This window comes from Amia ocellicauda, chromosome 14 (genome assembly GCF_036373705.1).
Source record: "Amia ocellicauda isolate fAmiCal2 chromosome 14, fAmiCal2.hap1, whole genome shotgun sequence".
Lineage (NCBI taxonomy): Eukaryota > Metazoa > Chordata > Actinopteri > Amiiformes > Amiidae > Amia > Amia ocellicauda.
The window spans coordinates 22,054,604-22,156,492 of NC_089863.1; the positions used below are offsets into that span (position 1 = coordinate 22,054,604).

The 101,889-nt window shown below is 43.5% G+C and overlaps 3 protein-coding genes, 1 long non-coding RNA gene and 32 other non-coding genes across 36 annotated transcripts; 17 read left to right on the plus strand and 19 right to left on the minus strand.

Moving 5' to 3' along the window:
- Positions 1 to 480: 480 nt before the first annotated feature.
- On the minus strand, positions 481 to 551 carry trnag-ccc (transfer RNA glycine (anticodon CCC)). The gene has a single exon. It is a non-coding gene; the product is annotated as a tRNA-Gly (tRNA).
- Positions 552 to 4,616: 4,065 nt separating this feature from the next.
- trnag-ucc (transfer RNA glycine (anticodon UCC)) lies at positions 4,617 to 4,688 on the minus strand. The gene has a single exon. It is a non-coding gene; the product is annotated as a tRNA-Gly (tRNA).
- A 1,096-nt stretch (positions 4,689 to 5,784) lies between these two features.
- trnag-ccc (transfer RNA glycine (anticodon CCC)) lies at positions 5,785 to 5,855 on the minus strand. Its single transcript has one exon. It is a non-coding gene; the product is annotated as a tRNA-Gly (tRNA).
- A 1,187-nt stretch (positions 5,856 to 7,042) lies between these two features.
- On the plus strand, positions 7,043 to 7,114 carry trnaa-ugc (transfer RNA alanine (anticodon UGC)). Its single transcript has one exon. It is a non-coding gene; the product is annotated as a tRNA-Ala (tRNA).
- Positions 7,115 to 10,841: 3,727 nt separating this feature from the next.
- On the minus strand, positions 10,842 to 10,912 carry trnag-ccc (transfer RNA glycine (anticodon CCC)). Its single transcript has one exon. It is a non-coding gene; the product is annotated as a tRNA-Gly (tRNA).
- Positions 10,913 to 12,099: 1,187 nt separating this feature from the next.
- On the plus strand, positions 12,100 to 12,171 carry trnaa-ugc (transfer RNA alanine (anticodon UGC)). The gene has a single exon. It is a non-coding gene; the product is annotated as a tRNA-Ala (tRNA).
- A 2,808-nt stretch (positions 12,172 to 14,979) lies between these two features.
- Positions 14,980 to 15,051, minus strand: trnae-uuc (transfer RNA glutamic acid (anticodon UUC)). The gene has a single exon. It is a non-coding gene; the product is annotated as a tRNA-Glu (tRNA).
- A 1,802-nt stretch (positions 15,052 to 16,853) lies between these two features.
- Positions 16,854 to 19,531, plus strand: LOC136767270 (zona pellucida sperm-binding protein 3-like). The gene is made up of 9 exons (XM_066721053.1): positions 16,854 to 17,455; positions 17,600 to 17,715; positions 17,799 to 17,932; positions 18,013 to 18,187; positions 18,268 to 18,382; positions 18,539 to 18,636; positions 18,708 to 18,781; positions 19,009 to 19,394; positions 19,472 to 19,531. Exons 1-8 carry the CDS (start codon positions 16,994 to 16,996, stop codon positions 19,377 to 19,379), a joined length of 1,545 nt encoding a protein of 514 aa, XP_066577150.1. The 5' UTR covers positions 16,854 to 16,993; the 3' UTR covers positions 19,380 to 19,394; positions 19,472 to 19,531.
- Positions 19,532 to 21,495: 1,964 nt separating this feature from the next.
- trnag-ccc (transfer RNA glycine (anticodon CCC)) lies at positions 21,496 to 21,566 on the minus strand. Its single transcript has one exon. It is a non-coding gene; the product is annotated as a tRNA-Gly (tRNA).
- A 1,195-nt stretch (positions 21,567 to 22,761) lies between these two features.
- Positions 22,762 to 22,833, plus strand: trnaa-ugc (transfer RNA alanine (anticodon UGC)). Its single transcript has one exon. It is a non-coding gene; the product is annotated as a tRNA-Ala (tRNA).
- Positions 22,834 to 28,132: 5,299 nt separating this feature from the next.
- On the minus strand, positions 28,133 to 28,204 carry trnam-cau (transfer RNA methionine (anticodon CAU)). Its single transcript has one exon. It is a non-coding gene; the product is annotated as a tRNA-Met (tRNA).
- A 798-nt stretch (positions 28,205 to 29,002) lies between these two features.
- trnag-ccc (transfer RNA glycine (anticodon CCC)) lies at positions 29,003 to 29,073 on the minus strand. The gene has a single exon. It is a non-coding gene; the product is annotated as a tRNA-Gly (tRNA).
- A 921-nt stretch (positions 29,074 to 29,994) lies between these two features.
- On the plus strand, positions 29,995 to 32,672 carry LOC136767271 (zona pellucida sperm-binding protein 3-like). The gene is made up of 9 exons (XM_066721054.1): positions 29,995 to 30,596; positions 30,741 to 30,856; positions 30,940 to 31,073; positions 31,154 to 31,328; positions 31,409 to 31,523; positions 31,680 to 31,777; positions 31,849 to 31,922; positions 32,150 to 32,535; positions 32,613 to 32,672. Exons 1-8 carry the CDS (start codon positions 30,135 to 30,137, stop codon positions 32,518 to 32,520), a joined length of 1,545 nt encoding a protein of 514 aa, XP_066577151.1. The 5' UTR covers positions 29,995 to 30,134; the 3' UTR covers positions 32,521 to 32,535; positions 32,613 to 32,672.
- A 3,230-nt stretch (positions 32,673 to 35,902) lies between these two features.
- On the plus strand, positions 35,903 to 35,974 carry trnaa-ugc (transfer RNA alanine (anticodon UGC)). The gene has a single exon. It is a non-coding gene; the product is annotated as a tRNA-Ala (tRNA).
- Positions 35,975 to 42,230: 6,256 nt separating this feature from the next.
- trnag-ccc (transfer RNA glycine (anticodon CCC)) lies at positions 42,231 to 42,301 on the minus strand. The gene has a single exon. It is a non-coding gene; the product is annotated as a tRNA-Gly (tRNA).
- Positions 42,302 to 43,488: 1,187 nt separating this feature from the next.
- On the plus strand, positions 43,489 to 43,560 carry trnaa-ugc (transfer RNA alanine (anticodon UGC)). The gene has a single exon. It is a non-coding gene; the product is annotated as a tRNA-Ala (tRNA).
- A 5,071-nt stretch (positions 43,561 to 48,631) lies between these two features.
- Positions 48,632 to 48,703, minus strand: trnag-ucc (transfer RNA glycine (anticodon UCC)). Its single transcript has one exon. It is a non-coding gene; the product is annotated as a tRNA-Gly (tRNA).
- Positions 48,704 to 49,789: 1,086 nt separating this feature from the next.
- trnag-ccc (transfer RNA glycine (anticodon CCC)) lies at positions 49,790 to 49,860 on the minus strand. The gene has a single exon. It is a non-coding gene; the product is annotated as a tRNA-Gly (tRNA).
- Positions 49,861 to 50,796: 936 nt separating this feature from the next.
- LOC136767273 (zona pellucida sperm-binding protein 3-like) lies at positions 50,797 to 52,636 on the plus strand. The gene is made up of 6 exons (XM_066721055.1): positions 50,797 to 51,383; positions 51,528 to 51,643; positions 51,727 to 51,860; positions 51,941 to 52,115; positions 52,196 to 52,310; positions 52,467 to 52,636. Exons 1-6 carry the CDS (start codon positions 50,922 to 50,924, stop codon positions 52,629 to 52,631), a joined length of 1,167 nt encoding a protein of 388 aa, XP_066577152.1. The 5' UTR covers positions 50,797 to 50,921; the 3' UTR covers positions 52,632 to 52,636.
- LOC136767274 (uncharacterized) lies at positions 52,635 to 53,459 on the plus strand. The gene is made up of 3 exons (XR_010821823.1): positions 52,635 to 52,709; positions 52,937 to 53,322; positions 53,400 to 53,459. It is a non-coding gene; the product is annotated as an uncharacterized LOC136767274 (long non-coding RNA).
- Positions 53,460 to 55,423: 1,964 nt separating this feature from the next.
- trnae-cuc (transfer RNA glutamic acid (anticodon CUC)) lies at positions 55,424 to 55,494 on the minus strand. Its single transcript has one exon. It is a non-coding gene; the product is annotated as a tRNA-Glu (tRNA).
- A 1,195-nt stretch (positions 55,495 to 56,689) lies between these two features.
- On the plus strand, positions 56,690 to 56,761 carry trnaa-ugc (transfer RNA alanine (anticodon UGC)). Its single transcript has one exon. It is a non-coding gene; the product is annotated as a tRNA-Ala (tRNA).
- A 5,088-nt stretch (positions 56,762 to 61,849) lies between these two features.
- Positions 61,850 to 61,921, minus strand: trnag-ucc (transfer RNA glycine (anticodon UCC)). The gene has a single exon. It is a non-coding gene; the product is annotated as a tRNA-Gly (tRNA).
- A 1,104-nt stretch (positions 61,922 to 63,025) lies between these two features.
- On the minus strand, positions 63,026 to 63,096 carry trnag-ccc (transfer RNA glycine (anticodon CCC)). Its single transcript has one exon. It is a non-coding gene; the product is annotated as a tRNA-Gly (tRNA).
- Positions 63,097 to 64,779: 1,683 nt separating this feature from the next.
- Positions 64,780 to 64,852, plus strand: trnam-cau (transfer RNA methionine (anticodon CAU)). Its single transcript has one exon. It is a non-coding gene; the product is annotated as a tRNA-Met (tRNA).
- Positions 64,853 to 67,313: 2,461 nt separating this feature from the next.
- trnam-cau (transfer RNA methionine (anticodon CAU)) lies at positions 67,314 to 67,386 on the plus strand. Its single transcript has one exon. It is a non-coding gene; the product is annotated as a tRNA-Met (tRNA).
- A 3,027-nt stretch (positions 67,387 to 70,413) lies between these two features.
- On the minus strand, positions 70,414 to 70,485 carry trnag-ucc (transfer RNA glycine (anticodon UCC)). Its single transcript has one exon. It is a non-coding gene; the product is annotated as a tRNA-Gly (tRNA).
- Positions 70,486 to 73,140: 2,655 nt separating this feature from the next.
- On the plus strand, positions 73,141 to 73,213 carry trnam-cau (transfer RNA methionine (anticodon CAU)). The gene has a single exon. It is a non-coding gene; the product is annotated as a tRNA-Met (tRNA).
- A 2,443-nt stretch (positions 73,214 to 75,656) lies between these two features.
- Positions 75,657 to 75,729, plus strand: trnam-cau (transfer RNA methionine (anticodon CAU)). Its single transcript has one exon. It is a non-coding gene; the product is annotated as a tRNA-Met (tRNA).
- A 2,459-nt stretch (positions 75,730 to 78,188) lies between these two features.
- trnam-cau (transfer RNA methionine (anticodon CAU)) lies at positions 78,189 to 78,261 on the plus strand. Its single transcript has one exon. It is a non-coding gene; the product is annotated as a tRNA-Met (tRNA).
- A 3,027-nt stretch (positions 78,262 to 81,288) lies between these two features.
- trnag-ucc (transfer RNA glycine (anticodon UCC)) lies at positions 81,289 to 81,360 on the minus strand. Its single transcript has one exon. It is a non-coding gene; the product is annotated as a tRNA-Gly (tRNA).
- Positions 81,361 to 82,464: 1,104 nt separating this feature from the next.
- trnag-ccc (transfer RNA glycine (anticodon CCC)) lies at positions 82,465 to 82,535 on the minus strand. Its single transcript has one exon. It is a non-coding gene; the product is annotated as a tRNA-Gly (tRNA).
- A 1,160-nt stretch (positions 82,536 to 83,695) lies between these two features.
- On the plus strand, positions 83,696 to 83,767 carry trnaa-ugc (transfer RNA alanine (anticodon UGC)). The gene has a single exon. It is a non-coding gene; the product is annotated as a tRNA-Ala (tRNA).
- A 6,619-nt stretch (positions 83,768 to 90,386) lies between these two features.
- trnag-ucc (transfer RNA glycine (anticodon UCC)) lies at positions 90,387 to 90,458 on the minus strand. Its single transcript has one exon. It is a non-coding gene; the product is annotated as a tRNA-Gly (tRNA).
- Positions 90,459 to 91,554: 1,096 nt separating this feature from the next.
- On the minus strand, positions 91,555 to 91,625 carry trnag-ccc (transfer RNA glycine (anticodon CCC)). The gene has a single exon. It is a non-coding gene; the product is annotated as a tRNA-Gly (tRNA).
- A 1,676-nt stretch (positions 91,626 to 93,301) lies between these two features.
- Positions 93,302 to 93,374, plus strand: trnam-cau (transfer RNA methionine (anticodon CAU)). The gene has a single exon. It is a non-coding gene; the product is annotated as a tRNA-Met (tRNA).
- Positions 93,375 to 101,889: the final 8,515 nt, after the last annotated feature.

The following is a 101,889-nucleotide window of genomic DNA, read 5'->3' on the forward strand; positions in this document are numbered from 1 at the left end:
ATCCACTAGGACACGGGGGCTCAGCCAGACAGTATCGGAAAATGGAAATAAATAAATAAATTAATAAATAAAAAGATGCGGCGCGTTACACAATAGACACCAGGTAAAGAAGTGAATAGTTACAGGAACTGTCACGTAAGCTCCTCAACTTGAAACGGGCACATGCAAACTCCTGTGAAATAACACGAGATGGATAACTACCCCTTCTCTGCTGCAGCAGAATGTGACTACCTATTGCGCAGATTATTGCGTCAATCGATTCGAAAAGAGGGCTGGCATTTGTCACCAATGTGCCTCGTTTTATTTCTGAAATATAACTCCCAGAAAATATTGTCTGTGTTTTTGAAATTGAATAACCTCAAAAGAAAGAAATGATCCAGTCAATTGCTAAAGAAGAGTCTTGCCGCTGCATTCTGGAATGAAGAAAAGAATGAAATGACAAGTACAATCAAATCAAGAAAGAGAGCAGGCTGTGTCGGATGCGCCAGTCGGGAATCGAACCCGAGTCACAAGAATGGGAATCTTGTATGATACCACTACACCACTGGCGCTGCTGGGGAAGCTCTGGCTTGTGTCCTTGAAGCAAATTCATAGAAAGCAAGATGATGTCTTAATGATTATCCTTATTAGTCTGTTGTCGATCTGCTTAATACGTACCTAGCCAATCACTACATCACAGGTGCAGAGACAATCAGTATGAAGGCGAACACGATTTCGTTAACGTGTGCCCATTTACAAGTTCAATGAATGTATACATAAATAAAGCAGATCTGGGTTTTCCTCTGAAACATTAAGGACTGGTTTCATAAATGCGTCCATAAGTCCATAAACGCCACGAGTGCAACGTGCAACTCTATTGTAGCTGCTGTTACTGTACGATTCATCGTGATACGTGTGTGTTTTATTTCAGCTGTAACTCGCCCTGGTTAAGCACGTCTACGGTGTAATTTAAAAATATTACAGAAATTGTCGTTTGCAGTTACAAATCTGTAGTAAGAGTAATACGTTAAGGGAGTCATGTTCAGCAATTTATAATACAAATCTACTAGCACATATCTTGATAAAGGTTAGAATAATAACAATAATAATAATACATAGCAAATATTTATTTTAGTGTTGCACATGGAAAGTTTTCTTACAGTAACTTCTGAATATAATGTTGTCTATACCCTTTTAGCTATTTGTAATATCTCTTAACAGAAACTTGTATATTTTTAGCTTTCTCCAATCATCTAAAGCATACAGAATAAGACAGCCATAAAAGTCCTTTCCACACCAGGCTCTATCGCTCGTAGTGTTGCTTTCTGTCACTGTCTTTAAAACGAGACACAAACCAAACCCACAATCGCTCCGCTCCTCCCACATCAGGGCGTGGACTTCCGACACTGGCCTGGTTTTCCTGTGGCGCTTTATTAGAACAGCAAGAGATAACAGTATGTTTCTGTCTTTATTCGACCGCATGTGTGGGTGTAACTTTGTAATTGTTTATTGAGGTCCCGCAAAGTTTGGGGTGAAATGCAAAGTAATCTAATAGTAAAGTAACTAATTACTTTGCCCAGAGAGTAATAAGTAAAGTATCTTGTTACTGTTTATATGAGTAAAGAATACAATGTAATACATTGTATTCTTTACTCATATAAACAGTAACAAGATACTGGAAGTTTAGCCATCAGAGGATGGGTACATGGTGGTCATAAAGGGATGGACATGGTCAGAAACAATGCTCAGGTAGGACGTGGCATTTAAACGAGGCCCAATTGGCACTAAGGGGCCTAAAGTGTGCCAAGAAATCATCCCCCACGCCATTACACCACCACCACCAGCCTGCACAGTGGTAACAAGGCATGATGGATCCATGTTCTCATTCTGTTTACGCCAAATTCTGACTCTACCATCTGAATGTCTCAACAGAAATCGAGACTCATCAGACCAGGCAACATTTTTCCAGTCTTCAACTGTCCAATTTTGGTGAGCTTGTGCAAATTGTTGCCTCTTTTTCCTATTTGTAGTGGAGATGAGTGGTACCCGGTGGGGTCTTCTGCTGTTGTAGCCCATCCGTCTCAAGGTTGTACGTGTTGTGGCTTCACAAATGCTTTGCTGCATACCTCGGTTGTAACGAGTGGTTATTTCAGTCAAAGTTGCTCTTCTATCAGCTTGAATCAGTCGGCCCATTCTCCTCTGACCTCTAGCATCAAGAAGGCATTTTCGCCCACAGGACTGCCGCATACTGGATGTTTTTCCCTTTTCACACCATTCTTTGTAAACCCTAGAAATGGTTGTGCGTGAAAATCCCAGTAACTGAGCAGATTGTGAAATACTCAGACCGGCCCGTCTGGCACCAACAACCATGCCACGCTCAAAATTGCTTAAATCACCTTTCTTTCCCATTCAGACATTCAGTTTGGAGTTCAGGAGATTGTCTTGACCAGGACCACACCCCTAAATGCATTGAAGCAACTGCCATGTGATTGGTTGGTTAGATAATTGCATTAATGAGAAATTGAACAGGTGTTCCTAATAATCCTTTAGGTGAGTGTAAGTGCGCAGGCTGTAAGATTTGGGCGCTTTAAACGGCACGGTGTACTTGAACATCGTCATCATCACGTTGACACACATGCCATCTAAAACGCGCGTTGTCTTTACATGTTGGCTTGAAGTTAAACACAGACCGTCGTCAGGACTAGGGAATTAGCGGGGACAGGTGCCAGGTGTGATACATTGGAGGCACACGCACTAACACCGAGCTCATTGGCTCTACTAAGCTACTAAAAAAGAAGTGTTAACCAAGCACCGACCGATGCGTTTTCTCCCACTGAATTGTGCACCTCAAAAGTCTACCAAATGCAGACTCCTTAAGCAAAGCATTGTCCCCCACAGGACACCGACTTATATGTAGACCCTCCCTCTCTCCATAATCAATCCATCAGCAAGGAACGGACCTAAATTCATGAGTAAATTACACATGCATTCAAAGCAATATGTAGAGCATGCTGTATCGGATATGACCACACTACTACTACTACTACTACTACTACTACTACTACTACTACTACTACTACTACTACTACTACTACTACTACTACTACTACTACTACTACTACTACTACTACTACTACCAATAATAATTTAAAGAGGAGCGTTTCACCACCCGCCTTGAAAGCAGTGAGCTCTTGTGGCAAGGGTAGCACGTCTGACTCTAGATCACAAGGGTGCGTGTTCAAATGACGTCGGGGTCAGTGTTTTGTACACCAGCAGTAACCAGTAACACTAAGGTTGCATGAGTAATTGCACAGCTGACAGTATAAAGTGCTTACCACCTTGTCGTTGATCTTGCAAAAAGGTAAACAGAAGTATTTTCAAGTTGCCACAGAGAGAGACCGGAGAGTACAGGTGAGAGGTAGCCATCTTGTTGTTTGACTAGTTTCAGAATAGTCTTAGCATTGCTCATTTTGTTTTAAGTTTGCCTTAAATTGACGTTAGCATTGTCTGTAGTTTGCCTAAATTGAAGCCAATTCAGTTCAGCTGCTGAGGTGGTGAAAGTAAACAGGTTGTAGAATCTGTTGATCTGTAGAATCTTGATCTGTCTAGGACTAGCAGGAATTCTGTTGCAGGAGGAGCCAGGTGGGGCCAATTAGGTGTGAATTGGGGGTAAAACCTAGGAGAGTTGAGACCTTAGAGCAGGACAGCGTAGAGATCTGCTGGGTTACAGTAGGTCGTAACCGCAGAAAAGGGCGTGCACACCCCGTAGAGACACCCCAAGAGCTTGAATTGCCCAACAGGTTCCAACTGCTGGACACTGAGTTGGACAGTGACAGCTCAGAGGGTGATGGGGGGCAGTTGAGCACCAGAGCACCATGGTGCCCAATCCCCCCCCAGACGAAGGAGGTAGTTATAGTAGGAGACTCAATTCTTAGAGGTGTAGATCACACAGTGTGTTCTAGTGACATGGAGACCCGCATTGGTATCTTGCCTGCCTGGTGCTCAGGTTGCAGATCTCCCTAAACTAGTAGACGGGCTACTGGCCAAAGCCGGGGGGAATCCACTGGTCATGGTCAGGGAGACAGGCAGAGATTAGAAAGTTTAACACGTGGTTGAAAGCTTGGTGTAGGGAAGAGGGGTTTAGGTTTATGGAGCATTGGTCTTTCATCTGGGATAGATGGGACCTGTACAAACCGGACGGTCTACATCTAAACAGAAGGGGGGCTAATGCATTGGAAGAGCGTATGTGCAGTGAAATTGAGAATCATTAAACTAGGAACCAGGGGGGCAGGGAGCTTTGACAATGGGAGATGTTCCACTAAGGAAAGGAAACCAAGGGAAACTGCCAGTAGGAAAGTCCTGAAAACGGAAAACAGGAGACACTTCTTTACACAGAGAGTAGTCACAATCTGGAATAAACTACCCAGCGATGTGGTAGAATCTGAAAGTTTGGGAACATTTAAAAATGGTCTGGAAAGGATCCTTGGATCACTTCGATATTAATGAACACCAAACGAGCACGATGGGTCGAATGGTCCCCTCTCGTTTGTTAACTCTCTTATGTTCTTAAAAGTGTCTGAAGCAGCATGAAAGAGCACACTAGGCAGCTGAGAACAGACAGAGAGGGGAGTGTATATTGCGTTGGCCGGGAATCGAACCCGAGTCAACTGCTTGGAAGGCAGCTATGCTAACCACTATACCACCAACGCTTAGAAACTGCTTCACCGCAATATCTCACTGTGGTCGAACATGATTCCAGGATTGCAAAGTGGCAGGCAATTCGTTTTCCAAATTGCAATCGGTGAACATTTGGGAAGCCCTGCGTTATCTGCAGTTTCCTGTTCCTGAGTGCGGAAGGAAAATGTCCATTAGCATCTTTCCAGATTGCACTTTATTCAGACCTTTCCGAAATGAAACAAAACCAAAGTTGAAACATAGCAGAGGATGGTTTTGATCCATCGACCTCTGGGTTATGGGCCCAGCACGCTTCTGCTGCGCCACTCTGCTCCTTGGCCACTCAGCCACCTGTTAACTTCACAGCCACTCCTATATTGCATATTGCAAGCAATACAAGTTTGCAAAGACCTGCGTTATTTCCACTTTCCTGTTCAAGACTGCACACCGAGCTTCTCCATGCGCTGGAGCAGCGTTACTAGTTTCAGTGCCTTCACATTTCACCCTGTATGTGCTGTGGGAAGCATCATGTCAATTGTGTTGTACTAAGCGGATCGGGGCTCAGTCTGAGCTCAGATCCGAGCTTAAAAATGACCGTGCTTCTGAGCAGCTGGGACTCAAAGCCACACTCCCTGGCTTAGGAACCCAGTGTCTGATCCACTAGGACACGGGGGCTCAGCCAGACAGTATCGGAAAATGGAAATAAATAAATTAATAAATAAAAAGATGCGGTGCGTTACACAATAGACACCAGGTAAAGAAGTGAATAGTTTCAGGAACTGTCACGTAAGCTCCTCAACTTGAAACGGGCACATACGAACTCCTGTGAAATAACACGAGATGGATAACTACCCCTTCTCTGCTGCAGCAGAATGTGACTACCTATTGCGCAGATTATTGCGTCAATCGATTCGAAAAGAGGGCTGGCATTTGTCACCAATGTGCCTCGTTTTATTTCTGAAATATAACTCCCAGAAAATATTGTCTGTGTTTTTGAAATTGAATAACCTCAAAAGAAAGAAATGATCCAGTCAATTGCTAAAGAAGAGTCTTGCCGCTGCATTCTGGAATGAAGAAAAGAATGAAATGACAAGTACAATCAAATCAAGAAAGAGAGCAGGCTGTGTCGGATGCGCCAGCCGGGAATCGAACCCGAGTCACAAGAATGGGACTCTTGTATGATACCACTACACCACTGGCGCTGCTGGGGAAGCTGTGGCTTGTGTCCTTGAAGCAAATTCATAGAAAGCGTCCCATGGGGCAAGATGATGTCTTAATGATTATCCTTATTAGTCTGTTGTCGATCTGCTTAATACGTACCTAGCCAATCACTACATCACAGGTGCAGAGACAATCAGTATGAAGGCGAACACGATTTCGTTAACGTGTGCCCATTTACAAGTTCAATGAATGTATACATAAATAAAGCAGATCTGGGTTTTCCTCTGAAACATTAAGGACTGGTTTCATAAATGCGTCCATAAGTCCATAAACGCCACGAGTGCAACGTGCAACTCTATTGTAGCTGCTGTTACTGTACGATTCATCGTGATACGTGTGTGTTTTATTTCAGCTGTAACTCGCCCTGGTTAAGCACGTCTACGGTGTAATTTAAAAATATTACAGAAATTGTCGTTTGCAGTTACAAATCTGTAGCAAGAGTAATACGTTAAGGGAGTCAAGTTCAGCAATTTAAAATACAAATCTACTAGCACATATCTTGATAAAGATTACAATAATAACAATAATAATAATACATAGCAAATATTTATTTTAGTGTTGCACATGGAAAGTTTTCTTACAGTAACTTCTGAATATAATGTTGTCTATACCCTTTTAGCTATTCGTAATATCTCTTAACAGAAACTTGTATATTTTTAGCTGTCTCCAATCATCTAAAGCATACAGAATAAGACAGCCACAAAAGTCCTTTCCACACCAGGCTCTATCGCTCGTAGTGTTGCTTTCTGTCACTGTCTTTAAAACGAGACACAAACCAAACCCACAATCGCTCCGCTCCTCCCACATCAGGGCGTGGACTTCCGACACTGGCCTGGTTTTCCTGTGGCGCTTTATTAGAACAGCAAGAGATAACAGTATGTTTCTGTCTTTATTCGACCGCATGTGTGGGTGTAACTTTGTAATTGTTTAATGAGGTCCCGCAAAGTTTGGGGTGAAATGCAAAGTAATCTAATAGTAAATTAACTAATTACTTTGCCCAGAAAGTAATAAGTAAAGTATCTTGTTACTGTTTATATGAGTAAAGAATACAATGTAATACATTTCTTTTTGTGAGTAACGACACCATCACTGCTCTTTTCTATCTCGTTTTGCATGTATGTTTGTTGTTGACAGAGATACAAAGTTTGAGAGAAGACAGGCTGGCATTGGGGATGTAGCTCAGTGGTAGAGCGCATGCTTTGCATGTATGAGGTCCCGAGTTCAGTCCTCGGCATCTCCAGACTGTCTTTTAATGGAGCCCGTGCACTATGTCATTGGATGCACATAGCAAGTACCGAACAAATCGGGAGCCCGTGATTCATCGGTCACACTAGCATGGGCCTTTTCGGCACTCTCTCCCAGCATTCGTCCGAGAAACATCGTGTGTGTATGTATTCATTGTGAGAAGTGAAACAATGGGCCAGATTGCAAGCTGGTTCTGTATACACTCACCTAAAGGATTATTAGGAACACCATACTAATACTGTGTTTGACCCCCTTTCGCCTTCAGAACTGCCTTAATTCTACATAGCATTGATTCAACAAGGTGCTGAAAGCATTCTTTAGAAATGTTGGCCCATATTGATAGGATAGCATCTTGCAGTTGATGGAGATTTGTGTGATGCACATCCAGGGCACGAAGCTCCCGTTCCACCACATCCCAAAGATGCTCTATTGGGTTGAGATCTGGTGACTGTGGGGTCCAGTTTAGTACAGTGAACTCATTGTCATGTTCAAGAAACCAATTTGAAATGATTCGACCTTTGTGACATGGTGCATTATCCTGCTGGAAGTAGCCATCAGAGGATGGGTACATGGTGGTCATAAAGGGATGGACATGGTTAGAAACAATGCTCAGGTAGGACGTGGCATTTAAACGAGGCCCAATTGGCACTAAGGGGCCTAAAGAAGGAGGTAGTTATAGTAGGAGACTCAATTCTTAGAGGTGTAGATCACACAGTGTGTTCTAGTGACATGGAGACCCGCATTGGTATCTTGCCTGCCTGGTGCTCAGGTTGCAGATCTCCCTAAACTAGTAGACGGGCTACTGTCCAAAGCCGGGGGGAATCCACTGGTCATGGTCAGGGAGACAGGCAGAGATTAGAAAGTTTAACACGTGGTTGAAAGCTTGGTGTAGGGAAAAGGGGTTTAGGTTTATGGAGCATTGGTCTTTCTTCTGGGATAGATGGGACCTGTACAAACCGGACGGTCTACATCTAAACAGACGGGGGGCTAATGCATTGGAAGAGCGTATGTGCAGTGAAATTGAGAAGCATTTAAACTAGGAACCAGGGGGGCAGGGAGCTATGACAATGGGAGATGTTCCACTAAGGAAAGGAAACCAAGGGAAACTGCCAGTAGGAAAGTCCTGAAATGTTTGTACCTCAATGCCAGGAGTATAAGGAACAAGATGTTAGACTTGGAAGCCACAGTGCTGGTGTGTGACTATGATGTTGTAGGAGTGACAGAAACATGGCTTACAGAAAATGATGGGGATGAATACAAGTTGGAAGGATACACACAGTTTAGGTGAGACAGGCAAAATCGAAGAGGGGGTGGGGTAGCATTATATGTGAAAAATGACATTGAGGCAGAAGAACTTGTATTAGATCCCAGTAACGGAACAGAATCTTTGTGGGTGAAACTTTTGAACAAGAGATCTGGAGGATTAGCGGTAGGAGTGTGTTACAGGCCACCAAACTCAGATATTCAGAAAGATGCTGCATTGTACAGTGTAATCAGGACTGCATGTAGCAAGGATGTGGCTGTTATAATGGGGGATTTCAATTTCCCAAACTTAGACTGGGAAAGCCCAGTGGGGACTACAGAAGCAGAAATGGAAATGGTTGAGATGGTAAATGACTGCTTTCTAACTCAATTTGTCAGGGAACCAACCAGAGAGAGCGCATGTATTGACTTGATCTTTTCAAATGACCAAGATAGAGTCAGGGGGACAGTAGTTAGAGAACCAATGGCAAGTTGTGATCACAATATGGTTGTCTTTGAGGCATTCTTTCAAAAAACAAGGTCCAAGTCTAAAACAATGGTCTACAATTTTAGAAAAGCAAACCTTGAAGGTATGAGATGGCACTTAGAAGAGGTAGACTGGAGCACACTGGATACAGAGTTAGTTGAAAATGCATGGGTATATTTTAAGAATATACTACTCGAGGCTCAGGAGCAATTTGTACCAAAACTTAGCAAATTGAGGAACAAAAAACATTGGCCAAAATGGTATAATAGAGGTATGCAAAAAATTTAAAGAGGAAGACAATGTTGTATAGTGCATACAAAAGGGATGGTGACGAAACAAAATACATAGAATATGTTGAGCTGCAAAGAGATCTTAAGAAAGGGATCAGGAAAGCAGAGAGGGAATTAGAAAGAAACATAGCTCTTGGAGCTCAAACCAATGCAAAGAGCTTTTTTCAATATCACAACAGCAAGCGGTTAATAAAGGAGGAGGTGAAACAGATAAAGGGCAAAAACGGAGGTATCTTGGAAATTGAACAAGATGTGGCAAATATTCTAAATGAGTATTTCACAGAGGTTTTTTCAAAAGAAAAAACAGATGACATGCCACAGGTTGACAATCAGTCCAGTCAAACCCTAAGAGAGATCAGGATAAATGAGGAGGAGGTACTAAAGGGACTAGCAGAATTAAAAACAAACAAATCACCTGGGCCAGATGGGATAAATCCAACAGTACTTCAAGAAAAAAGGTGGCTCAGCAGATACAATCTTGGCAGCACAGGCTATTCAGAGGAACTTAGATAATATTCAGTTGTGGGCTGACACCTGGCAAATGAAATTCAATGTGGACAAGTGCAAGGTAATACATGCAGGTAACAAAAATGTCCACTATAATTACACTATGGGAGGTACAGATCTACATGAAGTAACGCATGAGAAAGACCTAGGAGTCTATGTGGACTCCTCACTTTCTCCATCCAAGCAATGTGGGGAAGCAATAAAGAAGGCAAACAGAATGCTAGGGTATATTGTCAAAAGTGTAGAATTTAAAACAAGGGCAGTAATGTTAAGACTGTACAATGCGCTAGTTAGACCTCATCTGGAATACTGTGTACAGTTCTGGGCACCACACTTCAAAAAGGATATTGCTGCCTTAGAGGCAGTTCAGAGGAGAGCAACCAGACTTATTCCAGGTCTTCAAGGGAAAGTCCTACTCGGAGAGACTGAGGGAACTGAACCTTTTCACCCTGGAACAGAGGAGACTACCCGGGGACACAAATGGAAATTGGGCTTCAAGGCATTCAAAACGGAAAACAGGAGACACTTCTTTACACAGAGAGTAGTCACAATCTGGAATAAACTACCCAGCGATGTGGTTGAAGCTGAAAGTTTGGGAACATTTAAAAATGGTCTGGAAAGGATCCTTGGATCACTTCGATATTAATGAAAACCAAACGAGCACGATGGGTCGAATTGTCCCCTCTCGTTTGTTAACTCTCTAATGTTCTTAAAAGTGTCTGAAGCAGCATGAAAGAGCACATTAGGCAGCTGAGAACAGACAGAGATTAAATAAATTAATAAATAAAAAGATGCGGCGCGTTACACAATAGACACCAGGTAAAGAAGTGAATAGTTACAGGAACTGTCACGTAAGCTCCTCAACTTGAAACGGGCACATACGAACTCCTGTGAAATAACACGAGATGGATAACTACCCCTTCTCTGCTGCAGCAGAATGTGACTACCTATTGCGCAGATTATTGCGTCAATCGATTCGAAAAGAGGGCTGGCATTTGTCACCAATGTGCCTCGTTTTATTTCTGAAATATAACTCCCAGAAAATATTGTCTGTGTTTTTGAAATTGAATAACCTCAAAAGAAAGAAATGATCCAGTCAATTGCTAAAGAAGAGTCTTGCCGCTGCATTCTGGAATGAAGAAAAGAATGAAATGACAAGTACAATCAAATCAAGAAAGAGAGCAGGCTGTGTCCGATGCGCCAGCCGGGAATCGAACCCGAGTCACAAGAATGGGAATCTTGTATGATACCACTACACCACTGGCGCTGCTGGGGAAGCTCTGGCTTGTGTCCTTGAAGCAAATTCATAGAAAGCGTCCCATGGGGCAAGATGATGTCTTAATGATTATCCTTATTAGTCTGTTGTCGATCTGCTTAATACGTACCTAGCCAATCACTACATCACAGGTGCAGAGACAATCAGTATGAAGGCGAACACGATTTCGTTAACATGTGCCCATTTACAAGTTCAATGAATGTATACATAAATAAAGCAGATCTGGGTTTTCCTCTGAAACATTAAGGACTGGTTTCATAAATGCGTCCATAAGTCCATAAACGCCACGAGTGCAACGTGCAACTCTATTGTAGCTGCTGTTACTGTACGATTCATCGTGATACGTGTGTGTTTTATTTCAGCTGTAACTCGCCCTGGTTAAGCACGTCTACGGTGTAATTTAAAAATATTACAGAAATTGTTGTTTGCAGTTACAAATCTGTAGTAAGAGCAATACGTTAAGGGAGTCAAGTTCAGCAATTTAAAATACAAATCTACTAGCACATATCTTGATAAAGATTACAATAATAACAATAATAATAATACATAGCAAATATTTATTTTAGTGTTGCACATGGAAAGTTTTCTTACAGTAACTTCTGAATATAATGTTGTCTATACCCTTTTAGCTATTCGTAATATCTCTTAACAGAAACTTGTATATTTTTAGCTGTCTCCAATCATCTAAAGCATACAGAATAAGACAGCCACAAAAGTCCTTTCCACACCAGGCTCTATCGCTCGTAGTGTTGCTTTCTGTCACTGTCTTTAAAATGAGACACAAACCAAACCCACAATCGCTCCGCTCCTCCCACATCAGGGCGTGGACTTCCGACACTGGCCTGGTTTTCCTGTGGCGCTTTATTAGAACAGCACGAGATAACAGTATGTTTCTGTCTTTATTCGACCGCATGTGTGGGTGTAACTTTGTAATTGTTTAATGAGGTCCCGCAAAGTTTGGGGTGAAATGCAAAGTAATCTAATAGTAAAGTAACTAATTACTTTGCCCAGAAAGTAATAAGTAAAGTATCTTGTTACTGTTTATATGAGTAAAGAATACAATGTAATACATTTCTTCTTGTGAGTAACGACACCATCACTGCTCTTTTCTATCTCGTTTTGCATGTATGTTTGTTGTTGACAGAGATACAAAGTTTGAGAGAAGACAGGCTGGCATTGGGGATGTAGCTCAGTGGTAGAGCGCATGCTTTGCATGTATGAGGTCCCGAGTTCAGTCCTCGGCATCTCCAGACTGTCTTTTAATGGAGCCCGTGCACTATGTCATTGGATGCACATAGCAAGTACCGAACAAATCGGGTACATGGTGGTCATAAAGGGATGGACATGGTCAGAAACAATGCTCAGGTAGGACGTGGCATTTAAACGATGCCCAATTGGCACTAAGGGGCCTAAAGAAGGAGGTAGTTATAGTAGGAGACTCAATTCTTAGAGGTGTAGATCACACAGTGTGTTCTAGTGACATGGAGACCCGCATTGGTATCTTGCCTGCCTGGTGCTCAGGTTGCAGATCTCCCTAAACTAGTAGACGGGCTACTGGCCAAAGCCGGGGGGAATCCACTGGTCATGGTCAGGGAGACAGGCAGAGATTAGAAAGTTTAACACGTGGTTGAAAGCTTGGTGTAGGGAAGAGGGGTTTAGGTTTATGGAGCATTGGTCTTTCTTCTGGGATAGATGGGACCTGTACAAACCGGACGGTCTACATCTAAACAGACGGGGGGCTAATGCATTGGAAGAGCGTATGTGCAGTGAAATTGAGAAGCATTTAAACTAGGAACCAGGGGGGCAGGGAGCTATGACAATGGGAGATGTTCCACTAAGGAAAGGAAACCAAGGGAAACTGCCAGTAGGAAAGTCCTGAAATGTTTGTACCTCAATGCCAGGAGTATAAGGAACAAGATGTTAGACTTGGAAGCCACAGTGCTGGTGTGTGACTATGATGTTGTAGGAGTGACAGAAACATGGCTTACAGAAAACGATGGGGATGAATACAAGTTGGAAGGATACACACAGTTTAGGTGAGACAGGCAAAATCAAAGAGGGGGTGGGGTAGCATTATATGTGAAAAATGACATTGAGGCAGAAGAACTTGTATTAGATCCCAGTAACGGAACAGAATCTTTGTGGGTGAAACTTTTGAACAAGAGATCTGGAGGATTAGCGGTAGGAGTGTGTTACAGGCCACCAAACTCAGATATTCAGAAAGATGCTGCATTGTAAAGTGTAATCAGGACTGCATGTAGCAAGGATGTGGCTGTTATAATGGGGGATTTCAATTTCCCAAACTTAGACTGGGAAAGCCCAGTGGGGACTACAGAAGCAGAAATGGAAATGGTTGAGATGGTAAATGACTGCTTTCTAACTCAATTTGTCAGGGAACCAACCAGAGAGAGCGCATGTATTGACTTGATCTTTTCAAATGACCAAGATAGAGTCAGGGGGACAGTAGTTAGAGAACCAATGGCAAATTGTGATCACAATATGGTTGTCTTTGAGGCATTCTTTCAAAAAACAAGGTCCAAGTCTAAAACAATGGTCTACAATTTTAGAAAAGCAAACCTTGAAGGTATGAGACGGCACTTAGAAGAGGTAGACTGGAGCACACTGGATACAGAGTTAGTTGAAAATGCATGGGTATATTTTAAGAATATACTACTCGAGGCTCAGGAGCAATTTGTACCAAAACTTAGCAAATTGAGGAACAAAAAACATTGGCCAAAATGGTATAATAGAGGTATGCAAAAAATATAAAGAGGAAGACAATGTTGTATAGTGCATACAAAAGGGATGGTGACGAAACAAAATACATAGAATATGTTGAGCTGCAAAGAGATCTTAAGAAAGGAATCAGGAAAGCAGAGAGGGAATTAGAAAGAAACATAGCTCTTGGAGCTCAAACCAATGCAAAGAGCTTTCTTCAATATCACAACAGCAAGCGGTTAATAAAGGAGGAGGTGAAACAGATAAAGGGCAAAAACGGAGGTATCTTGGAAATTGAACAAGATGTGGCAAATATTCTAAATGAGTATTTCACTGAGGTTTTTACAAAAGAAAAAACAGATGACATGTCACAGGTTGACAATCAGTCCAGTCAAACCCTAAGAGAGATCAGGATCAATGAGGAGGAGGTACTAAAGGGACTAGCAGAATTAAAAACAAACAAATCACCTGGGCCAGATGGGATAATTCCAACAGTACTTCAAGAAAAAAGGTGGCTCAGCAGATACAATCTTGGCAGCACAGGCTATTCAGAGGAACTTAGATAATATTCAGTTGTGGGCTGACACCTGGCTAATGAAATTCAATGTGGACAAGTGCAAGGTAATACATGCAGGTAACAAAAATGTCCACTATAATTACACTATGGGAGGTACAGATCTACATGAAGTAACGCATGAGAAAGACCTAGGAGTCTATGTGGACTCCTCACTTTCTCCATCCAAGCAATGTGGGGAAGCAATAAAGAAGGCAAACAGAATGCTAGGGTATATTGTCAAAAGTGTAGAATTTAAAGCAAGGGCAGTAATGTTAAGACTGTATAATGCGCTAGTTAGACCTCATCTGGAATACTGTGTACAGTTCTGGGCACCACACTTCAAAAAGGATATTGCAGCCATAGAGGCAGTTCAGAGGAGAGCAACCAGACTTATTCCAGGTCTTCAAGGGAAAGTCCTACTCGGAGAGACTGAGGGAACTGAACCTTTTCACCCTGGAACAGAGGAGACTACCCGGGGACACAAATGGAAATTGGGCTTCAAGGCATTCAAAACGGAAAACAGAAGACACTTCTTTACACAGAGAGTAGTCACAATCTGAAATAAACTACCCAGCGATGTGGTTGAAGCTGAAAGTTTGGGAACATTTAAAAATGGTCTGGAAAGGATCCTTGGATCACTTCGATATTAATGACCACCAAACGAGCACGATGGGTCGAATGGTCCCCTCTCGTTTGTTAACTCTCTAATGTTCTTAAAAGGGTCTGAAGCAGCATGAAAGGGCACACTAGGCAGCTGAGAACAGTCAGAGAGGGATGTGTATATTGCATTGGCCGGGAATCGAACCCGGGTCAACTGCTTGAAAGGCAGCTATGCTAACCACTATACCAACAACGCTTAGAAACTGCTTCCCAACAATATCTCACTGTGGTCGAACATGATTCCAGGATTGCAAAGTGGCAGGCAATTTGTTTTCCAAATTGCAATCGGTGAACATTTGGGAAGCCCTGCGTTATCTGCAGTTTCCTGTTCCTCAGTGCGGAAGGAAAATGTCCATTAGCATCTTTCCAGATTGCACTTTATTCAGACCTTTCCGAAATGAAACAAAACCAAAGTTGAAACATAGCAGAGGATGGTTTCAATCCATTGACCTCTGGGTTATGGGCCCAGCACGCTTCCGCTGCGCCACTCTGCTCCATGGGCACTAAACCACCTGTTAACGTCACAGCCACTCCTATATTGCATATTGCAAGCAATACAAGTTTGCAAAGCCCTGCGTTATTTCCACTTTCCTGTTCAAGACTGCACACCGAGCTTCTCCATGCGCTGGAGCAGCTTTCCAGGTTTCAGTGCCTTCACATTTCACCCTGTATGTGCTGTGGGAAGCATCATGTCAATTGTTTTGTACTAAGCGGATCGGGGCTCAGTCTGAGCTCGGATCCGAGCTTAAAAATGACCGTGCTTCTGAGCAGCTGGGACTCAAAGCCACACTCCCTGGCTTAGGAACCCAGTGTCTGATCCACTAGGACACGGGGGCTCAGCCAGACAGTATCGGAAAATGGAAATAAATAAATTAATTAATAAATAAAAAGATGCGGCGCGTTACACAATAGACACCAGGTAAAGAAGTGAATAGTTACAGGAACTGTCACGTAAGCTCCTCAACTTGAAACGGGCACATGCGAACTCCTGTGAAATAACACGAGATGGATAACTACCCCTTCTCTGATAAAGCAGAATGTGACTACCTATTGCGCAGATTATTGCGTCAATCGATTCGAAAAGAGGGCTGGCATTTGTCACCAATGTGCCTCATTTTATTTCTGAAATATAACTCCCAGAAAATATTGTCTGATTATCCTTATTAGTCTGTTGTCGATCTGCTTAATACGTACCTAGCCAATCACTACATCACAGGTGCAGAGACAATCAGTATGAAGGCGAACACGATTTCGTTAACGTGTGCCCATTTACAAGTTCAATGAATGTATACATAAATAAAGCAGATCTGGGTTTTCCTCTGAAACATTAAGGACTGGTTTCATAAATGCGTCCATAAGTCCATAAACGCCACAAGTGCAACGTGCACACTTTAGTTCAGTTATAACCTGCTCTATTGTAGCTGCTGTTACTGTACGATTCATCGTGATACGTGTGGTTTATGATTCTACCAATAATGATAATAATTAAGGAGGAGCTGACAATACAGATGAATTGCTCATGAAACAGACTTCCTTTACTTCTGTAGCACGTATTGCAGTAAACATATCGTCCTCTGACAAAACAAACGCCCTGACAAGCTCGTTGAGCAAGCGATGCTCACGAGGGGCATTTCATCCACGTTAAGTAAATCAACAGGCTTCCAGCAATTAACGCCTTTTCCAAATGAATTCCAGACAATGCAGCTGCCCTTAGCTTTAACAATGGCTTGATTAGGTGGAATATGTGAAACAATGAATTTAAACTGCAATTTGAAAGCTATAGGCACTTCAACTTATGTGAACAACATGATACAAAAATGACAGACCTAGCCCTCTAATTCACTGGATATAACAAACACATTAATAAATGTATCCAGGCATTACACACAACATACAAGCAGCAGATACCAATAGGGATGATTCAGCTGGATGTGTTAATTGAGAGATCGCCATAGCAGCTGTTTGTTATTTATGTCTAGCCCTATATAGAGCAGGAGCAGTGCCCTAGTGATTATCACTTTCCGGGCTAGTGTGTCTGTGAGTGAACTGGGGGTTTAGTGGTTATTGCAGAGGCATTGCAGTGCTGTTGTTTAATCCTCTCTTTCCAGTGGCGTTGTCACGTGCTTGTTCTGTGTGCAATGAAGCTGATCTGCATTGCTCTCTGCCTCTGTGTAGGAGTATTATTCCCTACACCGGTCTTTGCCGACAGTGACAATGAGACTTCAAAGGAATCCTCCGATATCAAGACGCTGTCCAAGCACTACCGCATTCTCCCCATGTTCATCCAGGCGTCGGCTCCTCTGGTAGACCCAAAGAAACTCCGGCCGGCCACTGGCAGCAAGCCCATGCCGGATGACCTGAGGCGCATCCTGTTCCCCGGTGACAACCTGCGGAAAGGTGTGCATCCCAAGAAGGTCCAGAACCGAGGCGTTGCAGTGTGGGGAGACTACAGTAAGATGTACGTGGCAGTGCATAAGAACATCAACGGCTTCAGGTGCAGGCCTTCGGAGCTCATGCTGGGGAGCTGCGCCGTCCGTAAGACCACTGAGCACTACTACTACTTCATCTACGGGCTGAACGAGTGTGGGAACAAGCGATCGGTAAGTAGCCGTGTGGTTTCACAGATTTGCACTGTTCCATGCTATGTGTTTTCTGGGAAGTAGTGATAGCTGGATAGCCGTGATGCTGGTTCCTGTATCTTATTGGCTCATCCCTCTTCCATGGTGTCAAACTTAATCCTGTAGATCATTAATGGCCGACTGGTGTACTCCAACACTCTGCGCTACTCCCCTCCAACTTCTTCACACCCAGTAATCCGGGGTGTGTCCTTCACTGTGCCCATCCAGCTTGTCTACAACCGGTATGGATTTGTTTCATCTGAGCAGTAATTGGAGGCAATTGGCTGCCTCCTTCCTGATCTGCTCTGCTGTACTGCCTTTGCAGGTTTCACTATTCCTACAAGATTGGCTACCAGCCCACATTCCCCCAGCATGGCAGCACCCTTCCAGGCATGGACAAATCTGCCTTCTTCAGAGAGCTGAAGAACAGACATGGCTACATCCTGGTCACCACCAATGGTACGGTATCTGTAACTTTGCTGGCTGCTTGTGTGGGGGGTGTGTGTGCATGGATGCATAACCCTGCCCTGCTTCCACAGAGCAGTGGATCAGACTCTCCCCAAAGAACATCTACTACCTGGGTCAGCCCATGTACTTCCAGGCCACAGGCTACTTTGCCACTGAAGGGCAGCGGCTGTTCATCCAGTCCTGCTATGCCACGGCCTCTCCAGATCGGCACTCCAAGCCCAGGTTCACCGTGATTGACAACTTTGGGTAAGGCCGTATTCTTGGTGGCTTAACCAGCTTTCACCCCGTCTTCTGGTCAAGATGCCAATGTCTCTGCTTGCCCACAGGTGCCTGGTAGACAGCAAGGCTGATGGGTGCCAGTCCAGGTTCGTGCCGTACACGAGGAAGGACGTTCTCCGCTTCACCATCGACGCCTTCCTGTTTCAGAAGACCCTGTCCGAGGTATCCAATGCATGCTGCTACGATGGAACCCACTGTGTGACTTTTCAACCATTGCTGAGCCAAGATCTATAGGAAGCCTTTTCCCGAGGATGTGGGAGAACCTTTTTATAGTGACTTGAAGCCAACCCTCCCTGTTTGTTGTCTGCTCCCCTTCAGCATGTGATGACTGAGCTGTACATGCACTGCACCATGACTGTGGCAGAACATGTGACTCCAGGCACCAAATCCTGCACCTACAACCGAAAAGCTAAAAGGTACCTCTATTGCAGCAGCCTGCTGCTAGGGGGAAAAAAACAGGCCTGTGACCCTCTCCTCTTGTGAACAGGTGGGAGGAGCTGTATGGGAACCATGCTGTGTGCACGTGCTGTGACTCCAGGTGTGCTGGGGACCGTGCGGAAGGTGGGTGTACTGGTGCTATGAATCTTGCCTCCGTTCTTTGACTGTCTTGCGAGTACTTCGACTTGCACTCCCTCTATACCCAGCATGCAAATGGCTCCGATTCTGGCACTGCAGGATTGTTTGCTCCATATTGTATTGCTTTGGCTTGGCTTCCACACACGTCCTATTGGCTGTTTGTGTTCTTAATCCGTTACTCCTCAAACCTTCTGCATCTGTATCTCCACCAGGTCAGAGGAGCGGCCTAGTGACCAGTCACCTGCTGCCCTTGGAGCATCCCGGTGCTAAAATGGACTCGGCGGAAGGAGCCCATTGGTCAGGGGAAGATGTGGTTCCAGGATTGGGGTCCCATGCTGAAGGAGAAGCTAGGCAAGTGGACTCTCGGCCAGAGGAGTCTGCAGCAGTTGACGGTCCACCAGCGGTAGAGGTGGATGCCTGGGATGACTCTGAAGAGAGAACCGTGGCATCGGAGGACTATGCAGCTGAACTGTTTAAAGGTGAGGAGTCGTCTTGGGTGAGCTTTCAGGATGAGGATGAAGATGAGCGAGGGGAGTTCCATAGAGAGGAGACTGACGAGGAGGATGAACGATTCCCAGTGTAACAGGATGGCTGGCAGGTAAGGGTCTTCCTCTCCTAGTGCTCCACTGCTTTGTTGCCCAGGCTACAGTGCTCATCTGCTCCTTCTCTCCCCAGGTCCCGGAGGAATTCCAGTGTCTGCTTGTTGCAGTGGAACCAATAAACCTTCAAAATGCATCTGGGTCTCCTCTTTATTCCAATGCACAGCTACCAGTACTTCTGACATGAGGTCCCTATTCTGAGGCCCTGTCAAAGGTGTGCAGTGGCCTATGATGACATGGGCTGAGTCCAGTTTATTGTAGACTGCATGTGGCACAGGGTTCTACCTGCATGTCTTGACACCTGTTCTGATATTTCAGACTTGCTGCCGTTGCTGGTATTCCAACTGATGGAGGTTATGGGGACCTTTTTCTACAAACAGTAGTGCTTGATTAATTGGAGTCCATCTATAGCCAACCTCTCTGACGCTCAAAGCAATCGCGCAGTCCACAACCCTAGCCGGTACTTTTGCATCGGTATCCTTAATATTCTATCCTCAAAGGCTGCTGTCTCAAAAGAGTGAGCGGTGAAGGAGCTGGACTCGAAGTCCAATGGGGTTGCCACCGTGAGCAACATTTGAACCTGTGTGGGTGCAAGCATCTCCTTCATTGTTGTTGCTTGTTTCTAGCTGCTTTCCTGGTGGTGGTTAGCGTTCTTTACCTCCCCTAGATTCTTTCACATGATTCACTCTGCAGAGCGTGGCTGTCAAAATGGTGTCCAAACATTTTTAATGCTCTCTCTCGTTTAACACTTAGTAGACGAGGGGTATGAATTGGATTAAATGAAATCTAAACCCTGCTGTGTCAAGTGAGAGAAATACATCAGGCAAGCACAAATCTATGGGCTGCCAACTGTAACCACCGAGCCCTTTTGCTTCAGAGTGTCCTTTTTCACAGACTGTATTTTTCCAGGTTTAATAAATCCTTAAGTAGTTTACCCACATTTCTATATAATGATAAATCTCTACATTTTGAGAAATAGTTTGACTAAATGCTTAGTTTGCAAAGCCCATATTTTGGATGTATCTACACCGTTAACTTTGAAATAAATATTTAACCTGATCTGGGAGACCCCAAATAAATCTATAGCTTTGCCCCATCGTGCCTGTTTTGGTGTCTATTTAATAATGAAGTGATCCAAGGATCCTATCGAGTCTGGTTTTGAATGTTCCCACATTTTCAGCTTCAACCACATCACTGGGGAGTTTTTTCCAGATATGTGCCAAAAATCTGGGGAAAGAAAATTAAAATTTCTTTCAACATTGATTGCTTTGTGTAGTGTCGTTTTCAGCACAGTCCTCAAATCCTGTTGTCCTTGTCGCCAGAACGGGTGAGTGTGTGTTCCTGGGTGGTAAAAAAAATCCCTTGTCAGAAGTGGGATTCAAAGCCAAGCCTCCAAAGGAGGCCATCCTGACTTGATTTGCTGTGTTCATATTAAGAAATTCCCTATGTCTTGAACAAAAAATAATAATTTTTCAATGACTGTGTTCTGCCAGGGCTTCTTTCACTTTGACTTCTGGGATCATGATACCATTTCACAATTGGCTGAAATAGCTCATTTGGGACAGTGTTAAACTGAAGAGCTAAAGGTCCCTGGGTTGATCCTGAGTGTTGGCATTTTACAAGGAATTTCTTCAGAAAGCACAAGTAACCCTTATATTGCACAGGTGTGCAGATCAGTGTGGTAGAATTCAAAAGGAAAGGAAATGTTGCTGCACCTTAAGTAGCTCCCACTCGTGAATAGTTACAGGAATTGTCACATCCGCTCTTGAACTTGAAATGGATGCATACGAACTCCTGTGAAATAACACGGGATGGAATACTACCTTTTCTCTACTGCAGCAGAATATGACTACCTATTGTGCAGATGACTGTGTCAATCGTTTCCACAAGAGGGCTTGTGTTTGTCACCAATGTGCCTCGTTTTATTACTGAAATATAACTCCCAGAAAGCATTGTCTTTGTGTTTTTGAAATTGAAAACCTCACAAAGAAATGATCCAGTCAATTGCTAAAGAAAAGTCTACCTGCTGCATTCTGGAATGAAGAAAAAAATGAGATGACAAGTGCAATCAAAGCAAGAAAGAGAGCGGGCTGTGTTAGATGCGCCAGCTGGGAATCAAACCCAAGTCACAAGAATGGGAATCTTGTATGATACCACTACACCACTGGTGCTGCTGGGGAGCTCTGGCTTGTGTCCTTGAAGCAAATTCACAAGACCTATAGAAAGCGTCCCATGGGGCAAGATGATGTCTTAATGATTATCCTTATTAGTCTGCAGTCGATCTGCTTAATACGTACCTAGCCAATCACTACATCACAGGTGCAGAGACAATCAGTATGAAGGCGAACACGATTTCGTTAACGTGTGCCCATTTACAAGTTCAATGAATGTATACATAAATAAAGCAGATCTGGGTTTTCCTCTGAAACATTAAGGACTGGTTTCATAAATGCGTCCATAAGTCCATAAACGCCACGAGTGCAACGTGCAACTCTATTGTAGCTGCTGTTACTGTACGATTCATCGTGATACGTGTGTGTTTTATTTCAGCTGTAACTCGCCCTGGTTAAGCACGTCTACGGTGTAATTTAAAAATATTACAGAAATTGTCGTTTGCAGTTACAAATCTGTAGTAAGAGTAATACGTTAAGGGAGTCATGTTCAGCAATTTAAAATACAAATCTACTAGCACATATCTTGATAAAGATTACAATAATAACAATAATAATAATACATAGCAAATATTTATTTTAGTGTTGCACATGGAAAGTTTTCTTACAGTAACTTCTGAATATAATGTTGTCTATACCCTTTTAGCTATTCGTAATATCTCTTAACAGAAACTTGTATATTTTTAGCTGTCTCCAATCATCTAAAGCATACAGAATAAGACAGCCACAAAAGTCCTTTCCACACCAGGCTCTATCGCTCGTAGTGTTGCTTTCTGTCACTGTCTTTAAAACGAGACACAAACCAAACCCACAATCGCTCCGCTCCTCCCACATCAGGGCGTGGACTTCCGACACTGGCCTGGTTTTCCTGTGGCGCTTTATTAGAACAGCAAGAGATAACAGTATGTTTCTGTCTTTATTCGACCGCATGTGTGGGTGTAACTTTGTAATTGTTTAATGAGGTCCTGCAACGTTTGGGGTGAAATGCAAAGTAATCTAATAGTAAAGTAACTAATTACTTTGCCCAGAGAGTAATAAGTAAAGTATCTTGTTACTGTTTATATGAGTAAAGAATACAATGTAATACATTTCTTTTTGTGAGTAACGACACCATCACTGCTCTTTTCTATCTCGTTTTGCATGTATGTTTGTTGTTGACAGAGATACAAAGTTTGAGAAAAGACAGGCTGGCATTGGGGATGTAGCTCAGTGGTAGAGCGCATGCTTTGCATGTATGAGGTCCCGAGTTCAGTCCTCGGCATCTCCAGACTGTCTTTTAATGGAGCCCGTGCACTATGTCATTGGATGCACATAGCAAGTACCGAACAAATCGGGAGGCCGTGATTCATCGGTCACACTAGCATGGGCCTTTTCGGCACTCTCTCCCAGCATTCGTCCGAGAAACAGCGTGTGTATGTATTCATTGTGAGAAGTGAAACAATGGGCCGGATTGCAAGCTGGTTCTGTATACACTCACCTAAAGGATTATTAGGAACACCATACTAATACTGTGTTTGACCCCCTTTCACCTTCAGAACTGCCTTAATTCCACATGGCATTGATTCAACAAGGTGCTGAAAGCATTCTTTAGAAATGTTGGCCCATATTGATAGGATAGCATCTTGCAGTTGATGGAGATTTGTGGGATGCACATCCAGGGCACGAAGCTCCCGTTCCACCACATCCCAAAGATGCTCTATTGGGTTGAGATCTGGTGACTGTGGGGGCCAGTTTAGTACAGTGAACTCATTGTCATGTTCAAGAAACCAATTTGAAATGATTCGACCTTTGTGACATGGTGCATTATCCTGCTGGAAGTAGCCATCAGAGGATGGGTACATGGTGGTCATAAAGGGATGGACATGGTCAGAAACAATGCTCAGGTAGGCCGTGGCATTTAAACGATGCCCAATTGGCACTAAGGGGCCTAAAGTGTGCCAAGAAAACATCCCCCACACCATTACACCACCACCACCAGCCTGCACAGTGGTAACAAGGCATGATGGATCCATGTTCTCATTCTGATTACACCAAATTCTGACCTCTAGCATCAACAAGGCATTTTCGCCCACAGGACTGCCGCATACTGGATGTTTTTCCCTTTTCACACCATTCTTTGTAAACCCTAGAAATGGTTGTGCGTGAAAATCCCAGTAACTGAGCAGATTGTGAAATACTCAGACCGGCCCGTCTGGCACCAACAACCATGCCACGCTCAAAATTGCTTAAATCACCTTTCTTTCCCATTCAGACATTCAGTTTGGAGTTCAGGAGATTGTCTTGACCAGGACCACACCCCAAAATGCATTGAAGCAATTGCCATGTGATTGGTTGGTTAGATAATTGCATTAATGAGAAATTGAACAGGTGTTCCTAATAATCCTTTAGGTGAGTGTAAGTGCGCAGGCTGTAAGATTTGGGCGCTTTAAACGGCACGGTGTACTTGAACATCGTCATCATCACGTTGACACACATGCCATCTAAAACGCGCGTTGTCTTTACTTGTTGGCTTGAAGTTAAACACAGACCGTCGTCAGAACAAGGGAATTAGCGGTGACAGGTGCCAGGTGTGATACATTGGAGGCACACGCACTAACACCGAGCTCATTGGCTCTACTAAGCTACTAAAAAAGAAGTGTTAACCAAGCACCGACCGATGCGTTTTCTCCCACTGAATTGTGCACCTCGAAAGTCTACCAAATGCAGACTCCTTAAGCAAAGCATTGTCCCCCACAGGACACCGACTTATATGTAGACCCTCCCTCTCTCCATAATCAATCCATCAGCAAGGAACGGACCTAAATTCATGAGTAAATTACACATGCATTCAAAGCAATATGTAGAGCACGCTGTATCGGATATGCACCACTACTACTACTACTACTACTACTACTACTACTACTACTACTACTACTACTACTACTACTACTACTACTACTACTACTACCAATAATAATTTAAAGAGGAGCGTTTCACCACCCGCCTTGAAAGCAGCGAGCTCTTGTGGCAAGGGTAGCACGTCTGACTCTAGATCACAAGGGTGCGTGTTCAAATGACGTCGGGGTCAGTGTTTTGTACACCAGCAGTAACCAGTAAACTAAGGTTGCATGAGTAATTGCACAGCTGACAGTGTAAAGTGCTTACCACCTTGTCGTTGATCTTGCAAAAAGGTAAACAGAAGTATTTTCAAGTTGCCACAGAGAGAGACCGGAGAGTACAGGTGAGAGGTAGCCATCTTGTTGTTTGACTAGTTTCAGAATAGTCTTAGCATTGCTCATTTTGTTTTAAGTTTGCCTTAAATTGACGTTAGCATTGTCTGTAGTTTGCCTAAATTGAAGCCAATTCAGTTCAGCTGCTGAGTTGGTGAAAGTAAACAGGTTGTAGAAGGGAGTTTCTGTCTAGGACTAGCAGGAATTCTGTTGCAGGAGGAGCCAGGTGGGGCCAATTAGGTGTGAATTGGGGGTAAAACCTAGGAGAGTTGAGACCTTAGAGCAGGACAGCGTAGAGAACTGCTGGGTTACAGTAGGTCGTAACCGCAGAAAAGGGCGTGCACACCCCGTAGAGACACCCCAAGAGCTTGAATTGCCCAACAGGTTCCAACTGCTGGACACCGAGTTGGACAGTGACAGCTCAGAGGGTGATGGGGGGCAGTTGAGCACCAGAGCACCATGGTGCCCAATCCCCCCCCAGACGAAGGAGGTAGGTATAGTAGGAGACTCAATTCTTAGAGGTGTAGATCACACAGTGTGTTCTAGTGACATGGAGACCCGCATTGGTATCTTGCCTGCCTGGTGCTCAGGTTGCAGATCTCCCTAAACTAGTAGACGGGCTACTGGCCAAAGCCGGGGGGAATCCACTGGTCATGGTCAGGGAGACAGGCAGAGATTAGAAAGTTTAACACGTGGTTGAAAGCTTGGTGTAGGGAAGAGGGGTTTAGGTTTATGGAGCATTGGTCTTTCTTCTGGGATAGATGGGACCTGTACAAACCGGACGGTCTACATCTAAACAGAAGGGGGGCTAATGCATTGGAAGAGCGTATGTGCAGTGAAATTGAGAAGCATTTAAACTAGGAACCAGGGGGGCAGGGAACTATGACAATGGGAGATGTTCCACTAAGGAAAGGAAACCAAGGGAAACTGCCAGTAGGAAAGTCCTGAAATGTTTGTACCTCAATGCCAGGAGTATAAGGAACAAGATGTTAGACTTGGAAGCCACAGTGCTGGTGTGTGACTATGATGTTGTAGGAGTGACAGAAACATGGCTTACAGAAAATGATGGGGATGAATACAAGTTGGAAGGATACACACAGTTTAGGTGAGACAGGCAAAATCGAAGAGGGGGTGGGGTAGCATTATATGTGAAAAATGACATTGAGGCAGAAGAACTTGTATTAGATCCCAGTAACGGAACAGAATCTTTGTGGGTGAAACTTTTGAACAAGAGATCTGGAGGATTAGCGGTAGGAGTGTGTTACAGGCCACCAAACTCAGATATTCAGAAAGATGCTGCATTGTACAGTGTAATCAGGACTGCATGTAGCAAGGATGTGGCTGTTATAATGGGGGATTTCAATTTCCCAAACTTAGACTGGGAAAGCCCAGTGGGGACTACAGAAGCAGAAATGGAAATGGTTGAGATGGTAAATGACTGCTTTCTAACTCAATTTGTTAGGGAACCAACCAGAGAGAGCGCATGTATTGACTTGATCTTTTCAAATGACCAAGATAGAGTCAGGGGGACAGTAGTTAGAGAACCAATGGCAAATTGTGATCACAATATGGTTGTCTTTGAGGCATTCTTTCAAAAAACAAGGTCCAAGTCTAAAACAATGGTCTACAATTTTAGAAAAGCAAACCTTGAAGGTATGAGACGGCACTTAGAAGAGGTAGACTGGAGCACACTGGATACAGAGTTAGTTGAAAATGCATGGGTATATTTTAAGAATATACTACTCGAGGCTCAGGAGCAATTTGTACCAAAACTTAGCAAATTGAGGAACAAAAAACATTGGCCAAAATGGTATAATAGAGGTATGCAAAAAATATAAAGAGGAAGACAATGTTGTATAGTGCATACAAAAGGGATGGTGACGAAACAAAATACATAGAATATGTTGAGCTGCAAAGAGATCTTAAGAAAGGGATCAGGAAAGCAGAGAGGGAATTAGAAAGAAACATAGCTCTTGGAGCTCAAACCAATGCAAAGAGCTTTTTTCAATATCACAACAGCAAGCGGTTAATAAAGGAGGAGGTGAAACAGATAAAGGGCAAAAACGGAGGTATCTTGGAAATTGAACAAGATGTGGCAAATATTCTAAATGAGTATTTCACAGAGGTTTTTACAAAAGAAAAAACAGATGACATGCCACAGGTTGACAATCAGTCCAGTCAAACCCTAAGAGAGATCAGGATCAATGAGGAGGAGGTACTAAAGGGACTAGCAGAATTAAAAACAAACAAATCACCTGGGCCAGATGGGATAATTCCAACAGTACTTCAAGAAAAAAGGTGGCTCAGCAGATACAATCTTGGCAGCACAGGCTATTCAGAGGAACTTAGATAATATTCAGTTGTGGGCTGACACCTGGCAAATGAAATTCAATGTGGACAAGTGCAAGGTAATACATGCAGGTAACAAAAATGTCCACTATAATTACACTATGGGAGGTACAGATCTACATGAAGTAACGCATGAGAAAGACCTAGGAGTCTATGTGGACTCCTCACTTTCTCCATCCAAGCAATGTGGGGAAGCAATAAAGAAGGCAAACAGAATGCTAGGGTATATTGTCAAAAGTGTAGAATTTAAAACAAGGGCAGTAATGTTAAGACTGTACAATGCGCTAGTTAGACCTCATCTGGAATACTGTGTACAGTTCTGGGCACCACACTTCAAAAAGGATATTGCTGCCTTAGAGGCAGTTCAGAGGAGAGCAACCAGACTTATTCCAGGTCTTCAAGGGAAAGTCCTACTCGGAGAGACTGAGGGAACTGAACCTTTTCACCCTGGAACAGAGGAGACTACCCGGGGACACAAATGGAAATTGGGCTTCAAGGCATTCAAAACGGAAAACAGGAGACACTTCTTTACACAGAGAGTAGTCACAATCTGGAATAAACTTCCCAGCGATGTGGTAGAATCTGAAAGTTTGGGAACATTTAAAAATGGTCTGGAAAGGATCCTTGGATCACTTCGATATTAATGAACACCAAACGAGCACGATGGGTCGAATGGTCCCCTCTCGTTTGTTAACTCTCTTATGTTCTTAAAAGGGTCTGAAGCAGCATGAAAGAGCACACTAGGCAGCTGAGAACAGACAGAGAGGGAAGTGTATATTGCGTAGGCCGGGAATCGAACCCAATATCTCACTGTGGTCGAACATGATTCCAGGATTGCAAAGTGGCAGGCAATTCGTTTTCCAAATTGCAATCGGTGAACATTTGGGAAGCCCTGCGTTATCTGCAGTTTCCTGTTCCTGAGTGCGGAAGGAAAATGTCCATTAGCATCTTTCCAGATTGCACTTTATTCAGACCTTTCCGAAATGAAACAAAACCAGAGTTGAAACATAACAGAGGATGGTTTCGAACCATCGACCTCTGGGTTATGGGCCCAGCTCGCTTCCGCTGCGCCACTCTGCTCCTTGGGCACTCATCTACCTGTTAACGTCACAGCCACTCCTATATTGCATATTGCAAGCAATACAAGTTTGCAAAGCCCTGCGTTATTTCCACTTTCCTGTTCAAGACTGCACACCGAGCTTCTCCATGCGCTGGAGCAGCTTTCCAGGTTTCAGTGCCTTCACATTTCACCCTGTATGTGCTGTGGGAAGCATCATGTCAATTGTTTTGTACTAAGCGGATCGGGGCTCAGTCTGAGCTCAGATCCGAGCTTAAAAATGACCGTGCTTCTGAGCAGCTGGGACTCAAAGCCACACTCCCTGGCTTAGGAACCCAGTGTCTGATCCACTAGGACACGGGGGCTCAGCCAGACAGTATCGGAAAATGGAAATAAATAAATTAATTAATAAATAAAAAGATGCGGCGCGTTACACAATAGACACCAGGTAAAGAAGTGAATAGTCACAGGAACTGTCACGTAAGCTCCTCAATTTGAAAGGGGCACATACGAACTCCTGTGAAATAACACGAGATGGATAACTACCCCTTCTCTGCTGCAGCAGAATGTGACTACCTATTGCGCAGATTATTGCGTCAATCGATTCGAAAAGAGGGCTGGCATTTGTCACCAATGTGCCTCGTTTTATTTCTGAAATATAACTCCCTGAAAATATTGTCTGTGTTTTTGAAATTGAAAACCTCACAAAGAAATGATCCAGTCAATTGCTAAAGAAAAGTCTACCTGCTGCATTCTGGAATGAAGAAAAAAATGAGATGACAAGTGCAATCAAAGCAAGAAAGAGAGCGGGCTGTGTTAGATGCGCCAGCTGGGAATCAAACCCAAGTCACAAGAATGGGAATCTTGTATGATACCACTACACCACTGGCGCTGCTGGGAAGCTCTGGCTTGCGTCCTTGAAGCAAATTCATAGAAAGCGTCCCATGGGGCAAGATGATGTCTTAATGATTATGCTTATTAGTCTGTTGTCGATCTGCTTAATACGTACCTAGCCAATCACTACATCACAGGTGCAGAGACAATCAGTATGAAGGCGAACACGATTTCGTTAACGTGTGCCCATTTACAAGTTCAATGAATGTATACATAAATAAAGCAGATCTGGGTTTTCCTCTGATACATTAAGGACTGGTTTCATAAATGCGTCCATAAGTCCATTAACGCCACGAGTGCAACGTGCACACTTTAGTTCAGTTATAACCTGCTCTATTGTAGCTGCTGTTACTGTACGATTCATCGTGATACGTGTGGTTTATGATTCTACCAATAATAATAATGATTAAGGAGGAGCTGACAATACAGATGAATTGCTCATGAAACAGACTTCCTTTACTTCTGTAGCACGTATTGCAGTAAACATATCGTCCTCTGACAAAACAAACGCCCTGACAAGCTCGTTGAGCAAGCGATGCTCACGAGGGGCATTTCAACCACGTTAAGTAAATCAACAGGGTTCCAGCAATTAACGCCTTTTCCAAATGAATTCCAGACAATGCAGCTGCCCTTAGCTTTAACAATGGCTTGATTAGGTGGAATATGTGAAACAATGAATTTAAACTGCAATTTGAAAGCTATAGGCACTTCAACTTATGTGAACAACATGATACAAAAATGACAGACCTAGCCCTCTAATTCACTGGATATAACAAACACATTAATAAATGTATCCAGGCATTACACACAACATACAAGCAGCAGATACCAATAGGGATGATTCAGCTGGATGTGTTAATTGAGAGATCGCCATAGCAGCTGTTTGTTATTTATGTCTAGCCCTATATAGAGCAGGAGCAGTGCCCTAGTGATTATCACTTTCCGGGCTAGTGTGTCTGTGAGTGAACTGGGGGTTTAGTGGTTATTGCAGAGGCATTGCAGTGCTGTTGTTTAATCCTCTCTTTCCAGTGGCGTTGTCACGTGCTTGTTCTGTGTGCAATGAAGCTGATCTGCATTGCTCTCTGCCTCTGTGTAGGAGTATTATTCCCTACACCGGTCTTTGCCGACAGTGACAATGAGACTTCAAAGGAATCCTCCGATATCAAGACGCTGTCCAAGCACTACCGCATTCTCCCCATGTTCATCCAGGCGTCGGCTCCTCTGGTAGACCCAAAGAAACTCCGGCCGGCCACTGGCAGCAAGCCCATGCCGGATGACCTGAGGCGCATCCTGTTCCCCGGTGACAACCTGCGGAAAGGTGTGCATCCCAAGAAGGTCCAGAACCGAGGCGTTGCAGTGTGGGGAGACTACAGTAAGATGTACGTGGCAGTGCATAAGAACATCAACGGCTTCAGGTGCAGGCCTTCGGAGCTCATGCTGGGGAGCTGCGCCGTCCGTAAGACCACTGAGCACTACTACTACTTCATCTACGGGCTGAACGAGTGTGGGAACAAGCGATCGGTAAGTAGCCGTGTGGTTTCACAGATTTGCACTGTTCCATGCTATGTGTTTTCTGGGAAGTAGTGATAGCTGGATAGCCGTGATGCTGGTTCCTGTATCTTATTGGCTCATCCCTCTTCCATGGTGTCAAACTTAATCCTGTAGATCATTAATGGCCGACTGGTGTACTCCAACACTCTGCGCTACTCCCCTCCAACTTCTTCACACCCAGTAATCCGGGGTGTGTCCTTCACTGTGCCCATCCAGCTTGTCTACAACCGGTATGGATTTGTTTCATCTGAGCAGTAATTGGAGGCAATTGGCTGCCTCCTTCCTGATCTGCTCTGCTGTACTGCCTTTGCAGGTTTCACTATTCCTACAAGATTGGCTACCAGCCCACATTCCCCCAGCATGGCAGCACCCTTCCAGGCATGGACAAATCTGCCTTCTTCAGAGAGCTGAAGAACAGACATGGCTACATCCTGGTCACCACCAATGGTACGGTATCTGTAACTTTGCTGGCTGCTTGTGGAGGGGGTGTGTGTGCATGGATGCATAACCCTGCCCTGCTTCCACAGAGCAGTGGATCAGACTCTCCCCAAAGAACATCTACTACCTGGGTCAGCCCATGTACTTCCAGGCCACAGGCTACTTTGCCACTGAAGGGCAGCGGCTGTTCATCCAGTCCTGCTATGCCACGGCCTCTCCAGATCGGCACTCCAAGCCCAGGTTCACCGTGATTGACAACTTTGGGTAAGGCCGTATTCTTGGTGGCTTAACCAGCTTTCACCCCGTCTTCTGGTCAAGATGCCAATGTCTCTGCTTGCCCACAGGTGCCTGGTAGACAGCAAGGCTGATGGGTGCCAGTCCAGGTTCGTGCCGTACACGAGGAAGGACGTTCTCCGCTTCACCATCGACGCCTTCCTGTTTCAGAAGACCCTGTCCGAGGTATCCAATGCATGCTGCTACGATGGAACCCACTGTGTGACTTTTCAACCATTGCTGAGCCAAGATCTATAGGAAGCCTTTTCCCGAGGATGTGGGAGAACCTTTTTATAGTGACTTGAAGCCAACCCTCCCTGTTTGTTGTCTGCTCCCCTTCAGCATGTGATGACTGAGCTGTACATGCACTGCACCATGACTGTGGCAGAACATGTGACTCCAGGCACCAAATCCTGCACCTACAACCGAAAAGCTAAAAGGTACCTCTATTGCAGCAGCCTGCTGCTAGGGGGAAAAAAACAGGCCTGTGACCCTCTCCTCTTGTGAACAGGTGGGAGGAGCTGTATGGGAACCATGCTGTGTGCACGTGCTGTGACTCCAGGTGTGCTGGGGACCGTGCGGAAGGTGGGTGTACTGGTGCTATGAATCTTGCCTCCGTTCTTTGACTGTCTTGCGAGTACTTCGACTTGCACTCCCTCTATACCCAGCATGCAAATGGCTCCGATTCTGGCACTGCAGGATTGTTTGCTCCATATTGTATTGCTTTGGCTTGGCTTCCACACACGTCCTATTGGCTGTTTGTGTTCTTAATCCGTTACTCCTCAAACCTTCTGCATCTGTATCTCCACCAGGTCAGAGGAGCGGCCTAGTGACCAGTCACCTGCTGCCCTTGGAGCATCCCGGTGCTAAAATGGACTCGGCGGAAGGAGCCCATTGGTCAGGGGAAGATGTGGTTCCAGGATTGGGGTCCCATGCTGAAGGAGAAGCTAGGCAAGTGGACTCTCGGCCAGAGGAGTCTGCAGCAGTTGACGGTCCACCAGCGGTAGAGGTGGATGCCTGGGATGACTCTGAAGAGAGAACCGTGGCATCGGAGGACTATGCAGCTGAACTGTTTAAAGGTGAGGAGTCGTCTTGGGTGAGCTTTCAGGATGAGGATGAAGATGAGCGAGGGGAGTTCCATAGAGAGGAGACTGACGAGGAGGATGAACGATTCCCAGTGTAACAGGATGGCTGGCAGGTAAGGGTCTTCCTCTCCTAGTGCTCCACTGCTTTGTTGCCCAGGCTACAGTGCTCATCTGCTCCTTCTCTCCCCAGGTCCCGGAGGAATTCCAGTGTCTGCTTGTTGCAGTGGAACCAATAAACCTTCAAAATGCATCTGGGTCTCCTCTTTATTCCAATGCACAGCTACCAGTACTTCTGACATGAGGTCCCTATTCTGAGGCCCTGTCAAAGGTGTGCAGTGGCCTATGATGACATGGGCTGAGTCCAGTTTATTGTAGACTGCATGTGGCACAGGGTTCTACCTGCATGTCTTGACACCTGTTCTGATATTTCAGACTTGCTGCCGTTGCTGGTATTCCAACTGATGGAGGTTATGGGGACCTTTTTCTACAAACAGTAGTGCTTGATTAATTGGAGTCCATCTATAGCCAACCTCTCTGACGCTCAAAGCAATCGCTCAGTCCACAACCCTAGCCGGTACTTTTGCATCGGTATCCTTAATATTCTATCCTCAAAGGCTGCTGTCTCAAAAGAGTGAGCGGTGAAGGAGCTGGACTCGAAGTCCAATGGGGTTGCCACCGTGAGCAACATTTGAACCTGTGTGGGTGCAAGCATCTCCTTCATTGTTGTTGCTTGTTTCTAGCTGCTTTCCTGGTGGTGGTTAGCGTTCTTTACCTCCCCTAGATTCTTTCACATGATTCACTCTGCAGAGCGTGGCTGTCAAAATGGTGTCCAAACATTTTTAATGCTCTCTCTCGTTTAACACTTAGTAGACGAGGGGTATGAATTGGATTAAATGAAATCTAAACCCTGCTGTGTCAAGTGAGAGAAATACATCAGGCAAGCACAAATCTATGGGCTGCCAACTGTAACCACCGAGCCCTTTTGCTTCAGAGTGTCCTTTTTCACAGACTGTATTTTTCCAGGTTTAATAAATCCTTAAGTAGTTTACCCACATTTCTATATAATGATAAATCTCTACATTTTGAGAAATAGTTTGACTAAATGCTTAGTTTGCAAAGCCCATATTTTGGATGTATCTACACCGTTAACTTTGAAATAAATATTTAACCTGATCTGGGAGACCCCAAATAAATCTATAGCTTTGCCCCATCGTGCCTGTTTTGGTGTCTATTTAATAATGAAGTGATCCAAGGATCCTATCGAGTCTGGTTTTGAATGTTCCCACATTTTCAGCTTCAACCACATCACTGGGGAGTTTTTTCCAGATATGTGCCAAAAATCTGGGGAAAGAAAATTAAAATTTCTTTCAACATTGATTGCTTTGTGTAGTGTCGTTTTCAGCACAGTCCTCAAATCCTGTTGTCCTTGTCGCCAGAACGGGTGAGTGTGTGTTCCTGGGTGGTAAAAAAAATCCCTTGTCAGAAGTGGGATTCAAAGCCAAGCCTCCAAAGGAGGCCATCCTGACTTGATTTGCTGTGTTCATATTAAGAAATTCCCTATGTCTTGAACAAAAAATAATAATTTTTCAATGACTGTGTTCTGCCAGGGCTTCTTTCACTTTGACTTCTGGGATCATGATACCATTTCACAATTGGCTGAAATAGCTCATTTGGGACAGTGTTAAACTGAAGAGCTAAAGGTCCCTGGGTTGATCCTGAGTGTTGGCATTTTACAAGGAATTTCTTCAGAAAGCACAAGTAACCCTTATATTGCACAGGTGTGCAGATCAGTGTGGTAGAATTCAAAAGGAAAGGAAATGTTGCTGCACCTTAAGTAGCTCCCACTCGTGAATAGTTACAGGAATTGTCACATCCGCTCTTGAACTTGAAATGGATGCATACGAACTCCTGTGAAATAACACGGGATGGAATACTACCTTTTCTCTACTGCAGCAGAATATGACTACCTATTGTGCAGATGACTGTGTCAATCGTTTCCACAAGAGGGCTTGTGTTTGTCACCAATGTGCCTCGTTTTATTACTGAAATATAACTCCCAGAAAGCATTGTCTTTGTGTTTTTGAAATTGAAAACCTCACAAAGAAATGATCCAGTCAATTGCTAAAGAAAATTCTACCTGCTGCATTCTGGAATGAAGAAAAAAATGAGATGACAAGTGCAATCAAAGCAAGAAAGAGAGCGGGCTGTGTTAGATGCGCCAGCTGGGAATCAAACCCAAGTCACAAGAATGAGAGTCTTGTATGATAGCACTACACCACTGGTGCTGCTGGGGAGCTCTGGCTTGCGTCCTTGAAGCAAATTCACAAGACCTATAGAAAGAGTCCCATGGGGCAAGATGATGTCTTAATGATTATCCTTATTAGTCTGCAGTCGATCTGCTTAATACGTACCTAGCCAATCACTACATCACAGGTGCAGAGACAATCAGTATGAAGGCGAACACGATTTCGTTAACGTGTGCCCATTTACAAGTTCAATGAATGTATACATAAATAAAGCAGATCTGGGTTTTCCTCTGAAACATTAAGGACTGGTTTCATAAATGCGTCCATAAGTCCATAAACGCCACGAGTGCAACGTGCAACTCTATTGTAGCTGCTGTTACTGTACGATTCATCGTGATACGTGTGTGTTTTATTTCAGCTGTAACTCGCCCTGGTTAAGCACGTCTACGGTGTAATTTAAAAATATTACAGAAATTGTCGTTTGCAGTTACAAATCTGTAGTAAGAGTAATACGTTAAGGGAGTCATGTTCAGCAATTTAAAATACAAATCTACTAGCACATATCTTGATAAAGATTACAATAATAACAATAATAATAATACATAGCAAATATTTATTTTAGTGTTGCACATGGAAAGTTTTCTTACAGTAACTTCTGAATATAATGTTGTCTATACCCTTTTAGCTATTCGTAATATCTCTTAACAGAAACTTGTATATTTTTAGCTGTCTCCAATCATCTAAAGCATACAGAATAAGACAGCCACAAAAGTCCTTTCCACACCAGGCTCTATCGCTCGTAGTGTTGCTTTCTGTCACTGTCTTTAAAACGAGACACAAACCAAACCCACAATCGCTCCGCTCCTCCCACATCAGGGCGTGGACTTCCGACACTGGCCTGGTTTTCCTGTGGCGCTTTATTAGAACAGCAAGAGATAACAGTATGTTTCTGTCTTTATTCGACCGCATGTGTGGGTGTAACTTTGTAATTGTTTAATGAGGTCCTGCAACGTTTGGGGTGAAATGCAAAGTAATCTAATAGTAAAGTAACTAATTACTTTGCCCAGAGAGTAATAAGTAAAGTATCTTGTTACTGTTTATATGAGTAAAGAATACAACGTAATACATTTCTTTTTGTGAGTAACGACACCATCACTGCTCTTTTCTATCTCGTTTTGCATGTATGTTTGTTGTTGACAGAGATACAAAGTTTGAGAGAAGACAGGCTGGCATTGGGGATGTAGCTCAGTGGTAGAGCGCATGCTTTGCATGTATGAGGTCCCGAGTTCAGTCCTCGGCATCTCCAGACTGTCTTTTAATGGAGCCCGTGCACTATGTCATTGGATGCACATAGCAAGTACCGAACAAATCGGGAGGCCGTGATTCATCGGTCACACTAGCATGGGCCTTTTCGGCACTCTCTCCCAGCATTCGTCCGAGAAACAGCGTGTGTATGTATTCATTGTGAGAAGTGAAACAATGGGCCGGATTGCAAGCTGGTTCTGTATACACTCACCTAAAGGATTATTAGGAACACCATACTAATACTGTGTTTGACCCCCTTTCGCCTTCAGAACTGCCTTAATTCTACATGGCATTGATTCAACAAGGTGCTGAAAGCATTCTTTAGAAATGTTGGCCCATATTGATAGGATAGCATCTTGCAGTTGATGGAGATTTGTGTGATGCACATCCAGGGCACGAAGCTCCCGTTCCACCACATCCCAAAGATGCTCTATTGGGTTGAGATCTGGTGACTGTGGGGGCCAGTTTAGTACAGTGAACTCATTGTCATGTTCAAGAAACCAATTTGAAATGATTCGACCTTTGTGACATGGTGCATTATCCTGCTGGAAGTAGCCATCAGAGGATGGGTACATGGTGGTCATAAAGGGATGGACATGGTCAGAAACAATGCTCAGGTAGGCCGTGGCATTTAAACGATGCCCAATTGGCACTAAGGGGCCTAAAGTGTGCCAAGAAAACATCCCCCACACCATTACACCACCACCACCAGCCTGCACAGTGGTAACAAGGCATGATGGATCCATGTTCTCATTCTGTTTACACCAAATTCTGACCTCTAGCATCAACAAGGCATTTTCGCCCACAGGACTGCCGCATACTGGATGTTTTTCCCTTTTCACACCATTCTTTGTAAACCCTAGAAATGGTTGTGCGTGAAAATCCCAGTAACTGAGCAGATTGTGAAATACTCAGACCGGCCCGTCTGGCACCAACAACCATGCCACGCTCAAAATTGCTTAAATCACCTTTCTTTCCCATTCAGACATTCAGTTTGGAGTTCAGGAGATTGTCTTGACCAGGACCACACCCCAAAATGCATTGAAGCAATTGCCATGTGATTGGTTGGTTAGATAATTGCATTAATGAGAAATTGAACAGGTGTTCCTAATAATCCTTTAGGTGAGTGTAAGTGCGCAGGCTGTAAGATTTGGGCGCTTTAAACGGCACGGTGTACTTGAACATCGTCATCATCACGTTGACACACATGCCATCTAAAACGCGCGTTGTCTTTACTTGTTGGCTTGAAGTTAAACACAGACCGTCGTCAGAACAAGGGAATTAGCGGTGACAGGTGCCAGGTGTGATACATTGGAGGCACACGCACTAACACCGAGCTCATTGGCTCTACTAAGCTACTAAAAAAGAAGTGTTAACCAAGCACCGACCGATGCGTTTTCTCCCACTGAATTGTGCACCTCGAAAGTCTACCAAATGCAGACTCCTTAAGCAAAGCATTGTCCCCCACAGGACACCGACTTATATGTAGACCCTCCCTCTCTCCATAATCAATCCATCAGCAAGGAACGGACCTAAATTCATGAGTAAATTACACATGCATTCAAAGCAATATGTAGAGCACGCTGTATCGGATATGCACCACTACTACTACTACTACTACTACTACTACTACTACTACTACTACTACTACTACTACTACTACTACTACTACTACTACTACTACTACTACTACTACTACTACCAATAATAATTTAAAGAGGAGCGTTTCACCACCCGCCTTGAAAGCAGCGAGCTCTTGTGGCAAGGGTAGCACGTCTGACTCTAGATCACAAGGGTGCGTGTTCAAATGACGTCGGGGTCAGTGTTTTGTACACCAGCAGTAACCAGTAACACTAAGGTTGCATGAGTAATTGCACAGCTGACAGTGTAAAGTGCTTACCACCTTGTCGTTGATCTTGCAAAAAGGTAAACAGAAGTATTTTCAAGTTGCCACAGAGAGAGACCGGAGAGTACAGGTGAGAGGTAGCCATCTTGTTGTTTGACTAGTTTCAGAATAGTCTTAGCATTGCTCATTTTGTTTTAAGTTTGCCTTAAATTGACGTTAGCATTGTCTGTAGTTTGCCTAAATTGAAGCCAATTCAGTTCAGCTGCTGAGTTGGTGAAAGTAAACAGGTTGTAGAAGGGAGTTTCTGTCTAGGACTAGCAGGAATTCTGTTGCAGGAGGAGCCAGGTGGGGCCAATTAGGTGTGAATTGGGGGTAAAACCTAGGAGAGTTGAGACCTTAGAGCAGGACAGCGTAGAGAACTGCTGGGTTACAGTAGGTCGTAACCGCAGAAAAGGGCGTGCACACCCCGTAGAGACACCCCAAGAGCTTGAATTGCCCAACAGGTTCCAACTGCTGGACACCGAGTTGGACAGTGACAGCTCAGAGGATGATGGGGGGCAGTTGAGCACCAGAGCACCATGGTGCCCAATCCCCCCCCAGACGAAGGAGGTAGTTATAGTAGGAGACTCAATTCTTAGAGGTGTAGATCACACAGTGTGTTCTAGTGACATGGAGACCCGCATTGGTATCTTGCCTGCCTGGTGCTCAGGTTGCAGATCTCCCTAAACTAGTAGACGGGCTACTGGCCAAAGCCGGGGGGAATCCACTGGTCATGGTCAGGGAGACAGGCAGAGATTAGAAAGTTTAACACGTGGTTGAAAGCTTGGTGTAGGGAAGAGGGGTTTAGGTTTATGGAGCATTGGTCTTTCTTCTGGGATAGATGGGACCTGTACAAACCGGACGGTCTACATCTAAACAGACGGGGGGCTAATGCATTGGAAGAGCGTATGTGCAGTGAAATTGAGAAGCATTTAAACTAGGAACCAGGGGGGCAGGGAGCTATGACAATGGGAGATGTTCCACTAAGGAAAGGAAACCAAGGGAAACTGCCAGTAGGAAAGTCCTGAAATGTTTGTACCTCAATGCCAGGAGTATAAGGAACAAGATGTTAGACTTGGAAGCCACAGTGCTGGTGTGTGACTATGATGTTGTAGGAGTGACAGAAACATGGCTTACAGAAAATGATGGGGATGAATACAAGTTGGAAGGATACACACAGTTTAGGTGAGACAGGCAAAATCGAAGAGGGGGTGGGGTAGCATTATATGTGAAAAATGACATTGAGGCAGAAGAACTTGTATTAGATCCCAGTAACGGAACAGAATCTTTGTGGGTGAAACTTTTGAACAAGAGATCTGGAGGATTAGCGGTAGGAGTGTGTTACAGGCAACCAAACTCAGATATTCAGAAAGATGCTGCATTGTAAAGTGTAATCAGGACTGCATGTAGCAAGGATGTGGCTGTTATAATGGGGGATTTCAATTTCCCAAACTTAGACTGGGAAAGCCCAGTGGGGACTACAGAAGCAGAAATGGAAATGGTTGAGATGGTAAATGACTGCTTTCTAACTCAATTTGTTAGGGAACCAACCAGAGAGAGCGCATGTATTGACTTGATCTTTTCAAATGACCAAGATAGAGTCAGGGGGACAGTAGTTAGAGAACCAATGGCAAATTGTGATCACAATATGGTTGTCTTTGAGGCATTCTTTCAAAAAACAAGGTCCAAGTCTAAAACAATGGTCTACAATTTTAGAAAAGCAAACCTTGAAGGTAAGAGACGGCACTTAGAAGAGGTAGACTGGAGCACACTGGATACAGAGTTAGTTGAAAATGCATGGGTATATTTTAAGAATATACTACTCGAGGCTCAGGAGCAATTTGTACCAAAACTTAGCAAATTGAGGAACAAAAAACATTGGCCAAAATGGTATAATAGAGGTATGCAAAAAATATAAAGAGGAAGACAATGTTGTATAGTGCATACAAAAGGGATGGTGACGAAACAAAATACATAGAATATGTTGAGCTGCAAAGAGATCTTAAGAAAGGGATCAGGAAAGCAGAGAGGGAATTAGAAAGAAACATAGCTCTTGGAGCTCAAACCAATGCAAAGAGCTTTTTTCAATATCACAACAGCAAGCGGTTAATAAAGGAGGAGGTGAAACAGATAAAGGGCAAAAACGGAGGTATCTTGGAAATTGAACAAGATGTGGCAAATATTCTAAATGAGTATTTCACAGAGGTTTTTACAAAAGAAAAAACAGATGACATGCCACAGGTTGACAATCAGTCCAGTCAAACCCTAAGAGAGATCAGGATCAATGAGGAGGAGGTACTAAAGGGACTAGCAGAATTAAAAACAAACAAATCACCTGGGCCAGATGGGATAATTCCAACAGTACTTCAAGAAAAAAGGTGGCTCAGCAGATACAATCTTGGCAGCACAGGCTATTCAGAGGAACTTAGATAATATTCAGTTGTGGGCTGACACCTGGCAAATGAAATTCAATGTGGACAAGTGCAAGGTAATACATGCAGGTAACAAAAATGTCCACTATAATTACACTATGGGAGGTACAGATCTACATGAAGTAACGCATGAGAAAGACCTAGGAGTCTATGTGGACTCCTCACTTTCTCCATCCAAGCAATGTGGGGAAGCAATAAAGAAGGCAAACAGAATGCTAGGGTATATTGTCAAAAGTGTAGAATTTAAAACAAGGGCAGTAATGTTAAGACTGTACAATGCGCTAGTTAGACCTCATCTGGAATACTGTGTACAGTTCTGGGCACCACACTTCAAAAAGGATATTGCTGCCTTAGAGGCAGTTCAGAGGAGAGCAACCAGACTTATTCCAGGTCTTCAAGGGAAAGTCCTACTCGGAGAGACTGAGGGAACTGAACCTTTTCACCCTGGAACAGAGGAGACTACCCGGGGACACAAATGGAAATTGGGCTTCAAGGCATTCAAAACGGAAAACAGGAGACACTTCTTTACACAGAGAGTAGTCACAATCTGGAATAAACTACCCAGCGATGTGGTAGAATCTGAAAGTTTGGGAACATTTAAAAATGGTCTGGAAAGGATCCTTGGATCACTTCGATATTAATGAACACCAAACAAGCACGATGGGTCGAATGGTCCCCTCTCCTTTGTTAACTCTCTTATGTTCTTAAAAGTGTCTGAAGCAGCATGAAAGAGCACACTAGGCAGCTGAGAACAGACAGAGAGGGGAGTGTATATTGCGTATTGCATATATTGCGGGAATCAAACCCGGGTCAACTGCTTGGAAGGCAGCTATGCTAACCACTATACCACCAACGCTTAGAAACTGCTTTCCAACAATATCTCACTGTGGTCGAACAAGTGGCAGGCAATTTGTTTTCCAAATTGCAATCGGTGAACATTTGGGAAGCCCTGCGTTATCTGCAGTTTCCTGTTCCTGAGTGCGGAAGGAAAATGTCCATTAGCATCTTTCCAGATTGCACTTTATTCAGACCTTTCCGAAATGAAACAAAACCAGAGTTGAAACATAGCAGAGGATGGTTTCGATCCATTGACCTCTGGGTTATGGGCCCAGCATGCTTCCGCTGCGCCACTCTGCTCCTTGGGAACTCAGCCACCTGTTAACTTCACAGCCACTCCTATATTGCATATTGCAAGCAATACAAGTTTGCAAAGCCCTGCGTTATTTCCACTTTCCTGTTCAAGACTGCACACCGAGCTTCTCCATGCGCTGGAGCAGCGTTACTAGTTTCAGTGCCTTTACATTTCACCCTGTATGTGCTGTGGGAAGCATCATGTCAATTGTGTTGTACTAAGCGGATCGGGGCTCAGTCTGAGCTCAGATCCGAGCTTAAAAATGACCGTGCTTCTGAGCAGCTGGGACTCAAAGCCACACTCCCTGGCTTAGGAACCCAGTGTCTGATCCACTAGGACACGGGGGCTCAGCCAGACAGTATCGGAAAATGGAAATAAATAAATTAATTAATAAATAAAAAGATGCGGCGCGTTACACAATAGACACCAGGTAAAGAAGTGAATAGTTACAGGAACTGTCACGTAAGCTCCTCAACTTGAAACGGGCACATACGAACTCCTGTGAAATAACACGAGATGGATAACTACCCCTTCTCTGCTGCAGCAGAATGTGACTACCTATTGCGCAGAGTATTGCGTCAATCGATTCGAAATGAGGGCTGGCATTTGTCACCAATGTGCCTCGTTTAATTTCTGAAATATAACTCCCAGAAAATATTGTCTGTGTTTTTGAAATTGAATAACCTCAAAAGAAAGAAATGATCCAGTCAATTGCTAAAGAAGAGTCTTGCCGCTGCATTCTGGAATGAAGAAAAGAATGAAATGATAAAGTACAATCAAATCAAGAAAGAGAGCAGGCTGTGTCAGATGCGCCAGCCGGGAATCGAACCCGAGTCACAAGAATGGGAATCTTGTATGATATCACTACACCACTGGCGCTGCTGGGGGAGCTCTGGCTTGCGTCCTTGAAGCAAATTCATAGAAAGCGTCCCATGGGGCAAGATGATGTCTTAATGATTATCCTTATTAGTCTGTTGTCGATCTGCTTAATACGTACCTAGCCAATCACTACATCACAGGTGCAGAGACAATCAGTATGAAGGCGAACACGATTTCGTTAACGTGTGCCCATTTACAAGTTCAATGAATGTATACATAAATAAAGCAGATCTGGGTTTTCCTATGAAACATTAAGGACTGGTTTCATAAATGCGTCCATAAGTCCATAAACGCCACGAGTGCAACGTGCAACTCTATTGTAGCTGCTGTTACTGTACGATTCATCGTGATACGTGTGTGTTTTATTTCAGCTGTAACTCGCCCTGGTTAAGCACGTCTACGGTGTAATTTAAAAATATTACAGAAATTGTCGTTTGCAGTTACAAATCTGTAGTAAGAGTAATACGTTAAGGGAGTCAAGTTCAGCAATTTAAAATACAAATCTACTAGCACATATCTTGATAAAGATTACAATAATAACAATAATAATAATACATAGCAAATATTTATTTTAGTGTTGCACATGGAAAGTTTTCTTACAGTAACTTCTGAATATAATGTTGTCTATACCCTTTTAGCTATTCGTAATATCTCTTAACAGAAACTTGTATATTTTTAGCTGTCTCCAATCATCTAAAGCATACAGAATAAGACAGCCACAAAAGTCCTTTCCACACCAGGCTCTATCGCTCGTAGTGTTGCTTTCTGTCACTGTCTTTAAAACGAGACACAAACCAAACCCACAATCGCTCCGCTCCTCCCACATCAGGGCGTGGACTTCCGACACTGGCCTGGTTTTCCTGTGGCGCTTTATTAGAACAGCAAGAGATAACAGTATGTTTCTGTCTTTATTCGACCGCATGTGTGGGTGTAACTTTGTAATTGTTTAATGAGGTCCCGCAACGTTTGGGGTGAAATGCAAAGTAATCTAATAGTAAAGTAACTAATTACTTTGCCCAGAGAGTAATAAGTAAAGTATCTTGTTACTGTTTATATGAGTAAAGAATACAATGTAATACATTTCTTTTTGTGAGTAACGACACCATCACTGCTCTTTTCTATCTCGTTTTGCATGTATGTTTTTTGTTGACAGAGATACAAAGTTTGAGAGAAGACAGGCTGGCATCGGGGATGTAGCTCAGTGGTAGAGCGCATGCTTTGCATGTATGAGGTCCCGAGTTCAGTCCTCGGCATCTCCAGACTGTCTTTTAATGGAGCCCGTGCACTATGTCATTGGATGCACATAGCAAGTACCGAACAAATCGGGAGCCCGTGATTCATCGGTCACACTAGCATGGGCCTTTTCGGGACTCTCTCCCAGCATTCGTCCGAGAAACATCGTGTGTGTATGTATTCATTGTGAGAAGTGAAATAATGGGCCAGATTGCAAGCTGGTTCTGTATACACTCACCTAAAGGATTATTAGGAACACCATACTAATACTGTGTTTGACCCCCTTTCGCCTTCAGAACTGCCTTAATTCTACATGGCATTGATTCAACAAGGTGCTGAAAGCATTCTTTAGAAATGTTGGCCCATATTGATAGGATAGCATCTTGCAGTTGATGGAGATTTGTGTGATGCACATCCAGGGCACGAAGCTCCCGTTCCACCACATCCCAAAGATGCTCTATTGGGTTGAGATCTGGTGACTGTGGGGGCCAGTTTAGTACAGTGAACTCATTGTCATGTTCAAGAAACCAATTTGAAATGATTCGACCTTTGTGACATGGTGCATTATCCTGCTGGAAGTAGCCATCAGAGGATGGGTACATGGTGGTCATAAAGGGATGGACATGGTCACAATGCTCAGGTAGGCCGTGGCATTTAAACGATGCCCAATTGGCCTAAAGTGTGCCAAGTAAACATCCCCCACACCATTACACCACCACCACCAGCCTGCACAGTGGTAACAAGGCATGATGGATCCATGTTCTCATTCTGTTTACACCAAATTCTGACCTCTAGCATCAACAAGGCATTTTCGCCCACAGGACTGCCGCATACTGGATGTTTTTCCCTTTTCACACCATTCTTTGTAAACCCTAGAAATGGTTGTGCGTGAAAATCCCAGTAACTGAGCAGATTGTGAAATACTCAGACCGGCCCGTCTGGCACCAACAACCATGCCACGCTCAAAATTGCTTAAATCACCTTTCTTTCCCATTCAGACATTCAGTTTGGAGTTCAGGAGATTGTCTTGACCAGGACCACACCCCTAAATGCATTGAAGCAACTGCCATGTGATTGGTTGGTTAGATAATTGCATTAATGAGAAATTGAACAGGTGTTCCTAATAATCCTTTAGGTGAGTGTAAGTGTGCAGGCTGTAAGATTTGGGCGCTTTAAACGGCACGGTGTACTTGAACATCGTCATCATCACGTTGACACACATGCCATCTAAAACGCGCGTTGTCTTTACTTGTTGGCTTGAAGTTAAACACAGACCGTCGTCAGGAGTAGGGAATTAGCGGGGACAGGTGCCAGGTGTGATACATTGGAGGCACACGCACTAACACCGAGCTCATTGGCTCTACTAAGCTACTAAAAAAGAAGTGTTAACCAAGCACCGACCGATGCGTTTTCTCCCTCTGAATTGTGCACCTCGAAAGTCTACCAAATGCAGACTCCTTAAGCAAAGCATTGTCCCCCACAGGACACCGACTTATATGTAGACCCTCCCTCTCTCCATAATCAATCCATCAGCAAGGAACGGACCTAAATTCATGAGTAAATTACACATGCATTCAAAGCAATATGTAGAGCACGCTGTATCGGATATGCACCACACTACTACTACTACTACTACTACTACTACTACTACTACTACTACTACTACTACTACTACTACTACTACTACTACTACTACTACTACTACCAATAATAATTTAAAGAGGAGCGTTTCACCACCCGCCTTGAAAGCAGCGAGCTCTTGTGGCAAGGGTAGCACGTCTGACTCTAGATCACAAGGGTGCGTGTTCAAATGACGTCGGGGTCAGTGTTTTGTACACCAGCAGTAACCAGTAACACTAAGGTTGCATGAGTAATTGCACAGCTGACAGTGTAAAGTGCTTACCACCTTGTCGTTGATCTTGCAAAAAGGTAAACAGAAGTATTTACAAGTTGCCACAGAGAGAGACCGGAGAGTACAGGTGAGAGGTAGCCATGTTGTTGTTTGACTAGTTTCAGAATAGTCTTAGCATTGCTCATTTTGTTTTAAGTTTGCCTTAAATTGACGTTAGCATTGTCTGTAGTTTGCCTAAATTGAAGCCAATTCAGTTTCAGCTGCTGAGGTGGTGAAAGTAAACAGGTTTAAGAAAGGGAGTTTCTGTCTAGGACTAGCAGGAATTCTGTTGCAGGAGGAGCCAGGTGGGGCCAATTAGGTGTGAATTGGGGGTAAAACCTAGGAGAGTTGAGACCTTAGAGCAGGACAGCGTAGAGAACTGCTGGGTTACAGTAGGTCGTAACCGCAGAAAAGGGCGTGCACACCCCGTAGAGACACTCCAAGAGCTTGAATTGCCCAACAGGTTCCAACTGCTGGACACCGAGTTGGACAGTGACAGCTCAGAGGGTGATGGGGGGCAGTTGAGCACCAGAGCACCATGGTGCCCAATCCCCCCCCCAGACGAAGGAGGTAGTTATAGTAGGAGACTCAATTCTTAGAGGTGTAGATCACACAGTGTGTTCTAGTGACATGGAGACCCGCATTGGTATCTTGCCTGCCTGGTGCTCAGGTTGCAGATCTCCCTAAACTAGTAGACGGGCTACTGGCCAAAGCCGGGGGGAATCCACTGGTCATGGTCAGGGAGACAGGCAGAGATTAGAAAGTTTAACACGTGGTTGAAAGCTTGGTGTAAGGAAGAGGGGTTTAGGTTTATGGAGCATTGGTCTTTCTTCTGGGATAGATGGGACCTGTACAAACCGGACGATCTACATCTAAACAGAAGGGGGGCTAATGCATTGGAAGAGCGTATGTGCAGTGAAATTGAGAATCATTTAAACTAGGAACCAGGGGGGCAGGGAGCTTTGACAATGGGAGATGTTCCACTAAGGAAAGGAAACCAAGGGAAACTGCCAGTAGGAAAGTCCTGAAATGTTTGTACCTCAATGCCAGGAGTATAAGGAACAAAATGTTAGACTTGGAAGCCACAGTGCTGGTGTGTGACTATGATGTTGTAGGAGTGACAGAAACATGGCTTACAGAAAATGATGGGGATGAATACAAGTTGGAAGGATACACACAGTTTAGGTGAGACAGGCAAAATCAAAGAGGGGGTGGGGTAGCATTATATGTGAAAAATGACATTGAGGCAGAAGAACTTGTATTAGATCCCAGTAACGGAACAGAATCTTTGTGGGTGAAACTTTTGAACAAGAGATCTGGAGGATTAGCGGTAGGAGTGTGTTACAGGCCACCAAACTCAGATATTCAGAAAGATGCTGCATTGTAAAGTGTAATCAGGACTGCATGTAGCAAGGATGTGGCTGTTATAATGGGGGATTTCAATTTCCCAAACTTAGACTGGGAAAGCCCAGTGGGGACTACAGAAGCAGAAATGGAAATGGTTGAGATGGTAAATGACTGCTTTCTAACTCAATTTGTCAGGGAACCAACCAGAGAGAGCGCATGTATTGACTTGATCTTTTCAAATGACCAAGATAGAGTCAGGGGGACAGTAGTTAGAGAACCAATGGCAAATTGTGATCACAATATGGTTGTCTTTGAGGCATTCTTTCAAAAAACAAGGTCCAAGTCTAAAACAATGGTCTACAATTTTAGAAAAGCAAACCTTGAAGGTATGAGACGGCACTTAGAAGAGGTAGACTGGAGCACACTGGATACAGAGTTAGTTGAAAATGCATGGGTATATTTTAAGAATATACTACTCGAGGCTCAGGAGCAATTTGTACCAAAACTTAGCAAATTGAGGAACAAAAAACATTGGCCAAAATGGTATAATAGAGGTATGCAAAAAATATAAAGAGGAAGACAATGTTGTATAGTGCATACAAAAGGGATGGTGACGAAACAAAATACATAGAATATGTTGAGCTGCAAAGAGATCTTAAGAAAGGGATCAGGAAAGCAGAGAGGGAATTAGAAAGAAACATAGCTCTTGGAGCTCAAACCAATGCAAATAGCTTTTTTCAATATCACAACAGCAAGCGGTTAATAAAGGAGGAGGTGAAACAGATAAAGGGCAAAAACGGAGGTATCTTTGAAATTGAACAAGATGTGGCAAATATTCTAAATGAGTATTTCACAGAGGTTTTTACAAAAGAAAAAACAGATGACATGCCACAGGTTGACAATCAGTCCAGTCAAACCCTAAGAGAGATCAGGATAAATGAGGAGGAGGTACTAAAGGGACTAGCAGAATTAAAAACAAACAAATCACCTGGGCCAGATGGGATATTTCCAACAGTACTTCAAGAAAATAGGTGGCTCAGCAGATACAATCTTGGCAGCACAGGCTATTCAGAGGAACTTAGATAATATTCAGTTGTGGGCTGACACCTGGCAAATGAAATTCAATGTGGACAAGTGCAAGGTAATACATGCAGGTAACAAAAATGTCCACTATAATTACACTATGGGAGGTACAGATCTACATGAAGTAACGCATGAGAAAGACCTAGGAGTCTATGTGGACTCCTCACTTTCTCCATCCAAGCAATGTGGGGAAGCAATAAGGAAGGCAAACAGAATGCTAGGGTATATTGTCAAAAGTGTAGAATTTAAAACAAGGGCAGTAATGTTAAGACTGTACAATGCGCTAGTTAGACCTCATCTGGAATACTGTGTACAGTTCTGGGCACCACACTTCAAGAAGGAAATTGCTGCCTTAGAGGCAGTTCAGAGGAGAGCAACCAGACTTATTCCAGGTCTTCAAGGGAAAGTCCTACTCGGAGAGACTGAGGGAACTGAACCTTTTCACCCTGGAACAGAGGAGACTACCCGGGGACACAAATGGAAATTGGGCTTCAAGGCATTCAAAACGGAAAACAGGAGACACTTCTTTACACAGAGAGTAGTCACAATCTGGAATAAACTACCCAGCGATGTAGTTGAAGCTGAAAGTTTGGGAACATTTAAAAATGGTCTGGAAAGGATCCTTGGATCACTTCGATATTAATGACCACCAAACGAGCACGATGGGTCGAATGGTCCCCTTTGTTTGTTAACTCTCTAATGTTCTTAAAAGGGTCTGAAGCAGCATGAAGGAGCACACTAGGCAGCTGAGAACAGACAGAGAGGGAAGTGTATATTGTGTTGGCCGGGAATCAAACCCAGGTCAACTGCTTGGAAGGCAGCTATGCTAACCACTATACCACCAACGCTTAGAAACTGCATCCCCGCAATATCTCACTGTGGTCGAACATGATTCCAGGATTTCAAAGTGGCAGGCAATTCGTTTTCCAAATTGCAATCAGTGAACATTTGGGAAGCCCTGCGTTATCTGCAGTTTCCAGTTCCTGAGTGCGGAAGGAAAATGTCCATTAGCATCTTTCCAGATTGCACTTTATTCAGACCTTTCCGAAATGAAACAAAACCAAAGTTGAAGGATGGTTTCAATCCATCGACCTCTGGGTTATGGGACCAGCACGCTTGCGCTGCGCCACACTGCTCCTTGGGCACTCACCCACCTGTTAACGTCACAGCCACTCCTATATTGCATATTGCAAGCAATACAAGTTTGCAAAGCCCTGCGTTATTTCCACTTTCCTGTTCAAGACTGCACACCGAGCTTCTCCATGCGCTGGAGCAGCTTTCCAGGTTTCAGTGCCTTCACATTTCACCCTGTATGTGCTGTGGGAAGCATCATGTCAATTGTTTTGTACTAAGCGGATCGGGGCTCAGTCTGAGCTCAGATCCGAGCTTAAAAATGACCGTGCTTCTGAGCAGCTGGGACTCAAAGCCACACTCCCTGGCTTAGGAACCCAGTGTCTGATCCACTAGGACACGGGGGCTCAGCCAGACAGTATCGGAAAATGGAAATAAATAAATTAATTAATAAATAAAAAGATGCGGCGCGTTACACAATAGACACCAGGTAAAGAAGTGAATAGTCACAGGAACTGTCACGTAAGCTCCTCAATTTGAAACGGGCACATACGAACTCCTGTGAAATAACACGAGATGGATAACTACCCCTTCTCTGCTGCAGCAGAATGTGACTACCTATTGCGCAGATTATTGCGTCAATCGATTCGAAAAGAGGGCTGGCATTTGTCACCAATGTGCCTCGTTTTATTTCTGAAATATAACTCCCTGAAAATATTGTCTGTGTTTTTGAAATTGAAAACCTCACAAAGAAATGATCCAGTCAATTGCTAAAGAAAAGTCTACCTGCTGCATTCTGGAATGAAGAAAAAAATGAGATGACAAGTGCAATCAAAGCAAGAAAGAGAGCGGGCTGTGTTAGATGCGCCAGCTGGGAATCAAACCCAAGTCACAAGAATGGGAATCTTGTATGATACCACTACACCACTGGCGCTGCTGGGAAGCTCTGGCTTGCGTCCTTGAAGCAAATTCATAGAAAGCGTCCCATGGGGCAAGATGATGTCTTAATGATTATGCTTATTAGTCTGTTGTCGATCTGCTTAATACGTACCTAGCCAATCACTACATCACAGGTGCAGAGACAATCAGTATGAAGGCGAACACGATTTCGTTAACGTGTGCCCATTTACAAGTTCAATGAATGTATACATAAATAAAGCAGATCTGGGTTTTCCTCTGATACATTAAGGACTGGTTTCATAAATGCGTCCATAAGTCCATAAACGCCACGAGTGCAACGTGCACACTTTAGTTCAGTTATAACCTGCTCTATTGTAGCTGCTGTTACTGTACGATTCATCGTGATACGTGTGGTTTATGATTCTACCAATAATGATAATAATTAAGGAGGAGCTGACAATACAGATGAATTGCTCATGAAACAGACTTCCTTTACTTCTGTAGCACGTATTGCAGTAAACATATCGTCCTCTGACAAAACAAACGCCCTGACAAGCTCGTTGAGCAAGCGATGCTCACGAGGGGCATTTCATCCACGTTAAGTAAATCAACAGGCTTCCAGCAATTAACGCCTTTTCCAAATGAATTCCAGACAATGCAGCTGCCCTTAGCTTTAACAATGGCTTGATTAGGTGGAATATGTGAAACAATGAATTTAAACTGCAATTTGAAAGCTATAGGCACTTCAACTTATGTGAACAACATGATACAAAAATGACAGACCTAGCCCTCTAATTCACTGGATATAACAAACACATTAATAAATGTATCCAGGCATTACACACAACATACAAGCAGCAGATACCAATAGGGATGATTCAGCTGGATGTGTTAATTGAGAGATCGCCATAGCAGCTGTTTGTTATTTATGTCTAGCCCTATATAGAGCAGGAGCAGTGCCCTAGTGATTATCACTTTTCGGGCTAGTGTGTCTGTGAGTGAACTGGGGGTTTAGTGGTTATTGCAGAGGCATTGCAGTGCTGTTGTTTAATCCTCTCTTTCCAGTGGCGTTGTCACGTGCTTGTTCTGTGTGCAATGAAGCTGATCTGCATTGCTCTCTGCCTCTGTGTAGGAGTATTATTCCCTACACCGGTCTTTGCCGACAGTGACAATGAGACTTCAAAGGAATCCTCCGATATCAAGACGCTGTCCAAGCACTACCGCATTCTCCCCATGTTCATCCAGGCGTCGGCTCCTCTGGTAGACCCAAAGAAACTCCGGCCGGCCACTGGCAGCAAGCCCATGCCGGATGACCTGAGGCGCATCCTGTTCCCCGGTGACAACCTGCGGAAAGGCGTGCATCCCAAGAAGGTCCAGAACCGAGGCGTTGCAGTGTGGGGAGACTACAGTAAGATGTACGTGGCAGTGCATAAGAACATCAACGGCTTCAGGTGCAGGCCTTCGGAGCTCATGCTGGGGAGCTGCGCCGTCAGTAAGACCACTGAGCACTACTACTACTTCATCTATGGGCTGAACGAGTGTGGGAACAAGCGATCGGTAAGTAGCCGTGTGGTTTCACAGATTTGCACTGTTCCATGCTATGTGTTTTCTGGGAAGTAGTGATAGCTGGATAGCCGTGATGCTGGTTCCTGTATCTTATTGGCTCATCCCTCTTCCATGGTGTCAAACTTAATCCTGTAGATCATTAATGGCCGACTGGTGTACTCCAACACTCTGCGCTACTCCCCTCCAACTTCTTCACACCCAGTAATCCGGGGTGTGTCCTTCACTGTGCCCATCCAGCTTGTCTACAACCGGTATGGATTTGTTTCATCTGAGCAGTAATTGGAGGCAATTGGCTGCCTCCTTCCTGATCTGCTCTGCTGTACTGCCTTTGCAGGTTTCACTATTCCTACAAGATTGGCTACCAGCCCACATTCCCCCAGCATGGCAGCACCCTTCCAGGCATGGACAAATCTGCCTTCTTCAGAGAGCTGAAGAACAGACATGGCTACATCCTGGTCACCACCAATGGTACGGTATCTGTAACTTTGCTGGCTGCTTGTGGAGGGGGTGTGTGTGCATGGATGCATAACCCTGCCCTGCTTCCACAGAGCAGTGGATCAGACTCTCCCCAAAGAACATCTACTACCTGGGTCAGCCCATGTACTTCCAGGCCACAGGCTACTTTGCCACTGAAGGGCAGCGGCTGTTCATCCAGTCCTGCTATGCCACGGCCTCTCCAGATCGGCACTCCAAGCCCAGGTTCACCGTGATTGACAACTTTGGGTAAGGCCGTATTCTTGGTGGCTTAACCAGCTTTCACCCCGTCTTCTGGTCAAGATGCCAATGTCTCTGCTTGCCCACAGGTGCCTGGTAGACAGCAAGGCTGATGGGTGCCAGTCCAGGTTCGTGCCGTACACGAGGAAGGACGTTCTCCGCTTCACCATCGACGCCTTCCTGTTTCAGAAGACCCTGTCCGAGGTATCCAATGCATGCTGCTACGATGGAACCCACTGTGTGACTTTTCAACCATTGCTGAGCCAAGATCTATAGGAAGCCTTTTCCCGAGGATGTGGGAGAACCTTTTTATAGTGACTTGAAGCCAACCCTCCCTGTTTGTTGTCTGCTCCCCTTCAGCATGTGATGACTGAGCTGTACATGCACTGCACCATGACTGTGGCAGAACATGTGACTCCAGGCACCAAATCCTGCACCTACAACCGAAAAGCTAAAAGGTACCTCTATTGCAGCAGCCTGCTGCTAGGGGGAAAAAAACAGGCCTGTGACCCTCTCCTCTTGTGAACAGGTGGGAGGAGTTGTATGGGAACCATGCTGTGTGCACGTGCTGTGACTCCAGGTGTGCTGGGGACCGTGCGGAAGGTGGGTGTACTGGTGCTATGAATCTTGCCTCCGTTCTTTGACTGTCTTGCGAGTACTTCGACTTGCACTCCCTCTATACCCAGCATGCAAATGGCTCCGATTCTGGCACTGCAGGATTGTTTGCTCCATATTGTATTGCTTTGGCTTGGCTTCCACACACGTCCTATTGGCTGTTTGTGTTCTTAATCCGTTACTCCTCAAACCTTCTGCATCTGTATCTCCACCAGGTCAGAGGAGCGGCCTAGTGACCAGTCACCTGCTGCCCTTGGAGCATCCCGGTGCTAAAATGGACTCGGCGGAAGGAGCCCATTGGTCAGGGGAAGATGTGGTTCCAGGATTGGGGTCCCATGCTGAAGGAGAAGCTAGGCAAGTGGACTCTCGGCCAGAGGAGTCTGCAGCAGTTGACGGTCCACCAGCGGTAGAGGTGGATGCCTGGGATGACTCTGAAGAGAGAACCGTGGCATCGGAGGACTATGCAGCTGAACTGTTTAAAGGTGAGGAGTCGTCTTGGGTGAGCTTTCAGGATGAGGATGAAGATGAGCGAGGGGAGTTCCATAGAGAGGAGACTGACGAGGAGGATGAACGATTCCCAGTGTAACAGGATGGCTGGCAGGTAAGGGTCTTCCTCTCCTAGTGCTCCACTGCTTTGTTGCCCAGGCTACAGTGCTCATCTGCTCCTTCTCTCCCCAGGTCCCGGAGGAATTCCAGTGTCTGCTTGTTGCAGTGGAACCAATAAACCTTCAAAATGCATCTGGGTCTCCTCTTTATTCCAATGCACAGCTACCAGTACTTCTGACATGAGGTCCCTATTCTGAGGCCCTGTCAAAGGTGTGCAGTGGCCTATGATGACATGGGCTGAGTCCAGTTTATTGTAGACTGCATGTGGCACAGGGTTCTACCTGCATGTCTTGACACCTGTTCTGATATTTCAGACTTGCTGCAGTTGCTGGTATTCCAACTGATGGAGGTTATGGGGACCTTTTTCTACAAACAGTAGTGCTTGATTAATTGGAGTCCATCTATAGCCAACCTCTCTGATGCTCAAAGCAATCGCGCAGTCCACAACCCTAGCCGGTACTTTTGCATCGGTATCCTTAATATTCTATCCTCAAAGGCTGCTGTCTCAAAAGAGTGAGCGGTGAAGGAGCTGGACTCGAAGTCCAATGGGGTTGCCACCGTGAGCAACATTTGAACCTGTGTGGGTGCAAGCATCTCCTTCATTGTTGTTGCTTGTTTCTAGCTGCTTTCCTGGTGGTGGTTAGCGTTCTTTACCTCCCCTAGATTCTTTCACATGATTCACTCTGCAGAGCGTGGCTGTCAAAATGGTGTCCAAACATTTTTAATGCTCTCTCTCGTTTAACACTTAGTAGACGAGGGGTATGAATTGGATTAAATGAAATCTAAACCCTGCTGTGTCAAGTGAGAGAAATACATCAGGCAAGCACAAATCTATGGGCTGCCAACTGTAACCACCGAGCCCTTTTGCTTCAGAGTGTCCTTTTTCACAGACTGTATTTTTCCAGGTTTAATAAATCCTTAAGTAGTTTACCCACATTTCTATATAATGATAAATCTCTACATTTTGAGAAATAGTTTGACTAAATGCTTAGTTTGCAAAGCCCATATTTTGGATGTATCTACACCGTTAACTTTGAAATAAATATTTAACCTGATCTGGGAGACCCCAAATAAATCTATAGCTTTGCCCCATCGTGCCTGTTTTGGTGTCTATTTAATAATGAAGTGATCCAAGGATCCTATCGAGTCTGGTTTTGAATGTTCCCACATTTTCAGCTTCAACCACATCACTGGGGAGTTTTTTCCAGATATGTGCCAAAAATCTGGGGAAAGAAAATTAAAATTTCTTTCAACATTGATTGCTTTGTGTAGTGTCGTTTTCAGCACAGTCCTCAAATCCTGTTGTCCTTGTCGCCAGAACGGGTGAGTGTGTGTTCCTGGGTGGTAAAAAAAATCCCTTGTCAGAAGTGGGATTCAAAGCCAAGCCTCCAAAGGAGGCCATCCTGACTTGATTTGCTGTGTTCATATTAAGAAATTCCCTATGTCTTGAACAAAAAATAATAATTTTTCAATGACTGTGTTCTGCCAGGGCTTCTTTCACTTTGACTTCTGGGATCATGATACCATTTCACAATTGGCTGAAATAGCTCATTTGGGACAGTGTTAAACTGAAGAGCTAAAGGTCCCTGGGTTGATCCTGAGTGTTGGCATTTTACAAGGAATTTCTTCAGAAAGCACAAGTAACCCTTATATTGCACAGGTGTGCAGATCAGTGTGGTAGAATTCAAAAGGAAAGGAAATGTTGCTGCACCTTAAGTAGCTCCCACTCGTGAATAGTTACAGGAATTGTCACATCCGCTCTTGAACTTGAAATGGATGCATACGAACTCCTGTGAAATAACACGGGATGGAATACTACCTTTTCTCTACTGCAGCAGAATATGACTACCTATTGTGCAGATGACTGTGTCAATCGTTTCTACAAGAGGGCTTGTGTTTGTCACCAATGTGCCTCGTTTTATTACTGAAATATAACTCCCAGAAAGCATTGTCTTTGTGTTTTTGAAATTGAAAACCTCACAAAGAAATGATCCAGTCAATTGCTAAAGAAAAGTCTACCTGCTGCATTCTGGAATGAAGAAAAAAATGAGATGACAAGTGCAATCAAAGCAAGAAAGAGAGCGGGCTGTGTTAGATGCGCCAGCTGGGAATCAAACCCAAGTCACAAGAATGAGAATCTTGTATGATACCACTACACCACTGGTGCTGCTGGGGAGCTCTGGCTTGCGTCCTTGAAGCAAATTCACAAGACCTATAGAAAGAGTCCCATGGGGCAAGATGATGTCTTAATGATTATCCTTATTAGTCTGCAGTCGATCTGCTTAATACGTACCTAGCCAATCACTACATCACAGGTGCAGAGACAATCAGTATGAAGGCGAACACGATTTCGTTAACGTGTGCCCATTTACAAGTTCAATGAATGTATACATAAATAAAGCAGATCTGGGTTTTCCTCTGAAACATTAAGGACTGGTTTCATAAATGTGTCCATAAGTCCATAAACGCCACGAGTGCAACGTGCAACTCTATTGTAGCTGCTGTTACTGTACGATTCATCGTGATACGTGTGTGTTTTATTTCAGCTGTAACTCGCCCTGGTTAAGCACGTCTACGGTGTAATTTAAAAATATTACAGAAATTGTCGTTTGCAGTTACAAATCTGTAGTAAGAGTAATACGTTAAGGGAGTCATGTTCAGCAATTTAAAATACAAATCTACTAGCACATATCTTGATAAAGATTACAATAATAACAATAATAATAATACATAGCAAATATTTATTTTAGTGTTGCACATGGAAAGTTTTCTTACAGTAACTTCTGAATATAATGTTGTCTATACCCTTTTAGCTATTCGTAATATCTCTTAACAGAAACTTGTATATTTTTAGCTGTCTCCAATCATCTAAAGCATACAGAATAAGACAGCCACAAAAGTCCTTTCCACACCAGGCTCTATCGCTCGTAGTGTTGCTTTCTGTCACTGTCTTTAAAACGAGACACAAACCAAACCCACAATCGCTCCGCTCCTCCCACATCAGGGCGTGGACTTCCGACACTGGCCTGGTTTTCCTGTGGCGCTTTATTAGAACAGCAAGAGATAACAGTATGTTTCTGTCTTTATTCGACCGCATGTGTGGGTGTAACTTTGTAATTGTTTAATGAGGTCCTGCAACGTTTGGGGTGAAATGCAAAGTAATCTAATAGTAAAGTAACTAATTACTTTGCGCAGAGAGTAATAAGTAAAGTATCTTGTTACTGTTTATATGAGTAAAGAATACAATGTAATACATTTCTTTTTGTGAGTAACGACACCATCACTGCTCTTTTCTATCTCGTTTTGCATGTATGTTTGTTGTTGACAGAGATACAAAGTTTGAGAGAAGACAGGCTGGCATTGGGGATGTAGCTCAGTGGTAGAGCGCATGCTTTGCATGTATGAGGTCCCGAGTTCAGTCCTCGGCATCTCCAGACTGTCTTTTAATGGAGCCCGTGCACTATGTCATTGGATGCACATAGCAAGTACCGAACAAATCGGGAGGCCGTGATTCATCGGTCACACTAGCATGGGCCTTTTCGGCACTCTCTCCCAGCATTCGTCCGAGAAACAGCGTGTGTATGTATTCATTGTGAGAAGTGAAACAATGGGCCGGATTGCAAGCTGGTTCTGTATACACTCACCTAAAGGATTATTAGGAACACCATACTAATACTGTGTTTGACCCCCTTTCGCCTTCAGAACTGCCTTAATTCTACATGGCATTGATTCAACAAGGTGCTGAAAGCATTCTTTAGAAATGTTGGCCCATATTGATAGGATAGCATCTTGCAGTTGATGGAGATTTGTGTGATGCACATCCAGGGCACGAAGCTCCCGTTCCACCACATCCCAAAGATGCTCTATTGGGTTGAGATCTGGTGACTGTGGGGGCCAGTTTAGTACAGTGAACTCATTGTCATGTTCAAGAAACCAATTTGAAATGATTCGACCTTTGTGACATGGTGCATTATCCTGCTGGAAGTAGCCATCAGAGGATGGGTACATGGTGGTCATAAAGGGATGGACATGGTCAGAAACAATGCTCAGGTAGGCCGTGGCATTTAAACGATGCCCAATTGGCACTAAGGGGCCTAAAGTGTGCCAAGAAAACATCCCCCACACCATTACACCACCACCACCAGCCTGCACAGTGGTAACAAGGCATGATGGATCCATGTTCTCATTCTGTTTACACCAAATTCTGACCTCTAGCATCAACAAGGCATTTTCGCCCACAGGACTGCCGCATACTGGATGTTTTTCCCTTTTCACACCATTCTTTGTAAACCCTAGAAATGGTTGTGCGTGAAAATCCCAGTAACTGAGCAGATTGTGAAATACTCAGACCGGCCCGTCTGGCACCAACAACCATGCCACGCTCAAAATTGCTTAAATCACCTTTCTTTCCCATTCAGACATTCAGTTTGGAGTTCAGGAGATTGTCTTGACCAGGACCACACCCCAAAATGCATTGAAGCAATTGCCATGTGATTGGTTGGTTAGATAATTGCATTAATGAGAAATTGAACAGGTGTTCCTAATAATCCTTTAGGTGAGTGTAAGTGCGCAGGCTGTAAGATTTGGGCGCTTTAAACGGCACGGTGTACTTGAACATCGTCATCATCACGTTGACACACATGCCATCTAAAACGCGCGTTGTCTTTACTTGTTGGCTTGAAGTTAAACACAGACCGTCGTCAGAACAAGGGAATTAGCGGTGACAGGTGCCAGGTGTGATACATTGGAGGCACACGCCCTAACACCGAGCTCATTGGCTCTACTAAGCTACTAAAAAAGAAGTGTTAACCAAGCACCGACCGATGCGTTTTCTCCCACTGAATTGTGCACCTCGAAAGTCTACCAAATGCAGACTCCTTAAGCAAAGCATTGTCCCCCACAGGACACCGACTTATATGTAGACCCTCCCTCTCTCCATAATCAATCCATCAGCAAGGAACGGACCTAAATTCATGAGTAAATTACACATGCATTCAAAGCAATATGTAGAGCACGCTGTATCGGATATGCACCACTACTACTACTACTACTACTACTACTACTACTACTACTACTACTACTACTACTACTACTACTACTACTACTACTACTACTACTACTACTACTACTACCAATAATAATTTAAAGAGGAGCGTTTCACCACCCGCCTTGAAAGCAGCGAGCTCTTGTGGCAAGGGTAGCACGTCTGACTCTAGATCACAAGGGTGCGTGTTCAAATGACGTCGGGGTCAGTGTTTTGTACACCAGCAGTAACCAGTAACACTAAGGTTGCATGAGTAATTGCACAGCTGACAGTGTAAAGTGCTTACCACCTTGTCGTTGATCTTGCAAAAAGGTAAACAGAAGTATTTTCAAGTTGCCACAGAGAGAGACCGGAGAGTACAGGTGAGAGGTAGCCATCTTGTTGTTTGACTAGTTTCAGAATAGTCTTAGCATTGCTCATTTTGTTTTAAGTTTGCCTTAAATTGACGTTAGCATTGTCTGTAGTTTGCCTAAATTGAAGCCAATTCAGTTCAGCTGCTGAGTTGGTGAAAGTAAACAGGTTGTAGAAGGGAGTTTCTGTCTAGGACTAGCAGGAATTCTGTTGCAGGAGGAGCCAGGTGGGGCCAATTAGGTGTGAATTGGGGGTAAAACCTAGGAGAGTTGAGACCTTAGAGCAGGACAGCGTAGAGAACTGCTGGGTTACAGTAGGTCGTAACCGCAGAAAAGGGCGTGCACACCCCGTAGAGACACCCCAAGAGCTTGAATTGCCCAACAGGTTCCAACTGCTGGACACCGAGTTGGACAGTGACAGCTCAGAGGATGATGGGGGGCAGTTGAGCACCAGAGCACCATGGTGCCCAATCCCCCCCCAGACGAAGGAGGTAGTTATAGTAGGAGACTCAATTCTTAGAGGTGTAGATCACACAGTGTGTTCTAGTGACATGGAGACCCGCATTGGTATCTTGCCTGCCTGGTGCTCAGGTTGCAGATCTCCCTAAACTAGTAGACGGGCTACTGGCCAAAGCCGGGGGGAATCCACTGGTCATGGTCAGGGAGACAGGCAGAGATTAGAAAGTTTAACACGTGGTTGAAAGCTTGGTGTAGGGAAGAGGGGTTTAGGTTTATGGAGCATTAGTCTTTCTTCTGGGATAGATGGGACCTGTACAAACCGGACGGTCTACATCTAAACAGACGGGGGGCTAATGCATTGGAAGAGCGTATGTGCAGTGAAATTGAGAAGCATTTAAACTAGGAACCAGGGGGGCAGGGAGCTATGACAATGGGAGATGTTCCACTAAGGAAAGGAAACCAAGGGAAACTGCCAGTAGGAAAGTCCTGAAATGTTTGTACCTCAATGCCAGGAGTATAAGGAACAAGATGTTAGACTTGGAAGCCACAGTGCTGGTGTGTGACTATGATGTTGTAGGAGTGACAGAAACATGGCTTACAGAAAATGATGGGGATGAATACAAGTTGGAAGGATACACACAGTTTAGGTGAGACAGGCAAAATCGAAGAGGGGGTGGGGTAGCATTATATGTGAAAAATGACATTGAGGCAGAAGAACTTGTATTAGATCCCAGTAACGGAACAGAATCTTTGTGGGTGAAACTTTTGAACAAGAGATCTGGAGGATTAGCGGTAGGAGTGTGTTACAGGCAACCAAACTCAGATATTCAGAAAGATGCTGCATTGTAAAGTGTAATCAGGACTGCATGTAGCAAGGATGTGGCTGTTATAATGGGGGATTTCAATTTCCCAAACTTAGACTGGGAAAGCCCAGTGGGGACTATAGAAGCAGAAATGGAAATGGTTGAGATGGTAAATGACTGCTTTCTAACTCAATTTGTTAGGGAACCAACCAGAGAGAGCGCATGTATTGACTTGATCTTTTCAAATGACCAAGATAGAGTCAGGGGGACAGTAGTTAGAGAACCAATGGCAAATTGTGATCACAATATGGTTGTCTTTGAGGCATTCTTTCAAAAAACAAGGTCCAAGTCTAAAACAATGGTCTACAATTTTAGAAAAGCAAACCTTGAAGGTAAGAGACGGCACTTAGAAGAGGTAGACTGGAGCACACTGGATACAGAGTTAGTTGAAAATGCATGGGTATATTTTAAGAATATACTACTCGAGGCTCAGGAGCAATTTGTACCAAAACTTAGCAAATTGAGGAACAAAAAACATTGGCCAAAATGGTATAATAGAGGTATGCAAAAAATATAAAGAGGAAGACAATGTTGTATAGTGCATACAAAAGGGATGGTGACGAAACAAAATACATAGAATATGTTGAGCTGCAAAGAGATCTTAAGAAAGGGATCAGGAAAGCAGAGAGGGAATTAGAAAGAAACATAGCTCTTGGAGCTCAAACCAATGCAAAGAGCTTTTTTCAATATCACAACAGCAAGCGGTTAATAAAGGAGGAGGTGAAACAGATAAAGGGCAAAAACGGAGGTATCTTGGAAATTGAACAAGATGTGGCAAATATTCTAAATGAGTATTTCACAGAGGTTTTTACAAAAGAAAAAACAGATGACATGCCACAGGTTGACAATCAGTCCAGTCAAACCCTAAGAGAGATCAGGATCAATGAGGAGGAGGTACTAAAGGGACTAGCAGAATTAAAAACAAACAAATCACCTGGGCCAGATGGGATAATTCCAACAGTACTTCAAGAAAAAAGGTGGCTCAGCAGATACAATCTTGGCAGCACAGGCTATTCAGAGGAACTTAGATAATATTCAGTTGTGGGCTGACACCTGGCAAATGAAATTCAATGTGGACAAGTGCAAGGTAATACATGCAGGTAACAAAAATGTCCACTATAATTACACTATGGGAGGTACAGATCTACATGAAGTAACGCATGAGAAAGACCTAGGAGTCTTTGTGGACTCCTCACTTTCTCCATCCAAGCAATGTGGGGAAGCAATAAAGAAGGCAAACAGAATGCTAGGGTATATTGTCAAAAGTGTAGAATTTAAAACAAGGGCAGTAATGTTAAGACTGTACAATGCGCTAGTTAGACCTCATCTGGAATACTGTGTACAGTTCTGGGCACCACACTTCAAAAAGGATATTGCTGCCTTAGAGGCAGTTCAGAGGAGAGCAACCAGACTTATTCCAGGTCTTCAAGGGAAAGTCCTACTCGGAGAGACTGAGGGAACTGAACCTTTTCACCCTGGTACAGAGGAGACTACCCGGGGACACAAATGGAAATTAGGCTTCAAGGCATTCAAAACGGAAAACAGGAGACACTTCTTTACACAGAGAGTAGTCACAATCTGGAATAAACTACCCAGCGATGTGGTTGAAGCTGAAAGTTTGGGAACATTTAAAAATGGTCTGGAATGGATCCTTGGATCACTTCGATATTAATGAACACCAAACGAGCAAGATGGGTCGAATGGTCCCCTCTCGTTTGTTAACTCTCTTATGTTCTTAAAAGTGTCTGAAGCAGCATGAAAGAGCACACAAGGCAGCTGAGAACAGACAGAGAGGGGAGTATATATTGCGTTGGCCGGGAATCAAACCCGGGTCAACTGCTTGGAAGGCAGCTATGCTAACCACTATACCACCAACGCTTAGAAACTGCTTCCCCACAATATCTCACTGTGGTCGAACATGATTCCAGGATTGCAAAGTGGCAGGCAATTTGTTTTCCAAATTGCAATCGGTGAACATTTGGGAAGCCCTGCGATATCTGCAGTTTCCTGTTCCTGAGTGCGGAAGGAAAATGTCCATTAGCATCTTTCCAGATTGCACTTTATTCAGACCTTTCCGAAATGAAACAAAACCAAAGTTGAAACAAAGAAGAGGATGGTTTCAATCCATCGACCTCTGGGTTATGGGCCCAGCACGCTTCCGCTGCGCCACTCTGCTCCTTGGGCACACACCCACCTGTTAACGTCACAGCCACTCCTATATTGCATATTGCAAGCAATACAAGTTTGCAAAGCCCTGCGTTATTTCCACTTTCCTGTTCAAGACTGCACACCGAGCTTCTCCATGCGCTGGAGCAGCTTTCCAGGTTTCAGTGCCTTCACATTTCACCCTGTATGTGCTGTGGGAAGCATCATGTCAATTGTTTTGAACTAAGCGGATCGGGGCTCAGTCTGAGCTCAGATCCGAGCTTAAAAATGACCGTGCTTCTGAGCAGCTGGGACTCAAAGCCACACTCCCTGGCTTAGGAACCCAGTGTCTGATCCACTAGGACACGGGGGCTCAGCCAGACAGTATCGGAAAATGGAAATAAATAAATAAATAAATAAATAAATAAAAAGATGCTGCGCGTTACACAATAGACACCAGGTAAAGAAGTGAATAGTTACAGGAACTGTCACGTAAGCTCCTCAACTTGAAACGGGCACATGCGAACTCCTGTGAAATAACACGAGATGGATAACTACCCCTTCTCTGCTGCAGCAGAATGTGACTACCTATTGCGCAGATTATTGCGTCAATCGATTCGAAAAGAGGGCTGGCATTTGTCACCAATGTGTCTCGTTTTATTTCTGAAATATAACTCCCAGAAAATATTGTCTGTGTTTTTGAAATTGAATAACCTCAAAAGAAAGAAATGATCCAGTCAATTGCTAAAGAAGAGTCTTGCCGCTGCATTCTGGAATGAAGAAAAGAATGAAATGACAAGTACAATCAAAGCAAGAAAGAGAGCGGGCTGTGTCGGATGCGCCAGCCGGGAATCGAACCCGAGTCACAAGAATGGGAATCTTGTATGATACCACTACACCACTGGCGCTGCTGGGGAAGCTCTGGCTTGCGTCCTTGAAGCAAATTCATAGAAAGCGTCCCATGGGGCAAGATGATGTCTTAATGATTATCCTTATTAGTCTGTTGTCGATCTGCTTAATACGTACCTAGCCAATCACTACATCACAGGTGCAGAGACAATCAGTATGAAGGCGAACACGATTTCGTTAACGTGTGCCCATTTACAAGTTCAATGAATGTATACATAAATAAAGCAGATCTGGGTTTTCCTCTGAAACATTAAGGACTGGTTTCATAAATGCGTCCATAAGTCCATAAACGCCACGAGTGCAACGTGCAACTCTATTGTAGCTGCTGTTACTGTACGATTCATCGTGATACGTGTGTGTTTTATTTCAGCTGTAACTCGCCCTGGTTAAGCACGTCTACGTTGTAGTTTAAAAATATTACAGAAATTGTCGTTTGCAGTTACAAATCTGTAGTAAGAGTAATACGTTAAGGGAGTCAAGTTCAGCAATTTAAAATACAAATCTACTAGCAAATATCTTGATAAAGATTACAATAATAACAATAATAATAATACATAGCAAATATTTATTTTAGTGTTGCACATGGAAAGTTTTCTTACAGTAACTTCTGAATATAATGTTGTCTATACCCTTTTAGCTATTCGTAATACCTCTTAACAGAAACTTGTATATTTTTAGCTGTCTCCAATCATCTAAAGCATACAGAATAAGACAGCCACAAAAGTCCTTTCCACACCAGGCTCTATCGCTCGTAGTGTTGCTTTCTGTCACTGTCTTTAAAACGAGACACAAACCAAACCCACAATCGCTCCGCTCCTCCCACATCAGGGCGTGGACTTCCGACACTGGCCTGGTTTTCCTGTGGCGCTTTATTAGAACAGCAAGAGATAACAGTATGTTTCTGTCTTTATTCGACCGCATGTGTGGGTGTAACTTTGTAATTGTTTAATGAGGTCCCGCAACGTTTGGGGTGAAATGCAAAGTAATCTAATAGTAAAGTAACTAATTACATTCTCCAGGAAGTAATAAGTAAAGTGTTTAGTTACTTTTGATATGAGTAACGAGTACAATGTAAGACATTACTTTTTGTGAGTAACGACCCCAACACTGCTCTTTTCCTTCTCTTTTGGCTTGTTTGTTTGTTGTTGAAGGAGATACAAAGTTTGAGAGTGTCTCGTTTTATTTCTGAAATATAACTCCCAGAAAGTATGGTCTTTGTGTTCTTGAAATTGAATAACCTCAAAAGAAAGAAATGGTCCAATGAATTGCCGAAGAAAAGTCTAGCCGCTGTATTCTGGAATGAAGAAAAAAATGAAATGACAAGGGCAATCAAAGCAAGTAAGACAGTTGGCTGTGTGGCATACGCTAGCCAGAAATCGAACGCAACTCACAAGAACAGGAACCTTGTATGATACCACTACACCACTGGCGCTGCAGGGAAGCTCTAGATTCTGTCACCGAAGCAAATGCACAAGACATATAAAACGCGTCCCCTGGGGCACAATGGTCTTTTAATAATTTTCTGTAATAATCTGCAGTCGAACTGCTTAATACGTACCTTGGTAATCACTACATCACAGGCGCATGGTTGTCATTCGGGGAAAATATGTGTTCACGAATGTTCATCGGAGTGGTTGTCATGCTAAGAGGTCAGTTGGAGTAGAGGGAGCTGGCCATGCCGTGCCTCGTTGGCGCAGTAGGTAGCGCGTCAGTCTCATAATCTGAAGGTGGTGAGTTCGACCCTCACACGGGGCAAGCACTCTTCTTTTATCTTTGAGTTCTACCACACTGATCTCCAGCTGCAGAAAAAAGGCGCACACCTGTGCAATAAAGTGGTTGCTTGCGCTGTCTGAAGAAATTCATGGCAAAATGCCAAATCCTGGGATGGAACAAGGGACCTTTAGATGTTCAGTCTATCGCTCCCCCAACTGAGCTATTTCGGCCATTGGTGAGATGACGTCGTGATCCCAAAAGTCAAAGTAAAGGAAGCCCTGGCAGAACACAGTCATTGAAAAGTTCATTGTTTTCCATGACGTCGGCAACGACTCAATTTGATCACTGCAACACAAGTCAGGATGGCCGAGTGGTGTAAGGTGCTGCGTGCAGGTCATCGTCTCCTGTAGAGGCTTGGCTTTGAATCCCACCTCTGACAAGGGTCCTTTTACCACTCAGGAGCACACACTTACCCGTGCTGGCGACAAGGACAACAAGAGTTGAGGACTGTGTTGAAAACGACATTACACAAAGAATTCAATGTTGAAAGAAATACATCAATACATAAATCAATGGACATGTATTTATTCATTGATTGATTGACTTCAACATGTCTTAATTTAGTCGCTGTACCCACAAAGCAACACTCAGCATAGTGGAGGCTATAGCTCGGCGTTATTGCGTGTACCTTACATGTATCACCCCTGGCACCTGGCCCTGATAACTCCCTACTTTTTGACCACAGTCTGTCTGTGACTTCAACCCGAGAAGTAAAAATGATGCACATGGGCGCTTGCAATCTCGTTGTTTCAATCACATATCACATTGGATGCGTACACACGGTGTTTCTCGGAGATTGCTGGGACAGTAACGAATGTGTTCCTTGTTTTACATGTCATCTAGCGCACAGTAGCTTTTTCTCCTTCTTTTTGCCCATATCATCCACATATTGTGCCTTTGGGGAATGCCTCCGAAACAGATTTAGAATGCTCTGAGATTCAAGAAACGACAGTGCAACTCTTTTCCAGGGTTGTGGGTAACGCGTTACTAAGTAACGCATTACAGTAATGTTATTACTTTTGGTAGTAACGAGTAACGTAATGTGGTATGTTTCCAAAAGGAGTAATAATATTACAGTTACTGATTCCTTTTTTTGTTCTCGTTACTGCATTACACATTGTGACGATATGGTCTTAATAAGGACGATAAGGACGTCTATGTCGTACATTAAAAATATTAGAAAAACTGTCGTTTGCAGTTACAAATCTGTAGTAAGAGTAATAAGTTAAAGGAGTCAAGTTGAGACATTTAAGATGCAGATCTACTAGCACATATCTTGATGATGATTACAATAATAACAATAATAAAAATAAATAGCAAATATGTATTTTAGTGTTGCACGTTTTCTTATGGTAACGTAATGCTTGTCTGAGTATAATGTTGTCTATACACGTTTAGCTACTGCTAATATCTCTTAACAGAAACGTGTATTTATTATGCTGTCTCCAATCATCTAAAGCACAAAGAATAAAACAGCCACAAAAGTCCTTTCCACACCAGGCTCTATCGCTCGTAGTGTTGCTTTTTGTCTTCATTTTTAAAACGAAACACAAAACCAAACCCACAATCGCTCCGCTCCTCCCACAACAGGGGGTGGACTTCCGACACTGGCCTGGTTTTCCTGTGGCGCTTTATTAAAACAACAAAAGATAACAGTATGTCTCTGTCATTATCAACTGCTTGTGTTGGTGTAGCTTTGAAATTGTTTATTGAGGTCCCGCAACGTTTGGGGTGTAATGCAGAGTAATGTAAAAGTAAAGTAACTAATTACATTCTCCAGGAAGTAATAAGTAAAGTGTTTAGTTACTTTTGATATGATTAACGAGTACAATGTAAGACATTACTTTTTGTGAGTAACGACCCCAACACTGCTCTTTTCCTTCTCTTTTGGCTTGTTTGTTTGTTGTTGAAGGAGATACAAAGTTTGAGAGTGTCTCGTTTTATTTCTGAAATATAACTCCCAGAAAGTATGGTCTTTGTGTTCTTGAAATTGAATAACCTCAAAAGAAAGAAATGGTCCAATGAATTGCCGAAGAAAAGTCTAGCCGCTGTATTCTGGAATGAAGAAAAAAATGAAATGACAAGGGCAATCAAAGCAAGTAAGACAGTAGGCTGTGTGGCATACGCTAGCCAGAAATCGAACGCAACTCACAAGAACAGGAACCTTGTATGATACCACTACACCACTGGTGCTGCGGGGAAGCTCTAGAATCTGTCACCGAAGCAAATGCACAAGACATATAAAACGCGTCCCCTGGGGCACAATGGTCTTTTAATAATTATCTGTAATAATCTGCAGTCGAACTGCTTAATACGTACCTTGCTAATCACTACATCACAGGCGCATGGTTGTCATTCGGGGAAAATATGTGTTCACGAATGTTCATCGGAGTGGTTGTCATGCTAAGAGGTCAGTTGGAGTAGAGGGAGCTGGCCATGCCGTGCCTCGTTGGCGCAGTAGGTAGCGCGTCAGTCTCATAATCTGAAGGTGGTGAGTTTGACCCTCACACGGGGCAAGCACTCTTCCTTTATCTTTGAGTTCTACCACACTGATCTCCAGCTGCAGAAAAAAGGCGCACACCTGTGCAATAAAGTGGTTGCTTGCGCTGTCTGAAGAAATTCATGGCAAAATGCCAAATCCTGGGATGGAACAAGGGACCTTTAGATGTTCAGTCTATCGCTCCCCCAACTGAGCTATTTCGGCCATTGGTGAGATGACGTCGTGATCCCAAAAGTCAAAGTGAAGGAAGCCCTGGCAGAACACAGTCATTGAAAAGTTCATTGTTTTCCATGACGTCGGCAACGACTCAATTTGATCACCGCAACACAAGTCAGGATGGCCGAGTGGTGTAAGGTGCTGCGTGCAGGTCATCGTCTCCTGTAGAGGCTTGGCTTTGAATCCCACCTCTGACAAGGGTCCTTTTACCACTCAGGAGCACACACTTACCCGTGCTGGCGACAAGGACAACAAGAGTTGAGGACTGTGTTGAAAACGACATTACACAAAGAATTCAATGTTGAAAGAAATACATCAATACATAAATCAATGGACATGTATTTATTCATTGATTGATTGACTTCAACATGTCTTAATTTAGTCGCTGTACCCACAAAGCAACACTCAGCATAGTGGAGGCTATAGCTCGGCGTTATTGCGTGTACCTTACATGTATCACCCCTGGCACCTGGCCCTGATAACTCCCTACTTTTTGACCACAGTCTGTCTGTGACTTGAACCCGAGAAGTAAAAATGATGCACATGGGCGCTTGCAATCTCGTTGTTTCAATCACATATCACAGTGGATGCGTACACACGGTGTTTCTCGGAGATTGCTGGGACAGTAACGAATGTGTTCCTTGCTTTACATGTCATCTAGCGCACAGTAGCTTTTTCTCCTTCTTTTTGCCCATATCATCCACATATTGTGCCTTTGGGAAACGCCTCCGAAACAGATTTAGAATGCCCTGAGATTCAAGAAACGACAGTGCAACTCTTTCCAGGGTTGTGGGTAACGCGTTACTAAGTCTGAGTTGTAGAACCACGTGGGAAATTAGTGGAGAAGTCGCGGAGATAAAGCAAATAGAACTTTAATGGAGCCGGCTCGGAAGCTCCACGTCAGAAATAATTCCTTCAGTGAGACTTAATGTTTACAAACATGAGTACAACTTTATAGGAAAAATGACGTAACATCTTATGGCCGTTCATCCAATCAGAAGATACAGGTCCGGGTCCGTTTTACGATCTGTCCTCCCGTGAAGAGGTGATGGATCCAAAGCAGATGTCCGTCTTTGATGTGCACTAGGAAGATGCGATCCCACGGTCGTCATTTACCTAGTGTCAATCGTTCTTTAACAGAAACAATTCCTGCCTATCTGGAGAAACGATTAAGTCATAAACAAATTCTCAGGAGACAGCTCTAGGCTATTTCGGCACTGTGTAATCTTTCATTACTGACAGGAGTTTCTAACAAATCGACCTTGTTGACCCTTTACTTGTCCTGCTAAATCGAATGTGCTCAGTCTGTATACAAAACTACTTCTAATGCTAGTATTAATATAAAACATTATATAATAATCACAAAACACTTTCTTCAACTTCCAAAAAGAGTCTTCAGAGAGTTAGTTGAAAATGCATGGGTATATTTTAAGAATATACTACACGAGGCTCAGGAACAATTTGTACCAAAACTTAGCAAATTGAGGAAGAAAAAACATTGGCCAAAATGGTTTAATAGAGGTATGCAAAAAATATAAAGAGGAAGACAATGTTGTATAGCACATACAAAAGGGATGGTGACGAAACAAAATACATAGAATATGTTGAGCTGCAAAGAGATCTTAAGAAAGGGATCAGGAAAGCAAAGAGGGAATTAGAAAGAAAAATAGCTCTTGGAGCTCAAACCAATGCAAAGAGCTTTTTTCAATATCACAACAGCAAGCGGTTAATAAAGGAGGAGGTGAAACAGATAAAGGGCAAAAACGGAGGTATCTTGGAAAACGAACAAGATGTGGCACATATTCTAAATGAGTATTTCACAGAGGTTTTTACAAAAGAAAAAACAGATGACATGCCACAGGTTGACAATCAGTCCAGTCAATCCCTAAGAGAGATCAGGATAAATGAGGAGGAGGTACTAAAGGGACTAGCAGAATTAAAAACAAACAAATCACCTGGGCCAGATGGGATATTTCCAACAGTACTTCAAGAAAATAGGTGGCTCAGCAGATACAATCTTGGCAGCACAGGCTATTCAGAGGAACTTAGATAATATTCAGTTGTGGGCTGACACCTGGCAAATGCAATTCAATGTGGACAAGTGCAAGGTAATACATGCAGGTAACAAAAATGTCCACTATAATTACACTATGGGAGGTACAAATCTACATGAAGTAACGCATGAGAAAGACCTAGGAGTCTATGTGGACTCCTCACTTTCTCCATCCAAGCAATGTGGGGAAGCAATAAAGAAGGCAAACAGAATGCTAGGGTATATTGTCAAAAGTGTAGAATTTAAAACAAGGGCAGTCATGTTAAGACTGTACAATGCGCTAGTTAGACCTCATCTGGAATACTGTGTACAGTTCTGGGCACCACACTTCAAAAAGGATATTGCTGCCTTAGAGGCAGTTCAGAGGAGAGCAACCAGACTTATTCCAGGTCTTCAAGGGAAAGTCCTACTCGGAGAGACTGAGAGAACTGAACCTTTTCACCCTGGTACAGAGGAGACTACCCGGGGACAGAAATGGAAATTGGGCTTCAAGGCATTCAAAACGGAAAACAGGAGACACTTCTTTACACAGAGAGTAGTCACAATCTGGAATAAACTACCCAGCGATGTGGTTGAAGCTGAAAGTTTGGGAACATTTAAAAATGGTCTGGAATGGATCCTTGGATCACTTCGATATTAATGAACACCAAACGAGCAAGATGGGTCGAATGGTCCCCTCTCGTTTGTTAACTCCCTTATGTTCTTAAAAGTGTCTGAAGCAGCATGAAAGAGCACACAAGGCAGCTGAGAACAGACAGAGAGGGGAGTGTATATTGCATTGGGTGGTAATCGAACCCATGTCAACTGCTTGGAAGGCAGCTATGCTAACCACTATACCACCAACGCTTAGAAACTGCTTCCCCACAATATCTCACTGTGGTAGAACATGATTCCAGGATTGCAAAGTGGCAGGCAATTTGTTTTCCAAATTGCAATCGGTGAACATTTGGGAAGCCCTGCGATATCTGCAGTTTCCTGTTCCTGAGTGCGGAAGGAAAATGTCCATTAGCATCTTTCCAGATTGCACTTTATTCAGACCTTTCCGAAATGAAACAAAACCAAAGTTGAAACATAGAAGAGGATGGTTTTAATCCATCGACCTCTGGGTTATGGGCCCAGCACGCTTCCGCTGCGCCACTCTGCTCCTTGGGCACTCATCCACCTGTTAACGTCACAGCCACTCCTATATTGCATATTGCAAGCAATACAAGTTTGCAAAGCCCTGCGTTATTTCCACTTTCCTGTTCAAGACTGCACACCGAGCTTCTCCATGCGCTGGAGCAGCTTTCCAGGTTTCAGTGCCTTCACATTTCACCCTGTATGTGCTGTGGGAAGCATCATGTCAATTGTTTTGAACTAAGCGGATCGGAGCTCAGTCTGAGCTCAGATCCGAGCTTAAAAATGACAGTGCTTCTGAGCAGCTGGGACTCAAAGCCACACTCCCTGGCTTAGGAACCCAGTGTCTGATCCACTAGGACACGGGGGCTCAGCCAGACAGTATCGGAAAATGGAAATAAATAAATAAATAAATAAATAAATAAATAAATAAATAAATAAATAAAAAGATGCTGCGCGTTACACAATAGACACCAGGTAAAGAAGTGAATAGTTACAGGAACTGTCACGTAAGCTCCTCAACTTGAAACGGGCACATACGAACTCCTGTGAAATAACACGAGATGGATAACTACCCCTTCTCTGCTGCAGCAGAATGTGACTACCTATTGCGCAGATTACAATCAAATCAAGAAAGAGAGCGGGCTGTGTCGGATGCGCCAGCCGGGAATCGAACCAGAGTCACAAGAATGGGACTCTTGTATGATACCACTACACCACTGGCGCTGCTGGGGAAGCTCTGGCTTGCGTCCTTGAAGCAAATTCATAGAAAGCGTCCCATGTGGCAAGATGATGTCTTAATGATTATTTTTATTAGTCTGTTGTCGATCTGCTTAATACGTACCTAGCCAATCACTACATCACAGGTGCAGAGACAATCAGTATGAAGGCGAACACGATTTCGTTAACGTGTGCCCATTTACAAGTTTAATGAATGTATACATAAATAAAGCAGATCTGGGTTTTCCTCTGAAACATTAAGGACTGGTTTCATAAATGCGTCCATAAGTCCATAAACGCCACGAGTGCAACTCTATTGTAGCTGCTGTTACTGTACAATTCATCGTGATACGTGTGTGTTTTATTTCAGCTGTAACTCGCCCTGGTTAAGCACGTCTACGGTGTAATTTAAAAATATTACAGAAATTGTCGATTGCAGTTACAAATCTGTAGTAAGAGTAATACGTTAAGGGAGTCAAGTTCAGCAATTTAAAATACAAATCTACTAGCACATATCTTGATAAAAATTACAATAATAACAATAATAATAATACATAGCAAATATTTATTTTAGTGTTGCACATGGAAAGTTTTCTTACAGTAACTTCTGAATATAATGTTGTCTATACCCTTTTAGCTATTCGTAATATCTCTTAACAGAAACGTGTATTTATTATGCTGTCTCCAATCACAAAGAATAAAACAGCCACAAAAGTCCTTTCCACACCAGGCTCTATCGCTCGTAGTGTTACTTTCTGTCTTCATTTTTAAAACGAAACACAAAACCAAACCCACAATCGCTCCGCTCCTCCCACAACAGGGGGTGGACTTCCGACACTGGCCTGGTTTTCCTGTGGCGCTTTATTAAAACAACAAAAGATAACAGTATGTCTCTGTCATTATCAACTGCTTGTGTTGGTGTAGCTTTGAAATTGTTTATTGAGGTCCCGCAACGTTTGGGGTGTAATGCAGAGTAATGTAAAAGTTAAGTAACTAATTACATTCTCCAGGAAGTAATAAGTAAAGTGTTTAGTTACTTTTGATATGAGTAACAAGTACAATGTAAGACATTACTTTTTGTGAGTAACGACCCCAACACTGCTCTTTTCCTTCTCTTTTGGCTTGTTTGTTTGTTGTTGAAGGAGATACAAAGTTTGAGAGTGTCTCGTTTTATTTCTGAAATATAACTCCCAGAAAGTATGGTCTTTGTGTTCTTGAAATTGAATAACCTCAAAAGAAAGAAATGGTCCAATGAATTGCCGAGGAAAAGTCTAGCCGCTGTATTCTGGAATGAAGAAAAAAATGAAATGACAAGGGCAATCAAAGCAAGTAAGACAGTAGGCTGTGTGGCATACGCTAGCCAGAAATCGAACGCAACTCACAAGAACAGGAACCTTGTATGATACCACTGGCGCTGCGGGGAAGCTCTAGATTCTGTCACCAAAGCAAATGCACAAGACATATAAAACGCGTCCCCTGGGGCACAATGGTCTTTTAATAATTATCTGTAATAATCTGCAGTCAAACTGCTTAATACGTACCTAGCTAATCACTACATCACAGGCGCATGGTTGTCATTCAGGGAAAATATGTGTTCACGAATGTTCATCGGAGTGGTTGTCATGCTAAGAGGTCAGTTGGAGTAGAGGGAGCTGGCCATGCCGTGCCTCGTTGGCGCAGTAGGTAGCGCGTCAGTCTCATAATCTGAAGGTGGTGAGTTCGACCCTCACACGGGGCAAGCACTCTTCCTTTATCTTTGAGTTCTACCACACTGATCTCCAGCTGCAGAAAAAAGGCGCACACCTGTGCAATAAAGTGGTTGCTTGCGCTGTCTGAAGAAATTCATGGCAAAATGCCAAATCCTGGGATGGAACAAGGGACCTTTAGATGTTCAGTCTATCGCTCCCCCAACTGAGCTATTTCGGCCATTGGTGAGATGACGTCGTGATCCCAAAAGTCAAAGTGAAGGAAGCCCTGGCAGAACACAGTCATTGAAAAGTTCATTGTTTTCCATGACGTCGGCAACGACTCAATTTGATCACTGCAGCACAAGTCAGGATGGCCGAGTGGTGTAAGGTGCTGCGTCTCCTGTAGATGCTTGGCTTTGAATCCCACCTCTGACAAGGGTCCTTTTACCACTCAGGAGCACACACTTACCCGTGCTGGCGACAAGGACAACAAGAGTTGAGGACTGTGTTGAAAACGACATTACACAAAGAATTCAATGTTGAAAGAAATACATCAATACATAAATCAATGGACATGTATTTATTCATTGATTGATTGACTTCAACATGTCTTAATTTAGTCGCTGTACCCACAAAGCAACACTCAGCATGGTGGAGGCTATAGCTCGGCGTTATTGCGTGTACCTTACATGTATCACCCCTGGCACCTGGCCCTGATAACTCCCTACTTTTTGACCACAGTCTGTCTGTGACTTGAACCCGAGAAGTAAAAATGATGCACATGGGCGCTTGCAATCTCGTTGTTTCAATCACATATCACAGTGGATGCGTACACACGGTGTTTCTCGGAGATTGCTGGGACAGTAACGAATGTGTTCCTTGCTTTACATGTCATCTAGCGCACAGTAGCTTTTTCTCCTTCTTTTTGTCCATATCATCCACATATTGTGCCTTTGGGGAACGCCTCCGAAACAGATTTAGAATGCCCTGAGATTCAAGAAACGACAGTGCAACTCTTTTCCAGGGTTGTGGGTAATGCGTTACTAAGTAACGGTATGGTATTACTTTTGGTAGTAACGAGTAACGTAACGTGGTATGGTTCCAAAAGGAGTAATAATATTACAGTTACTGATTCCTTTTTTTTGTTCTCGTTACTGCATTACACATTGTAACGATATGGTCTTAATAAGGACGATAAGGACGTCTATGTCGTACATTAAAAAGATTAGAAAATCTGTCGTTTGCAGTTACAAATCTGTAGTAAGAGTAATAAGTTAAAGGAGTCAAGTTGAGACATTTAAGATGCAGATCTACTAGCACATATCTTGATGATGATTACAATAATAACAATAATAAAAATAAATAGCAAAGATGTATTTTAGTGTTGCACGTTTTCTTATGGTAACGTAATGCTTGTCTGAGTATAATGTTGTCTATACACGTTTAGCTACTGCTAATATCTCTTAACAGAAACGTGTATTTATTATGCTGTCTCCAATCATCTAAAGCACAAAGAATAAAACAGCCACAAAAGTCCTTTCCACACCAGGCTCTATCGCTCGTAGTGTTGCTTTCTGTCTTCATTTTTAAAACGAAACACAAAACCAAACCCACAATCGCTCCGCTCCTCCCACAACAGGGGGTGGACTTCCGACACTGGCCTGGTTTTCCTGTGGCGCTTTATTAAAACAACAAAAGATAACAGTATGTCTCTGTCATTATCAACTGCTTGTGTTGGTGTAGCTTTGAAATTGTTTATTGAGGTCCCGCAACGTTTGGGGTGTAATGCAGAGTAATGTAAAAGTAAAGTAACTAATTACATTCTCCAGGAAGTAATAAGTAAAGTGTTTAGTTACTTTTGATATGAGTAACGAGTACAATGTAAGACATTACTTTTTGTGAGTAACGACCCCAAACACTGCTCTTTTCCTTCTCTTTTGGCTTGTTTGTTTGTTGTTGAAAGAGATACAAAGTTTGAGAGTGTCTCGTTTTATTTCTGAAATATAACTCCCAGAAAGTATGGTCTTTGTGTTCTTGAAATTGAATAACCTCAAAAGAAAGAAATGGTCCAATGAATTGCCGAAGAAAAGTCTAGCTGCTGTATTCTGGAATGAAGAAAAAAATGAAATGACAAGGGCAATCAAAGCAAGTAAGACAGTAGGCTGTGTGGCATACGCTAGCCAGAAATCGAACGCAACTCACAAGAACAGGAACCTTGTATGATACCACTACACCACTGGCGCTGCGGGGAAGCTCTAGATTCTGTCACCGAAGCAAATGCACAAGACATATAAAACGCGTCCCCTGGGGCACAATGGTCTTTTAATAATTATCTGTAATAATCTGCAGTCGAACTGCTTAATACGTACCTAGCTAATCACTACATCACAGGCGCATGGTTGTCATTCGGGGAAAATATGTGTTCACGAATGTTCATCGGAGTGGTTGTCATGCTAAGAGGTCAGTTGGAGTAGAGGGAGCTGGCCATGCCGTGCCTCGTTGGCGCAGTAGGTAGCGCGTCAGTCTCATAATCTGAAGGTGGTGAGTTCGACCCTCACATGGGGCAAGCACTCTTCCTTTATCTTTGAGTTCTACCACACTGATCTCCAGCTGCAGAAAAAAGGCGCACACCTGTGCAATAAAGTGGTTGCTTGCGCTGTCTGAAGAAATTCATGGCAAAATGCCAAATCCTGGGATGGAACAAGGGACCTTTAGATGTTCAGTCTATCGCTCCCCCAACTGAGCTATTTCGGCCATTGGTGAGATGACGTCGTGATCCCAAAAGTCAAAGTGAAGGAAGCCCTGGCAGAACACAGTCATTGAAAAGTTAATTGTTTTCCATGACGTCGGCAACGACTCAATTTGATCACCGCAACACAAGTCAGGATGGCCGAGTGGTGTAAGGTGCTGCGTGCAGGTCATCGTCTCCTGTAGAGGCTTGGCTTTGAATCCCACCTCTGACAAGGGTACTTTTACCACTCAGGAGCACACACTTACCCGTGCTGGCGACAAGGACAACAAGAGTTGAGGACTGTGTTGAAAACGACATTACACAAAGAATTCAATGTTGAAAGAAATACATCAATACATAAATCAATGGACATGTATTTATTCATTGAATGATTGACTTCAACATGTCTTAATTTAGTCGCTGTACCCACAAAGCAACACTCAGCATAGTGGAGGCTATAGCTCGGCGTTATTGCGTGTACCTTACATGTATCACCCCTGGCACCTGGCCCTGATAACTCCCTACTTTTTGACCACAGTCTGTCTGTGACTTGAACCCGAGAAGTAAAAATGATGCACATGGGCGCTTGCAATCTCGTTGTTTCAATCACATATCACAGTGGATGCGTACACACGGTGTTTCTCGGAGATTTCTGGGACAGTAACGAATGTGTTCCTTGCTTTACATGTCATCTAGCGCACAGTAGCTTTTTCTCCTTCTTTTTGCCCATATCATCCACATATTGTGCCTTTGGGGAACGCCTCCGAAACAGATTTAGAATGCTCTGAGATTCAAGAAACGACAGTGCAACTCTTTTCCAGGGTTGTGGGTAACGCGTTACTAAGTAACGCATTACAGTAATGTTATTACTTTTGGTAGTAACGAGTAACGTAACGTGGTATGGTTCCAAAAGGAGAAATAATATTACAGTTACTGATTCCTTTTTTTTGTTCTCGTTACTGCATTACACATTGTAACGATATGGTCTTAATAAGGACGATAAGGACGTCTATGTCGTACATTAAAAATATTAGAAAAACTGTCGTTTGCAGTTACAAATCTGTAGTAAGAGTAATAAGTTAAAGGAGTCAAGTTGAGACATGTAAGATGCAAATCTACTAGCACATATCTTGATGATGATTACAATAATAACAATAATAAAAATAAATAGCAAAGATGTATTTTAGTGTTGCACGTTTTCTTATGGTAACGTAATGCTTGTCTGAGTATAATGTCTATACACATTTAGCTACTGCTAATATCTCTTAACAGAAACGTGTATTTATTATGCTGTCTCCAATCATCTAAAGCACAAAGAATAAAACAGCCACAAAAGTCCTTTCCACACCAGGCTCTATCGCTCGTAGTGTTGCTTTCTGTCTTCATTTTTAAAATGAAACACAAAACCAAACCCACAATCGCTCCGCTCCTCCCACAACAGGGGGTGGACTTCCGACACTGGCCTGGTTTTCCTGTGGCGCTTTACTAAAACAACAAAAGATAACAGTATGTCTCTGTCATTATCAACTGCTTGTGTTGGTGTAGCTTTGAAATTGTTTATTGAGGTCCCGCAACGTTTGGGGTGTAATGCAGAGTAATGTAAAAGTAAAGTAACTAATTACATTCTCCAGGAAGTAATAAGTAAAGTGTTTAGTTACTTTTGATTTGAGTAACGAGTACAATGTAAGACATTACTTTTTGTGAGAAACGACCCCAACACTGCTCTTTTCCTTCTCTTTTGGCTTGTTTGTTTGTTGTTGAAGGAGATACAAAGTTTGAGAGTGTCTCGTTTTATTTCTGAAATATAACTCCCAGAAAGTATGGTCTTTGTGTTCTTGAAATTGAATAACCTCAAAAGAAAGAAATGGTCCAATGAATTGCCGAGGAAAAGTCTAGCCGCTGTATTCTGGAATGAAGAAAAAAATGAAATGACAAGGGTAATCAAAGCAAGTAAGACAGTAGGCTGTGTGGCATACGCTAGCCAGAAATCGAACGCAACTCACAAGAACAGGAACCTTGTATGATACCACTACACCACTGGCGCTGCGGGGAAGCTCTAGATTCTGTCACCGAAGCAAATGCACAAGACATATAAAACGCGTCCCCTGGGGCACAATGGTCTTTTAATAATTATCTGTAATAATCTGCAGTCGAACTGCTTAATACATACCTAGCTAATCACTACATCACAGGCGCATGGTTGTCATTCGGGGAAAATATGTGTTCACGAATGTTCAATGGAGTGGTTGTCATGCTAAGAGGTCAGTTGGAGTAGAGGGAGCTGGCCAATGCGTGCCTTGTTGGCGCAGTAGGTAGCGCGTCAGTCTCATAATCTGAAGGTGGTGAGTTCGACCCTCACATGGGGCAAGCACTCTTCCTTTATCTTTGAGTTCTACCACACTGATCTCCAGCTGCAGAAAAAAGGCGCACACCTGTGCAATAAAGTGGTTGCTTGCGCTGTCTGAAGAAATTCATGGCAAAATGCCAAATCCTGGGATGGAACAAGGGACCTTTAGATGTTCAGTCTATCGCTCCCCCAACTGAGCTATTTCGGCCATTGGTGAGATGACGTCGTGATCCCAAAAGTCAAAGTGAAGGAAGCCCTGGCAGAACACAGTCATTGAAAAGTTCATTGTTTTCCATGACGTCGGCAACGACTCAATTTGATCACCGCAACACAAGTCAGGATGGCCGAGTGGTGTAAGGTGCTGCGTGCAGGTCATCGTCTCCTGTAGAGGCTTGGCTTTGAATCCCACCTCTGACAAGGGTCCTTTTACCACTCAGGAGCACACACTTACCCGTGCTGGCGACAAGGACAACAAGAGTTGAGGACTGTGTTGAAAACGACATTACACAAAGAATTCAATGTTGAAAGAAATACATCAATACATAAATCAATGGACATGTATTTATTCATTGATTGATTGACTTCAACATGTCTTAATTTAGTCGCTGTACCCACAAAGCAACACTCAGCATAGTGGAGGCTATAGCTCGGCGTTATTGCGTGTACCTTACATGTATCACCCCTGGCACCTGGCCCTGATAACTCCCTACTTTTTGACCACAGTCTGTCTGTGACTTGAACCCGAGAAGTAAAAATGATGCACATGGGCGCTTGCAATCTCGTTGTTTCAATCACATATCACAGTGGATGCGTACACACGGTGTTTCTCGGAGATTGCTGGGACAGTAACGAATGTGTTCCTTGCTTTACATGTCATCTAGCGCACAGTAGCTTTTTCTCCTTCTTTTTGCCCATATCATCCACATATTGTGCCTTTGGGAAACGCCTCCGAAACAGATTTAGAATGCCCTGAGATTCAAGAAACGACAGTGCAACTCTTTCCAGGGTTGTGGGTAACGCGTTACTAAGTCTGAGTTGTAGAACCACGTGGGAAATTAGTGGAGAAGTCGCGGAGATAAAGCAAATAGAACTTTAATGGAGCCGGCTCGGAAGCTCCACGTCAGAAATAATTCCTTCAGTGAGACTTAATGTTTACAAACATGAGTACAACTTTATAGGAAAAATGACGTAACATCTTATGGCCGTTCATCCAATCAGAAGATACAGGTCCGGGTCCGTTTTACGATCTGTCCTCCCGTGAAGAGGTGATGGATCCAAAGCAGATGTCCGTCTTTGATGTGCACTAGGAAGATGCGATCCCACGGTCGTCATTTACCTAGTGTCAATCGTTCTTTAACAGAAACAATTCCTGCCTATCTGGAGAAACGATTAAGTCATAAACAAATTCTCAGGAGACAGCTCTAGGCTATTTCGGCACTGTGTAATCTTTCATTACTGACAGGAGTTTCTAACAAATCGACCTTGTTGACCCTTTACTTGTCCTGCTAAATCGAATGTGCTCAGTCTGTATACAAAACTACTTCTAATGCTAGTATTAATATAAAACATTATATAATAATCACAAAACACTTTCTTCAACTTCCAAAAAGAGTCTTCAGAGAGTTAGTTGAAAATGCATGGGTATATTTTAAGAATATACTACATGAGGCTCAGGAACAATTTGTACCAAAACTTAGCAAATTGAGGAAGAAAAAACATTGGCCAAAATGGTTTAATAGAGGTATGCAAAAAATATAAAGAGGAAGACAATGTTGTATAGCACATACAAAAGGGATGGTGACGAAACAAAATACATAGAATATGTTGAGCTGCAAAGAGATCTTAAGAAAGGGATCAGGAAAGCAAAGAGGGAATTAGAAAGAAAAATAGCTCTTGGAGCTCAAACCAATGCAAAGAGCTTTTTTCAATATCACAACAGCAAGCGGTTAATAAAGGAGGAGGTGAAACAGATAAAGGGCAAAAACGGAGGTATCTTGGAAAACGAACAAGATGTGGCACATATTCTAAATGAGTATTTCACAGAGGTTTTTACAAAAGAAAAAACAGATGACATGCCACAGGTTGACAATCAGTCCAGTCAATCCCTAAGAGAGATCAGGATAAATGAGGAGGAGGTACTAAAGGGACTAGCAGAATTAAAAACAAACAAATCACCTGGGCCAGATGGGATATTTCCAACAGTACTTCAAGAAAATAGGTGGCTCAGCAGATACAATCTTGGCAGCACAGGCTATTCAGAGGAACTTAGATAATATTCAGTTGTGGGCTGACACCTGGCAAATGCAATTCAATGTGGACAAGTGCAAGGTAATACATGCAGGTAACAAAAATGTCCACTATAATTACACTATGGGAGGTACAAATCTACATGAAGTAACGCATGAGAAAGACCTAGGAGTCTATGTGGACTCCTCACTTTCTCCATCCAAGCAATGTGGGGAAGCAATAAAGAAGGCAAACAGAATGCTAGGGTATATTGTCAAAAGTGTAGAATTTAAAACAAGGGCAGTCATGTTAAGACTGTACAATGCGCTAGTTAGACCTCATCTGGAATACTGTGTACAGTTCTGGGCACCACACTTCAAAAAGGATATTGCTGCCTTAGAGGCAGTTCAGAGGAGAGCAACCAGACTTATTCCAGGTCTTCAAGGGAAAGTCCTACTCGGAGAGACTGAGAGAACTGAACCTTTTCACCCTGGTACAGAGGAGACTACCCGGGGACAGAAATGGAAATTGGGCTTCAAGGCATTCAAAACGGAAAACAGGAGACACTTCTTTACACAGAGAGTAGTCACAATCTGGAATAAACTACCCAGCGATGTGGTTGAAGCTGAAAGTTTGGGAACATTTAAAAATGGTCTGGAATGGATCCTTGGATCACTTCGATATTAATGAACACCAAACGAGCAAGATGGGTCGAATGGTCCCCTCTCGTTTGTTAACTCCCTTATGTTCTTAAAAGTGTCTGAAGCAGCATGAAAGAGCACACAAGGCAGCTGAGAACAGACAGAGAGGGGAGTGTATATTGCGTTGGCCGGTAATCGAACCCGTGTCAACTGCTTGGAAGGCAGCTATGCTAACCACTATACCACCAACGCTTAGAAACTGCTTCCCCACAATATCTCACTGTGGTCGAACATGATTCCAGGATTGCAAAGTGGCAGGCAATTTGTTTTCCAAATTGCAATCGGTGAACATTTGGGAAGCCCTGCGATATCAGCAGTTTCCTGTTCCTGAGTGCGGAAGGAAAATGTCCATTAGCATCTTTCCAGATTGCACTTTATTCAGACCTTTCCGAAATGAAACAAAACCAAAGTTGAAACAAAGAAGAGGATGGTTTTAATCCATCGACCTCTGGGTTATGGGCTTAGCACGCTTCCGCTGCGCCACTCTGCTCCTTTGGCACTCATCCACCTGTTAACGTCACAGCCACTCCTATATTGCATATTGCAAGCAATACAAGTTTGCAAAGCCCTGCGTTATTTCCACTTTCCTGTTCAAGACTGCACACCGAGCTTCTCCATGCGCTGGAGCAGCTTTCCAGGTTTCAGTGCCTTCACATTTCACCCTGTATGTGCTGTGGGAAGCATCATGTCAATTGTTTTGAACTAAGCGGATCGGGGCTCAGTCTGAGCTCAGATCCGAGCTTAAAAATGACAGTGCTTCTGAGCAGCTGGGACTCAAAGCGACACTCCCTGGCTTAGGAACCCAGTGTCTGATCCACTAGGACACGGGGGCTCAGCCAGACAGTATCGGAAAATGGAAATAAATAAATAAATAAATAAATAAATAAAAAGATGCTGCGCGTTACACAATAGACACCAGGTAAAGAAGTGAATAGTTACAGGAACTGTCACGTAAGCTCCTCAACTTGAAACGGGCACATACGAACTCCTGTGAAATAACACGAGATGGATAACTACCCCTTCTCTGCTGCAGCAGAATGTGACTACCTATTGCGCAGATTATTGCGTCAATCGATTCGAAAAGAGGGCTGGCATTTGTCACCAATGTGTCTCGTTTTATTTCTGAAATATAACTCCCAGAAAATATTGTCTGTGTTTTTGAAATTGAATAACCTCAAAAGAAAGAAATGATCCAGTCAATTGCTAAAGAAGAGTCTTGCCGCTGCATTCTGGAATGAAGAAAAGAATGAAATGACAAGTACAATCAAATCAAGAAAGAGAGCGGGCTGTGTCGGATGCGCCAGCCGGGAATCGAACCCGAGTCACAAGAATGGGACTCTTGTATGATACCACTACACCACTGGCGCTGCTGGGGAAGCTCTGGCTTGCGTCCTTGAAGCAAATTCATTGTAAGCGTCCCATGGGGCAAGATGATGTCTTAATGATTATCCTTATTAGTCTGTTGTCGATCTGCTTAATACGTACCTAGCCAATCACTACATCACAGGTGCAGAGACAATCAGTATGAAGGCGAACACGATTTCGTTAACGTGTGCCCATTTACAAGTTCAATGAATGTATACATAAATAAAGCAGATCTGGGTTTTCCTCTGAAACATTAAGGACTGGTTTCATAAATGCGTCCATAAGTCCATAAACGCCATGAGTGCATCGTGCAACTCTATTGTAGCTGCTGATACGTGTGTGTTTTATTTCAGCTGTAACTCGCCCTGGTTAAGCACGTCTATGGTGTAATTTAAAAATATTACAGAAATTGTCGTTTGCAGTTACAAATCTGTAGTAAGAGTAATACGTTAAGGGAGTCAAGTTCAGCAATTTAAAATACAAATCTACTAGCACATATCTTGATAAAGATTACAATAATAACAATAATAATAATACATAGCAAATATTTATTTTAGTGTTGCACATGGAAAGTTTTCTTACAGTAACTTCTGAATATAATGTTGTCTATACCCTTTTAGCTATTCGTAATATCTCTAAACAGAAACTTGTATATTTTTAGCTGTCTCCAATCATCTAAAGCATACAGAATAAGACAGCCACAAAAGTCCTTTCCACACCAGGCTCTGTCGCTCGTAGTGTTGCTTTCTGTCACTGTCTTTAAAACGAGACACAAACCAAACCCACAATCGCTCCGCTCCTCCCACATCAGGGCGTGGACTTCCGACACTGGCCTGGTTTTCCTGTGGCGCTTTATTAGAACAGCAAGAGATAACAGTATGTTTCTGTCTTTATTCGACCGCATGTGTGGGTGTAACTTTGTAATTGTTTAATGTGGTCCCGCAACGTTTGGGGTGAAATGCAAAGTAATCTAATAGTAAAGTAACTAATTACTTTGCCCAGAGAGTAATAAGTAAAGTATCTTGTTATATGAGTAAAGAATACAATGTAATACATTTCTTTTTGTGAGTAACGACACCATCACTGCTCTTTTCTATCTCGTTTTGCATGTATGTTTGTTGTTGACAGAGATACAAAGTTTGAGAGAAGACAGGCTGGCATTGGGGATGTAGCTCAGTGGTAGAGCGCATGCTTTGCATGTATGAGGTCCCGAGTTCAGTCCTCGGCATCTCCAGACTGTCTTTTAATGGAGCCCGTGCACTATGTCATTGGATGCACATAGCAAGTACCGAACAAATCGGGAGCCCGTGATTCATCGGTCACACTAGCATGGGCCTTTTCGGCACTCTCTCCCAGCATTCGTCCGAGAAACAGTGTGTGTACACTCACCTAAAGGATTATTAGGAACACCTGTTCAATTTCTCATTAATGCAATTATCTAACCAACCAATCACATGGCAGTTGCTTCAATGCATTTAGGGGTGTGGTCCTGGTCAAGACAATCTCCTGAACTCCAAACTGAATGTCTGAATGGGAAAGAAAGGTGATTTAAGCAATTTTGAGCGTGGCATGGTTGTTGGTGCCAGACGGGCCGGTCTGAGTATTTCACAATCTGCTCAGTTACTGGGATTTTCACGCACAACCATTTCTAGGGTTTACAAAGAATAGTGTGAAAAGAGAAAAACATCCAGTATGCGGCAGTCCTGTGGGCGAAAATGCCTTGTTGATGCTAGAGGTCAGAGGAGAATGGGCCGACTGATTCAAGCTGATAGAAGAGCAACTTTGACTGCAATAACCACTCGTTACAACCGAGGTATGCAGCAAAGCATTTGTGAAGCCACAACATGTACAACCTTGAGGCGGATGGGCTACAACAGCAGAAGACCCCACCGGGTACCACTCATCTCACTACAAATAGGAAAAAGAGGCTACAATTTGCACAAGCTCACCAAAATTGGACAGTTGAAGACTGGAAAAATGTTGCCTGGTCTGATGAGTCTCGATTTCTGTTGAGATATTCAGATGGTAGAGTCAGAATTTGGCATAAACAGAATGAGAACATGGATCCATCATGCCTTGTTACCACTGTGCAGGCTGGTGGTGGTGGTGTAATGGTGTGGGGGATGTTTTCTTGGCACACTTTAGGCCCCTTAGTGCCAATTGGGCATCGTTTAAATGCCACGGCCTACCTGAGCATTGTTTCTGACCATGTCCATCCCTTTATGACCACCATGTACCCATCCTCTGATGGCTACTTCCAGCAGGATAATGCACCATGTCACAAAGGTCCAATCATTTCAAATTGGTTCCTTGAACATGACAATGAGTTCCCTGTACTAAACTGGCCCCCACAGTCACCAGATCTCAACCCAATAGAGCATCTTTGGGATGTGGTGGAACGGGAGCTTCGTGCCCTGGATGTGCATCCCACAAATCTCCATCAACTGCAAGATGCTATCCAATCAATATGGGCCAACATTTCTAAAGAATGCTTTCAGCACCTTGTTGAATCAATGCCACGTAGAATTAAGGCAGTTCTGAAGGCGAAAGGGGGTCAAACACAGTATTAGTATGGTGTTCCTAATAATCCTTTAGGTGAGTGTATGTATTCATTGTGAGAAGTGAAACAATGGGCCAGATTGCACGCTGGTTCTGTATACACTCACCTAAAGGATTATTAGGAACACCATACTAATACTGTGTTTGACCCCCTTTCGCCTTCAGAACTGCCTTAATTCCACATGGCATTGATTCAACAAGGTGCTGAAAGCATTCTTTAGAAATGTTGGCCCATATTGATAGGATAGCATCTTGCAGTTGATGGAGATTTGTGGGATGCACATCCAGGGCACGAAGCTCCCGTTCCACCACATCCCAAAGATGCTCTATTGGGTTGAGATCTGGTGACTGTGGGGGCCAGTTTAGTACAGTGAACTCATTGTCATGTTCAAGAAACCAATTTGAAATGATTCGACCTTTGTGACATGGTGCATTATCCTGCTGGAAGTAGCCATCAGAGGATGGGTACATGGTGGTCATAAAGGGATGGACATGGTCAGAAACAATGCTCAGGTAGGCCGTGGCATTTAAACGATGCCCAATTGGCACTAAGGGGCCTAAAGTGTGCCAAGAAAACATCCCCCACACCATTACACCACCACCACCAGCCTGCACAGTGGTAACAAGGCATGATGGATCCATGTTCTCATTCTGTTTACACCAAATTCTGACTCTACCATCTGAATGTCTCAACAGAAATCGTGACTCATCAGACCAGGCAACATTTTTTCAGTCTTCAACTGTCCAATTTTGGTGAGCTTGTGCAAATTGTAGCCTCTTTTTCCTATTTGTAGTGGAGATGAGTGGTACCCGGTGGGGTCTTCTGCTGTTGTAGCCCATCCGTCTCAAGGTTGTACGTGTTGTGGCTTCACAAATGCTTTGCTGCATACCTCGGTTGTAACGAGTGGTTATTTCAGTCAAAGTTGCTCTTCTATCAGCTTGAATCAGTCGGCCCATTCTCCTCTGACCTCTAGCATCAACAAGGCATTTTCGCCCACAGGACTGCCGCATACTGGATGTTTTTCCCTTTTCACACCATTCTTTGTAAACCCTAGAAATGGTTGTGCGTGAAAATCCCAGTAACTGAGCAGATTGTGAAATACTCAGACCGGCCCGTCTGGCACCAACAACCATGCCACGCTCAAAATTGCTTAAATCACCTTTCTTTCCCATTCAGACATTCAGTTTGGAGTTCAGGAGATTGTCTTGACCAGGACCACACCCCTAAATGCATTGAAGCAACTGCCATGTGATTGGTTGGTTAGATAATGGCATTAATGAGAAATTGAACAGGTGTTCCTAATATTCCTTTAGGTGAGTGTAAGTGCGCAGGCTGTAAGATTTGGGCGCTTTAAACGGCACGGTGTACTTGAACATCGTCATCATCACGTTGACACACATGCCATCTAAAACGCGCATTGTCTTTACTTGTTGGCTTGAAGTTAAACACAGACCGTCGTCAGGACTAGGGAATTAGCGGGGACAGGTGCCAGGTGTGATACATTGGAGGCACACACACTAACACCGAGCTCATTGGCTCTACTAAGCTACTAAAAGAGAAGTGTTAACCAAGCACCGACCGATGCGTTTTCTCCCACTGAATTGTGCACCTTGAAAGTCTACCAAATGCAGACTCCTTAAGCAAAGCATTGTCCCCCACAGGACACCGACTTATATGTAGACCCTCCCTCTCTCCATAATCAATCCATCAGCAAGGAACGGACCTAAATTCATGAGTAAATTACACATGCATTCAAAGCAATATGTAGAGCACGCTGTATCGGATATGCACCACTACTACTACTACTACTACTACTACTACTTCGACTACTACTACTACTACTACTACTACTACTACTACTACTACTACTACTACTACTACTACTACTACTACTACTACTACTACTACCACTACCAATAATAATTTAAAGAGGAGCGTTTCACCACCCGCCTTGAAAGCAGCGAGCTCTTGTGGCAAGGGTAGCACGTCTGACTCTAGATCACAAGGGTGTGTGTTCAAATGACGTCGGGGTCAGTGTTTTGTACACTAGCAGTAACCAGTAACACTAAGGTTGCATGAGTAATTGCACAGCTGACAGTGTAAAGTGCTTACCACCTTGTCGTTGATCTTGCAAAAAGGTAAGCACAAGTATTTACAAGTTGCCACAGAGAGAGACCGGATAGTACAGGTGAGAGGTAGCCATCTTGTTGTTTGACTAGATTCAGAATAGTCTTAGCATTGCTCATTTTGTTTTAAGTTTGCCTTAAATTGACGTTAGCATTGTCGGTAGTTTGCCTAAATTGAAGCCAATTCAGTTCAGCTGCTGAGTTGGTGAAAGTAAACAGGTTATAGAAGGGAGTTTTTGTCTAGGACTAGCAGGAATTCTGTTGCAGGAGGAGCCAGGTGGGGCCAATTAGGTGTGAATTGGGGGTAAAACCTAGGAGAGTTGAGACCTTAGAGCAGGACAGCGTAGAGAACTGCTGGGTTACAGTAGGTCGTAACCGCAGAAAAGGGCGTGCACACCCCGTAGAGACACCCCAAGAGCTTGAATTGCCCAACAGGTTCCAACTGCTGGACACCGAGTTGGACAGTGACAGCTCAGAGGGTGATGGGGGGCAGTTGAGCACCAGAGCACCATGGTGCCCAATCCCCCCCCCAGACGAAGGAGGTAGTTATAGTAGGAGACTCAATTCTTAGAGGTGTAGATCACACAGTGTGTTCTAGTGACATGGAGACCCGCATTGGTATCTTGCCTGCCTGGTGCTCAGGTTGCAGATCTCCCTAAACTAGTAGACGGGCTACTGGCCAAAGCCGGGGGGAATCCACCGGTCATGGTCAGGGAGACAGGCAGAGATTAGAAAGTTTAACACGTGGTTGAAAGCTTGGTGTAGGGAAGAGGGGTTTAGGTTTATGGAGCATTGGTCTTTCTTCTGGGATAGATGGGACCTGTACAAACCGGACGGTCTACATCTAAACAGAAGGGGGGCTAATGCATTGGAAGAGCGTATGTGCAGTGAAATTGAGAATCATTTAAACTAGGAACCAGGGGGGCAGGGAGCTTTGACAATGGGAGATGTTCCACTAAGGAAAGGAAACCAAGGCAAACTGCCAGTAGGAAAGTCCTGAAATGTTTGTACCTCAATGCCAGGAGTATAAGGAACAAGATGTTAGACTTGGAAGCCACAGTGCTGGTGTGTGACTATGATGTTGTAGGAGTGACAGAAACATGGCTTACAGAAAATGATGGGGATGAATACAAGTTGGAAGGATATACACAGTTTAGGAGAGACAGGCAAAATTGAAGAGGGGGTGGGGTAGCATTATATGTGAAAAATGACATTGAGGCAGAAGAACTTGTATTAGATCCCAGTAACGGAACAGAATCTTTGTGGGTGAAACTTTTGAACAAGAGATCTGGAGGATTAGCGGTAGGAGTGTGTTACAGGCCACCAAACTCAGATATTCAGAAAGATGCTGCATTGTAAAGTGTAATCAGGACTGCATGTAGCAAGGATGTGGCTGTTATAATGGGGGATTTCAATTTCCCAAACTTAGACTGGGAAAGCCCAGTGGGGACTACAGAAGCAGAAATGGAAATGGTTGAGATGGTAAATGACTGCTTTCTAACTCAATTTGTCAGGGAACCAACCAGAGAGAGCGCATGTATTGACTTGATCTTTTCAAATGACCAAGATAGAGTCAGGGGGACAGTAGTTAGAGAACCAATGGCAAATTGTGATCACAATATGGTTGTCTTTGAGGCATTCTTTCAAAAAACAAGGTCCAAGTCTAAAACAATGGTCTACAATTTTAGAAAAGCAAACCTTGAAGGTATGAGACAGCACTTAGAAGAGGTAGACTGGAGCACACTGGATACAGAGTTAGTTGAAAATGCATGGGTATATTTTAAGAATATAGTACTCGAGGCTCAGGAGCAATTTGAATCAAAACATAGCAAATTGAGGAACAAAAATCATTGGCCAAAATGGTATAATAGAGGTATGCAAAAAATATAAAGAGGAAGACAATGTTGTATAGTGCATACAAAAGGGATGGTGACGAAACAAAATACATAGAATATGTTGAGCTGCAAAGAGATCTTAAGAATGGGATCAGGAAAGCAGAGAGGGAATTAGAAAGAAAAATAGCTCTTGGAGCTCAAACCAATGCAAAGAGCTTTTTTCAATATCACAACAGCAAGCGGTTAATAAAGGAGGAGGTGAAACAGATAAAGGGCAAAAACGGAGGTATCTTGGAAATTGAACAAGATGTGGCAAATATTCTAAATGAGTATTTCACAGAGGTTTTTACAAAAGAAAAAACAGATGACATGCCACAGGTTGACAATCAGTCCAGTCAATCCCTAAGAGAGATCAGGATAAATGAGGAGGAGGTACTAAAGGGACTAGCAGAATTAAAAACAAACAAATCACCTGGGCCAGATGGGATATTTCCAACAGTACTTCAAGAAAATAGGTGGCTCAGCAGATACAATCTTGGCAGCACAGGCTATTCAGAGGAACTTAGATAATATTCAGTTGTGGGCTGACACCTGGCAAATGCAATTCAATGTGGACAAGTGCAAGGTAATACATGCAGGTAACAAAAATGTCCACTATAATTACACTATGGGAGGTACAGATCTACATGAAGTAACGCATGAGAAAGACCTAGGAGTCTATGTGGACTCCTCACTTTCTCCATCCAAGCAATGTGGGGAAGCAATAAAAAAGGCAAACAGAATGCTAGGGTATATTGTCAAAAGTGTAGAATTTAAAACAAGGGCAGTCATGTTAAGACTGTACAATGCGCTAGTTAGACCTCATCTGGAATACTGTGTACAGTTCTGGGCACCACACTTCAAAAAGGATATTGCTGCCTTAGAGGCAGTTCAGAGGAGAGCAACCAGACTTATTCCACGTCTTCAAGGGAAAGTCCTACTCGGAGAGACTGAGAGAACTGAACCTTTTCACCCTGGTACAGAGGAGACTACCCGGGGACAGAAATGGAAATTGGGCTTCAAGGCATTCAAAACGGAAAACAGGAGACACTTCTTTACACAGAGAGTAGTCACAATCTGTAATAAACTACCCAGCGATGTGGTTGAAGCTGAAAGTTTGGGAACATTTAAAAATGGTCTGGAATGGATCCTTGGTTAATGACCACCAAACGAGCAAGATGGGTCGAATGGTCCCCTCTCGTTTGTTAACTCTCTTATGTTCTTAAAAGTGTCTGAAGCAGCATGAAAGAGCACACAAGACAGCTGAGAACAGACAGAGAGGGGAGTGTATATTGCGTTGGCCGGGAATCGAACCCGGGGCAACTGCTTGGAAGGCAGCTATGCTAACCACTATACCACCAACGCTTAGAAACTGCTTCCCCACAATATCTCACTGTGGTCGAACATGATTCCAGGATTGCAAAGTGGCAGGCAATTTGTTTTCCAAATTGCAATCGGTGAACATTTGGGAAGCCCTGCGATATCAGCAGTTTCCTGTTCCTGAGTGCGGAAGGAAAATGTCCATTAGCATCTTTCCAGATTGCACTTTATTCAGACCTTTCCGAAATGAAACAAAACCAAAGTTGAAACACACCAGAGGATGGTTTCAATCCATCGACCTCTGGGTTATGGGCCCAGCACGCTTCCGCTGCGCCACTCTGCTCCTTGGGCACTCACCCACCTGTTAACGTCACAGCCACTCCTATATTGCATATTGCAAGCAATACAAGTTTGCAAAGCCCTGCGTTATTTCCACTTTCCTGTTCAAGACTGCACACCGAGCTTCTCCATGCGCTGGAGCAGCTTTCCAGGTTTCAGTGCCTTCACATTTCACCCTGTATGTGCTGTGGGAAGCATCATGTCAATTGTTTTGAACTAAGTGGATCGGGGCTCAGTCTGAGCTCAGATCCGAGCTTAAAAATGACCGTGCTTCTGAGCAGCTGGGACTCAAAGCCACACTACCTGGCTTAGGAACCCAGTGTCTGATCCACTAGGACACGGGGGCTCAGGCAGACAGTATCGGAAAATGGAAATAAATAAATAAATAAATAAAATGATGCTGCGCGTTACACAATAGACACCAGGTAAAGAAGTGAATAGTTACAGGAACTGTCACGTAAGCTCCTCAACTTGAAACGGGCACATACGAACTCCTGTGAAATAACACGAGATGGATAACTACCCCTTCTCTGCTGCAGCAGAATGTGACTACCTATTGCGCAGATTATTGCGTCAATCGATTCGAAAAGAGGGCTGGCATTTGTCACCAATGTGTCTCGTTTTATTTCTGAAATATAACTCCCAGAAAATATTGTCTGTGTTTTTGAAATTGAATAACCTCAAAAGAAAGAAATGATCCAGTCAATTGCTAAAGAAGAGTCTTGCCGCTGCATTCTGGAATGAAGAAAAGAATGAAATGACAAGTACAATCAAATCAAGAAAGAGAGCGGGCTGTGTCGGATGCGCCAGCCGGGAATCGAACCCGAGTCACAAGAATGGGAATCTTGTATGATACCACTACACCACTGGCGCTGCTGTGGAAGCTCTGGCTTGCGTCCTTGAAGCAAATTCATAGAAAGCGTCCCATGGGACAAGATGATGTCTTAATGATTATCCTTATTAGTCTGTTGTCGATCTGCTTAATACGTACCTAGCCAATCACTACATCACAGGTGCAGAGACAATCAGTATGAAGGCGAACACGATTTCGTTAACGTGTGCCCATTTACAAGTTCAATGAATGTATACATAAATAAAGCAGATCTGGGTTTTCCTCTGAAACATTAAGGACTGGTTTCATAAATGCGTCCATAAGTCCATAAACGCCACGAGTGCAACTCTATTGTAGCTGCTGTTACTGTACAATTCATCGTGATACGTGTGTGTTTTATTTCAGCTGTAACTCGCCCTGGTTAAGCACGTCTACGGTGTAATTTAAAAATATTACAGAAATTGTCGTTTGCAGTTACAAATCTGTAGTAAGAGTAATACGTTAAGGGAGTGAAGTTCAGCAATTTAAAATACAAATCTACTAGCACATATCTTGATAAAAATTACAATAATAACAATAATAATAATACATAGCAAATATTTATTTTAGTGTTGCACATGGAAAGTTTTCTTACAGTAACTTCTGAATATAATGTTGTCTATACCCTTTTAGCTATTCGTAATATCTCTTAACAGAAACTTGTATATTTTTAGCTGTCTCCAATCATCTAAAGCATACAGAATAAGACAGCCACAAAAGTCCTTTCCACACCAGGCTCTATCGCTCGTAGTGTTGCTTTCTGTCTTCATTTTTAAAACGAAACACAAAACCAAACCCACAATCGCTCCGCTCCTCCCACAACAGGGGGTGGACTTCCGACACTGGCCTGGTTTTCCTGTGGCGCTTTATTAAAACAACAAAAGATAACAGTATGTCTCTGTCATTATCAACTGCTTGTGTTGGTGTAGCTTTGAAATTGTTTATTGAGGTCCCGCAACGTTTGGGGTGTAATGCAGAGTAATGTAAAAGTAAAGTAACTAATTACATTCTCCAGGAAGTAATAAGTAAAGTGTTTAGTTAGTTTTGATATGAGTAACGAGTACAATGTAAGACATTACTTTTTGTGAGTAACGACCCCAACACTGCTCTTTTCCTTCTCTTTTGGCTTGTTTGTTTGTTGTTGAAAGAGATACAAAGTTTGAGAGTGTCTCGTTTTATTTCTGAAATATAACTCCCAGAAAGTATGGTCTTTGTGTTCTTGAAATTGAATAACCTCAAAAGAAAGAAATGGTCCAATGAATTGCCGAAGAAAAGTCTAGCCGCTGTATTCTGGAATGAAGAAAAAAATGAAATGACAAGGGCAATCAAAGCAAGTAAGACAGTAGGCTGTGTGGCATACGCTAGCCAGAAATCGAACGCAACTCACAAGAACAGGAACCTTGTATGATACCACTACACCACTGGCGCTGCGGGGAAGCTCTAGATTCTGTCACCGAAGCAAATGCACAAGACATATAAAACGCGTCCCCTGGGGCACAATGGTCTTTTAATAATTATCTGTAATAATCTGCAGTCGAACTGCTTAATACGTACCTAGCTAATCACTACATCACAGGCGCATGGTTGTCATTCGGGGAAAATATGTGTTCACGAATGTTCATCGGAGTGGTTGTCATGCTAAGAGGTCAGTTGGAGTAGAGGGAGCTGGCCATGCCGTGCCTCGTTGGCGCAGTAGGTAGCGCGTCAGTCTCATAATCTGAAGGTGGTGAGTTTGACCCTCACACGGGGCAAGCACTCTTCCTTTATCTTTGAGTTCTACCACACTGATCTCCAGCTGCAGAAAAAAGGCGCACAACTGTGCAATAAAGTGGTTGCTTGCGCTGTCTGAAGAAATTCATGGCAAAATGCCAAATCCTGGGATGGAACAAGGGACCTTTAGATGTTCAGTCTATCGCTCCCCCAACTGAGCTATTTCGGCCATTGGTGAGATGACGTCGTGATCCCAAAAGTCAAAGTGAAGGAAGCCCTGGCAGAACACAGTCATTGAAAAGTTCATTGTTTTCCATGACGTCGGCAACGACTCAATTTGATCACTGCAACACAAGTCAGGATGGCCGAGTGGTGTAAGGTGCTGCGTGCAGGTCATCGTCTCCTGTAGAGGCTTGGCTTTGAATCCCACCTCTGACAAGGGTCCTTTTACCACTCAGGAGCACACACTTACCCGTGCTGGCGACAAGGACAACAAGAGTTGAGGACTGTGTTGAAAACGACATTACACAAAGAATTCAATGTTTAAAGAAATACATCAATACATAAATCAATGGACATGTATTTATTCATTGATTGATTGACTTCAACATGTCTTAATTTAGTCGCTGTACCCACAAAGCAACACTCAGCATAGTGGAGGCTATAGCTCGGCGTTATTGCGTGTACCTTACATGTATCACCCCTGGCACCTGGCCCTGATAACTCCCTACTTTTTGACCACAGTCTGTCTGTGACTTGAACCCGAGAAGTAAAAATGATGCACATGGGCGCTTGCAATCTCGTTGTTTCAATCACATATCACAGTGGATGCGTACACACGGTGTTTCTCGGAGATTGCTGGGACAGTAACGAATGTGTTCCTTGCTTTACATGTCATCTAGCGCACAGTAGCTTTTTCTCCTTCTTTTTGCCCATATCATCCACATATTGTGCCTTTGGGGAACGCCTCCGAAACAGATTTAGAATGCTCTGAGATTCAAGAAACGACAGTGCAACTCTTTTCCAGGGTTGTGGGTAACGCGTTACTAAGTCTGAGTTGTAGAACCACGTTGGAAATAAGTGGAGAAGTCGCGGAGATAAAGCAAATAGAACTTTAATGGAGCCGGCTCGGAAGCTCCACGTCAGAAATAATTCCTTCAGTGAGACTTAATGTTTACAAACATGTGTACAACTTTATAGGAAAAATGACGTAACATCTTATGGCCGTTCATCCAATCTGAAGATTTTATGATCTGTCCACCCGTGAAGAGGTGATGGATCCAAAGCAGATGTCCATCTTTGATGTGCACTAGGAAGATGCGATCCCACGGTCGTCATTTACCTAGTGTCAATCGTTCTTTAACAAAAACAATTCCTGCCTATCTGGAGAAACGATTAAGTCATAAACAAATTCTCAGCAGACAGCTGTAGGCTATTTCGGCACTGTGTAATCTTTCATTACTGACAGGAGTTTCTAACAAATCGACCTTGTTGACCCTTTACTTGTCCTGCTAAATCAAATCTGCTCAATCTGTATACAAAACTACTTCTAATGCTAGTATTAATATAAAACATTATATAATTATCACAACACACTTTCTTCAACTTCCTATACAGAGTCTTAATTCCCTGCTGTTTGGCAATAGAGCAAAGCGGAAAGAAGCCAAAGAAAAGTTATGTTTATCAGTTACAAGCAAGGGGTTAGGAAGATTTGACGCTGCGTTTTCAGCTCCTTCATCCCAACCCTTCCCCGTGGGGTGTATATGTGTGTATGGCGAGTGTAAGGGTGTCCCTGCTGTCGGGGAGAGCGATAAGTGTGTGTCCCTAAATGTGAATGTACAGAATGTCCTGTAGGCGTGAGTGAGTGACCTTTGTAATAGTATCTTTCCAATGCATCCTTTGGTTTTCCTTGAGTCATGAGGTTTATTGCCTTTGATACTAAATCCATTTGTCCTCAGTCACATGGAGCCTCCAGAACCAAGGGGATAGAATAAGATTTGTGTCAATGGGTGTGTGAGTTTTGCTCCTCCCGAGTGAGGGACGGTGTCGTTTAGTAGAAATTTAGAGAAAGTCTGCCAACGAGGGTGTTTTAATTGCAGCTGTAACCATAGTAGATACATTATGAGGTTTACAAAGTTGTTGAGATGCTCTTTGAACAGTGTATTTAAGACATAAAAAAGAAACATACAGACATAGCAGAATAGTAACTACCGATATCAATCCTTTTAATACAATCATACCCAGATTATCAAAGGTATCAGCAAGCCATCCCCAGAGGGTTTTTCCTCCGGAGGACTGGTGTATCTTTGTAGTTGCTTTCCTAATGTGCTCTATAAGATTATAAATGTGTTCAGAGTTATCTGGTATGTAAGTACAGCATTCCTGCCCTATAATGGCACATGTCCCTCCTTGTGCTGCTAGCAAGAAATCTAGAGCTAGCCTGTTCTGGAGGGCAACAGTTCGCATAGCCACTATTTCAGTTGTTAAATTGCTGAGAACTTCAGTTGTAGAAATACTTAATGTTTCTAATATACCAGCTACTAATCTGATTTCCTTTATTGCTCTTCCGACTCCATACATAGGAAATAGTATGGAAGCAAACCTGTCTCCTTCCCCTATCTCACCTTTAGGGTGAGTAAATTGTTCTATATCTGGAAGGTATTTATCTTCAGTGTGGCGCAAAGCTGGCACCACAAATCCTAAATAACAAGAACCTGTGAACTTACAAGGAAGTTCCCAATATGCCCGCATGCCGCATATCCAATAAGTCCCATTCCATGAAGCGTAAAATCGACAAGTCTGATACCTAAAGTCAAGACCATCGATAGCCACAGTGTGATTACAAGTACTATTACCTATCAATTGGGATTGCATGGTTTGGTTATAGTATGAAACACACACAGATCCTTTGTTACTGTGAGCCAAGTCAATATATGGCATTTTAAAATATCTTCTATTCTGATCCATCTTCGGTCTAAAGTACCATTCTCCTGTGATGCCTAAGGCATAATCATATGCATACCGTACATTAGAGGCAACTCTAAGTTGTGAATAATCAGAAAATACTGGAATTGGAATGGGGATCATTGGAACCCCTTTCTTAGTGTCGTGTGGAATGTGGGAACAAACCCAACATTTTGTTTTATTAAGGGCATTTGCATAGGTGCGTGTCATTTGGATAAATTTGTTATCTGTCCATGATTCAACTAAGGACAGGCAGATCAGTCCAAATACTCTAGTGTACACAGTCGTCGTCATGCTGGATTATCTCTTAGTACCTGTAGGGGGACAAAACCTTTACCAGTTAGGGGAATGTCTCTCAAAATTCAGGAAATCTGCAACTGTTGCTTTCCTAGGAATGAGAAAAGATAAAGGTTTAGTACACAGTTCTCCTGGATTATAATTTTTAACTTGTGAACAATGTTTCCATCTAGTACCCCCCTCCTGTCCGTCAATACAAACCGAAGTGTCTGTAGAAAGAAGGACATTATGTGGTCCTGTCCATTTGGGCCTGAGCCCTGGTCTGCTTGGAAATTTTTCACACATTACTTGTGAACCAACCTCAGGAAGTGTTGTTGGCATTTCCTCTTTGAGTTCCAAGTCTCTGAGGGACTGGAGATCACGTGCTTGTGATCTAAGTTTTTTTAAGTGTGTACATAGCTGTGCCACATACTGTTTAAGATGGTCTTTGAATGGAGCACTGGGATCAATGGGACCCCAGATGCCAGCAGGGAGTTGCATAGCTCTCCCTGTCATTAACTCATATGGAGAAAGCTGAGTACTCCGATTAGGTGATGCTCTAAGTTTATACAGCACAGCGGGGAGTGCTACTCTCCATCCCTTGCCTGTAGTTAACAGGGCTTTTGCCAAACTTTTCTTCAGTGTCCGGTTAGTGCTCTCCACTAAGCCTGAACTCTGAGGGTGATAAGGTATATGAAATCGTTGTTTTACCCCAGCAGTAAACATGCTTCCTTCATCACCTTACCGGTGAAATGAGTCCCTTGATCTGAGTCCATTTGACGGGGCACACCCCATCGAGGAATAACCTCAGTTGCTAGGACTCGTGCTGCAGTGGTGGCAGAGCAGTCCCTGCAGGGGAAAGCCTCAACCCATTTTGTGAAATGGTCAATTATTACCAAGCAATAGGATGTCCCATGACATTTTGTCAGGGGTCCTGTAAAGTCAATTTGAATATTTTCCCACGGACCTCGAGGCCGGGGCTGGTGTGATTTAGTGACTTTGATCGGTTTACCTGGGTTTACTTGTGCGCAAGGAATACACTGTTGACACCACTTCGCAGTGTCCCTGCCTATGCCAGGCCACCACCAGTGTTCACGCAATTGAGTTAACATGGCCTTGTGACCCGTGTGAGCTGGGCCATGGTACTGGTCCAGAAGCATTGACCTAATACACTGGGGTGCTAATACACATTGTAAGTTAGGACTTCGCCACAAACCGTCTGAGTGTACTGCACCTCCCTTAACCCACTCTTGTACTTCATTCTTCTCACAGTCTTTCTGTAGCTGTGCGAGGTCAGAATTTTTTTTCTAGGATACTCGCAAGTTTACTAGAGCAGGGGAATCCTGATAACGTCACATGACTGCCTGTCTCTGCTGCCTTTCTCGCAGCTAGGTCTGCAAAGTGATTCCCACGGGTGCGCGGGCATCCATCATCAGAAAGACTCTGATGAGCTTTCACTTTAACTACTGCTACCTTTTCTGGAAGGTGTGCTGCCTCAGCTAGGGCTATAACATACTCATAATGTTTGATTACTTCTCCTGCTGTTGTTATAAACCCTCTACATTCCCAGGTTGCCATATAGTCGTGTACTACTCCAAATGCATAGCGACTGTCAGTGAAAATATTAACTTTAATGTCTTTCGCTATTTTTAATGACTCAGTCAACGCCACGAGTTCTGCCACTTGGGCTGAACAGTGTCCTGGCAGGGATCCAGATTTTACAACGGTGCTGTCATCCAATACCACCGCCCACCCAGTGTGGGGGATTCCATCTATTATTTTCCTGGATCCATCAACATATAGTTCCAAGTCAGGGTCTGTGAGGGGGTTTTCTAGGAAGCGACTGTGGTCCTCCTGGAGCACCAGCTCAGAGCATGTATGCTCTTCTCCCTCCCCTAACATCCCATCTGCTGTGTTTACTCGTGTGTCTTTTATTATTTGTATGGATTTATCTCTGGGGAGCAAAACGGCTTCCCATCCAGCTCGTCTACTATCGGAGACTGAACGCAATTTGCCGGTGTGTAATAATTCAACTAACGTGTGTCCTGTATGCAGAATCAACTGTGTGTTCATTACAATCGGCTCGCATGCCTGCACTGCCCAAGAGGCACAGTCTACTGCTGCCATAAAGCGATGCATGCCTGCTGCTACCGTAGGTTGCTTTGTGGAGTAATAGGCGACGGGACGTTGCCTATCCCCATGTTCCTGTGTCAGAACTGCTGTATAATAGATCCCATCTTGGGAATAGTAGAGGTGAAATGGTTTAGTATGATCTGGTAACCCGAGGGCGGGGGCATTGCTGAGAGCCTGTTTTATTACACGATAGGCTATTTCCTGTTCATGTCCCCAGTCTATGGGGTCCAAGGGAGCCGGGCTTCCTTTGATTAACGCCTGTATCGGACCTGTGGCTTGTGTGAAATTAGGGATGAAAGTGCGGCAATAATTAAGGAGCCCCATAACTTTACACACAGCCCTAACATTATGTGGTTTTGGCATATTTTGAATGGCTTCTTGCCTATTATGCGTTATAGATTTTTGTCCTTGTGAAATGTTGTGTCCGAGATATTGAACCTTAGTTAGGCCTATTTGTGCTTTCTTAGGGCTTGCTTTAAATCCTGCCTTTTGTAAGACACCGAGGACTGTAATTAATGCGCCTAAGTGTGCGGTCTCATCAGGAGACGCAATCAAAAGATCATCCACGTACTGGATGATTAAACTATCCCAGGGTGTCAGACCCATTGCTTCTAAAGTCTTGGCCATTGCCTGGTGAAAGAGTGTTGGGCTGTTGTGAAATCCCTGTGGCACTCTAGTCCATGTGTACTGTTTGTCGAATACAGTAAACGCACATTTATTTTGGGAATCAGAGTGGAGTGGCAGGCTCCAAAATCCATTGCTAATATCCAGGACCGTAAAAATAGAGTGTTCGGGTTTCAAATCGTTTAATATAGTGTTGGGATTGGCTACAATCGGGTGTAATCGGGGTGTAACTTTATTCAATTGTGTGTAATCAATTGTAAGTCGCCATGAGCCGTCTGGTTTTGCCACTGACCAGATTGGAGAATTAGTGGTTGAATGCGTTTCGCGTATTATTCCTTCATTTTGCAATGTTTGAATAATTGTCTGAACTGCCGTAAAAGCTTCTGGTTTAATAGGATACTGTTTATGTGCTTTGTGTACTGGACCTGGGATAACTATAGGTTCAATTTGTGCCAGACCACAATCTTGTTAATGTGTTGCCCAAACATCAGGAAATGCCTGACACACGTGTCCAAGTGGTGTGTCTGGCCATATATGAGATGTTGACGGTGTGAGTGAGATACTAGCGCAATTTGTTGCGTATCTTTGTGTATCCTTTTTTTCCCGTGTATATTGGTCCATATTATGCGATTATTATTAGCATCCATTAGTGCGCCGGCTTCTCTAAGGATATCTATGCCAAATATTGTCCCCTCTGGGTTTTTACAAACCCAAAAAGACACTGGAATTAGGAGATCGCCTATTTCTAGAAGATGAGGTATGCTGAGTGTGGCTGTGATACATGCGCCGCCTACACCTGAGATCTGTAGTCTGCGTTTAGTCAGTGGGAGGGGGAGATCGGTTATCGAGACAGAGGCACCTGTATCCACCAACATTGAACACTGCCGACCCCCTAACAGTGCGGTTATGTGCCGACCTCGGGTGCCGAGGCGACCTATTTCCTATTTAGTTTCTCTGTCAGATCTCAGATGATCTGCAGAAGCTCCGCGTTTCCTCTGGGCTGCCTGGGTTTGTCTTGGTCTGATTCCAGGGCGCTTCGTGTTCGCCTGGAGCGCCTGCTTTCCAGCACTTGTCTCCCGTGTGCCCTGTCCTCCCACAGAAAGTGCACTTAGGGCGGGTTGATTTAGACCGACAGTCTTTAGCGACATGTCCTATTTTTCCGCAATTGTAACATTTACCTCCGTTTTGTGTTATGGCAGATATAGCTGCCACAGCATTTATTTTAGCTTTTGACTGCTTGTTTTCTACCTCTGAAGCCCATTGTACAATTGTACAGTCACACCCATATTGAGGATGTCTTGGTGTGCTTTACAAAACCCTTCTTTTAGTAATTTTAAAAAGATCGCATTATCACGTTCGGTGTCTGGCATTCCGGAGTGTTCTCTAAAAGTAGTGTACTTTCGTTCCGCATAATCGTAGCAAGTCTCTCCTGGCTTCTGTACGACGCCACAGACTATACCCCAATTTCCCTGTCCTGCTCCGAGAACTGTCTTTACAGCCGTGATGAAGTTAGTGATCCTTAGATTATTATTATCATTTCCAGCTGTTATCCAGGTACCATCCTGCTGGGCGGCTTTTAACCCGTCCCAGATTGGCCTTGGACATTTAGTTTTAATTATTATATGTACGTCTCTAGCGTGCATTTGGTGTACATCTAACATCTCATAAAAATTTTCCCAGAAATCCAGATTCCCATGATTGGGTTTAAGTTTTGGAAGGTCGCTTAAAATTGTGTGTTTCTCTCCGGGTGTGAAGGGGCGATGCACCGACGTTGTTAATGCATAAAATTGTCCGTCTACATCGCGGTGTTTCCTTAGTGCGCGTCTCTATAGGTGCTAATTTTACTTTCTCTGACTTGAATGAACTCAAATCTGGGTAAAGTTTAAACTCTGTTCTATTATCAGTGGGGTTGTCTGAATGTTTATATGGTGGAGGGGCAGAAGTTTTTCTCTCTCTTTTCCTTATTCCACCATTCTCTATGCTGTTTGGGAACCCAGTTAGGATCCCATCCTGCCTTTTCCATCTTAAGTTGAAGTTTCTTAAACTTCTCTTGTACGTATTCACATATAGACACATCTTGTAATGCCATAATGCCAACCCTATCTTTGCCAATGATGGGGCTATATCGTTGGACTTTACAGTACCTCCAGTTCCGTCTGGTTATTGACTGCCACTAACTCTGGCCCTGGCGTACAATGATTTCCATGCTTAACTTGGGGCTCAGCAGGCCTCGTAATCGTACCTTTCGGTTCCTTTGGTATCTCTCCCTGCAGATCTGTCTTACCTGGAGTTCACCCTACTGTGAACCTCCGCTGTACAGTCAACCTTTCTATTTGTTTTACCTCTACCTCTCCACAGGTTCTCTATAAATTACAATCTGATAGCCAAACACAATCCCGAGATCAAATCTAAATATACAGGGTGGTAATTTTTAAAGGTACTCACCCTTGCTTTGGTCCCGGGAGTGGAGGCAAGTTCAGATCCTCATTCGTGACGCCAAGTTGTAGAACCGTGTGGGAAATAAGAGGAGAAGTCGCAGAGATAAAGCAAATAGAACTT

Bases quoted from the DNA above. Each gene is read 5' to 3' on its own strand.
- LOC136767273 (XM_066721055.1), top strand. From the start codon at position 50,922: ATGAAGCTGATCTGCATTGCTCTCTGCCTCTGTGTAGGAGTATTATTC. The intron at 51,644-51,726 runs GTATGGATTTGT...CTGCCTTTGCAG, and splicing joins ATCCAGCTTGTCTACAACCG to GTTTCACTATTCCTACAAGA. The intron at 52,116-52,195 runs GTAAGGCCGTAT...GCTTGCCCACAG, and splicing joins ACCGTGATTGACAACTTTGG to GTGCCTGGTAGACAGCAAGG.
- LOC136767270 (XM_066721053.1), top strand. From the start codon at position 16,994: ATGAAGCTGATCTGCATTGCTCTCTGCCTCTGTGTAGGAGTATTATTC. The intron at 17,716-17,798 runs GTATGGATTTGT...CTGCCTTTGCAG, and splicing joins ATCCAGCTTGTCTACAACCG to GTTTCACTATTCCTACAAGA. The intron at 18,188-18,267 runs GTAAGGCCGTAT...GCTTGCCCACAG, and splicing joins ACCGTGATTGACAACTTTGG to GTGCCTGGTAGACAGCAAGG.
- LOC136767271 (XM_066721054.1), top strand. From the start codon at position 30,135: ATGAAGCTGATCTGCATTGCTCTCTGCCTCTGTGTAGGAGTATTATTC. The intron at 30,857-30,939 runs GTATGGATTTGT...CTGCCTTTGCAG, and splicing joins ATCCAGCTTGTCTACAACCG to GTTTCACTATTCCTACAAGA. The intron at 31,074-31,153 runs GTACGGTATCTG...CTGCTTCCACAG, and splicing joins CATCCTGGTCACCACCAATG to AGCAGTGGATCAGACTCTCC.